The sequence below is a fragment of the Dermacentor andersoni genome, chromosome 10 (genome assembly GCF_023375885.2).
Source record: "Dermacentor andersoni chromosome 10, qqDerAnde1_hic_scaffold, whole genome shotgun sequence".
Taxonomy (NCBI): Eukaryota; Metazoa; Arthropoda; class Arachnida; order Ixodida; family Ixodidae; genus Dermacentor; species Dermacentor andersoni.
The window spans coordinates 132,470,499-132,580,051 of NC_092823.1; the positions used below are offsets into that span (position 1 = coordinate 132,470,499).

Here is a 109,553-nt window from a genome sequence, read left to right on the forward strand (position 1 = left end):
GCAGCGGATTAGGTGGAAGGGCTGTTTGCACTGAACGCCTAGTTACTGATATTACTTTAACTACGAAGACCAAGTGTGCATGGGCCTTCGTGCCTGTGTGTTGTTAGCCACACCTGTAGTGCAGTAGCCTGCAGAGAAACCAAGAAGACACATACGTGATAATTTTAGGGCTTTTAAGGGGCCTTTGTTAAAGGAGTAATGAAACATAAGGTGTAAGATAATAAATATTTATTTCTTATTAAAATAGAAGTAAGCTGCTTGTATTTTCATTGCTATTGGCTTGTTCAAGGTCAGTTTGGTCCAAATTTGGGCTGCTTTCTTGGGAACGAAAGATACAAACTTAAAGACTTCCTGAACTACAGCCACTGGTGGATCGCACACACTCCTCTTCTACATGTCTGCAAGAAGAGAAGAATGACACGCTATTTTCTCGTTTTCAGCACGTAGTAATAGAAATGGCTTTGAGCGCGAGGACGAGTTTTATTCTCAATACTATGTGGATGACTGCAGCCACCACAATCTGCTAGGGTTAAACATTTTTATCAAGAAGAGAAGCATCGGTTGTTTAAAAAGCTGCATTCAGTCAGATGATTTGTGAGGCGATCACCTACAGAAGACATATGCACGAAGACGCACCGTCTTCGTGCAAAAAAGAAACAGTGCTCCGTGGCTGTGATTGCTTTAATAAGTTAGAACAACATTATCAAGCAGAGACAGAAACCAAAGGGAGGACTGAGGAAATTACTTGCTTATTTTATTGAAAGGCACAACTAATACGCGAAAGGGGAAGGAATGTGTACCAAATAGACAATTCTTTGCAAGAAGGCACCGAGCACACACCTTGCATGTTGCGCATGCGATGGTTTACCGATAGAGCTCCCGCGATTATCCTTCTGACCTCCACTTTTCTGGGTATTTGCGCATGCGCACTAAATCTATTATCGAGAGTGTGAGTTAGCGCCACCGCTCACCACTCACTGACCCGAAAGATTGGGGACCTCAACTTCCTTTATTCTTCGCGATCAATGCATAACGAGGGGCTCATTTTTGGCATCCTTGACGCGATGACAGAGCATACCATGGGCAGTTGGCCAGTTGCATTCTGATAATTAGTTTTTTTAAGGAAGAATGCAGTTTCTAAGGAAAAGTCTTTGGTATCACAGAGGAAGGGTCCCACGTACACTGCCCCAATATTACATAAATCTTTGAAGTAAATAGGTTTTAGGTTTAGCGATATTTAGGAAAGCGAAGTAGTGTTCTACATAATCTAAATGCAATTTTGTAAAACATTTCTTCCAATTGCAAAACGTGCGTTCTGCTTTGTACTATACGCGCATGCGCAGAGTACTGTCTAAAAAGAGAAATCCTTCTAAAAAAGAAGGAAACTCTGCAGTATATCGCCTATTGTGTAGGCTTCACAACTCTGAGATGCAGTTTCTTACACTAGAAAACTAACTTATGAGAATGAAAATACGAACCTTTCTAGAAGAACACACCATACCTTCCAGAATATCTACGACCGTGCAGTTTACCTTTTTGTAAATTTTGGTGCAGCATTCCATTTTGCATTTCATACTTAATTCAAGAGGCTGAAAGTAAAATAATAATCACGTATCAACGCGGACGAATGTCTACAATTCACTATCCAGTCTCAATAGGATGCGGTTGGTGTTAATTCCCTGCTTGATCTATACTGAATTGTCTTCATCACAGGCGATTCACAAGACATATTGCAGAATGAAAATCATATTTAGGCAGCCAACACACGCTAGAATCGAAAATGTCGTTTTAAACATTGCTCAGAGGAGATCGTAGTAGAAGGGCATGTGTTAACATACATGAGTCGTGCGGCCTATTGGAAGGACGAAAAAAACAAAAAACAAAGTGTTCATTTGGTACATTGCAACACTCGGTAGAGCGCTAGGCATGTAAACCAAATACTGGCGTTATTTTTGCCTCCATCTCTCTGTGTAAGGTACTTTCTTTCCCAATACTTTTCTAACGGTGCAACTACTTAGTGACCGGCAAATAAAGGTATTTGGCGAGGGTTTGTGAGATGGGTGAATTCAGTGACGCCAGTGATATTGCATTGGGATTGTTGAGGCTATGTAACAATTTCGTTCAAGCAGTTTTCATATCGCTGATAAGCATCGCTCATATTAAAGAGGCCCTGAAACACCATTTACGTAAACATAGAACGGCCTAATTATTAAACGACGTCGTCTCACGAATTCTGGACAGCGAAAATTTTTTGAATCCTTCAAACAAAAGTGGAGTTATCGCACCGATACCTCGATGCTTCTTTTTCCTTTTTTTGTCTCCCTAACGCGCTTGAAGCTGTACAGCGGAAAAGCCAAGAGAGAAAGCGCCGACCAAAAGTTGAGTGTCGCGGCAATCCGTGGCGGCCGCGGTAGACTACACCGCGCAGCACGCCGCCACCATCTCAGGGGTCACACGCAGCTGACGCAGCTACGCGTGGTGCAACGATCAAAGGATTTTTCTGTCTCCTTGAGATCACAGACACATATGTTTTTCATCTATTTAACTCAAAATTAACAATTATGTATCACTGAGAATGCTTTCACGATCGCTAAATCAGCCAGTAGCGTTGAAGGGTGCAGCTGCTTTCGACGACGCTGCACGAGTGCTTTGCGGAAGCGAGAGGAAGCGACGTTTGCTGTTTTGGACACGATATGTTAAATTACCAGTCGCACGCAGTACAGTAATATTTGGCTCACATGTTCACAGCAGCCTCTACTACAGATCGACAGGGTTTTCCTACTAAATTAAGGAAGTAATTCAGGGCCCCTTTAGAGCATGTTTTGGAGAGATAGCGAGAGTGAAAAAAAAGCAAAAAAAGGAAAGAATGGTTAGTAAGTGCCCCAGCATTTTTTTTTGTCAAGGAATAACTATCTCGGCTTTACCGTTGTCAGAAGTTTTCTACACCGCTATGGAATATGCCCAGCGTATCCACAAATGTCACAAGCAGGTCTCTTAGCTCTTAGAATAACGAATCGACGAGCATTACTGATTATACCTTCTTAGCTATAATTCCTATGTCCTTGTTAGGTTGTCTCATTATCGTCGAGCAGTAATTGAGGTCACTGATTTCTTGCCCAGGGTAAAGCTTGTAGTGAGTCATGTAGTTCTTGCTTGAGAGTACGCTTACGCATCTACGAGAAACTTTCCTGTTGTGAAGAGAAACAAAGGACACATATAAACTGCTGACTCTCGAAATAAAGAAATCTGCAACAAATTTATGCGGTATAGAACTTGCCAAGCAATAGCTATGATATGTCTGACAACCCGAGACCGACATTTAAAGATGACTTTACGAAATCACTCAGGCATATTTTTTTTTAGAAGTTTACGCTCCGCTGACAAGTGTGCACACATTTATTGAGCACACTAGGTATGTTCGTTGCTTTAACGTGACGCCTCGTGTACCTAAATTCCACATGAGCATATTCCATGTGAGACTAGGAGAATGTTCGTGCATCAAAAATGTTACAGGTATATATGTACGATGGCGGACCCGAGCTATGGAAGTAGACTTGTCAGGACCATTACAATAGTACATTCTCACACTTGAGCAGTTATTGGAAGGTATCCTTAAATGCACGACGACATTCCTGAAAAAATAGGACATCACGACAGCGGCATGGTTTGTTTCGACGAGCGGCGACCACGCTTGTTTGCATCACCACTTTATTGTCTTTCCTCGGTCTATAGGGCAAACGTTAATCCAGAAAACTGCCTTCTACCATGGTTGTTTGACTGCCTGCGCACCAGTGCCCCCCCTTGAGAAAATTCAGCAAACGTTATCGCTGTCATAACATTGTTTTTTTTTGTACATGTTCACACTTAGGTTTTTGTTCCGAAAGGAATCAACAGAACGAAATTAGTGCCCTCCTCATTTCTTCCGTCTTCGCGCTGTTAACTATCGCTAATTTATTTCTCACTTATACGACGTCGCTAACTTCAATCTAGCAAGTTATAATTAAGAAGGCATTTCATGTGCAGCAACTTACTGCACCGTTCTTCTTATACTGTCTCGACTGCATGGAGACAGAGTGTATTTTTTCGTTCCTCCATCCACATAACTCATTAGATATCCTTCTTCCCACGGGCACCGCGGCGTCTTGTCATGTGATGCTCCCATCCTGCATTATCGAAGGGGGGCTCAGTCCTTTACGTCCACTTGGTGTCTTCTCTTGTGTTCAAATCTTAAGCACTTACGCGTGAGCCAGCTCGTGAGCCATTGTGCGGGTTCCAGAGTAAGACGTAGCGATATCTTCGCCCTCGGCAACACCCTCTTTTGTGCAGAGTTCACCAGTATTTGCGAGTCCTGAATGGAAGAAATTTGTACCAAGCAAGAAAATCGCTTCGTTGTTTCTTAAAGAGAGTGTGGAAAACGGAGGAAAGAAAAGTTCACTAGCTACTGCATGCGAGACACTCCAATGCAGAGTAATGTACACTTTTTGTAGGTTGTATGCTGCATTTCGTAAATTACACTGCGACAACACTTGAACCTAACAAGAAGACTAATGGAAAGGCAAGCCGAGGGACGTGATCAATTATTACAATTTAGTAGTACGGAATATTTGTCGGATTGAGTCTCAGATATCGTCGCCACGCATCCGGCGGACGAGGGGGCTGACGCTTAGATGAAAGGGACGTGGTAGCATAGAGTTTCATATAAAAATTTCCAGAGCAAACTCTGCTGCCGTGATCGTTCAGGCACTATGGTAATTAGCAGTAGTACCTCGATTAGGTTAATTTTCGGGCTTTTGGCATCAGAAGTTCTTGTGTCGTTATTTAATATGCTTTAATTTTCTAAATTTTGAAACATAGTTTTGCTGAACGGAGAAAAGCAATAAAGTTCTGTGTGCGCATGTATAATCACTGGTAATTGTTGCATTTACAACGCACTATATTACGGCAAGTGATCGATTTCTAAAGCTGCAAGATTGTTTGTAGAAAGAAAGAATAATAATATAGGTAAATCTATAAGTAATCATCAAATAAAAGCATCGTTGAAACTAGGGGCAGACTTTTCTCTAAGGATATTTAAGAAGAAACTTTGCATAGTAAGAGCGCTGAAGGTCAGGTTGCACCAGGAGCAGCAGCTGCCGCGGGTTGGAACTAATGCGCCAGTGACTTGTTGCATTATTTTGACTGCAGTCGTTGTGTTTGTTCACTAGTTACCAAATTACATACAAGACCACATGCAACAATTTTGGTAAGTATGGAATTTCACGTGCGAAAAACACAGACAGAGAAATAAAGGTACATAAAAGATACAGGAAGCATAAGATAGGACTTGTATGTTGCGTTTAATAATCCGTAACGTAGAAATGCATTATTAGAAGAGAAGCGTGCAAACTGATGTCTCATACTCAAAACTATTAGGGACGTCCTAACAAAAATGTTATCGGGGCCAAGTACAGTAGCTGGTAGGCAGTGACGGGTTGTGAAATAATAAATGCGCAACAGTATACAATTTATACTCACTTATAACACCACAATAAATACAAATTGATTAAATAAGGGTGGCATTTCTATCTCTATCGCTAAGGTCTATAATGAGGAGCTGTTAGTTTTCATTCAAGTAGAACGCCAAAAGACGTTCGAGCCAACAAAGCGAAGTAAAGTATTGCGCACTGTGAATTGGTGTACATCTAGGAAACTAGTTTTAACGAACGAATTCTTTGTCCGGAAGTGTCACGTTTAATACGGTGCCTTATTCAAGCAGACCTCAGTAAGTACACGCATCTAGCCTGACCTGCCAGTGTCGGCCAGCGCAAGTAATTTCTGAAATATTTCAAGAGGTGCCCCTCACGCAATGTCGCATAATTGTCCACTGACCTGTGAACGTTGTGTCCAGTTGCCCGTCTTCAACGCCGGAGAGGTCTTGGCTGCGAGTGATTTGTGTTATGGGATAACAGTGAAGGAGGTGCGCTCATGTACAGTCAATTGTTAAGCAGGGCTCATTGCAAGCAATGAGTTGCGTTGCTCAGCTTGTGGCGATCAGCGTACACATGACGTCGGCATGTATACCTGTGTTCCGCCTCTCACAAAAAACAAAAACAAAAGAGAACAAGGCAAAAACAAAACAGAGAGGACTACGTCGGCCTTGGTAAATACAGGACCAGCATATAACTGTCACATGAGCTACGGGGTGAAATGGAAGAATTATGCAAGGAACGAGTGTAAAGGGAAAATTAAAAAATAAATCTGGTAGCCACAGAGTAATGTAGTCAGCGTAAGATAGAGAAAGAAAATATCACAGCGTTCCTTTAGTGCGGGCGGCCTTCCGGTTGGATCGAATCTTATAACAACGTTGGGATCTTAGGAAGCGTTTACCTTTTACAGGTGGATAATTAACTGAGAGATATTGTAGTTTGCCTTGACGATGCGGCTCTTACGTCATGGGGCACAGTCAAAAGAAGATGTAGTGAAAGTCTTCTACTTCAATAGATATGGTAACGCCTGTGTAAAATAAGGTATCGTTTGAGCATAGGCTGTTGTTCGCAGATTTAATTGTTAATGAGCCGCCTCGGCTCTGGATTTGTCCTTGAATGTGCAATCACCGAGTAGTGCTTGTGTTTGCTGATATTTTAAATGCAGATGCATCTCCGATATATATTTCTTCTTTTTCGAACAAACCTTTCTTGATAGTTAGCACTTGTGTCTCAGTGTTTCACCGTTTTCATTTGTTGGTTTCGTGGTCTGCCTTTCCAAAAATGACGGCAGACTAACTTTCTGAACTGTTCATCTTAGTTCAGCGGCCGGTAGGACAATCCCAAAGTAAAGATCGCGGTCGCAAAGAATGCCAAAACTCACCTCCAGCTCAACGTGTAACGGTATTTTTATAACGCCAATGAAAAATATTCCTTGCAAATTGCTTACCCTGTTATAAAGTACACGACGTCGGGATTCCCAGGTACGTTCCCATTGCGGTAGTATTCCACGACTGAATCCAATGTCTTGTCAGCGTCCAGAGTTCCTTCATTATGTACACCGAAAGATTCTTGCTGTGTAAAATGCGAGGATTGGATGTTTACAAGGGAAACATATAAGCTTCCTCACAGAGAAAATACCTGTCATTATTTGTATTGCTTTTGGAGGGGTGTGTCGATGAACTAGGACATAGAAAAACCGCATACAACAGCTGCTGTACATCAATTTCTACGCGACGGTAATCGTGAAAGAAGCGACTTCGAAATCAGCTGACCAAGACTTTCTAAATTTTGTTGCTTGAAGTCGCAAACAAGCGGACACAAGGGGTTCAATTTTGTGTAAGTTACAACCACACAACAAATCAGACCGTGAGGCCAGATAAAGCATAGGGAAATGCAAACTGTTATGTTCAAGTTCAATATAAAAATAGCAAACCAAAGGAAAATGAAAGCCGACCAAGTGATAAACTGCCGCGAGCGGGAACAGAGTCCACACAGTTCGCATAACGCGTGCAGTGTTCTACAGACTAATCAACCGTGACACCTTTCTTTCGCCGGCTTTATTTGCTATTTGAAGAGTGTGCTGACACTTGGGCGTGATGACAAGCGCCGCCGGTGGCGTTGCGGGCGTCGCACGTCGTCGGTGCGGGAGGTGATGAGACAGCAGAAAAAAAAAACCGCCGGCGTTGGTAGCTTGAAGTTCACTGTCCAATCTGCTCAGACCGCTGCATGCACATAGGCACATGGCAGGAACGCTAGTGTATGTGCGCGCGATAAGCGTTTCACGCAATAGTTGTTAGAGGGAACTCGGGCACTGCGACGGTTCAGCCACCATGGGAAGAATGGTTGGTACACGGATTTGTCTGGTCTTCGTGCTTGTGGACACATCAGTTTTGTGGCTTTGAGTATGACGCTTCATGTGCCTTCATTGTCGTAAATTTCAAAGTTATGTATACTTTTCTCAATGCAGAAGATTCTGCCGACTCGCATAATCGCTACTAATTCCATCGGTTCAGCGTGTCGAGGGGATCAAATTGAAAACGCGCCAAGCGTCTCGACACGTGGCCTGACAGTGAAAAATTCATTGTCGGCGCATGCGCTCGTGGTGTAATGGTTTTTCAGTATCGAGATTCTGAGCCTGAGGTCTTCGGACAATTTTGGTAATGTTCACTTAACTATATATATCACACTACCTTGTTGAAAATGTTCAGCCTACATTGTCCCGAAGCCGTTCCAAGCGAGAAGGACGACGTTAAGGCAATTTCATGTACTAACCATCGTTCCCATACTGGCTAAACCACCCGCTTGCAGCTCCCGTAGGCACTAATGCCAGAGTTGCCTCCAATGCTAATGCATGAAACTCTATGGTGTAGACAACGCTCTAGCAAGCAACGGAAAGTGGAACGCTGTCCTAGATCTGCTGCAGACGTGATTGAGCCGAGTGTGATGGGGAGTCCACCTGGCTTCATGGTTTCGCATGTCAAAAGGACTGAGCGCTTCCCTTTTGCCGCGTATTTTCTCCTCTACTTCTTCCCATACTTTTCCTGCGTCTCTACGTGTTCCTCATTTCCCCCTCTTACTCTTTCCCGCAGGCTTTGGAATGACGTCAAAGCATCTTCCTAATCTTTGGCCTCAAGCTTTACACTTCACTTTCGTCTGCGTGCAATGGTGTTACACGACGAAATTCTGACTGAAAGCTAGGCAAAAAAATGATATACATATTATTTTAGGGAACACCACACAGCAAGTCATTTCAACCTACTTATGAAGCAAACTCGCATATGAAGATATACATAAACTTTTTGTCAGCTGCGGAGTTCTTTAAAAGGTAAGTTAGCCCCTTTTGTTCTTTTTCTCACTCGTTTGCTTTCACAATATTTCCTCCATCTCGCGATATTGTGCAGAAGTAGGAGCTGTTGAGGTAGTGGGAATTATATGTTGATTACTGCGAGCGGAAAAGACGTTCGTCGATTTTTTGTCAAGACATATGCGATCATGGCCTTACGACGACTTGGCGAGACCGACACTCTTACAGCAGCAGTAGAATTCTGCGAGCACTTAGAATTGGAAAAGGGAGAGGTAGTAGGCCCTAACCTACTGCTCTGCACAATGAAAGCAAGAAAGCGGACTAAAAAATATGACAAAATATGTTGATGAGCACAGGAAAAAGGGATACGTATATACAGTATCCGTAACACAAGGGGTATCTTTATTGTGTCGAGTCCAGTCCGGTGCTCTGCAAATAGTCTATAATAGGCCTTGCAGCTGCTTTCGCTTCCGTTTCGTCAAAATTTGCAGATTTCGATTATCCTTGCCTTTTTTATGGCTGCCTAATAGTATTATAATAACTTTGACTAGTAATGATATTGACTATTCCTATGATAATGACTTTCGTAATGTATAGCTCAGACTGTAAATCCTGCTAGCGTGTCCAGTCTCCTAATGCAATACCGCAGCCATGGAGGCAGCCGGACTCGAACACCTGCAACTCGCAGTAAAATTTTGCCTCCCACCACTCGCGTTTTGAACCAGTAACAGCGTCCAAATATACTTACCCTAATTCTGGTTATTCCGACAAGCCTCATTTTTACTGCTGGATTCTTCATATCCAGGTACCTTAGGTTCACCTAGAATTAAATCGCAGCTGATTAGTACTGCGACCAATAGTACGGAAATGCAATAACAGATGTGCCTTCTAAAAGATGTCCCTTTTGCACGTGGCCTAAATGTTACAAGGCTCGCTTCAGAGCCACATCGGCTGTGACATTATGCTGTTGAGCGCGCAATCGAGGGCGTTAATATAAGAGCTAAAAAATAGCTCGCGCAAAAAGACTGAAAAATGAAGTTCGGCGATCGAGCGCGCGTGGCAGGGGAGCTCTTCGTCTTCTCGTTGAATCAAACGGCGGCGTAAGAAGCACCGCTCTCGACTGTTTGGGCGTATTGTCCTGCACCGTACTTGAAGCCTGATCAACCGGACAACGAGGTCTTCGGATTTTACAGAGGGCTCGATTCCCGGCCGCAAATGAAGCATTCCTTCGGGCAAAATGCAGGTTTGGCACACTTTGGGTAAGGATCGAAACTTGTAGTGGAGAACTACGCATTAACTTATAGCACAGTTGCATGACTTAGGTGGTACTAATTATTTCGAAGTTCTCTACTACAGCGCTTCTCATAGCCCCGGTGGTGCTTTTCGACATCGAGCTCGATCAATCAAATGGTCAGACAGTTATCGATTAAAATATGTTGCGGTTCCGTCCAAAGAGCGAAACAGTGAAGGTGCACAATGTGCTAAAGACACAAACTCTCGCGGCAACAATCATGGAAACATTTGCATCGAGAGGCTAACAATCTTTCTTGCTCGCTGTTTAAATAATGGCACGTCTCGACTGCTGGTGATTGGCCTTGAAGCCGGCGCTAACAAGGCCGGCGCTAAGACCCCTACAAAAAAGCCGGAGGAGGCAGCTGCCTTTTTTGTTCTTTTTTAATTACGCAAATTATGGCGTTTTAAGTCTGGCGATATCATTACGAGACGCCCTGTTCTCACCACCTGGAGTTCTTTAGCATGCGCCTAAACAGAAGTACACGAGTGCCTTTCCTATGCGTTCCCATCGAATTCCGAGACCTGGTTTGAACCAGTGAGGTCGAGTTTAGCAGCGCAGCACCTTATCCACTATGTAGCCACCAACTAGCATACCGCACCCCTTTTTAATTATTTTTTTTTTGCTATTATGCATGGACTGGACAAGAAATTTCGCACGGCGTACGGGCCAAGTATTAGCATATATAATGGTTAACTAAAACTGTTTCGACGCCTGATGTCCGGCCGCAAAAAAGAACCCGTTCCAATTACTCCGCATTGTGTTACGCGAGGAACACGGAAACATGAATGGAATGTTGCGATGCAGTGTTTTCTTCTACAAGAATAGTTCCCGTAAATCTGGATACATGGCGCCGGATAGGGCAGATATGTTTTATTTGTTTGAAGCGGCAAGCTGGAAGTTTACAACCTGGTTTTCCGTCTGCGTTTCACAAGGCCTACTAATGGAAAGCTATATGCGCATGAATACACGCGAGAGATACATGCTGCTTCAAGAAAAAGAAAAGTATTTGTTCTCCAAATGGAACCGTACAAAACTATGTTTCATAACTTTCATCCTTTTAAATGTAAAAGGAGGAATGATACAAATAAGCTCACCAAACAAAGATACTTGAAGATGACACCATATATCAAGCGTGTGATATCTTGTTACCAATTGTTTGGAGAAAAATGATAAATTTTTTTAGACGTACAGCTGTATCGTAACAAACGACAAAAAAAGAACGAACGTGTGGTATTCAAGTTCCCCCAGATGAACAGTGATGCCGAGGAAACGCGATGTGATAATCAACCTGTAAATATATGTTCATAAAAACAAGAGGTGTATTATTTCGGATAACCGATAGAAATGGACTGTGTATTCATATGTATGAAGGTGCTTATGCAAGAATGTGTCCCTGTCAGTATGACCAAGTAAATACTTTTGCAGAATTTTAACAGGCTGGTTGACCATAACAAATTACATTAAGAGTTGTTGTGTCAGTATGATTTTGTTGGGTCTTTTAAGGTCCACATTTTATGCCTTATGAGAGTAGCTTGTTGGGAGAGTTGGTACGTGGTTCTGAGTAGGGAGATGCCAGCAAGCAATGTATTTTCTTAGTTTTTGCCTTCCTGTCGGTTTCCTTTGCTGTTTTACAATTCTGTTGTATGACATCCCCTTGCTCAGCGTTTTATGGCCTGCAGAAATGAGCTGAACTAGGCTGGTTTGTGCGTGTTTAGAAGTAGATCGAACAGCGCTACACGGAAAAGACAAAGTGAAGACGGCCTGGCCAGCGCTGTGTCTTCACTTCGTACTGCATATAGCGCTGTTAGTTTCCCTTCTAAACATGTTGTGGCATATCTGACGGGTGGCTTGAGAGTGATCTGGCATTTCTAGTAAAGCCATGCTTTGCCGTTTTCAAAATTGTACCTCTAGAATAAGCTGTTCTCATAGCGATAATATTGCTTCGTTATCACCAAGCGCCATTATTATCGCCCTAGAGTCTAATGAGCTTCGAAGTGCTGTTGGCACGCATTAAAGCGACCAGTTGAGTATACCGTCGGCTTGTTGTTGACGTGGTGACATAAGCGGTCTCTGTGGCCCTCCCTCGCTAACGTTTGAGAGCAGCAAAACACCTATCACTGCGATTGCAGCAAAACATGTTGATTAGAGTTATACCTGGCATTTCGCATGCACCAAATATGGATGCAGTGCTAACCAGCGAGTGATGAAAATGATTAGGCACAAAGACACGCAGTTTGAAGAAGCATACTCACAGCATTGCCCATGATTGCCAAGTAAGAGATTAAACGTTCATTTGCTCTGAAGTGCTTATTATGAGCCTGGTCGGAAATTACATGAGCCTCTAGGACAAACGTGTCAAAGTTGGTTCCTTTCTTTTGGTTCCTGTAAGCTAAAGAAACCAGCCGATGTAAGCAATGTAATCATTTTTTTCATAGTTGTCATTATTTGAGTTGTTTATTCAGCGCACAAAGCTTTTCGCGTGTAAGGCCGATGGCTGAACGATCTCCAGTTAACTTGAGCGCTCCTCTAATTTTGTCTCTTTATCTCATCAAGCACATATTAACTAGTTATTGTGTGACTAATTACCGCATCAGCGAAACGCATAAAAACAGTCGGTCGTCAATATGGTTGAATAAGGTGAATAAAATGAGTGGGATATCGTTGAATAGCATTATTAATGCGCAAAAGAACGTTGTCTGCGAGATATAGCATTTAAAACGTGTAATTTTATTCAGTATGTTTTCTGACAGCCTTGTGGGCATAAGAGTGACTATGATTTTTTAGGTGCTCACACTTGGCAGTTACATGAGACTGATCGGATGCATGATTGTTCTTTATTTGAAAAAGCAATTTTGATTGCGCTTTCTACTTCTTTATGCTTTATTTGAGGAAGTGCTCTAATTGCCGCCATATGTTAAGCAGGCATACTGACCTTCATGTCCTTTACCACGGCGCCTGCCTCTTTGCTTAACTGAAAACCAAATTGAGGCAACCGAGATGAAGCAAGCAGCCCCATATATACTAACAATTATAAGGTACACAAGAAAAAGAACATGAAAATTATGTATTAGAGGGTAACACAAAGAATAGATCTAGGTTAGAACACAATGTTACAGTGATCAAATAAGTATATTAGATTGTAGTGAAGAGTAAGAACCTATTGCGTGAACTGCCAGGAAACACACGCACACGTCCACACACACTAGTGGCGTAGCCAGAAATTTCGATCGGGAAGGGGGACGCTCACGTTGTATCTCGGTCTCCTCCTTATAGAATTTGTCGAGGGACCAAATACATCTTTAATAACTGCATTCCCATTGCCAAAGACGCTGCAAACGAATTCTTGAACACTACTCACTGTCACGACAATTAAAATATGTATTTTTATAAAAGAACATATTCGTATGTCCCAAAAATTTGGCAAGAAATAACTGACATCGATGCTTCCTTGTTTTTTGTATATTTAATAAGTAAATGTCACACGTACTTTAAAACTATATGATTTCGAAACCATTAAAGCAGTGCATGCCACTGATATGAAAAACGTAAAGGCCATGAAATGAACGAGTTGAGCACTAATATTTTAATGAAACTTTGTCTCTCGAGAACCTTGCTTACATTTTTGCACATATGAAATAGCCAGTGAAAAATCTGAATGACGCTGTGTCCTTCGTTCGAATATGTTGCGCAGGAGCAGCTGTCACTGGTCGTGTATTGTGAGTCATTGCACCAAAATTATAGCCACAATAGAGAGCACATATAGAAAGCAGCAGCTCTGCAAAATAAACATTAGAAATGCTGTGAAGGTACACCTTGATAAAGGGTAAAAAAGTTGCACTGGCAACAAAGTCCACTGCATATATGGAAAAGCCTCGCAACAAAATATATACATATACGTATAAGTCTGCAATAAAGGTACGTATGTAAGCAAAGGTCACTGTATATAATGTGTCAAACGAGGCAGATAAACATGTTGCGTAATCAGATTCACAGACCACAGAATACTATGGCCCGTCCTCCTCCCTGCACTCTCCCAGATGCACTGTGCTATACGGAAGGAGGCGCGCTTCCTCCCCGCTTTTCTTTCTTGCGCACACAAGCGTTACCCGCCATCGTTGGCTATATCCACCCCTTCACCCTCAACGCTTACACTCGCACAAACAGCATGCGGCACGCGGGGACGAAGTTATCCCCGTGGGACTTTATACGGTACATGACGGCTACGGCGACCGCAGGAATTCGCCTGGAGTGTCCATATAATTGCTATCGCAATCTATACCTATCGCAATAATAAAAGTATGCGGCCACTGAAGAGTCCCATGCCCCATTACTTTCCGTAAAAGTAGTACCAAAATCGAACTTTCACCATGCGGCAATTCGCTGCCAGGCAACAATGTCTCTTTTTATTTCTTTTGTGGGACGGGGCCAACGAAATAAAAAAAAAAACGCAAAGGAAAGCATGTTGGCCACAACCGAATGCCTACTTTGGTCACCTAATGTGGTTAGTGAAGGAATGTCCAAGAAAACGTGAAACGTTATGTCTACAGACAACCATATGCATACTGCTCGGTATCCTACACTGGCGAGACAGCAGCCTTTCCAGAGAGGTTGCGATAACATCAAAGTGAAGGTGATGCCCTCAAGCGAACGCGTTGAAATCCGTCCAGTCCCCACGGTGGTGGCGGCGAGTGACCATAGTTTTTTCTTCTCGTCGGCCAGCCAGAAAGCGTCCAAAACTCGGCCAGGCCAAAATCCACTCGGCCAGAGAAAAACAAACGCGCACCGAAGTGCGCCGCGCAGTGGTCGGGGCAACACGCGAAAAACGCATGCGCTCTCGCGGGTTCTGGCAGCCCGCAGGTAGCGAGAACAAGAAAATTGAAGCGGCTCAATGTGTCCACGCGAATAAAAGTCAATGTAGAAAAATAAATAAGAATGTAGTTATTTTTGCTGGCTTTAGTGTCTTGACATGGATGATTTGGCGCAGGTGAAAAAAATGTTGATATTCTTTTCTGTGACATATGACGCTACAGCTGAACCACCACAACACTCCGTCTCATCGAACCTCGCTGCGTATTGTGTCAACTTGTCTGATGGTGCGTTGATTTGGCCTGTCTCGTTGTATGGTCCGATGCACGACTTAAGAAAAGTCAATGCACTTTGCGGGTCAAATACTTACGAGAATATTAAACCCACAAAGTTATGTGATTGTAAATATAAAGCACGACTTTCGAAATGCCAGTGCATCTTTCGCATCCAAAATTCATGAGAACTTTATACCCATAATGTTTCAGAATTGAAATCCATGCGCTCCATGGAGTCCACGGCCTCCGCGAGATACCGCGACGAGCCCCGTTGCCATCAAACGGCCCTTGAAACTTTGTGCTCGGATGGGGCTCCGGGCGTTATGTGACTCCAGGTGCATCGGCGTCGCTCGAAATGTTCGCGCCGCAATGTCTTTTCGAGCGTGAAAAAGACATTCTAGACAAGATTCAGAATTATTTCCGGCGCCAGGGGTTCTTCTGGTCGGCGGTGCATGACAGCACGAAAGAATTTCGGGGTGGGGGTTGAAGCCCCATAAGCGCCTCCCCCCCGGCTACGCCCCCTGACACACACACACACACACACACACACACACACACACACACACACACACACACACACACACACACACACACACACACACACACACACGCACACGCACACGCACACGCACACGCACACGCACACGCACACGCACACACAACCCGCCGTGGTTGCTCAGTGGCTATGGTGTTGGGCTGCTGAGCACGAGGTCGCGGGATCGAATCCCGGCCGCGTCGGCGACATTTCTAATGGGGGCGAAATGCTAAAACACCCATGTACTTAGATTTAGGTGCACGTTAAAGAACCCCAGGTGGTCGAAATTTCCGGAGTCCTCCACTACGGCATGCCTCATAATCAGAAAGTGGTTTCGGCACGTTAAACCTCATAATTTAATTTTTTAACGCACGCACGCACACACACACACGCACACACACACACACACACACACACACACACACACACACACACACACACACGCACACACACACACACACACACCCCACACACACGCACGCACGCACACACACACATAGACAGGCTGATCACTTGTAAGTTTTATGGAATTCTTAAACATCGCCTGTGGTAGACAGCATAATTGTTGTCTTTGAAATGGATTACTCGAAGAGGCGGACATTACTCGCACAATAAATAAAAAAAAAGCATATTCATCTAACCAGCTAGGAATCACTAAATAACTTTCAAGTAATTACTGTAGGTCACATCCTTACAATTCACAATTTACTGATATATATATATATATATATATATATGTATGAACCACTCCGACGTAGGTGACAAGTATTCCAATTTCCTTCGTACACGTCCAGTTTATGCAATATAAGGATCACCACACATACGATGGCCTAGTTGTATTATTAAGAGCATGAACTTGATCCTTATATCTCTTGAACCTGATTTTGCGGCTGAGAGCCTTTGGAATCAAGACAGAAATTACAGTGTTCTATTATCTGCCACTGCGCTCTGCTGCTATACACGGCCGCCACCCCATTGGTTTGCGTGGTGGTGGTTGTATGCTATTATTTAATGCTGCTGGGACAACGTTTCATTTATAGCTTAAGTTGTATTGCGATCGCCAAGCAAAACATTTACATGCTACTGTGTTTGGCAGACACACATATGAAAGACATGACCGAGCCATTGAAATTGGGGGCGATGAAATGGAAGGAAAGGATGTGGAAGTTTTAATTTTTGGACCTACTTTATGTTACTCACTTTTAAAGTAAAAGAAATTGCTTACCTGAGTCTTTGAAATTATCTTTTGTCTCTTGTACTTCATATAATTTATGCAACATTTGACCTCGCCGCGAACGTTCACCTTCTGGAAGAGGCTTAATTCTCAGGTTGCTGTTGAGGATCCCTTCCTATGGAAAAAAAGTGGGTGATGCTCGTCGGAAAAACACGGAAAATGTGTGAGCTTGGTTGCTCTTTTTTGAAGGCCATTGCTTTGGCCACCACTGGATAGGCAAGCAATATACCAAAAGACAAACAGTTTAGCCAAACGCCAAGTCTCGTATAGGAAAAAAAAACAGTTTTGTTGGAGTGATGCCTGCAAGTTAAGGCATTTATACTTGAAAACTAATATACTACGCACACACTTTGCACAAAACGAAGCAAATATGCACAGAACAGAATACATCTCTCTGCGGCCCTCGTACAGAGTGTGTTCGTTGAAATTTGCAAGTATGAATGAACTAGGCCAGCAACATTCGTTCAAAGTCCTTTTGATATATAAATGAGAAAGGGAACTGCGCTCAAGAAATGAAGAACTATGGCAAATTTTCGACCTTTCGCACAAGAAACTAAGCTTTGAAAGCAGAAATGAAACTGGCTTTTGTTAAGGGGGATTGATTCCACTGTTTGAGTGAGAGATCTCTCTGGAGCACTTCTGGGGACTGAAAAGTAACGTTGAAATACGACGCACGCTGTCAACAATCGCCGAAGTTAAACCTAGTGCTCAACATACTTCGAAAATTCGTCATTGTGAGTCAAGAAGTCGACATTGAAGTCGACAGTGCTCGAGTTGGTTCAAGCATCATGTTACTCAAAGGCAGCTTTGAACTTGTGGCACGCCGGCCTTTCAATAACATGAATTCCTATCAGCTTGATCAACATTCAGCCGTCCTGATTTTCGAGAATGTTGTGCCTATTATAGCTTTAGCGACAAGCCTATAACCTGATCTTTATATAATCTTATCACGCTAAATAACACAAGTTCTACAAGCGCATCTTTTACGACACCTATAACAAAATGGCAGCAATAACCTTGTGAAAGCTTTCAACAGCCGAACAGGCCTGCAATGAAGGGAAATATGAAGCGGAATTTCTGATTTCATTTTCTCCCCTAAATACCCTTGCATGAAAGTAACAGTGCAGAGTACAAACAGAGATCGCCTGCAGCATAAGAATGTTCAGTCTTTATCTTGCATTTACTGCGCCTTCGTTTACTACTTTACTCTCTGCGGTCGAATAGACTGAGTGAGAACTCACAACTTGCACTGTGCCATCTCTCTGGTGTACCATCACAGAGGATTGGTGGTGAGTGTCGTGGTATAAATGTTCCTCAATACTTGTTGTGTTTACCTAGAAAAAAATTGTTTTTTCACCGTGAATTCACTATTGTTAAAAAGTACTAAAAATTGCTGTTTTTCAATTTCGTGTTTTTCTTTAGTATTTATAGGGCATTTATTCATGCTATTTCAACACCAAGAACGCGTACTTTTTTTGGCACGATAGCGATGACTACAACTACAAAGAGCCGTTAATTCATAACTGCTCTTTATTCTGGAAAGAGTGATATATATATATATATATATATATATAGAAAGAAACGCGCACACACAAAAAAAGGAAGAAAAATTTCTGTACATTAGCACATTGATAGCATTTTAGCGAGAGCAGAGAAGGACGAAATGGAGAAGCATACACCAAGGTGCACACCATGATGTGCATCACGGTACCTTCATCTCTTTTCTGTCTGCGGGCACTAAAATGCTATCAAAGCTTCTCATGCCAACGTGGCCAAAACACACAGTAGTGCTGGAGATTAGCAGGGTAAAATTGGGCATGCATAATAATAGCTTAATATCTAATGCTCAATCATATAACCATGCTCTCTATGCAATCCATCAATCACAACTCACAGCCGCTTAATATCACAAATTTAGTTTAAATCCCAGTACCTTTTGGAATTAGGTAAGTAAAAACTGTCCGTCTACTGACGTACTCATTGGTATTACCCTATTGTGTTTCTCAGCATCGAAAAGTTTCTGCCGATTTCGTATGCAGTTAAGCTTCACAAGAGCGTGTGCCCATCAAAAAAGCTGTACGCATTTTCTATATCTATAATTGAACGTAGGCGTAGAACAATTTATCTAGACGATAACGCTGTTTCTAATTTATGTTAAGTAATTCTTAAACAATCTTTGACGCTATCAAAAGAAAGTAACACCTCCCTTGTTGCGAAGTGCTCAGCTGTTAAAGAAAACAACCCACTTCTTTGAAACAATTTGAAGTACGTTGCTACTAAAAACTAGTGCTGTCTCCAGCTCACTGTTTTTCCACGCAACGATATCAATAGGGGACCCCTGATTTCTCGATATAGGAGCGACACAGATGAAATATTGTAGGTGCCCATCAATGCTCGTATGCTTAATTGTGCGTTCAATATTTGTAGAACAGAATTACATCACCATTAGGTCATGTGTGTTAGTCATCTCATAATTATCGCTCTATTGTTCTGCAATACGCGTACATCATTTCTTATCTCATTGCGTCATATAAGTCATAAAGGTGTAATCCAAATAATAAACTAATCCAGTAAAAACACCTCGCACTTACTGCCTCCAGCTGGGTGCTGCCTTCGTTGCTGGTAACAAACAAGAGTGTCTCCGCGAGAATGGAGCTTTTCTTGAGGTTAAGTGTCATCTCTTCAGTCAGCCGCATTACTAAATTTTTCGCAGTTGTCCGCTCTTCCAGTATAGTGGGGTAGACAAATAATTCCTTGTCTGTTCGAATAAAGTGATGAAAACACCAGTGAGTTACCTAAGATGTTGTAGTTTGATGATTAGAACCAAAATTATTCAAATATGTTTAATAATTCGGAAGTTTCACGTGCCGAAACAACAATGTGATTAGGAGTCACGCCGTATCGGGGGACTCCGGATTAATTGTGACCACTTGGGATTCTTTAACGTGCGCGTAAATCTAAGTGCAGAGAGCGTTCTTGCATTTTGCTTCCTTCGAAATGCGATCGTCGCAGTCGGAACGAAAGCGTCTACGTAACGTTTAGCAACGCAACACCACAGCAATTAAGCTACCACGACAAGTACTCGAGTATGTTGCCTGTCAAAGTAATCTACTTGTTAATAGGTTGGATGTAATGACACGCTGGCAACTATTGTTGTCGGCTTTTAGACAGCATTAAATTTTTATATGAGGGATCGGCAACAAGAATAGACAAAGATTTACATTTATAATGTGGGGGACACCATGTGGAAGTATGAAAAACACGTTTTCCACATTGTTGGCACCTCAGAAAACACTAATAATATTATCTCCAGTGTCACTGTTTCCCTCAGTGGTCATAGTGTTCTAAGCAGGGGAATGACAGCGTACACAATGGGAAACAGGAAAGTAAACAAGTAGGAGACACGGAATAATTGGAAGGTAGGCCATTGCGTCCAGGACGTGCACTGCTCAACAATTCGAATCAAATCCAATTGAATCAAATCAAATCAAATTCCAATTTTCTTGAGATACAGATAGAAGGACAACGAAAAGAAGTTGCTATAGAACAGGTGGGCTATTTTGCAGCTCTGTGATAAATTTCAGAGTGGTAGCGGCACATCGTTGAAAAAGAGAAGGAATACTTCACAGGGGTGCATTACTGTAACATATTGTTACGATATGGTGCGTTTATTTAGAGATGAATTGAATGAAAAGGGGCCGCGCCGACACCGTGCCGCTACAAAGACAAGCACACTTCGTTCTCCTCTTTTTTTGTCCCTCCTGTAGCTTTAGCGTAAGACTCCTCCTTTCACAGACGAAGCCCGCTGGGCGAGTAACTGTTACGTCCACTTGGAGCCACGGGGATGACAGCGTTACAGGCGGGCGACGTGAGCAAGCTGCATCTTCTTAGACCGGTTGTCATTAGAAACGAGACGAGCAATCGAATAGGTCACATCACTTCGGCGACTGGTGATGACGAAAGGACCGTTGTAACGAGCCAGAAACTTCTGGCACAGGCCGCGCTTGCGAAGTGGTGTCCAAAGCCATACTATGTCCCATTTGTCGTACGACACATTCGTATGTCGCGAATCGTAGCTCATCTTGGAGTGGTCCTGGAATGCGAACGTACGGAGCTGAGCTATGCGACGTGCTTCCTCAGTGCGGCAAAGAGTCTGGGCAATTGATGAGTGCGCATGAGGAGTAAAAGAAAGGACTGTATCCGGTAGTTTCATGCTTTGCAGTGTCATAGGCGTATGTGATAAACGGAAAGATGTCATCCATATTTTTTTTGCCTGGAATCGACGTATATTGAAAGCATGTTGGTCAAAGTTATGTTACTGTGCTCGACGAGACCATTTGCCTGCGGGTGGTACGGGGTCGCGTGGCGAAACTGGCAAGCACAGAGACGCAACAGCTCTTAGACTACATCAGCCACGAACTGGCGAGCACGATCGCTCACAATAACATGGGGGGTCCATGACGCAGTATAACGGGGGACAGGAGGAACCTTGAAACATCAAGAGCCGTGGCCGTTGGCATCGCTGCGGTTTCAGCATAACGCGTCAGATGATCGACGAAGACTAATCCAACGGTTGTCAGTTGTTGAGTGCGGGAATGGGCCGAGAAGATCCACCCCAACCAGTTCTAAATGAGATGATGGTGGCGCCACAGGTGAAGGAGTCCGACCGGAGCAGTATTAGGGCGCTTGAATTGCAGGCACTTGTTAAAACTAGCCACATACCTTTCGATATCCCGTCGTATACTAGTCCAGTAGAATCAGCCCTCAATGCGGTGGTAAGTTCTGGTGAAGCCCAGCTGCCCAGTGGTCGAGTCGTCGTGCACAGCGTGCAATACATGGGTCCTCAAATACTTAGGGACAACTAAGAGGAGGCGGGCACCTTGAGCCGCATAATTTTCTTGTAGAGCAGGCCATCCCGGATGACAAAGCCAATGTGACCTGTTGGTTGAGCAGCTGAGGCGAAGAGAGCTTCCAGGCTACGGTCATCATGCTGCTCTTCCCGGAAAGTGGCCAGGCCGGAAAAAAGAATGTCGTCGGTGGTGGCCAGAAACTCATCGAAATCGTAGTCGTCACATGCACTTGTTGGTAGACGGAGCCTCGAAATACAGTCAGCGTCCACATGATGTCGGTCACTCTTGTAACGGACTGCAAAGTCATATTCCTGCAAACGTAGCGCTTATCGAGCAAGGCAGTCAGATGGGTCACGGAGACCAACCAACCAACATAGTGTATGGTGATCAGGAGCGATCGTGAAGCGGCGCCCGTAGAGATATGGGCAGAACTCCTGGACTGCAAAGACGACAGCGACACACTCTTGCTCAGTCACCTAACTTGCTCCTCTATTGGTTGATTACGAACCCGATTCCTTCAGCGCAACAGCCAGAAGCTGTAGTCCTTAGACTACGCACTAGTCATTGACATCAAGTTGGTGTAAAAATGTTCCTTAATAGCGGCACCTCTCAATGGCAAATAGGAACTGACCCAAGTTGGCTTGAAAGAGGTCCGTTGAAGAGCAGTACACACCAACTGGCGTGCACCCAGTTACATAAGTTGGTCCTCTAGTGTATGATTTTGAACCCTATTCATTCAGTACAACAGCCCGATGCTCTATCCCCTAGACCAAGGACCCAATTTGGCGCAAGAAAGGTTGGCTAAGAGCGGCACGAACGAATGGCACTTAGCCATTGACCCATGTTTGCGTGAAAGAGGTCCGGTGAAGAGCAGTAGACACCAAGTGGCATAAACCCAGTTACCTAAGATTGCACTGTAATGGTTGATTTCGAACCTGATTTATTCAGCGCAACAACCACATGCTGTACCTCTCAAACCATGTACTAGCCATTGACGCAAGTTGGCGCAAAATTGTTCGTTAAGAGTGGCACATACCGATGCACCTAACCATTGACCCATGTTGGCGTGAAATCAATCTGTTGAAGCGCGCTACACACCAAAGGTCATACATCCAGTTACCTAAGTTGGTCCTCTAGTGGTGTATTTTTTACGCGATTTATTCATCACAACATAACGATACTCTACCCCTTAGACCATGAACTAGCCAGTGACGCAAGTAGGCGTAAAAACGTTCTTTAAGAGCGGCACATGCCAATGTCTCCTGGCCATTGACCTAAGTTGGCATGAAAGGGGTATGTAGAAGAGCAGTACACACCAAGTGGGACACACCCATTTACCTATGTTGGTCCTCTAATAGTTGATTTCGAACCCTATTCATTCAGCACAAGAGCCCGATGCTCTAAAGCTTAGACCATGGATTAGCCTGTTACCCAAGCTGCCGTAAAATGTTCGTTAAGAGCGGCACATGTCTATGGCACCTAGCCATTCACCCATTTTGGCGTAAAAGAGCTCCACTGAAGAGCAGCACGCCAAGTGCAATCCGTGGAGTTACGTAAGTTCTACCTATAATTGATATTTCGAGCCCCATTAATTCAGAAGAACAGCGCGATGCTGTACCCTTTAGACCATGGACTAGCCAGTGACCCGGACTGGCGTAAATGTTTGCTAAGAGCGGCACATATCAATGGCACCTATCCCTTAACCCAAGTTAGCGTGAAAGAGGTCTGTTGAAGAGCAGTACACAAGCGTCATACACAAGTGACCTTAGTTGGTCCTCTAGTGGTGCATCTTTGCGCGATTCATTCATCACATCATAACGATACTCTACGCCTTAGACCATGAACTAGCCAGTGACCCAAGTAGGCGTAAAAACAGTCAAGAGCGGCACATACCAATGGCACCTAGCGATTGACCCATGTATGCGTGAAAGAGGTCCGTTGAAGAGCACTACACAAGTGGCTTACATCCAGTTACCTAGTTTGTTCCTCTAATGGTTGAGTTCAAACCCAATTCATACAGCTCAACTGTCCGATGCTCGGTCATTTAGACAATACACTAGCCAGTGACCCAAACAGGCGTAAAAATGTTCGTTAAGAGCGGCCCATACCAGTGGCACCTAACCATTGACCCAAGTTGGCGCGAAAGAGGTCCGTTGAAGAGCAGTACACACCAAGTCGCAAACATCCTGTGAACTATGTTGGTCTTCTAATGGTTGATTTCGAACACTATTATTTCAGCACAAGAGCTCGATGCTCTACCCGTTAGACCATGGACAAGCCAGTGACCCAAGTTGGCGTAGTAATATTCCTTAAGAGCGGCACATGCCAATGGCACCTAGCCAATGACCAATGTTGGTGGGAAACAAGTCCGTCGAAGAGGGGTACTCTAAGTGGCATAAGCCCTGTTACCTAAGTGGGTCCAAGTGCCTCCTGCCGGAATTAATGAGGAGTGCGATGAGAAGATGCTGGGCCCAGCCAGACACTCGTCACGTCCGCCTTAAAAGGCTGAACCCCTACATGCAATTTCCTGTTCTGCGTGGAATTCCACGCCCTCATACACGCCTGATACAGAGACTGCGATTAGGCGTCGCCTTCACGCGCAAATACTTGCACATCATTGGACGGACAGACTCCCCAGACTGTTCAGTGTGTGGCGTTGCAGAGACTATAGACCATGCGCTCGTAGTAGGCCCTGAGTATGCGCGCGAAAGACTGACAATGGCAGCTACCTTGAGACATCTATACAATAGACCACTGTCGGGGGACCTCTTGCTAGGCGCATGGCCACAGAGTTGGCAGACGATAGAGACAATGCGTGCTCTTTCACGTTTCTTAGGTGACACGGGCCTGGACTCACGCTTGCGATAACATTTATACACCTCGTTCCTCCCATTATCATCCCCCATCGAGACCGTTTTTCTTCCCCTCTTCCCAGTCCGTTACATAGAGCAGCAGGCCAGATGCTCCATTTTCCGGCCGACCTCTCTACATTTTCCAATAATCAAACTACTTCTTCCTTTATAGGTTGATTTCAAACCGGATTAATTCAGCACAACAGCCCGATGGACTAGCCAGTGAGCCAAACTGGCGTAATTGTGTTCGCGTAGAGCGGCAGGTACCAATGGCACCTATCCATTGACCCAAGTTAGCGTGAAAGAGGTCCGTTGAAGACCAGTACACATCAAGTGCCATACACGTAGTTACCGAAGTTGAACCTCTAATGGTTGATTTCGAACCAGATGCATTCAGCACAACAGCCCGATGGACTAACCAGTGACCAAACTTGAGTGAAACTTTTCGCTAAGAACGGCACATACCCCTGGCACCTAGCCATTGACCCAAGTTAGCAGGAAAGAAGTCCGCTTAATAGCAGCACAGCACACACCAAGTGGCATCCACCGAGTTACCGAAGTTGGTCCTCTAATTAATAATTTCGAACCTGATTAATTCAGCAGAACAGCCCGATGCTATACCCTTTAGACCATGGACTAAGGATTGGCCCAAATTTGCGAGAAATGTTCTTGAAGAGCGCCACATACTAATGGCACCTAGCCATTAAACCAAGTTGGCGTGAAAAAGTTCCGTGGAAGATCAGTACACACCAAGTGTCATACACCCGGTTACCTAAGTTGGTCCTGTAATGGTTGATTTCGAACCCGATTCATTCAGTACAGCAGCCAGAGGGTGTACCCTTTAGACCATGGACTAACCATTGACCCAAATCGGCGTAGAATGCTCGTTAAAAGCGGTACGTACACACAGCACCTAGCCATTGACCCATGTTGGCATGAAAGACGTCCGTTGAAGAGCACTACAAAAGTGGCGTAGACCAAGTCACCTATGTTGGTCCCCTAATGCTTGATTTCGAACTCGATTAATTCAGCACAAGAGCCCGGTGCTCTACCCTTTAGACCATGGTTTAGCCAGTGACGTAAATTGGTGTAACAATGTTCGTTAAGAGCGGCACATGCCAATGGCAACCAGCCGATGACCCATGTCGGTGGGAAAGAGGTCTGCTGAAGAGCAGTACACGCCAAATGGCACACATGCGGTTACCTAAGTTGGTCTTCAAGGGTTGATTTGCAAACCGTTTCATACAGCACAAGAGCCCGATGCTCTACACCTTAGACTGTGGATTATCCAGTTACCCAAGTTGGCATAAAATGTTCGCTTAGAGGGGAACATGCCAATGGCACCTAGCCATTGACCCAAGTTCGTGTGAAAGAGGTCCGTTGAAAAGCAGTACACGCCAAGTGGCATATATCCAGTTACCTACGTTGGTGCTCAATGGTGGATTTCGAGCCCTATTCATTCAGCACAACAACCGTATCCTCGAACTCTTAGACTATGGACTAGCCAGTGACCCAAGTTGGCGTGCGTCGGCGATAATGGCTAGAGATGACAATAAATCGGTCAATAGATAGATTGATAGATACATACGGGAAAGGGCTTGCGGTATCCTATGAAGTATAATTGAATTAAACTGAGAAAGCAACAGTAACAAGAACAACATCACCTAATATTCAATGAGACAGGTAAAATAAGGGACACCCTCATGAACAAATGCCTTGTACATGTGTTATTAGTGCCCAACAGTGCCACAGTTCTCGAGAAATTTCCTCAATGCTATCAAAGTGCACTCTTGCGTCACCATTGTTGGCTCCGTAAATTCCTTGAGATCAAACAGAACAAAGCGTACGCCGGTTTATTTGTTAAATTTTAGCGAACACAGCAATACAAGTAGGGCAGCAACAATAAAATGGGCGATAGACCAGGGCAGCAACAATAAAATGATACGTTTTAACAATAGTAACCCCCTCGTTTTGAAGCCTGAAATGCAAAATTCACCCGCCCCGCAGGCTTAGCGGCTATCGCGTTGATCTGCTCTTCAGGAGGTCGCGTATGAGGTTACTGATAGAGATAGCCGCATTTCTATGAAAACGAAATGTTAGGTGCACATTACAGAATTTCTGGTAGTCCAAATTTTTCGGAGCTTCCACTACAGCGTGTCGCATAATCATATCGTGATTTTGGTATCTAAAACTCCAGAATATTAAGTGCGATGAATAAACTACGCTGTTTTACACCTACCGGCGCAAGAACATGCTGCCAATAGCAGCAACACGAAGAGGGATAGCATTTTGAAGGGGTCCTCCCTCGCAATGCACACTTGTGCAGCTGAACCACTGTGCGTTTACGATTCCGCGAAACTCCGTCATATACACCGCGCACTTCAAGATAGGTGATAAGTTTGAGTCTCCTTATATATCACGGGAAGCTGTGATACCGGTAAGCACACCAGGAACGCTAGATCAATCAATAGGCTTGTATGTGCTGACGTAAGACCTTTTACATAGCCCGGGCTTGATGTTAACATCAACGCTGACAGGAGGGAGATGGGTTTCACCTGTTCGTGGAAAATATCTAAAAGGCACGTTGCATCACCCGTCCATCAGCTCTTTCAGTCAGAATTAAGCCCTACCTAGGCGGTGTTGATGTAACAGAACATTAAAATTGTATAGCACCTGTATATAGCGTGCTTGATGTCGTTGGCGCCTTCGACGCATTTGTCTCACAATATAAGGCATCTAGAATCTTCGACTGCATTTTCGGTCCCCAGTTGGGTGTGCGCCACCGCAAATAGCGCACTTGGGATCACAGTGATGATCTTGAGGTGGGGAAGTGATTCTACAGCCCCTACATTTTCTAACACTTGCCGGGTTGAGACACACGTCGGATCTATGTCCAATTTCACCACAGCCGTAGCACACATCTATCTGTCGTCGGTAGAGATTACAGGGCATGAGTACGTTACCATAAATAACGTGGTTTGGCACTCTTTGTCCTTCAAAAAGTACCACCGCCGTTGTAATTTGCTTGATCCGACGTACCTCGACGAGGCCCGGATTTCGGTGATTGACGAAAAGGGTTTTCAGTTCCGCGTCGCTAATGTCCAGGTCGATACCGCGAACAACACCCTTGCATGTATCTTCTCCTGCTGCGGTGTAGGCCGCCACTTCGAAGGGTCCATCCCTCGTGTGGATCTTGCGTACCTTGGCGTAAGCTCTCGCGTTTTCTTCCCGCGGAGTCGATACCACCAAAATCTTTTGACAGCCGTTCGGACAGTACGTGTCCTCGGTCGTGTCTTCCGGTGCTAAGGCTGCCGCCTTGGCCAGCGCTCTGGAGATGTACCAGGCTGAACTTTTTAACGTCGAGGCCGCCGCGTGGGCGGACAATGATCTTGATGTGATCCCTCGGTAGCATCGGGATCCTTGAGGCGGTAGCGACGCGCTTAAGCACGTTCTGCGAGGTGGCCGTGTGCGACGGACAACCTTTCCCGCCATGGTTGGTATCCTTTATAGCCACGGATTTCCCGCCAGCGGCTAATGCACGTTTCCATCAGCGAGTGATGGCTGTCACCCATCCAATATCTTCCTTCGACGTGATATACATGCCTTCAACAGCTAAGCCGGAGGCCATGCCTACACTCCGTCGTGCGCGTGAGGCCTAGGCCTACAGTGCGAGTTAAGGGCTGGCACCTTTTCTACGTGGCACGCAGAAAGAGGCGAAAAATGAACCCACCGGAAAAATATGGACATTCACGTAATCCTTGTGATACGACGCGTCGATCGACACCAGGTTCTCAGGGGTGGCACAAAAATTCGGCGCAAAAACATTGATCGAAGCGGGAGCCGATGTTTGCACGACCGCACTAGTCGGCTTCCTCTTCTTCTCGTAGAAATGTCGTCTAAATCTCGTAGACAGCTTTAACAAAAGTGATAACTTCTAATGAAAAGTGGTATTTCTAGGCAGGGTATTGGACAGCTGTACCACAGCACAAAGCAGGAATCCGTCGAGGAAATTTTTAAGTTGACAAAGCCATACTACCCACAGGCCCGGTGTGGTTTTGTGGCCCTTTCTAGAAACTTTAAGACCTTTTAGAGTCTATGCAGTCAATATATGATAGCTGACACGATGGATGCACCATTATGCAACTAGAGCAGTGCTTTTTCAGGAACCGAGAAACCAACCCGACAGCCTGAGGCACCGCGCGCTGGAACGTTGCAGTCACCGAGCACAGTCCGAATATGGCATGACCTTGAAGCCGTCTGGCGTGATGAAGGCGGTGTTTTTGCGATCCCTCTCGCCGACTTCTATTTGCCAGTAGCCAGTCGATATCCATCGACGAAGAGTATTTAGTGTTGCAGAGCCGAGCGAATGCATCGTCTATCCGTGAAAGGGGGTACATGTCCTTCTTCGTGATTTTGTTCAGTAGACAATAATCGACGCAGAAACGTAGGATTCTTTCCTTTTTCCTCACTAAGCCTACAAGAGATGCCCACGGGCTTTTCGACTGTTGGATGATGTCATCTCGCCGCATTTCGTCGACTTGTTTTATACCTTGACGTTCTCGCGTCGAAAGTCAGTAAGGGCTCTGACGGAGGGGTCGAACGCACTCTTAAGTTATTATGCGATGTTTTGCAACTGGTGTTTGTCGAATCTTCAATGACGACACCGTTCGAATTTGAAGGCCATCACATGCAATTCTGACTTCAACTTGTCGGCGAATAATCCGCCAATGACGGAGGAGTCGGCTCCAGCCTCTGTAAACGCGGTGACTTCGTGGCCGCCGAGAAGCACGTCGAGGTCGGTAGTTCTTTGTATTCCGTTCCAGTTATGTCTAAGAGTCGGACTACGCCGGCGTCGCGCCGACCTGTAGCTAGTACGTGGTATCATCAGCTAGTCCTTTGTCGGCGTATAGTTGACCTCTAGGCTTCGTCGGGATGGCGGCGTGTCGTTGCTGCTTGGTTTAAATGTTCAGGACGCGTCTCATTTCGACGTACACAAACCGCACCTCCATCAGTTGCTGCTTTTAGTTTTCGGAATAGGGGCTTACGGACCGGTCCCGGACTGTGGACTGTGCCAGTGGCTTGCTGGGCCGGCGCTGCGGCAACAGGTAGCGTTCTGGCGATGGCGAACGCGAAGGACGCCGGGGTCTACGCTGTGTTGCGGTGGTGCAGTCAGCAATATCACGAGGCCGTTCGAGAAACTGTGGATGCGGCTCGTTGACGGCGAAGCCTCGTAGTTCCATCTTCCGGTATGTACATCGATGGTAGACGTGGCCTCCTTCTCCGCAGTGGTAGTAGAGCGGGCTGTGGTCAGGAGCGCGCTAGACGTCTGTCCTTTTTGGTAGTTTGCACTGGTCGAAGGGTGGGCGAGCTGGCGGCAGCGGCGGTGGCGTACGACGGAAGTACAGTGTTACGGGGCCCTAGCGTGGCCGCGGATCCGTATTTCGACGGCAGTAGATGGTGGCGTACGTTATTGCTTCAGGCTGAAGCTGTTGCCATTCCGGCTGCTCTTTGTGAACTCCCAATGATCGCTGGTTTTCATGATGAACTACGTCAGTAATCGAATTGACTTGATACTGTAAGGTTGGGAACTTCTTCCTGAGTTCTTCGCGCCCAACTTGTGTGAGTGTCTCTCGCCAATGTTCGGACCAGAGGCCTTGAACTTCCGTAGAGTTTGGCATTGAGCCGCGATTCAATTGCCTGGTGCGCATTTCTAACGTTTTCTCCATCGTTGTTGCTTCTGAGAGAAATTGTGCTGGGGTGATGGGCCGGTTCGGCATCAGTCCGGCGAAGAGTTCTTTTTCTGCCCCGCGCATGAGAAGGCGTACTTTCATCTCCTCAAACATTTCCGGGCATGCGTGAAGGAAAACGAATTCTCTCTTCCGTGTATACCGTGACGTTCTCTTTAAGGAGCTGCGCTCGGGCTTGTAGTAGAAGTTCGGCCCTTTTTCTTCTGACGACGCTTGTCAAAGTCTTCAGGAACTCGCTGTAGAACAGATGCCATGTTGTCAACGAGAACTCTCAACTTACGAACGAAGTCCTGGCAGAGTCTTGCAGAAATAGACGTCACGCAACTTATGTTCAGGGTTCCACTTGTTGTAGGCTGACACCTTCTCAAATGTATTGATACAGGGACGCTATAACGTAAAGCTATTCCAAACTTTTCGATTCCAATTCTGCAATAAGCCCTCCGCAATTGGTCGAAAACTTTTTTCGACCACCCCCACTTCTACTGTCTGTCACGCGATGTCACGAAAACCACGTAAGCTCGCCATCTGATATGACGTCTACACACTGATTATGCATGATTAGACCAAACAAAAGAAATAAAGCTATTTATCATCCGACACCTTTTCGCCATTAGCCTTCAGCTATTGGTCAAAAGTTTTAGGGCTGCACCCACCTCCCCTGCCTGTCACGCGACGTAACAAAACCGCGAAAACTCACCGCGTCAAAGTGACGTGTACGTGTTAAAATATGCATTAATGTGCCGAACAACATAATTTTTTCTTCTGAATAGCCACAGGCTGCCCCGTTCCGAAAGAAATAAAAGATGGCTGCCGCCGATCGCTCAAACCCTGGCTACTCGCACCTGCCGGAGAACATGGGTTTGTTTGCGTATAATAAACCTTTCTGCGTGGACGTGTAATGTTTTCGAGCACTTTCGGCACATTTACGACCTCGCGCTGCCAACTGTTCCTTGCTGAGAATACGTTTTAGCGGCATTCTAAAGCTCTCGTTGACCGCCGCTGCAATTTTCAGCCAGCCACCACAAGCTAAATAAGGAAAAGCGCACCAATCGCTGGTGCCGGTACCACCCTTTTCATCCGGTTATCTATTTTCAGTGCGCTAGTTCAGCCTCATTGAAACCCTCTCCACTAAAGCGTGCTCCTCGCGTCTTGGCAGCCAGAAATGTAGAAACAAGGCATCAAGAGAAACTTTGACAGCAGACTCAACAAGATGCGGTACATACAGGCGGATTACGAGGATCTAATGAGAAAAGGTGTTGGGACTAGAAATATGGAATTTCGTCGACCGTTCCGTGTGTTAAAGTCTGCATCTCAGCATGGCCTATTGAAGACAATGTGCTATGTGGGAGCTTGTGGTCAAGAAGAATGCGCCTCAATCGGAAATACTTTGAAGTACTACATAAGGAGGTATGAACAAAAAGAACAAACTAGGGTGAAGCATGCTGCATTTAGGCCATTAAAGAAGAGGAAGAACCGCGGGAACGGAGAAGAAAGAAGAGGACACCGCTTTCGAGTAGATTAAATGGTGGAATACTACCATACGTACTAAGCTGTCAGTTCCCTTTAGTTGTGTTTCTTAGGAATGGTAGCCTTGTTGAGTTCTCATTGTTCGCAAGCCCACCAAGGGCGTAATAACACTTGTAAAGTCCCCTGATGTTTTGCCAGATACCTGTGGTGTGTAAAAACCATCGTTAAGAAGCAACGAAAGCAATAACTATGCCGGCAAGAAAGAAAAGAAGAAAATGCACCTCCATTTCACACTGTGAAAGGGGATGCACGACGAGGCTGGTGCGGACGTTGGACAAGTATCACAACCCCAAATGATGTTAGACGATGTTACACTTGTACCACCCCCACAAGTGCCGTACGTCACGTGCGCACGCGCGTGTGCAGAAATGCAGTATACATACTCATTATTCTTGGCCGCCCGCTAAGCATCTTATTGAGTTAAATTAATGTTTAAAAGTAAATTGCGTCAGAGAAGGCATGAAATACAACTTACACACACGCTGCAGAAATGATAGCCTTGGATTGTTATTCGAATATACGAGAAAACATTAATATGTTATGTGGAAACTGAAAGACAAAGCCCTTTTCCAGCTGATGTTCGAGATCTGTCTGGGTGGTCGCGGTCGCTAGGCGGCGTTAGCGTTAGCACGGCATGCATCCTCATTAGTGTAGGCCGTCTGCCTAGTGCAACTACGGTATTGAAGTAATTTAACTTCTCAAAGTAAAATGCGTCGGAAAATTTGTAAAGTATGACTTACAAACAACCTGCAGACATGATATCATGGGATCGAAATTTGAGTATATGAGAAAACTTAACTCTATTACGCGAAAACTCAAACACAAATGCCTTTTCCAGCTCCCATGTTTTTGGTGAGCACGCCGCGAAAAATCCCGACCAACAAGAGACTAACACGTTCGCTGTAGTAGGAAAATGGCCATGCAACTGTATATGCCGTAAATGGTTTGGCCTTACACCTTTCATCTGAATTCTTCCCTATAAAATCATCATACATCACGTTCATCCATGGGACTTCTGTGCGTAAACGCCTCTCAGAGTGCATCCGCCTAAAGTACGTGGTATTTGCACTCCAGCATAGTTTTTGAATGCATGATATTATACGCTGCGTGAGATGAAAATAAAGAGCATTGTACACATCGCATTTAGGTTAGCATTGAGTTACTCCATTCAGTGAAACTTATTTTCACATTGACAACATGTGCATGAGATCTGCCTGATCTTAATTTATTGGAGAGGATAGTATAACAAATAGGGTCACATTTGTGCTGACTGTGATGAAGAAGAGCTCGGCAGCAAAAATGTAAAAACAAAGCTTGCGCTGAATCCTCCGAATATGAGCAGCTCGCTGTGGTTGCTCACACCTCGTCTGTATCACCTCCTTGACAAGACAAACTGTTTTCAGGCTACCTGTACATGTTGCCTTGACCTATATATTGCAAGTATCACTCAAATCTGTATGAAAAGACCAGCTTGCCAACGTTGCGCGCTTGCTCGCCCTTTGCGCTATCAGTCGGCTGGATCCTCGACCTGGTCATGTGACAAGACTTTTGCGAATTGGAAAATTAAACGCATGTAGTAAAACAACATATGGCTAGCATGATTCTGCATGCGATCCGATGCATGACTACTGATACCAACAGACATAGAGACGGAGCAAATACGTGCAAGGCCGTGGCAGAGTGTGTTCTCTCTGATCTTGTCAGTTTTCTTTACTTTTCCTTGTTTAGTATACCTCTGCGCAATGCAAAAAAGAAAACCAATAACAGCCTATAAGAGTAACAATATACCAATACAACGCACACGTTAAAATCTACAGGAGCGAAATCCTTAGTAAAGCGCTTAATGAAATATATGCAATTAATGGTGATGCGCAAAATTCATCCTGGAATTCTTGTAATCATGAACCATGTTTATTTGCAAGGAAGGCTGTGCGTCGTGCGTCGACGTCCCGCCGATTTCATGCGCTAAATTTGATGCTGGCATTTCGGTATAGCTTAAAATGTATAAATTATGGGGTTTTACTTGCCAAAACCACTTTCTGATTATGAGGCACGCCGTAGTGGAGGACTCCGGAAATTTCGACCACCTGGGGTTCTTTAACGTGCACCTAAATCTAAGTACACGGGTGTTTTCGCATTTCGCCCCCACCGAAATGCGACCGCCGTGGGCCGGGATTCGATCCCGCGACCTCGTGCTCAGCAGCCCAACACCATAGCCACTGAGCTACCACGGCGGGTGTTCGGCATAGCTTGTGAATGATGTAATGCACAGACAAACATTTCATAAGCTCATTCGTTGTATAGGAGGAAAATAAAGGAAATTTATGCCTTGCATTTATTTGAATAGAATTTATTTACTAGGTCCAGTAAAGCTTCGCTTCGGATTGATTCTAACATGCTCATCGGATCTCCCTGATTTTGTTTTATTTAATCAAAGAGGATAACACGGAGGCGAGGGTCAGAGTGAGGGCGCTCGTGTACTTTGACTTAGCTGCAAGTTAAAGAACCCCAAGTGGTCAAAATTTATGCGGAGTTCCCCACTACGGCGTGCATCCTAATCATATCGTTATTTTGGAAGGTAAAAACACCGAACGTAATTTTCTTACAAGCAATTGAGAAATGCCTTGGACAGTTGTGCCTGTGACTCAATGCACGAATACAGTCCTAATACCGTCAGACCCTCCTCATCCAATTATCTATTTTCACTATGGTGTTGGTCTGCTGAACACGAGGTCGCGGGATTGAATCCCGGCCATGGCGGCCGTATTTCGATGGAGGCGAAATGCGAAAGCACCTGTGTACTTAGGTGCACGTTAAACATCCCCAGGTGGTCGAAATTTCCGGATCCTTTACTACGGTGTGCCTCATAATCATAAAGTAGTTTGGCACAAACCCGATAATTTTTTATCTACTTTCACTGCGCTGCCTCGGCCCCATCGAATCCCTCACCACTTAAGCCTGCTCCTGGCCTCTTGTCAGCCGATTAGATAGGGTAAATCATTCAATGTAGGCAATTTTATTATTTTCAAAGCAAACAAAACTTCCTACAAAGGAGGAGAACATTTGATTGGACTGTTTAGACAATGCTGCAGGTCACTTTCGGATGCTTGTGTCACCGGTTACGTAAATTCGACATCAGGAAATTGGAATAAAATGAGATTAGAAACGTTTTGACGTTAGAGGGCTCATAATAATATAATATTACGATATTCTAGACTTCAGGAAGGGAGTTAACTACTACATTTCCTACAGGCGTCAGCTGATGGGCATCGTCCACCAATAGTACAAAGCATTACCTACATGTACAGGCAACCACGAAAGTTTATAGACCATGGGATTCTGGAAAAGGTTCAGTTTCCGAGCAGCGTGTAAGAGTAGTCAATAAAACCGAACATCGCATTGCCGTTCACATATATTCTGGAAGAGGCTGTAAATGCGAATACGAGGCTACGTTGTGAGGCTGCGCAGACAGTCAACTTTTACTCAGATCTCGTGTCCCGTAAAAATTTGTGGTTTACTGTACCCTAGAAACGGCAATCGGGCTGTTATTGTTTGAAATAGGTAGGTACAAAAAGCGAAAAAAATTGAGAAATACGGACAAAAGCTTGCCAACAAGGCTAAAGAAAGACAGGTTATATCTGGGTCTTGTGCATTTGCAATTTTCTCACTGTCTTTACTGTGGCAATATTAGAAAGGCATTTCTGTTTGTTTTGCGCGGCGAGTGACTACTGTGAATTACCCTAATACCTATTTGAAAAGCCTTGTCAAAAATATCTGGTCTAACAAATGTGCGAATGCCACACCCTGTGCTAGCAGGATTTAGGGAAGATTTCATTAATGTTTCTGGAGTAAGGTGTTCTTGTTTGTAAAAAAATTGAATGTGCGATCACACGACCTAAATTGACACCTTTTCACCCGGAGGCGCTTCAATCAGCGTAATCTTGTGATGCTTGAAAATTCAGATACCACGCTCGACAGCGAAGGAATGATTACATTCGAATGACGATGAAGGCGTAACGACGATGGCATGATGAGACAGGAGAAATTACATTTTGAGAAATTCCAGTCGCTATATCCCCGCACCGAACTATGAACACCAGCCGTGGTGCTGTCTCTGATGATGACCTAATGGAGATGACAGAAGCTGAACTGATGGAAGGCTGGACCGAGCATAATGTTATTAATGTCAAGCGAATTATGCTAAGGCGTGACGGTAAGGAAATCAAGACAAAGCCTTCTAATACTTACTTTTGGCTCAAGCATCCTGCCTGAGACAATCGAGGCAGGCCATGTAAAGCTACGTGTCACACCCTATGTCCCAAACCCTCTTCGATGATTTAGATGCCAACGTTTCGGCCACAGTTATCAGAACTGCTATAACTGCCATAATCTATCATTCTGCAACGCCGAGTGCGCTAAATATCCTAGACCTTGTGCACCACCTAGGTATCCGCCTAGCGACCGGTGCTTTCAGGACAAGCCCTGTAGCAAGTCTCTATGCAGAATCAAACGAGTGGTCACTCCGTCTACAGAGGTCATATTCCAGCTTTACATATTATCTGAAAGTAAACTCGAATCCTGAACGTCCTTATTACACAACTGTAAACGATGTATCCTGTGACATACTTTTTGATAACCGGCCTAAAGCCAGAAAGCCCTTCTCGCTCCGTGTAAGGAATCTTAGCGAAGAAATGTGTGTCCCACGTGTAGAACACCATCTAATTCTCCCAGCGAAGCTGTCACCGCCGTGGCAGTGGCAGCTCGTGGAATGTGACATGTCTTTTATTGAAGTCAGTAAGCGTGCTCCTGAGATGCACATTTAAATACACTTCCTTCAACTTCGATCGAAGTACTGTTGTCTAGAGTTTTACAGCGATGCATCTGAGTCACAAGCCGCCGTTTCTTATGCAGCAGTTTGTCCATACTTTTCGGACTCTGGCATTCTGCATGCGCAAACTATCCTTACGGCTGAAGACTAAGCAGTATTATCGGCTGTGAAACGCATAAAAAAATTAAAACTAGGAAAGTCGATTACATATACTGACTCTCTGAGCGTTGTTAAGGCGTTAGTATCGCTAAAAAGCACTAAGATCCTGTAATTAATAATGTTTATACACTCTTGTGCACTGTTTATGTATATAATCAACGTGTCATTATATCATGGGTGCGAGGGCATAGAGGCATCGAGGGTAATGTGCTCGCTGAAGAAATTGCCACATCCACAGCAAGAAAAAATTTCAGCTCTTCCATAGCTGTCCCCGCCATAGATTTGAAACCTCTCATTCGCAAAAAATTAAGAGATAATTGGCAACGCTTGTGGGACTCCTAAACGTTGAATAAACTTCGCATAAACAGGCCACATTTAAGCACTTCCCCATCTATAATAAAATTACGAGAAACCGATGTCGCGTTACGTCGACTAAGAATAGGGCACACATACAGTACACAAAACTTCTTGCTGACTGGACATGAACATCCTACATGTGGTAGATGTGGTAAAAGACTGACGGCCATCCACGTCCTTGTGGAATGTAGGGAAACAGAATATGAAAGGAAAAGCACTTTCCCTTGCCGTATCAGCACCGTATCCCATTAAATCTAGCACAATTTCTCGGCACGAACCCATTATTCGACACCAAATTAGTTTTAAATTATCTAAATGACATTCTTACATTGCACATTATCCGACCAAATGTTACGTAGTACGGCTTCTTACCAGAGGCTGCTGCTGCGTTCGTTACATTTAGCATAGCACGTGTGTCTAGGCCCTTGCATTCAAGGTCCCTGTTGAGGCACCAGTGTTGTCTTCATTACACGTTCTTTTACATAATCCGCGCGTAACAAGACAGTGCCATAGTTCATATCTCTGGTCATCGTCATTGTTTAATACCTATATAATTTACGCAATCTAGGTCGACTAATTTTAGGCCTATTTACAGCAATGCCACATCCACCATTCGAAGTACGCTTCTCCATTTCACGAACAAATAATTGGAAACCGATCACCATGTGTATGGCGCTCTTTGACCATATCTGGCCCTTGCGCCATAAAGCTCCATCAATCAATTGTGTTAAATTGGTTCTCTAAAGAGCAGTCATGAATAAATTACTATAATTACTATACGCTGACTGCTTGAATATTTTTCAGAAGGTTCGCATCTTTGTCGTTTCGCATGACTTACCCTGCATATAGTTAATCCAATAAGCCTGAAGATAATGCTAGACATCCTCATCTCAAGATATCTTAGATTCATCTGGAATAATGCGCACAAAAGCTTTAGGCGCAGCAGGACGACCTCGGCAGGAAGAAAAACTGTAACTGATATTTGCTCGTGCACACTAAGCAAACGCGTGTACCTTCTCCGCACCACGGGCACGCGTCACAATCGAGGCCTCTGCCTAACGCTAAATGTGCAAACAGATATGTGACGAAGTGAAGAAAAAAAGATGGTGACACCAGCTACTTTTATTTCGGTGCGCCTGTCTAGCCGACGGAAGGTCGGATAAAAGATCACCACAACTTTTCCAAAAACAAAAACATATGAAGACGCCACACACGTCCTCAGTTGAATAACTATGGTAGCTGAGTACTACTGCAATTTATTTGTATATGCAGGCACGCACCGACCCACAAGTAGTTGCGCGTAGGCATAGTTCAGAGTACGGGACCAATCCGATGGCTAAAAAAATTTTGAAATAATATGCGCGCCGCTAAGAACGTCCCGTGTATGAACAGAATTTACATGCTTATAAGCAACATGCATGCACGCAAAGACGAACAAAAAAAAAAAAACAGGGGGCTTAAGAAAAACAGTCGGAACGTATTTCAAATGCAGAGTAATTTTAATTGTTCATGCGTCTTTGCATCAAATTTAAGATGGATGAGATAACACAAAAACAAAAAAAGATGCATGCGTTCTCAGCGCATTGACCATGATTCCCAAATATTCGACCAAGTCCGTTTTGGATCGGAAATTCTGGTTGTGCTCTTGGTCAGAAATTATAAAAAGCTCAACCACAAATTTTTCTACCGGCCGTCGGACGGTCATTGTAGATACCGTTGTTGTCGCAGTCTGGGGGGCTAACAGAATTCATAATTAAGGGTTTGTGACTCAAAGTCCTTATGCAGATTAATCCAGTGCTTTGTTCTTACTGAATATTTAAAATCCCTATCAATGCAAGCTAACCGATGGCAGTTATGCACCTTAGGCAAATGTGCACACATGTTCGAGGCTCAGTCTACTCGCTTCTTGTATGCTTTTCTTGTTATTCCCATCATATATTTGGTTGTTTATATCATGCGTCTAAAAGCTAAAGATAACGCCTCACTATGCCTAATACGCGGTGTGGGCCGCAGGCCCATGCAGTGATTGGTCTCCTGGTTTGAAGTTTCATTTTTTTTTAAATTCCTAAGGGTTGAAGGAGGCCCAGCAGAAACCTACAAATGTAGCTAAAGCCCACTCTACCACCTTAGTTGTTACGTAATATGGCGGCGCGGAGGTGCCGCGTGCAACTTAAAAAAAGTTCAGAAAACACATACCGTAGCGAAGAAAAAAAAACAATACTAAAAGCACGCAACATATCATAGTTTGCAAAACAAGACTAATAAAAACAATGAAACAATTTTACAGTTTTATATTATGTTACACATGGCAGAGCTGAACACAACAAAAGATGACATGTTAGAACAATGCCACTTAATTCTACAAACCATCTAGAAGCTGATCAACTGATGCATATTCACCATCATCATCATCAGCCTGGTTACGCCCACTGCAGGGCAGAGGCCTCTCCCATACTTCTCCAACTACCCCGGTCATGTACTAATTGTGGCCATGTCGTCCCTGCAAACTTATTAATCTCATCCGCCCACCTAACTTTCTGCCGCCCCCTGCTACGCATCCCTTCCCTTGGAATCAAGTCCGTAACCCTTAATGACCATCGGTTATCTTCCCTCCTCATTACATGTCCTGCCCATGCCCATTTCTTTTTCTTGGTTTCGACTAAGATGTCATTAACTCGCGTTTGTTCCCTCACCCAATCTGCTCTTTTCTTATCCCTTAACGTTACGCCTATCATTCTTCTTTCCATAGCTCGTTACGTCGTCCTCAATTTAAGTAGAACCCTTTTCGTAAGCCTCCAGGTTTCTGCCCCGTAGGTGAGTACTGGTAATACACAGCTGTTATACACTTATCTCTTGAGGGATAGTGGCAACCTGCTGTTCATGATCTGAGAATGCCTGCCAAACGCACCCCAGCCCATTCTTATTCTTCTGACTATTTCCGTCTCATGATACGAATCCGCGGTCACTACCTGCCCTAAGTAGATGTATTCCCTTACCACTTCCAGTGCCTCGCTACCTATTGCAAATTGCTCTTCTCTTCCGGGACTGTTAAAACATTACTTTAGTTTTCTGCAGATTAATTTTTAGACCCACTCTTCTGCTTTGCCTCTCCAGGCCAGTGAGCATACATTGCAATTGGTCCTCTGAGTTACTAAGCAAGGCAATATCATCAGCGAAACGCAAGTTACTAAGGTATTCTCCATTAACTCTTATCCCCAATTCTTCCCAATTCAGATCTCTCAATACCTCCTGTAAGCACGCTGTGAATAGCATTGGAGAGATCGTATCTCGCTGCCTGACTCCTTTCTTTATTGGGATTTTGTTGCTTTCTTTATGGAGGACTACGGTGGCTGTGGAGCCGCTATACATATCTTTCAGTATTTTTACATACGGCTCGTCTACACCCTGATTCTGCAATGCCTCCATGGCTGCTAAGGTTTTAATAGAATCAAACGCTTTTTCGTAATAAATGAAAGCTATATATAAGGGTTGCTTATATTCCGCACATTTCTCTATCACCTGATTGATAGTGTGAATATGGTCTATTGTTGAGTAGCCTTTACGGAATCCTGCCTGGTCCTTTGCTTGACAGAAGTCTAACGTGTTCACCATTCTATTTGCGATTACCTTAGTAAATAGTTTGTAGGCGATGGACAGTAAGCTGATCGGTCTATAATTTTTCAAGTCTTTGGCGAACCCTTCCTTATGGATTAGAATTATGCTAGCGTTCTTTTAAGATTCGGGTACGCTCGAGGTCATGAGGCATTGCGTATACAGGGTGGCTAGTTTTTCTGGAATGATCTGCCCACCATCCTTGAACACATCTTCTGTTACCTGATCCTCCCCAGCTGCCTTGCCCCTTTGCATGGCTCCCAAGGCTTTCTTGAGTTCCGGCGTTATTGTGGGATTTGGAGTTCCTCTAGACTATTCTCTCTTCCATTATCGTCGTGGGTGCCACTAGTACAGTATAAATCTATATAGAACTCCTGAGCCACTTGAACTGTCTCATTCATATTAGTAATGATATTGCCGGCTTTGTCTCTTAACGCATACATCTGATTCTTGCCAATTCCTAGTTTCTTCTTCACTGCTTTTAGGCTTGCTCCGTTCCTGAGAGCATGTTGAATTCTATCCATATTATACTTCTTTATGTCAGCTGTCTTACGCTTGTTGATTAACTTCGAAGGTTCTGCCAGTTTTATTCTAGCTGTAGGGTTAGAGGCTGTCATACATTGACGTTTTCGCCTGCGATCGCTTACTGTTATCCTGTCTAACGGAGTTACCACCGACTTCTATTGCACACTCCTTAATGATGCCTACACGATTGTCGTTCATTGCTTCAACAGTAGGGTCCTCTTCCTGAGTTAAAGCCAAATACCTGTTCTGTAGTTTGATCTGGAATTCCTCTATTTTCCCTCTTACCGCTAACCTATTGATCGGCTTCTTATGTACCAGTTTTCTCCGTTCCCTTCTCAGGTCTAGGCTACTTCGAGTTCTTACCACCCTATAATCACTGCAGCGCACCTTGCCGAGCGCGTCCACATCTTCTATGATGCCAGGGTTAGCGCGGAGTATAAAGTCGATTTCATTTCTAGTCTCGCCATTCGGGCTCCTCCACGTCCACTTTCACCTATCCCGCTTGCAGAAAAAGGTATTCATTATCCGCATATTATTCTGTTCTGCAAACTCTACTAATAACTCTCCTCTGCTATTCCTAGAGCCTATGCCATATTCCCCCACTGACTTGTCTCCGGCCTGCTTGTTGCCTACCCTGGCATTGAAATCACCCATCAGTATACTGTATTTTGTTTTGACTTTACCCATCGCCGATGCCACGATAGAAGCTTTCGACGGCCTGGTCATCATGACTGGATGTAGGGGCGTAGACCTTTGTGACCTTCATTTTGTACCTCTTATTAAGTTTCGTAACAAAACCGGCCACGCTCTCGTTAATGCTATAGAATTCCTGTATGTTACCAGCTATATGCTCATGAATCAGGAATCCGACCCCTAGTTCTCGTCTCTCCGCTAAGCCTCGGTAGCACAGGAAGTGCCTGCTTTTTAGCACTGTATATGCTTCTTTTATGCTCCAAACTTCCCTGAGCCTTAATATACCCCACTTACTGCCCTCTACTTCCTCCAATAGCACTGCTAGACTCGCCTCACTAGATAACATTCTAGCGTTGAACGTTGCCAGGTTCAGATTCCAATGGCGGCCTGTCCGGATGCAGGGATTCTTAGCACCCTCTGCTGCGTCACAGGTCTGACCGCCGCCGTGGTCAGTTGCTTCGCAGCTGCTGGGGACTGAGGGACCGGTGTTTGATTGTTGTATTCATATAGGAGGTTGTGGCCAAGTACTGCACCAGGGTGGCCAATCCTGCTCTGGTGAGGGAGTGCGTTACCGGTTCCGGTCACTTGGATCAGAACGCACTCCAGACCTTGTCTACGCAATTTTATCAACACGCGGATTTTTTTTAATCCTATGGAAAATTGCGTGGCACCGGGATTCGAACCCCAGTCCTCTTGCACGCGTGGCGGATGGTCTACCTCTACGCCACCGCTGCTTTTTTTTTTTTTCTTTATTCACAAAATGACATACATACATAAAAACCCGTTGGGCTACTCACATCGGCGTGCGTTACGCCACCGCTGCACCTCATTCGTATTCTGCATAATCTTTAACTGTTAAATGCCACATTAAACTGTCAGTCTTACTGACATAAAAGAGAAAATTCTGAAGGCGAAAGGTTACATACATTAACTGCGCAGTAGGAATTTAGCTCCCTTGCTAAATAAATATTTCTCAACCTTTGTAAGGTATAGTTTGTTCTAAAACGGTATATTCCCCAAAGTTATGCGTATCTTTCGAGGCGTAAAAGTACACTTTATCTATACATGCTAGTTCCACAAGGAATTGACCAGGCGAGTGAATATATCGCTCTTAAACAATTCAGCCAAAATTCTCCCTAAAGAGAAACCGCAGTTAGTGATTATTCTTTTAAATTGATATTCTCACTGCTGCACAATGAGATAAAAAAATTCCTTGCTAAGGTACCGCCAATACAAATATTGTACGTTCCTTTCTTGGTGCTCACCTTATTTTTGGTAATCTCTCTATGAAGACGCCACTTAATATGAAGTACTTTTGGGTAATAGCAACAGTCTTTATTTTAAAGTTTCGTCATCACTGAGCGTCAAAACACTTCATGTGCGGCTTACCACATGAAGGCCATTAGTTTTCTTATTATCATTGACGTAGTCACACAAGCGTCCTAAGCTCGCAATGTTCAAGTAGTCCTACCGATTTGAGCGCTGTGTAATTTACATTAATCCGTGAAAGAGCCTAACAAGAACTGATTTTAACCAGCTCTTCTCGCATTTCTGGTACTTTAGTTATTCTTTCCATACTGTCGGTGTGCGAGATAAAAGTAACAGAATATTTTAGACACACACGCACACTAAAACACCATCTCAAAAAAACAGGAAAGACTATCACCTCCATGAACTCGTACCCGCTGTAATTTCAAAAATACATTCAAAATTCTTGGCAAGGCCTCCATGCTGCCGACGTGTGCGCGTGCACACTAGCAGCATGCTTCACGCCGAGCGCAATTTAATTCAGAAGACGCCCCCTTGTGTCGGAGCTCTGTACCTTTGGCCCACATGTATTCGTCGGCTCCACTGGCCGCCTCAACTTGCGTAGTGCCAAATATGGCAAAGTTATCGTGCATGTATGCCTTCATAACTGGTGTCCTTGGTATGATGTTGCACCATGCTCTCAGAACGAATTCACCGAAATCTGTAGTGACCTCATTTATCTGCCTGCCAGGGAAGATTTATGCACATTTTTTTCTAATCCAGACTTGTTATTGATGGTTTGTGATAACAAATAACTCAGCTTTATGCATAATATTTCTATAATAATTATCTCTGTTTTTTTATCTTCATACAATGAATTGATTCTTTTTTATTTGGCTTATTGTGCGGAGAAAGTACTCCCTATGCAAGTCTTGCATATGAGGGTGTTGAGGTCTCCCTTTCGCTGACATTCCTGTTGTGGAAAGTAGCCTTGACGGCGGCGCCAGATCCCACTCATCACATCGAACAAACCAAGCGCAAACAAAAGAACGCACCTTGATGGCATCATGAGCAACGACGGCACGCACATAGTGGCCCAAGGTGGTAAACAACGTGGGTGTCTCAGCCTGGGCCTAAGACATCAAGTAGATAGATAGATAGATAGATAGATAGATAGATAGATAGATAGATAGATAGATAGATAGATAGATAGATAGATAGATAGATAGATAGATAGATAGATAGATAGATAGATAGATAGATAGATAGATAGATAGATAGATAGATAGATAGATAGATAGATAGATAGATAGATAGATAGATAGATAGATAGATAGATAGATAGATAGATAGATAGATAGATAGATAGATAGATAGATAGATAGATAGATAGATAGATAGATAGATAGATAGATAGATAGATAGATAGATAGATAGATAGATAGATAGATAGATAGATAGATAGATAGATAGATAGATAGATAGATAGATAGATAGATAGATAGATAGATAGATAGATAGATAGATAGATAGATAGATAGATAGATAGATAGATTATTTGCATTAGGTAAATAATGCTAATGAAAAATGTGGCTGCTTCGCGTGAAGGGCTGCTTCGCCTGACAGTGATCGCGAGGTTCAGTGTAGCACTTTGACTTCTCCGATAATGTTTATACGTGGGTGCGACATGGTGACGCAGCGTGGCACGCGAAGAAACTCGTGTTGGTAGAAGCTCTGGTAGGTTTTGAACGCGTACGTCTTTGACTGTTCACTTAAACCAATAGACGGCAAATAGTGCAATACTTACTGCGTATAATGTCCGTCTTACTGCGTATAATGAATGATCGTCTTTGATGACAGCTTGGGTGACTAGGCGTGCGCCACAGGAAATGTGCCGCCCGCAATGAAAAAACAGATCTTTTAAATTGATCGGATGCTGAGTCGAAACGTCGTCACAAGGGTTCCGCAAGGACAGCAACCTAACGCATTAGCAGGCTGCACCACAAATGCGCCGGGCATGTGCCGCTTTTTAAAGAACGTCTTTCACGCCAACGCTTTAGCGAGCTGCGCCATGAATGCACTGGGTATGCACCGCTCCTCTCATCAACTTGTGTCATTGAGTATGTGCCACTGGGTGTGCAGCAGGCGAAGGAACAATTCTCAGCGCTTGCGAGCACCGGCACCACGATTCTCGTCTCGGAGGCCACGCACGAACTTTCGGCCGCGCTTTTAGAGGGCGCACCTTGGTCAGAGAGAACAGCGAGAGAAGAGTTGGGCTCCCACGTGACGCGTTTCTCAGCGTTCGCACGCACCTGAGTAGTATGAAGAGCTAAAGGAAAATGTGTTGTCATATTGCAGTCTGCAACGTGTGAATCATTACTTTGGAAATTTGTCATCTTATGTGATGAGTCCAATAAAAATAACCTGTTGCTACTCTTAATAACTTGTTCCCTTTCCACTGTCTTGGAATTCTGCCCCCCCCCCCCCCATGGCTCCAAGAACCAGCACTCATCCCCTGCTGCCACTAACCATTGCTCGTCCAGTCCCTTTTACGAAATAAACTTGATCTAGAAGCTCCCGCATCTTGAATCTTCTTCCACTTGCAGATTTGTTGCTGCGTAGCATCTGTTAAGTTTGCGGTATGAATCGTAAAAGTAAGCATTGCATATGAGGCAGCGATCGCGCGAAACCGAGGAGGAGGGGGGCAGCACCCCCAGGAAGGGGGCGGCGGCCCTCTCGGACCCGCGGAAGTAGCGAGGAACCAAGACCTCGAGGAGCACAACGCACGAGACTGACGTAGTGGCCGCGTCGCGGTAAAAGCTTGTCTTCCCTGCGTGGAGCGAGCCTAAGCGACTATTCAGGCATTTTCAATAAAGTTGTTCTCTCTCTCTCTCTCTCTCCTGTCTGCACCGCATGCTGCTGCTGTGAACGAGGTTTAGTGATGCATTATTACGGTCACGGTCAACGGTCTCTGACATAACTGCAAGCTCGATAGTTCTCTTGGCGACATTCATTATTCGTCTTGTTTCGCCAGCCAAAATGTGCTCACGTAATTGTCTACCACACGTGTGGGAAGTTTTCTTTAAACGCCCTTTAAAACATTTCTTGCCTTCCGCCTCCACGAGAAAATTTCATATGCATGCTGAGAAACATTGCACCGCTTTTTGTTGGAAGGTAATGCGCGTTTGCACGCGCACTTTTTAGCTGTTCGAGCGACGGATGTAGTCAGAATCTTATGTCGAGCGGTCGTGGGGGTCCTATTCCTTATACGTAAATTCGCGCGTGTGTTTGTATATGTGCGTGTATATATCTGTACACACAATCTAAAAATTTCGGGGGGTTGGCACCTCTCTGGCTACGCCAATCGTTCGAGCTTAGCCTGCATTAAAAAGTGTAATCTGTCTCAGCGCTTGCGAACAGTTGCCGCATGTAGCCCGCGACCCGCAGACAAAAAACAAATGCAAGCTGTTAATAGGCAGACAATTAGTGCACGGGTACATGCTACTGGTAGTATGCCGCATGTGTGTTTGCTGAGCTACAATAAGCGGCGGATTAGGTGGAGAGGCTGTTTGCACTGAACGCCCAGTTACTGATATTACTTTAACTTCGAAGACCAAGTGTGTATGGGCTTTCGTGCCTGTGTGTTGTTAACCACACCTGTAGCGCGATAGCCTGCAGAGAAACCAAGAATACACTTAAGTAATAGTTTGAGTACTTTTAAAGGGCCTTTGTGAAAGGAGTAATCAAACATAAGGTGTGAGATAATAAATGCTTTATTGCTCATTAAAATAAAAGTGAGCTTCTTGTATTTTCATTGCTATTGGCATGCTCAAGGTCAGTTTGGTCCAAATTTGGGCTGCTTTCTTGGGAAGGAAAGATACAAACTTAAAGACTTTTCCTGAACTACAGCCACTCATGGATCGCACACACACCTCTTCTACATGTCTGCAAGAAGAGAAGAATAACACTGCTATTTTCTTGTTTTGAGCACGTAATAATAGAAATGGCGTTGAGCTCGAGGATGAATATTATTCTCAATACTATGTGGGTGACTGCAGCCACCACAGTCTGCTAGGGTTAAAAATTTTTATCAAGAAGAGAAGTATCGGTTGTTTAAAAAGCTGCATTCACTCAGATGATTTGTGAGCCGATCACCTACAGAAGGCATATGCACGAAGACGGTGCCATCGAGAGTGAGAAAAAAAAAAAACAGTGCTCCGTGGCTGTGATTGCTTTAATAAGTTAGAACAACATTACCAAGCAGAGACAGAAACCAAAGCGAGGACTGAGGAAATTACTTGCTTATTTTATTGAAAGGCACAAGTAATACGCGAAAGGGAAATGAATGTGTACCAAAGAGACAATTCTTTGCAAGAGGGCACCGAGCACACACCTAGCACGTTACGCGTGCGATGGTTTACCGATAGAGCTACCGCGATTATCCTTCTGACCTCCACTTTTTTGGGTATTTGCATAGGCGCACTAGATCTATTATCGAGAGTGTGAGTTAGCGCCACCACTCACCACTCACCGACCTGAAAGATTGGGGACCTCAACTTCCTTTATTCTTCGCGATCAATGCATAACGCCGGGCTCTATTTTGGCAGCCTTGACGTGATGACAACGCATACCATGGGTAATTGGCCAGTTGCATTCTGATAATTTGTTTTGCTACTGAAGGATGCAGTTTCTAAGGAAATGTTCTTGGTGTCGCAGGGCAAGGGTCCTGCGTATACTGCCCCAATATTACGTAAATCTTTGAAGTAAATAGGTTTTAGGTTTAGCGATATTTAATAAAGAGAAGTAGTGTTCTAGATAATATTAATGCAATTTTGTAAAACATTTCTTCCCAATGCAAAATTTACGTTCTACTTTGTACTATATGCGCATGCGCAGATCGAGTACTGTCTAAAAAATCCTTCTAAAAAAAGGAAACGCTGTATTATATCGCCTATTGCATAGGCTTAACAACTCTGTGATGCAGTTTCTTACACTAGAAAAATAACTTATGAGAATGAAAGTACGAACCTTTCTAGAGGAACACCGCATGCCTTCCAGAATATCTACAACCGTGCAATTTACCTTTTTGTAAATTTTGGTGCAGCATTCCATTTTACATTTCATACTTAATTCAAGGGGCTGAAAGTAAAAGAATAATCACGTATCAACGGACGAATTTCTTCCATTGACTATCTCGTATCCGTAGGATACATTTGGCATTAATTCCTTGCTTGATCTATACTGAATAGTCTTCATCACAGGCGAATCACGAGACATATTACAGATTGAAACCCAAATTTACGCAGTCAACAAACATTAGAATCGAAAATGTCGTTTTCAATATTGCTCAGACGAGATCGTAGCCGAAGGGTATGCGTTAACATACATGAGCCTGCGGCCTAGGAAGAAAAAAAAAAGCGTTCGTTTGGTGTGTTGCAGCAGTCGGTAGAGTCCTACGCATGCAAACCAAATTCTGGCATTATTTTTGCTTTCGTTTCTCGCTGTAACGTGCTTTCTTTCCCAATACTTTTCTAACGGTGCCACTACTTAGTGACCGGCGAATAAAGGTTTTTGGCGAGGATTTGTGAGATGGGTGAATTCATTGACGCCAGTGATATTGCATTGGGACTGTTGAGGCTATGTAGCAATTTTGTTCAAGCAGTTTTCATATCACTGATAAGCATCGCTCACAATCAAGGGGCCCTGAAACACCTTTCACGTAATCATAGAACGGCCTCACTATTAAATGACGCCGTCTCACAAATTGCGGGCGACGAAAACTTTTCGAATCCCTCAAATAAAAGTGGAGTTATCTCACCGACACCTTGATGCTTTTTTTTCTCTTTTTGTCTCTGCTAACGCGATTGAAGCTATACAGCGGAAAAGCCAAAAGAGAAAGCGCAGGCCAAAAGTTGAGTGTCGCGGCAATCTGTGGTGGCCGCGGTAGACTACACCGCGCAGCATGCCGACACGATCTCAGAGGCTACGCGCAGCTGAAGCAGCTGCGCGTGGTGCAAAGATCAAATAATTTTTCTGTCTCGTTGAGATCGCAGACACATATGTTTTTCATCTATTTAACTCAAACTTAGCAATTATGTATCACTGAGAATGCCCTCGCGATCGCGAAATCAGCCATTTGCGTTGAAGGGTGCAGCTGCTTTCGATGACACTGCACGAACGCATTGCGGAAGCGAACGGAAGCAACGTTTACTGTTTTGGACACGAGATTGTAAATTACCACCCGTGCCCAGTAAAGTAATATTTGGCTCACATGTTCACAGCAGCCTGTACGACAGATCGGCAAGCTTTTCCTACTAAATTAAGAAGGAATTCAGGGCCCCTTAAAGCATGTTTTGGACAGATAGCGGGAGAGAAAATTAAGAAAAAAAAAAGAAGAAAGGATGGTTAGTAAGTGCCCCAGCATTCTTTTTTTGTGAAGGGATAAATATCTCAGGTTGTTTACCGTTGTCAGAAGGTTTTGTCAGACGCTGTGGAATATGCCCAGCGTATCCACAAATGGCTCTTAAAATAACGAATGAACGAGCATTACTGATTATACCTTCTTAGCTATGATTCCTATGTCCTTGTTAGGTTGTCTCATTATCGTCCGGCAGTAATAGAGGTCACTCATTTTTTGCCCAGGATAAAACTTGTAGCGAGCCATGTAGTTCTTGCTGGAGAGTACGCTTACGCATCTACGAGAAACTTTCCTGTTGTGAAGAGAAACAAAGGACACATATAAACTGCTGACTCTCGAAATAAAGAAATCTGCAACAAATTGATACGGTATAGAACTTGCCAAGCAATCGCTATGATATGTCTGACAACCCGAGACCGACATTTAAAGATGACTTTACGAAATCGCTCAGGCATACTTTTTTAGAAGCATACGCTCCGCTGACAAGTGTGCAAACATTTATTGAGCACACTAGGTATGTTCGTTGCTTTAACGTGACGCCTCGTGTACCTAAATTCCACATGAGCATATTCCATGTGAGGCTACGAGAATGTTAGTGCATCAAAAATGTTACAGGTATATATGTACAAAGGAGGACCCGAGCTATGAAAGTGCACTTCTCAGGACCACTACAATAGTACATTCTCACACTTCAACGGTTATCGGAAGATATCCTTGAATGCACGAAGACATCCCTGCAAAAATAGGACAGCACGACAGCCGCATAATTTGCTAAGACGAACCGCGGCCACGCTTGCTTGCATCACCGTCTTATTGTCCTTCCTAGGCCTTGAGGGCAAACGTTAATCCAGAAAACTGCCTTCTACCATGGTGGTTTGACTGCCAGCGCACCAGTGCCTTTAATCTGCCCTTGAGAAAATTCAGCACGCGTTATTAGTTTTATAATTTAGTTTTTTGTAAATATTCACACTTAGGCTTTTCTTCCGAAAGGAATAAACAGAACGAAATCTGTCCCGTCCTCATCTCTTCCGTGTTCACGCTGTTAGCTATCACTAATTTATTTGTCACTCTAACAACGTCGCTAGCTTCAATCTAGCAAGCTGTAATTAAAAAGGCAGTTCATGTACAGAAACTTACTGCATCGTACTTCTTATACTGTCTCGACTGCATGGAGACAGAGTGTATTTTCTCGTCCCTCCATCCGCATAACTCATTAGATATCCTTCTTCCCACGGGCACCGCGGCGTCTTGTCATGTGATGCTCCCATCCTGCATTATCGAAGGGGGGCTCAGTCCTTTACGTCCACCTGGTGTCTTCTCTTGTGTTCGAATCGTAAGCACTTACGTGTGAGCCAGCTCGTGAGCCATTGTGCGGGTTCCAGAGTAAGACGTAGCGATATCCTCGCCTTCGGCAACACCCTGCGTTGTGCAGAGTCTACCAGTATATGCGAGTCCTGAAGGGAATAAATTTGTACCAAGCTAGAAAATCGCTTCGTTGTTTTTGAAAGCGAGTGTGAAAAACGGAGGAAAGAAGGTTCACTAGCCACTGCATGCGAGACCCTCCAATGCAAAGAGTAGTGTACACTTTTTCTAGGTTGCATGTTGCATTTTGCAAATTACACTGCGAGAACACTTGAACCTAACAAGAAGACTAATGGAAAGGCAAGCCGAGGGACGTGATCAATTGTTGCAATTTAGTCGTATGGAATATTTGTCGGATTGCGTGTCAAATATCGTCCCAACACATCCCGCAGGCGAGGGAGCTGACGCTTAGATAAAAGGGACGTTGTAGCGTAGAGTTTATCATAAAAATTTCCAGGGCGAACTATGCTGCCGCGATCATTCAGGCACTATGGTAATTACCAGTAGTACATCAGTTAGGTTAACTTTCGAGCTTTGGCATCAGAGGTTCTTGTGACGTTATTTACTATGCTTTAATTTTCTAAATTTTGAAACATAGTTTTGCTAAACAGAGAAAGGCAATAAATTTCTGTGTGCACATGTATAATCCGTGGTAATTGTTGCATTTACAATGCACTATATTACGGCAAATGATCGATTTCGATAGGTGCAAAATTGTTTGTAGCAAGAAAGAATAATAATATAGGTAACTTTATAAGTAATCATCAAATAAAAGCTCGTTGAAACTAGGGGCAGACTTTTCTGTAAGGATATTTCAAAAGAAACTTTGCATAGTAAGAGCGCCAAAGGTCACACTGCACCAGGAGCAGCAGCAGCAGCGGGTTGGAAGTAATGCGCTAGTGACCTGTTGGTTTTTGTTGACTGCAGTCGTTCTGTTTTTTCACTAGTGAACAAATGACATAAAAGAACACACACAGGAACTTTGGTAAGTATGGAATTTCACGAGCAGAAAGACATAGACGGAGAAATAGGGGGACAGAAAGCATAGAAGATTACTTTATGCTGCGTTTATTAATTGGTAATGGACAAATTCATTATTAGAAGAGAAGAGGTGCCAACTTAAAAAACTATTATGGACCTTCTAACAAACATGTAATTGGGGGCAAAGAACAGTAGCCGGCAGGCAGTGACGGTTTGTGAAATAATAAATACGCGACAGTATACAATTTATACTCAATTGTGGCACCAGAGTAAATACAGATTGCCTAAACTGGGGAGGCATCTGTATCTCTATCGCTCAGGGGTATAATGAGGAGCTGTTAGTTTTCACTCAAGTAGAACGCCGAAAGACGTTCGAGCCAACAAAGCAAAGTAACGTATTGCGCACTGTAAATTGGTGTAAATCTAGCAAACTGACTTTGAATGAACGAGTTCTTTGTCCGGAAGAGTCACGTTTATTACGGTGCCTTATTCAAGCAGACCTCAGTAAGTACACACATCTAGCCTGACCTGCCAGTGTCGGCCAGCGCAAGTAATTACTGATATAATTCAAGAGGTGCCCGCACGCAATCTCGCATAATTGTGCACTCACCTGTGAATGTTGTGTCCAGTTTCCCGTCTTCAACGCCGGAGAGGTCCTGGCTGCGATTGATTTGTATTACGGGAGAACAATGAAAGAGGTGCGCTCATGAACAGTCAATTGTTAAGCAGTGCTCATTGCAAGCAATGAGTTGCGTTGCTCAGCTTGTGGCGATGGGCGCACGCATGACGTCGTCATGTATACCTGTGTGTTCTCTCTCTCACACAAAAAAACAAAAAACAAAAAAGGAACAATGCAAAAAGACAACAGAAAGGACTGCTTCAGCCTTGGTAAATGCAGGACCTACATATAACTGTCACGTGAGCTACGGAGTCAAACAGAAGAATTATGCAAGGAACGAGTGTAAAGGGAAAATTAAAAAATAGATCTAGTAGCCACAGAGTAATCAGACAGCGTAAGATGGAGCAAGAAAATATCCCAAAGTTCCTTTAGTGAAGACGCCCTTCCGGTTCGATCAAATATTGTAACAGCATTGGGATCTTAGGATGGATGGATGAATGAAAAACTTTATTTGGTCCTGCAAGTAGTGATAATTAACCACTAAGCGGGCCGTTACCACGTCGGGACCGGAAGGCGAAGCCTCACGGCCACGTCGTGAGCCTGATGGGCAACCTAGTATTGTTAATCCAGGTCTTGGCTGCGAAGTGCAGCCTCCCACTTGGACGCGTCCTTGATCGCCGAGTCTTCAATTCTTTCGCAAGACCAGAGCATGTGTTCGAGCGTGGCTAAAGCACCACAATCCTGGCAATAAGGTTCTGTATACATCTCAAGATAAGTACCAGTCTGTAGTAAGCGTAATGTAAGTGCCTGAGCCCTGTTTAGTTTAGGATGCCGCAAACGGTAAACCCTGCGATTAAGAAGGTAATACTTCGTGATCTCATTGTATGTGGATGGGGAGTCTGTGTTCTCGAGGAGTACCGCCACGCCGTGGCGCCGGGCAGAGCGGAGGGTAAGATCTCGCGCTGCCTCATGAGCGGACTCATTGAGATTCGGAGGGGCTCCCTCAATCATCGCAAGGTGAGCAGGGAACCAACATAAGTAGTGTTGAGAGATCTCACAGGTCTGCATAATATTAAAAGCAACCTTAGCCACCGAGCCCTTCTCAAAGACCCTAAGGGTAGACTTTGAATCACTGTATACAAACGGCCTGCGCCTGTCAACCAGGGCGAGCGCAATAGCCGCTCGCTCCGCGACCTCTGGCCTATCAGTCCGAACGGCAGCAGCGTTAACGACCCTGCCCTCATTGTCGACGACAACTACGGTAAATACCTCCCTCTCCTCGCTAAAAGAAGCATCGACGAAGCCAACCTTCTGATTCTCATCACGAATGAGTCTCAGCAGGCAAGCCCCCTTGGCCTTTCTTCTACCCACATTTCGCTCCGGATGCATATTCCTGGGAACAGGCTTGACGTGATACCGCTTACGGACCTTCCAGGGAATACCGACGTGAAGCTGTGAGATCTTCTCCTGAGGAACACCTAACTCTCTGAAAATTTGCCAACCCGCGTTAGTCGTAGAGAGACGCACCATCTGCGTCCTCTCCTGAGCCTCAGTTATCTCACTGTTATCCCACTGTTGCCTAGACAAAAGCTTACTGTGCTCCTCAATCAGCTTATTCAGCTCCGAAATCTTTTTACGCAGCTTGCGATTAAGCCGCTGCGGCTTCCACCTAGCTAGCATAGACCACTTGGTTCAGTCGGATGGGCCAGCCTGCTATCAACACTATGCACCTCCAAATCCGTAGTGATCTCCCCCGTAGGCTCTTTTACATCCTCCCTCACCTGGGTGAACCAATCCTCCAGGGACAGACGGTACAGGCCTTCGCATTCCTTCCCCTTTTTCCTCTCTCCTCCGGGATCATCCGAAACTTATCCCAGTCTATATACGTCAACGCCCTAGGGCGCCTACCCTCAACCTCAAAAACGACTATATTAATATAATTATCACTGCCTCTAGGTCTTCGGCAAGATTGCACCAACTAGGCTTGACTGAGTTCTTTACAAAGCCGAGGTCACAAGTTGTATCCCTACACGTCGACGTCCCTATGCGTGTCGGAAAGGCAGGGTCAGTGGTCAGCGTAAGGTCAAACTCCGCAGCGTTCTGCCAGAGGTCTCTCCGTCATTGTCTCCTGGAGTAGAATAGCCTGCGGCCTACCCTCACACGCGTGAGTATACTGATGTAGAGGCGCCCGTTTACGAGCATACCCCCTACAGTTCCATTGCCACACACAAAAAGCATCATTTTGTCGCGCCATGTTGAAGCAGTTGCTGCGAGCCATCTTGCTAAACCTGACACTTCCCCCTCGAGGAACCAGCCGACTGAGATCCCGACCTAAGAAGGGGAGAGGCACTCAGACTGGACTTGTTTTCGAACGCCTCTATTCTACATTGCAGCTCCTTGAACCTCCCATCGATCGAGCCGAGCGACTCTGTGAGACGCGTATTCAGCTGCGCCAGACCATCGTTGACCTGGTTAACACTATCCACAACACTCGACAACATCTCCTTCACCTCAGATCTCAGCTTCCTCGACGCGGGCTCCGCATCATGGGTCATCGCTTTCCTCTTTGAGGGGTGCAACCCACTAGCCTCACCTACATCACCAAAATCCATGCTCTCTATGGGCTCAGGCATTGCCCTCTCAGCCGGTGCAGGGCCTGCCACACCCTTAAGGGCCGAGATTTATGCCCTAAGCAAAATCACCATTTCTCTCAACTCAACGCTTTCCTGCTTTAGCCTCTTGAATGTCGCCTCATTCTTGCTATGCTCTGGCCTTACCAAACTAGGCATCTCCGTTCGAGCACTTGCGCGCTCCGCCCAGGTAGTACCACTGGCCGCTCCACCAGGCCCTTGCCTTGTAGACCCTGCAACACACCACTCTTGCGCACACCCTGTCCCTCAGTCCCAGTGGGGCCACGCGCAGTCTCAGTTCCCAACTGTCCGTCCAGTCCGAAGCGCACTTTACACGCCGATCTACTCCCAGACCGGCCACCGGAGCGGCTGCGAGATGCTCTTCCTGGTTTCCTTGATATTGATCTTGAACGTCAACGCCCACGATCCTGTCCTTGCGCAGCCTCCAGCGTCTTCCCCAACATCGGCAACTGGTTTTCGGCGTACCTGAAGCCTCCCTTCTCTTCATCCTGAGCATTGATATCCGCCATAGCCCAGTAAAAACGACGGCACCGAATCGCGTGTTTCTATTTACGCCCAAGCCCAGCGCTCGATCGCTGCGCCGCCATGCGCCGCTCGCGTGTACCACGTTTCTAGGTACTTTTCCCCAAAGCTCCACGGCGAGCGCCCTAGATTCTTGTAGGTACTTGGTGGGACTAGGGAGATGTTATGCCTGGGCGCACAATCTGGTCACCCAGCTGTCGCTAAGAGAAAATAGGTTTTTCAAAACAAGACGCCTAGGCTGCTTCGAAATAAGAGTTGCGTGCGGAAGCTGACGCAACACTGGACGAAATTGTTCAGTTTGGATAAGGGGATAAAGGGATGTGATAAGAAGTTGGTTGTGGTGTGCGAGGCGCTTCGATCTACAAAAGCTGGGATAATCGTGGGGCATGGAGGGTTTCTCGCACCACGAGCCACATCATCGCTGCGCTCAAGCTTCCTTTCCTTATTGACATCACTATCTCTCTTCCAGCAGAAACAATAGCAATGCACTGGCGCCATACACGACGCATATTAAACGTCCGGGAACAAAAAAAAATCTCGCAGAAACTCCTCTGGGAATTAGACTATGCGTAAGCAGCGTAAGCATTGTGCCACTAGCTCATCTCCGCGCAGCCCGGTGTCAATGTTATGTAACTTGATTAGGCCATTACTAACGACAGCTCAGTGGCGACACGAACTGGTGCCGACGGCGGCGCAAGGAGCATTGATGACGCAAGTAAAGTACTGCAGGTGGAGGTCCGAGGTCCGCTGATGACCGTTCCGATCATTTTATAAGACGTTATCGCTCTTCAGCGCCTTATTCATCCGCGTGAAACCATTGGAGACTTTTAATGTGTCCGGTATTCCGGCAAACGGGGGTGGTTTGGGCGGATTGCCAGATGGGCGGGAGCAACGTGAGTGGTCGGAGCGATGCAGCCGCCTTGGTGGCGTAGAGCTCAACCAGACAAACACAGAGCTAAAATTGCAGTAAGCTACTATATTCTGCTTCGCTGCCGGTGCAAATATAGCAATTGGCTCCGTGTTTGTGCGGTTGAGCTTTGCGCCAACAGCTGGCGCCACCAATCTGGCCGCTGAAGTTTACGCCCCCCGTTCCCCTGGCAAACCGCCCGCGCTTGCCGGAATACTGGACGCCCTAACATTCTCTATTATTGAGTCATGAACGTACTCAGGCGGCGGCTTATGTCAATGCCGCGTGGGACGCAGCTTGAAAGCGATCTGCGATGCCCACAAAACAGTGCCAACAGCTCATAGCTTCGCGCGCTGTGTTCTTGCCGCTTACATAGTCTTGAAGAGACGCGGGTCCGCTTAACTTCAAAGCGATCTGCGAAAGTTGCAGAATGAGGCGTTAACTGAAAGCAACGCCAGCCCTGTGTTTTCGCCGCTTCGTTGCCGTTGAAGCGGAAAGCAGCGCAAATGCAAATTCGTTCGCTACTGCGGGCGCTATCTCGAAAGCGGTCGTCTTATTACGGGACGGACGAAGGGACGGTTTTCTCTTTGGGTAAGCATACAATTGCTTAAGCATACAGAATTAAAATTTACCTACACCGCCTAAACTCTGCATATGCGGGCTGGCCCTAGTGTTCCTGTATATGCTCCCGCAGGGAGCAGAGTTGCGCATACCTTTTCCGGCGCCGCTCGCACCGCTATTGGCCGAGCGCGAAAAATGACGTCAAATGATCCGCGCCGCTGCGAAGCCAACTTTACGGGCGCATCGCCGACTCATGCGAACTCGTCGTTTCCGTCAGTACCATCGCCATTGCAATCAGTGGACCGTCGATCGTGCGTTAAGAGGAGCAGCTAGAAGCTCTTGCATCTTGAATCTTTTTCTATTTGCAGATTTGCTGCTACTAAATAGTAAGCACTACTAAATAGTAAGTACTACTAAATAGTAATAGTAAATAAAAGTAAGCTTTGCTTAAAATGTGCACATGTCAACATTTGAAATGCGCTTAAATCTGTGTCTGCACCGCATGTATCGAAAACGTGCAGCTGTTGTGAACGATGGTTAGTGATAAATGGCGCTCTGTTAACGGTCACTGACATAACTGCAGGCACGATAGCTCTCTTGGCGACGGTCATGAATCGGTTGGTTTCGGCAGCCAAAATCCGCTAAGTGTCCACCTTACGTGTGTGAAGTTTTAAACACTCTTTAAAACATTTCTTGCTTTCTGACCATGATCAGACAACTTCATATGCATGATGAAAATCATTGCACCGCTTTTTGTGGCAACGTACTGCGCGTTTGCGAGCGAACTTTGGAGCTGTTCGAGCCACGGGAGTATTTTATTTTGGGGAATCGAAGGCGGTCCCACCCCATATTTGTACGTTCGTGTGTTTGTATATGCGTGTTTACATAGGTACATAGAAAGTTTCGGTTGGTTGGAAGCCCACCCCCTCCGGCTGCACGAATGACTCGTTCGAGCGTAGCCTGTATTAACAAGTGCCCTTTGCTAAGCGCCTGCGAACAATTGGCGCTTGTAGCTCGCGACCACCAGAGAAAAAGGCGGAACACCGCGCGGCATTTGGCTCCTGCGCGCGCGAGGAGTGGCTTTGCTGCAGGGCTGGATCACGGCGGCGGACCTATGCGCAACTCTGCTCCCTGCGGGAGCATATACAGCACTGAGGAAGGAAACTAAGGAGAGGCCCTACCCCCTCCGCGCGCTAGGAGAAAAGTGTGGCGGAAATGACGTAGTAGGTTCTCATTTTTTTGCTGCTTTTTTATTTTTTTTGTTGTATGGCCACGCCTTTTGGGCCACAATGGCGGCGTTGTTATGGTTTTGAGCGCTCACACGTGTTGCTCTGGTAGGTTTCGGGTCGTGGCAAAGCTGCTGAGTGGGCGGGTTTGCGTTAGTCACCGTGTTTTGTTGCGCTGTGTTACCTGCACCGTGCTCTGCCAGATGTTCCGCGAGCGCGCGCGCTCCGCGCGCGACACCACGCGCAGCGCGGCGTGGTTTCGCGAAAGATGTAAACAAGAGAGGAGGGTGGCCCAAAAGGCGGAGCATCGCCATGAGCAACGCCAAATTCCGGCTTCACTTTTGCTTCACAAAGAGTGACGTCAGGGCCTCTCCTTAGTTTCCTTCCTCCGTGATATACAGGAACACTAGCTGGCCCGAACACACCGCGCGCCCTGGCACACGCAAAACCAAATACATCTAGGGCGCGTGCCATGGCGCTTCGGCGAAAAAGTACCTAGAAATGTAGTACGTGCGGGCGGCGCATGGCGGCGCAGCAATCGAGCGCTGTGCTTGGGAGGAAATAGAAACACGCCACCGGACCACCTATGGGGTACGGAACCGCTGCTGGAACTCCTTGGCAGCCGTGATATGCTTTCCCCCATACAGTTCACACTTGGGCGTACACCGGTTGGCCTCACCGGGATTAGTTGAAGCGCAGCCCCTGCAAGCCACTTCTTCCTGCGAGGAGCAGACATCAACGCGATGCCCCAGCTTTCCACAAGCATAACAAACATCAGTCTGCTTGCGGTAAAGCATGCACCTAACCAGCGCGTTACCATAACGAACGTAGTTGGGCACCTTGTACTTATCGAAGGCGATGATGACCGTACCCGACTCCTTGATGCGTTTTGCCGCCAGAGCCAGGGGATTACGTGGGTTAACAATCTTGCGACTGAGTGCTTCGGCTCCCTTGCTGAGAGGAACATCTCTCATGATTCCCTTGCACGTTTCATGCGGCGCCGCATGATAATGCCGCAGCTTCATGCATGTGCACAGCAATGCATAAATCCTTGATCCTCACGCACTTCGTAGCATTTTCTTCTTCTTGCGTGCTAACAACCAGAACATTCTGCTGATAACTGGGGCAGACCGTGTCCGCTTCTCGCTTCACCTCGTCTATGCAAGCAGCAGCCGTGATTGCATCAGCCACCGCGGCCGCACCAATTTTAGCAATATTAAGACCTCCCCTGATCCTGACGATAATCTTGATATCATTTTTCGGCAGCGGAGGCATTTTACCGCGCCGGATGATACCCGTCTTACGCTAGCAGGCGAGTTTGTACTCACTTTGCCGTTCTTGGGTCCTAACTCACCGTCAGGGCTAACAGCGTTGCCGCCGTATGATAGCCTTGCCTTGGTCGTAGAATTCCTGTGGGTGTCAATTTTCCAGCGAGCATCCTCCGAAACGTCTTCCGGATAAATATCTTCACCTTCCACAGCCTATTACATCATGACAAAAGCGTCAAGCGGCCGGAAAGCCGGCGCGGCCCACAAGCACGGCGGGTTCGGCGATAAGGGTTAACATCCGGCAGCGCCGTCTAGACGAGAACGGCCGTAAAATCACGTACAGTCCACTTACTGAAAAAAATCCTATATCCCGCTGTAGCGTGTAACTTCGCGGATCCGTTTAGCACAGAATTAGGCACCAAAGAGAGCAAAATCCTATCAACGCTGCCCATAAAGCGGGAGCCGACGGGCTTAGGTTCGCGGGATTTTAGGAAGCGTTTACGTTTTAAAGGTGGATAATTAACTGAGAGATATTACAGTTTAATTTGACGATGGGGCTCTTCCGTTATGGGGCACAGTTAAAATAAGATGCAGTGAAAGTCTTCTACTTCAATAGACGTGGTGACACCTGTATAAGTGAGGTATCGTGTGAACTGGCTTTTATTCGCAGATTTCTTTGTTAATGAGCCATGCCAGCTCTCGATGTGTCCTTCTTTTTGCAATCGCCGAGTAGTGCTTGTCTTTGCTGATATTTTAAATGTACTTTATCTCGCATATATATGTATTTTTTTTTGAACAATTGCCTTTGTTGAGAGGTAGCACTTGTGTCTCAGTCTTCAGAGCTTTCATTTGTTAATTTCGTGCTGTGCCTTTCCAAAAACGACGGCAGACTAACTTTCCCAACTTTTCAACTTAGTTAAGTGGCTGGTAGGACAATCTCGCGATCGCGAAGAGTGCCAAATCTCACCTCCAGCTCAACGTGTAACGACTTTTTCATTATGAGAATAAAAAATATTCCTCGCAAATCGCTTACCCTGTTATAAAGTACACGACGTCAGGATTCCCAGGTATGTTCCCTTTGGAGTAGTATTCCACGAGTGAATCCAATGTCTTGTCAGCGTCGAGAGTTCCTTCATTATGTACAGCGAAAGATTCATGCTGTGTAAAATGCAAGCATTGGAGGTTTACAAGGGAAACCTATAAGCTTCCTTGCAATGAGAATATTCGTCATTAATTTTGTTGCTTTTGTGTGGAGGGGGGGGGGAGCTTTCGGTCAACTAGGACTTAGAACAACCGCATACAACAGTTGTTGTATATCAACTTCCACGCGACGGTAATCGTGAAAGAAGCGACTTCGTAGCCATCAGACCAAGACTTCCTATTATTGTTGCTTGAAGTCACGAATAAGCAGATACAAGGGGTTCAATATTTTGTCCGTTACAACCACACAGCAAACCAGACCGCGAATACAGATAAAGCATAGGGGAATACAAATTGTTCTGTTCAAATTAAATGTGAAAATAGCAAACCAAAGGAAAATGAAAGCCGACCAAGCGATAAACTGCCGCGAGCGGGAAGAGAGCCCACACAGTTCGCATAACGCGTGCAGTGTTCTACAAACTAATCAACCGCGACACCTTTCTTTCGCCGGCTTTATTTGCTATTTGAAGAGTGTGTTGACACTTGGGCGTGATGACAAGCGCCGCCGGTGGCGTTGCGGGCGTCGCACGTCGACGGCGCGGGAGATGATGAGACAGCAGAAAAAAACCGCCGGCGTTGGTAGCTTGAAGTTCCCTGTTCAATCTCCTCAGACCGCTGCATGCACATAGGTACATGGCAGGAACGCTAGTGTATGTGCGCACGATAAGCGTTTCACGCAATAGTTGCTAGAAGGGACTCTGGCGCTGTGACCATTCAGCCACCATGGGAAGAATGGTTAGTACACGGATTTGTCTGGTCTTCGTGCTTGTGGACACATCAGTTTTGTGGCTTTGAGTATGACGCTTTATGTGCCTTCATTGTCGTAAATTTCAAAGTTATCTATACTTTTCTCAATGCAGAAGGTTCTGCCGACTCGCATAATCGCTACTAATTCCATCGGTTCAGCGTATCGTGGGGATCAAACTGAAAACGCGCCAAGCGTCTCGACACGCTCGCGTGACCCGTGAGAAATTCATTTTCGGCTCAAGCGCTCGTGGTCTCATGGTTTTTTTCAATATCGAGACTCTAAGTTGGAGGTCTTGGGTTAGAATTCTGCCGTCGGACAATTTTGATAATGTTCACCTAAATATGTATAAATCACACTACTTTGTTGAAAATGTTGAGCTTACGTAGTCAAGAAGCCTTTCCAAGCCAGAAGGACAAGTTAAGGCAATTTCATCTACTAACCATCGTTTCCATGCTGGCTAAACCGCCCGCTTGCACCTCCCGTAGTCAATAACGCCAGAGTTGCCTCCAATGTTAATGCATGATACTCTATGGTCTAGACAACGCCTTAGCAAGCAACGGAAAGCGGAACGCTGTCCTTGATCTGCTGCAGAGATGATTGAGCAGAGTGTGATGGGGCGTCTACTTGGCTTCATCGTTTCTGCGTGTCTAAAGGACTGAGCGCTTGCCTTTTGCCCCGAATTTACTCCTCCATTTCTTCTCATACTTTTCCTGCTTCCTTACGGGCTCCTCATTTTCCCCTCTTACTCTCTCCCGCAGGCTTTGGAATGACGTCAAAGCATCTTCCTAACTTTGGCCTCAAGCTTTGCACTTCACTTTCGTCTGCGCGCAATGGCGTTACACGACGAAATTCTGACTGAAAGCTAGGCGAAAAAATGATATACATCTGATTTTAGGAAACACCACACAGCAAGTCATTTTAACCTACTTATGAAGCAAACTCGCATACGAAGATACAGATAAATTTTTTCTCAGCTGCGGAGTTCTTTAAAAGGCAAGTTAGCCCCTTTTGTTCTTTTTTCTCAGACTCGTTTGCTTTCACAATATTTCCTCCATCTTGCGATACTGTGCAGAAGTAAGAGCTGTTGAGGTAGTGCGAATTATATGTTGATTACGGCGAGCGGAGGAGACGTTCTTCGGTATTTTGTCAAGTCATATGCAATCATGGCCTTACGACGACTTGGCGAGACCGACACTTTTATAGCAGCAGTAGAATTCTGCAAGCACATAAAATAGGAAAAGCGAGAGGTAGTATGGTCTAACCTACTGCTCTGCACTATGTAAGCATGAAAGCGGACTAAAAAAACATGAATAAATATGATGTTGAGCACAGGAAAAAGGGATACGTATATACAGTAACCGTAAAACAAGTGGTCTCTTTGTGGTGTCGAGTCCAGTCCGGTGCTCTGCACATAGTCTATAATAGGCTTTGTAGCTGCTCTTGCTTTCGTTAGAGCACTCGATGCGGAAAAAATGGCAGATTTCTGTTATCCTTGCCTTTTTTATGGCGGCCTAATCGTGTGATAATGAGTGACTAATAATGATAATGACTAATCGTATGATAATGACTTTGGTAAGCTATAGCTCAGGCTGCAAATCCTACTAACTTGTCCAGTCTCCTAGTGGAATATCGCAGCCACAGAGGCAGCTGGACTCAAACGGCTGCAACTCGCACTAAAATTTTTCCTCTCCACCACTCGCTTTCTAAACCAGTAAAATTGTCCAAATATACTTACCTTACTTCTGGTTATTCCGACAAGCCTAATTTTTATTGCTGGATTTTTCATATCCAGGTACCTTAGGTTTGCCTAGAATTAAATAGCAGCTGATTAGTATTGCGATCAACAGTACGGAAATGTATAGCAGAAATGGCTTTTGAAAGATGTCCCTTTTGCACATGGCCTAAATGTTAGAAGGGTTGCTGCAGCGCCACATCTGCTATGACATTATGCGTTTGAGCGTGTTAATATAAGAGCGAAGAAATAGCTCGCGCAAAAAGAAAGACAAATGAAGTGCGGCGATCGAGCACGCGTGTCAAGGTAGCTGTTCGTCTTCTCGTTGAAATAAACAGCGGCGTAAGGCGCGCTGCTCTAGACACTTTCGGCGTATTGTCCTGCACCGAATTTGAAGCTTGGTCGAACAAACAACGAGGTCCTCGGTCTTTACAGAGGGTTCAATTTCCCGCCGCAAGTGAAGCATTCCTTGGGACAAAATGCAGGTTTTTCACACTTTGTGGTAAGGATAGAACTTTGTAGTCGAGAAGTACGCATTATCTTTTAGCACAGTTGAATGACTTTGGTGGTACTAATCATTTCGAATTCTCCACTACAGCGCTTCTCATAGCCCCGGTGCTGCTTTTCGACATCGAGCTCGATCAATCAAATGGTCAGAGAGTCATCGATTAAAAGATGTTGCGGTTCCGTCCAAAGTGCGAAACAGTGAAGGTGCACAATGGTTTAAAGGCACAAACTCTCGCGGCATTAATCATGGAAACATTTGCATCGAGATGGCAACAATCTTTCTTGCTCGCTATTTAAATAATGGCACGTATCGACTGCTGGTGGTTGGCCTTGAAGCCGGCGCTAACTAGGCGGGAGTGAAAAGCAGAAATTAAAACTTAGTATGTGAATTTGAAGAAGCTATAGTAATAGCTCTTTCAGAAATACTCCAGAAGCCATCCTCGATGAAAATCCATCCAGAAGCCATCCTCGAAAAGCCATCCAGAAGCCATCCCCGTGGGAACTGACGCCCTCCCGGAGAAACGCTCGCTCGGGGACCGCCGCAAGCGGAGCCGTCGATACCCTGGCTGCGTACAATCGAAAACAAAGGTGGTCATAGGCGCTGCACGCCGCACCAAATTTGTCTTTGACAGAGTCGTTTTCAAAGTACGCGTCTGCGTCCTGTGAGTGCTAGTCCCCCAATTGGCTTCGCTTGGTCTCGGCGGCCTGTTTAGCGGCTGTTCACTTGGTGTGCCGGTGTTCTTCGGCCGTGCGGGCCTATTCTTCTTAGTCGCTTTTCCACGACCGCGTGTACCTCGTCGACCATGACTTCACCTCCTGCATCGCCGCTATATGGTTGCGCGTCGCATACCTTTGTAGTCTCCGGACAGCCTTTGCACTCCTCCCCTTGACACTTTAGAGCACCCATTGTTGTATCTCCAAGTAGAGGCCTACTCGAAACATAGCGCATCTAGGGCAACCCAGCCACGTCTATTTGTGTCGTGCACACCCGAGCAGAGCAAGGAGACGCTATTAAGCCAGTAGCGGAGCGCGAGCGGGCACGGGAAGGTGGGCGTGCATGCGCGTGGACCAATAAAGATCCGCGCTAATAGCAGCAAGCGAGACAAGACGTTCATTTGAGGGATCACCAGTCGTTTGTGTGCAGGCGCGAGTAAGAGCTGGCGTGAGAGAGAAAACGTGGGGGCTTTAGTTCCTGGAATATATGACTTTACCTATAGGCACTACGGAGGAGGTCTCTTAGCGCGTGTTGTATGCGTTGTACGCGTTTGTCCCCTAGACGTTCCGGCATTGCGGAGTGCGGTCGAGTTTGTTTACGCTCTGCCGCTGGCTGCCCGCGTGGTGAGGCAGTTCGTACGGACGCTGCATTTGGTGATCGCTGTGTCTGAAGAGAGAAAGGTTCTGACTGGTACGTGTTGTATAAGTGGCGGGTCGCTTTTTTCGTCGCGGCGATAAGGCTGGATTTTTCACAAGCACTGCTCTAGGAGGGCACATGTAACCGGCAAACGGAGGCCTCAGGCGAGCACCTGAGGTTATGTGGCGCAGGATCTCCAGGGCACCCAGGGGTAGCGCGTGATCACAGCTGGAAGCAGGGTGGCCCGTAGGTTGGGGCCGCGGAGGCCGAAGCATGCCAGGGGGTGTTCGCATAAACAAATTGTCTGACAGCCGATCTTATACACCTCTGGCACGCGCAGGCCACGGCGAGTCCCGACCCACGGACCAGTGCGGGTGCTAGCTTTGGTGTTTCCGTAGCTGCTTTGGTGTCCTGGAGGCGCCGCCAATAATGCGAAATAATGACACGTCGTAACAATTAGCAAAAAAACACGTTTGAATAATTATAATTACGTACAGCCGCCAACTTGTGATGCTAAGTCCATCACTACCGCGCCCCGCGACTTCTGCAACACCAGTCAGAAATTTGCGTCTGGAGGTACGTCGGACAGACTTTCTCGCGCCTGCGGCGTTGGTGCTGGGTCAGTCATCGTCAGCGGCGGCCTTTCAGCCACTCGCTTTCAATCGCGGTTGCTAAAGCGTTCTGCCTTCCAGATTTTCAAAATATGCGGCCCGGGCTCTACTGTATACGCTCGCTACTGCTCCTATACAGAAACATCTGTGATGTTATTAGACAATTTTAGTTGGGCGTCCGCAGCAGCTCTGCGTGCGCAGCAAACTCGTGGAGGCGCCAGTGCGCATGCGCAGTACGCAGGAGCACGCACGGTATCTTGCGTACGCCCGCAGCTTTTCAAATGCTGCGTAGCGTCCGCTGTGGGCTCAGCGGCCTTTGCGGGATGTTCTCGCATGTCCACGAGAGCGCATTTTTCGATATCGCTGTTGCCGAAGATATGACTCTGGCATCGTGGCGATATGACTTCGTGGCGGCTGATATTGCCTACACAGTTTCAGAAGGTGGCATGTGGCGGCGCTGAGTAGCATACTACTGGCTCCTACGCGTGCAAGTGAGCAATCCCCTAGTCAGCTTTTGCGTGCGGCCAACTATTGCCGTAATGAGCGCGCGCGCTACGCTATGCACGCACAACCTCGCGCCCTGCGCACGTGGGTGGTTACGGACGCCCGACTAAAACTGCCTTTATACAAGGCACATCGCCGTAAGGCGCGAGAAAGCTACGATCCGCCACGACTATTAGCCCGCTGCTTCACCTACTTTACCACGCCGGCAGCCAGCGTCCGAGCGATGCCCATAAATCTGGGATGCCCATGTCCCATAAATCTGGGCACATGGCGCCGGATGGGGCAGATATGTTTTATTTGTTTGAAGCGGCAAGCGGGTAGCTTACACCTGTTTTTCCGTCTTCGTTTTGCAAGACCTACTGGCGGAAAGCTATATGCGCATGAATAAACGCAAGAGATACATGCTGCTGGAAAAAGAAGAAAATTGTTTCTTATCCAAAGGGAACCGTAGAAAACTATGTTATAATAAAAGCAGCCACTGCGGCCGCAATGCACGGGCAGTCACCGAGCGTCATTAAAAAAAATAAAATGAAGTAAAGAAGAGAAAGAAAGGCATTTCTATTATGACATAAATGAAAGACTTTTTATTATGACATAAATACATATTCCATCGCGCGAACTCCCTTCTGAGTAGTATCGCCAGCAGTTTCCAACGGCGGGACCTTGAAGTGGCACACTCCACTTCGATCGCAGCGCCGCCACAGCATTTTTTGTCGTCGCGCTCCTCACTGCAAAGCATGCGCCGCCCCAGCAGCCCGTACCCCTCCACCGTATAGTAGTAAACTAAAATGACCGCTCGACAGCGATAAACCGCCACATACTCAGTTGCTGCCGGTGTAGAACGCCGCCCTCGCCTCCCTCCTCTTCCCTCGGTGCCTCGCAACGCTGGGTGCCTCTCGCACGACGGAAGACGGCGCGCTTCCTCCCTGCTGTCCTCCCTATCTCGTGGGCGAGATTGATCGGCGATCGTCGGTTCACGTCGCACGCTTTCACTTGAATATAAAGCGTAGGGCGCGCGGCGACGGTGTTATAGCCCTTGTATTTTCTATATTGGCAAGAATCAGATGTATGCGTTAAGAGACAAAGCCGGCAATATCATTACTAATATGGATGAGATAGTTCAAGTGGCTGAGGAGTTCTATAGAGATTTATACAGTACCAGTGGCACCCACGACGACATTGGAAGAGAGAATAGTCTAGAGAAATTCGAAATCCCACAGGTAACACCGGAAGAAGTAAAGAAAGCCTTGGGAGCTATGCAAAGGGGGAAGGCAGCTGGGGAGGATCAGGTAACAGCAGATTTGTTGAAGGATGGTGGGCAGATTGTTCTAGAAAAACTGGCCACCCTGTATACACAATGCCTCATGACTTCGAGCGTACCGGAATCTTGGAAAAACGCTAACATAATCCTAATCCACAAGAAAGGGGAAGCGAAAGACTTGAAAAATTATAGACTGATCAGTTTACTGTCCGTTGCCTACAGAGTATTTACTAAGGTAATTGCAAATAGAATCAGGAACACCTTAGACTTCCGTCAACCAAAGGACCAGGCAGGATTCCGTAAAGGCTACTCAACAATAGACCATATTCACACTATCAATCAGGTGATAGAAAAATGTGCGGAATATAACCAAATTTTATATATAGCTTTCATTGATTACGAGAAAGCGTTCGATTCAGTCGAAACCTCAGCAGTCATTGAGGCATTGCGTAATCAGGGTGTAGACGAGCCGTATGTAAAAATACTGAAAGATATCTATAGCGGCTCCACAGCCACTGTAGTCCTCCATAAAGAAAGCAACAAAATCCCGATAAAGAAAGGCGTCAGGCAGGGAGATACGATCTCTCCGATGCTATTCACAGCGTGTTTACAGGAGGTATTCAGAGACCTGGATTGGGAAGAATTGGGGATAAGAGTTAATGGAGAATACCTTAGTAATTTGCGATTCGCTGATGATATTGCCTTGCTTAGTAACTCAGGGGACCAACTGCAATGCATGCTCACTGACCTGGAGAGGTAAAGCTGAAGGGTGGGTCTAAAAATTAATCTGCAGAAAACTAAAGTAATGTTTAACAGTCTCGGAAGGGAACAGCAGTTTACAATAGGTAGTGAGGCACTGGAAGTGGTAAGGGAATACATATACTTAGGACAGGTAGTCACTGCGGATCCGGATCATGAGACTGAAATAATCAGAAGAATAAGAATGGGCTGGGGTGCGTTTGGCAGGCATTCTCAGATCATGAACAGCAGGTTGCCCTTATCCCTCAAGAGAAAAGTTTATAACAGCTGTGTCTTACCAGTACTCACGTACGAAGCAGAAACCTGGCGGCTTACGAAAAGGGTTCTACTTAAATTGAGGACGACGTAACGAGCTATCGAAAGAAGAATGATAGGCGTAACGTTAAGGGATAAGAAAAGAGCAGATTGGGTGAGGGAAAAAACGCGAGTTAATGATATCTTAGTTGAAATCAAGAAAAAGAAATGGGCATGGGCAGGACACGTAATGAGGAGGGAAGATAACCGATGGTCATTAAGAGTTACGGAGTGGATTCCAAGGGAAGGAAAGCGTAGCAGAGGGCGGCAGAAAGTTAGGTGGGTGGATGAGATTAAGAAGTTTTCAGGGACAACATGGCCACAATTAGTACATGACCGGGGTAGTTGGAGAAGTATGGGAGAGGCCTTTGCCCTGCAGGGGGCATAACCAGGCTGATGATGATGATGATGATGATTTTCCATAGAGCATCACGGCGACGCCGAAGGGGACGGCGACGGCCGAAATGGGCCTGGAGTGTCCATATAAGTGCTAGGCCAATAAAAATGCTTCGCATTCAAAACTTTTTGGACTGGAGATGATATCGTGAAAATGAGGCCGGACACTCGCCATCTTCCTATAGGATTTCGTAGGCGCCACCAACTAGCGGAGAATTGGAAACGTCTTCCTCTCACATTTTTGTAAATTCAAAATGGGTGAGTATTCCGTGACGAGACTTTTCGACGTGGCTCTTTGTGTCACTGTGTTAATGTGAAACTTGAATACAAGGGAAAATTGTATATCACTGCATGGTCATCGGTAAGATTTTAGCGCGAAACAACCAGCTTTGATTTTCTGATTTCTGTAGCTTTCACATTACAAGCGCAAACAGAATTAAGCTGTGAGAGAGCTGGCGCAGCTATGTGTCTGCAGTGGAGTAAGGGGTAAGCGCTGGCTTCACCTATGCGCTTAATAGTCTGATGGGGTTGCCACTCCAGAAATGTTTATTTTAAATCGGCTGAGTGTTCAGGGATGCTAAATGGGAAAATAGACTGATATTAGTAAATAACTTATTCGAAAAGATTAAACTGATCTTATATGCAATAATACATTTTGGAAATGGTCCAAACACTATTTGAGAAACATTACATAGTAACATTTTATTTGTAGCGGAGGCATTCGCAAGCAACAGTCTGCTGTAGAGGAGCACGCTTTTAGTTTTCTTCTCTCTTTAATTGCATCCGCCATATAAATTTTTTGGCCTTGATTCTGGTTTATCCCTCCCTTTCCACTTTTACCACCTCTACTGGACTCTGCTCTGAGTTTACCAAAGCTTTGATTTTGTGCAAGTTCGTAAATATATATCTCGGTTTTTGTATCATGCGATGTGAAGACAGTTGCTGCCACACTTTCGTTTCATTTCGTGCATTTAAAATATAGAAGCTTCGGCGAATACTTTCTCTGGCATATTTTATACCCTTTTCAGACGTTGTGTGGAAACCTCCTGTGAATAATGGCTTTCATCATTATGAAAGCAGTAATGATACAAATAAGCTGATCAAACAAAGATACTTAAAGACGACACCATATATCAAGTCGGTGATATTTTGTTACGACTTGTTTTCGAGAAAAATAACTTTTTTTAGACGTACAGCCGTATCGTAACAAGCTACAAAAAAAAAAAAAGAAAAACGAAAGTGTGATTTTCAAGTTCCCCCAGAAAAATAGTGATGCCGAGGAAACGCCATGTGATGATCAACCTGTAAATATGTGTTCATAAAAACAAGAGGTGTATTAATTTGGATTATCTAGAGAAATGGACTGTGTATCCATATTTATGAATGTACTTATGGAAGAATGTGCCCCTGTTAGTATGACCAAGGAAATACTTTTGCAGAATTGTAACAGGCTGGTTGACCATAACAAATTACATTAAGAGGTGTCAATAGGATTTTGTTGGGTCTGTCGCAGGTAAACATTTTATGCCTTATCAGGGTAGTTTGTTGAGCGAGTTGGTACGGGGTTCTGTATAGGGGTTGCCAGCAAGCAATGTCTTTCCTTAGTTTTTCCTTCCTCTCGGTTTCCTTTGCTGTTCTACAATTATGTTGTATTACGTCCCCTTGCTCAGATCGTTTTTATGGCCAGCAAAGTGGGCTGGACTGGACTGGTTGGTGCCTGTTTAGAAGTGGATCGAACAGCGCTACACGGGAAGGACGAAGTGAATTAACACGGCCTGCTCAGCGCTGTATCTTCACTTCGTTCTGCATACAGCGCTGTTAGTTTCCCTTCTAAACATGTTGTGGCATATCTGACGGGTGGCATGAGAGTGATCTGGCATTTCTAGTAAAGCCATACTTTGCCGTTTTCAACATTGTACCACTAGAATAAGCTGTTCTCATAGCGATAATATTGCTTTGTTATCACCAAGCGCCATATTATCGCCCAAGGTTATTATCGCCCAAATGAGCTTCGAAGTGCTATTGGTACGGAGTAAAGCGAGCATTTGAGTATGCCATCGGTTTGTTGCTGTCATGGTGACATAAGCGGTCGCTGCGGCCCTCCCTCGCTAACGTTTGACAGCAGAAAAACACGTATCACTGTGATTGCAGCAAAACGTCTTGATTAGAGTTATAGCTGGCATTTCAAATGCACCAAATATCATGGCTACAGTGCTAATCAGCGAATGGTGAAAATTGTTAGGCACAAAGACGCACAGTTTGAAACAGCATACTCACAGCGTTGGCCATGATGGCCAAGTAAGAGATTAGATCTTCGTTTTCTCCGAAGTGCTTATTATGGGCCTGGTCGGAAATTACATGGACCTCTAAGACAAACGTGTCAAAGGTGGTTCGTTCCTTTCGGTTCCTGTAAGCTAAGGAAACGAGGCGATGTAAGCAATGTAATAATATTTTCTTTTTCAGAGTTGTCATTGTTTGAGTTGTTTATTCAACGCATATAGCTTTTCGCGTGTAAGGTCGATGGCTGAATAGTCTCCAGTTACCTTGAGTGCGCCTCTAATTTCGCCTCTTTATCTCATCAAGCACATATTCATCAGTTATTGTGGTACTGATTACCACATCAGCGAAACACATAAGAAGAGTCGGTCGTCAATATGCTTGAATAAGGTGAGTGAAAATGAGTGCGATATCGTTGAATAGCATTATCAATGCGCGAAAGAACGTTGTCTGCAACATCTAGCAGTTAAAACGTGTAATCTTATTCAGTGTGCTTTGTGAGAGCCTTCTGTGCATAAGAGTGACTCCGTTTTTTTAGGTTTGCTTATACTTGCCAATTACGTGAGACTGATCGGATGCATGATTGTTTATTATTTGAAAAAGCAATTTTCACTGCGCTTTCTACTTCTTTATGCTTTATTTGAGGAAGGGTTGTAATTTCTGCCATATGTTAAGTAGGCATACTGACCTTCATATTCTTTACCTTGGTACGTGCCTGTGTGCTTCACTGAAAAGCAAATCGAGGCAACTGAGATGGAGCAAGCAATCACATCTATACTGACAATTATAAAGCACACAAGAAAATGAATATGGAAGTTATGTATTAGAGGGTAACACAAAGGATATGTCTACTTTAGAACAGAATGTTACAGTGCTCAAATAAGCATATTACATCTAGTGCAAGAAGAAAATAATCTGTGAACTGCCAGAAACCACACGCCCGCAGGCACTATGGCGTAGCCAGAAATTTCGTTCAGGGGTGGGGGTGGGGTGCGTGCTCACGTTGCATCTCAGTCACCTCCTTATAGAATTTGTCAAGGGTTCAAACACATGTTTAATAACTGTATTGCCATTGCCAAAGACGTTTCAAACGAATTCTTGAACGCTACTCACTGTAACGGCAATTAAAATATAGACATTTTAACGACAGAATATATTCATATGTCCCAAAAATTGTGCAGGAAGTAACTGATATCGATGCTTCCATGTTTCTTGTCTATTTAATAAGTAAATGTCACACATACTTTAGAACTATATCAATTCGAAACCAGCAAAGCAGTGCATGGCACTGATATGAAAAACGTAAAGGCCGTGAAATGAACAAGTTGAGGACAAATATTTTAATGAAATATTGTCACTCAAGAACCTTGTTTACATTTTTCTACATATGCAATGGCCAGTGAAAAATCTGAATGACGCTGTGTCGCTCGTTCGAATATGTTGCGCAGGAGCAGCTGTCGCCGGTTGTGTATTGTGAGTAATCGCACCGTCATTATAGTCACAAAAGAGAGCACATATAAAAAGCGGGATTCTGCAAAATCTACATTAGAAATGCGAAGAACAGAACTACACAAATGCGAAGATACACCTTCATAACGGGTAAGAAAGTGGCACTGGAAAGAAAGTTCACTGCACGTATACAAAAAACCTCGCAACAAGGTATGTAAACATACGTATAAGTCCGCAATAAATGTACGTATCAGAGCAAAAGTCACTGTATAGAATGTGTCAAACAAGGCCGATAAACATGTTGCGTAATCATATTCACAGATCACAGAATAGTAAGGCCCGTCCCCCCTCCCTGCACTTCCCCGATGCACCGCGCGCGACGGAATCTGGCGCGCTTTCTCCTCGCCTTTCTTTCTTGTGCACACAAGAGCTACCCGCCATCGTTAGCTCCCCCCTCCTCCCCCCCAACGCTTACACTCGTACATACAGCATGCGGCATGCGGGTACGATGTTATCGCCCTTGCACTTCATACGCAACATGATGGCTACGGCCACTACAGGAAAGAGCCTGGAGTGTGCATATGATGGCTATCGCAATATTAAATTATTCGGAAACTAAAGAGTCCCGTGCCCCATTACATTCTGTAAAAGAAGTAACCAGATTGAACTTTCGCCATGCGACAATTCGCTGCGCCGGAACAATGTCTTTCCTGTCTTATGTGGTGCGAGGCCAATGAAATGAAAAAAACAGAAAGGAAAACATGTTGGCCACAATGGAATGCCTGCTTTGGTCACCTAATGCGCTACTGAAGGAATATCCACGAAAACGTCAGACGCTTAGCCTACAGAGAACCATACGCATATTGCTCGGTATACTACACAGGCGAGACAAAATACTTTCCGGAGAGGTTGCGATACCATCGAAGTGAAGCTGATGCCCTCAAGCGAATTTGTTGCAATCCGTGCAGTCCCTACAGTGATGGAGGTGAGCGACCATTGTTTTTTTTTCCTGTCTCTGCCAGAAAGCGTCCAAAACTCAGCCAGGCCAAAATCCACCCTGCCAGAGAAAAAGGAACGCGCACCGAAGTGCGCCGCGCAGGGTCGGGGCAACACGAAAAAAAAAACAAAAAAAAACGCATGCGCTCTCGCTGGTTCTGGCAGCTCGTAGGTAGCGATAACGAGAAAATTGAAGAGTCTCAGTGTGTCCTCGCGAATAAAAGTCAAAGTATAAAAGATATATAAGAACTTAATTACTTTTACTGGCTTTAGTGTCTTGACATGGGTGTTTTGGCGCCGGTGAAAAAGATGTTGATATTTCTTTCTGTGACATATGACGGCACAAATGAACCACCTGAACGTTTCATCTCATCGGACCTCGCCACGTATTGTGTCAGCTTGTCTGATAGTGTGTTGATTTGGCCTGCTTCGTTGTATGGTCCGATGTACGACGTTGGAAAAGTCAATGTACTATCGGCGTCAAATCTTTACAAGAATATTAAACCCACAAAGTTACGGAATTGTAAATATAAAGCATGACTTTGGCAATGTGAATGCACCTTTCGCATAAAAAAATTTATGGGAACTTTCTACCTATGAAATTTCGGAATTGAAATCCATGCGATCCGTAGATACCGCGGCCTCCGCGAGATGCCGCGACGAGCCCCGTTGCCATCAAACCGCCCTTGAAACTTTCTGCTCGGATGGGGCTCCTTGCCTTATGTGACTCCAGATGCATGGGCGTTGCTCGAAATGTTGGCGCCCATATATCTTCTCGAGCGTGAAAAAGACATTCAAGACAAAATCCAGAATGATTTCCGGCGCAGGTGGTTCTTTTGGTCGGCGGTGCATGACAGCACGAACAAAGTTCGGGGTGGGGGTCGAAGCCCCATAAGCCGCCTCCCTGGTTATGGCCCTGACACACACACACACACACACACACACACACACACACACACACACACACACACACACACACACACACACACACACACACACACACACACACACACACACACACACACACACACACACACACACACACACACACACACACACACGCACGCGTACGCGCGCCCGGAGACATGCTGATCACATTTATGTTTTATTGAATCCTTAAATATCGCCTGTGGTAGGCAGCATGATTCTGTTCCTTGTACTGGATTATTCCAAGAGGCGGACATTACTAGCACGAGAAATCAAAAACATATTCAACTATTAGGAAGCACACACACACACACACACACAGCATATATATATATATATATATATATATATATATATATATATATATATATATATATATATATATATATATATATATATATATTGTCATATGGTAGTGACGGTGAAGAAAGCAGCCAAACTGGGAAAGACGAAACTTTATTGGGCGAACTTGTGCCCTCAAGAACAGGGTACACTCAAATAACAGCGACAGCGGTGAAGAGACAGTCTGCGATCGTCGAAAATGTGATCAACGGGTCAAGCGCGTGGGCTTTTATACATCAATCGTCGAATGTTCCAGACTAATCGCTGGGGCCCGCGCGACTTCCACAAAGTTCTACACTATTCGTGTGACGCATACATGCAATCAGATTACACAAGGTTCGGTGACAGACAGCGGATGGAACCATCGATAACATTCCAGAAACTTCCTATACATGCATGCGCGTACTGCGTTGCGTGATAACATTTGTTAAGCGGTGAAACGTGGTCACCCGAGTAAGATAAACGTGTACACGTGTCAATATATATATATATACCGCCAGAACGCAGGCAACAAGTATCCCAATTTTCTTTGCACACGTCCAGTGGACGCAATATAAGGATCACCACAAATACGATGGCCTAGTTGTTTTCTTCTTTTAAGAGCATGACCTAGATCCTTATCTCTATTCAGCCTGATTTTGCGACTCGGAGCCTTTGTAATTAAGATAGAAATCACGATGTTCCATTACCTGGAACTGCGTTCTGCTGCAATACACGGTCAGCACCCCATAGGTTTGTCGTGGTGGTGGTTGTATGGTATTATTTAATGCTGCTCGGACAAGTTGTATTGCGATCGCCAAGGAAAACATTTACATGCTACTGTGTTTGGCAGACACACATATGAAAAACATGAACGAGCCATTAAAATTGAGTGTGGTGAAACGGAAGGAAAGGACGTATAAGTTTTAATTTTTTGACCTACTTCTTGATACTCCCTCTTAAAAGTAAAAAAAAAATGCTTGCCTGAATCTTTGAAATTCGCTTTTGTCTCTTGCACTTCATATAATTTATGCAGCACTTGACCTTGCAAGGAACGTTCACCTTCTGGTAGAGGCTTAATTCTCAGGTTGCTGTTGAGGATCCCTTCCTATGACAAAAAGTGGGTGATACTCATCAGCAATACACGGAAAATGTGTGCGCTTGGTTTATCATTTTCGAAGGCTGATGCTGTGAATGGCAACCACTGGATACGCGAGCAATATACCAAAAGAAAGGACTAAAACAATTTAGCCCAAAGATAAGTCTCGTAGGGAAAAAAACTGCCGTGTTGTAGTGACGCTTGCATGTCAAAGGAGAAGGGGGTTAACCGAGGGGCCCGATTTGTATTAGTCATATCATAAGAAGCCAACAAACACTGACACCAAGGACAACATAGGGTATATTACTGGTGCTTATTAATTGAAATAAGGAAAGGATAAAAAAGGTTGTGGGATTGTTCCCCACCTGTGGCAAGTTGTTTTTTCATCCACTTTCATTTCCAATAATTTATCGTTTCTTTATTTCATTTAATAAGCACAAGTAATTTCCCCTCTGCTTGCCTTGGTGTCCGTGTTTGTTAGTCTGCACGTTAAGGCATTACTGACAGACACCATCTATTTACCATTTAGAACAGACACCATCTCTCTGTGGTCCTCGTGCAGAGTGTGTTCGTTGAGATGTGCAAGTACAAAAAAACTAGACCAGCAACATTCTTTCAAAGCTCTTTTATTATATAAATCAGAAAGAGAACTGCGCTATAAACAACAACAACTATAGCAAATTCTCGACCTTTCGCGCAACAAACTAATCTTTGAAAGCAGAAATGAAACTGGCTTTTGTTAAGGGGGTTTGATTCCACTGTTTGAGTGAGATATTTCTACTGTGTTGTAATGAAAGGCAGCAGCAATGGCTAAAAAGAACCTAGCGGTTCATCGGGAGCACTTGTGGGGCCTGGAAAGTAACGCTGAAATAAATTGTACGCGGTCAATAATCGTCGAAGTTAAACGTAGTGCTCTACATACTTTGAAGATTCGTCATTGTGAGTCAAGAGAAGTCGGCTGTGCTCGAGTTGGTTTGAGCATCATGTTACTCAAATGCAGTCAACGATTTGTAACCCTTTTGCACGCCGGCCTTTCAATAACATGAATCCCTATCAACTTGATCAACTTTCACTAGAGTAGCAGCTTCGACTTGTTGGTTTTCCATGTTGGTGTTAACAGCGCAAAACGTAGAGGGGGCACGAGACGAGAAGACGACACCACAAGCGCTGTGGTGTCGTCTTCTCGTCTCGCGTCCCGTCTACGTTTTGCGCTGTAAACACCAGGATGAACTTTCAGTGGTCCTCAGTTTCGAGAATGCAGTACCTATTATAGGTTTAGCGACAAGCTTATGACTTGATTTTCATATCATCTTATCAGGCTAAATAGCACAAGTCCAAGGTACAAGTGCATCTTTTGCGAGACCTATAACAACATAGCAGCAATAACCTTATGACTGATATCAACGGCTGAACAAGGCTGCAATAAAGAGAAATATGAAGTGGAATTTCTCATTTCATGTTGTCCCCAAAATATCCTTGCATGAAAGCAGCAGTGCTGGGTACGGGCAGAGATCGCCTGCAGCATAAGAATGTTCAGTGCTTGTCTTGCTTTTATTGCGCTGCCGTTCACTACTTTGCTCTCTGCGGACCAATAGACTTTGAGAGAAAACTCACGACTTGCACTGTGCCATCTCTCTGGTGTACCATCACAGAGGATTGGTGGTGAGTGTCGTGGTATAAATCTTCCTGAATACTTGTTGTGTTTACCTAGAAAAAATTTGTTTTTTCACCATGAATTCACTGTTGCGAAATAGTACAGAAAAATTGCTGTACGGGCTTTTATGTTTTTTTTTTATATTTATACGGAATTTATTCATTTTATCTTACCACCAAGAAAGCGCACATTTTTTTAGCACGAAAGCAATGACTACAAGGACAAAGAAGGGTTAATTCACAACTGCTCTTTATTCTGGAAAGGCTGACATATATTTCAAAAGAAACGCACACGCACAATAAATAAGGAAGAAGAATTTCGGCAGATTAGCACATGGATAACATTTTAGAGTCAGCAGAGAAGGACCATATGGAGACGCATATGCCATGGTGCACACCATGATGTGCATCACGGTACCTTCGTCTCTTTTCTGTCGGCGGGCACTAAAATGCCATCGAAACTTATCATGCCACCATGGCCAAAACACACAGTAGTGCTGCAGATTAGCAGGGTAAAATTGGACATGCATAGTGATAGCCTAATATTCGATGCTCAATTGATGCTCTCTATGCAATCCATCAATCAGAACTCGCAGCCGTTCAATATCACAAATTTAGTTTCAATCGCAGTACCTTTCGGAATCAGGTAAGGGAAAAGTGTCTCTCTACTGACATATTGATTGGTATTGACTTATTGTGTTTCTCAGTACGGAAACGTTCTGCTGATTTTATGTGCAATTAAGCTTCACAAGAGCGTGTGCTCATGAGAAAACCATTGCGCACTTCCTATTTCTTTAATTGAAAGCAGGCTTCGAACAACTTATATAGACAAAAACGCTTTTTCTAAGTTTATGTGAAGTAATTCTTAAACAATCTTTGACGCTATCGAAAGAAAGTAACACCGCTCTTTTCGCGAGGTGCTGAAGTGTTAAAGAAAACAACCCACTTCTTTGAAACAATTTGAAGTGCGTTACTACTAAAAAAAAAATGCTGTCTCCAGCTCACTGCTTTTCGACGCAACAAAATCAATAGGGGACCACTGATTTCTCGATATAGGAGCGACACAGATGAAACATTGTAGGTGCCCGTCAATGCTCGTATGCTGAATTGTGCGCTCAATATTTGCAGAACAGAATTACATCACCATTGGGTCATGTCAGGTAATCATATTATAATTATCGCTCGATTATTTTGCATTATACGTACATCACTTTTTATCTCATTGCGTCATCTAAGTCAGAAAAGTGTCATCCAAATAATAAACTCATCCAGTAAAAACACCTCGCACTTACTGCTTCCAGCTGGGTGCTCTCTTTGCTGCTGGTAACAAACAAGAGTGTCTCTGCGAGAACGGAGCTTTTTTTGAGATTAAGTGTGATGTCTTCAGTGAGCCGCATTACTAAATTTTTCACTGTTGTCCGCCCTTCCAATATAGTAGGGTAGACAAATAATTCCTTGTCTGTTCGAATAAAGGGATGAAAACACCAGTGAGTCACCTAAGATGTTGTAGTTTGAGGATTAGAACAAAAATTATTCAAACATGTTTAATAATTCGTAGGTTTTACGTGCCGAAACAACAACCTGATTATGAGGCATGCCGTAGCGGGAGACTCTGGATTAATTTTCATCACTTGGGGTTCTTTAACGTGCACGTAAATCTAAGTGCAGAGAGCGTTTTTGCACTTCGATTCCTTCGAAATGCGATCGTCGCAGTCGCAATCAAACCGTCTACGTAGAGTTTAGCAGCGCAACACCACAGCAATTAAGCTACCCCGACAAATACTCTAGTATGTTGCCTGTCAAAGCAATCTACTTGTTAATAGGTTGGATGTAATGACACGCTGGCAACTGTTCTTGTCGGCTTTCAAGACAGCAATAAGTTTTGTATGAAGGATTGGTATCAAGAATAGATAAAAATTTACGTTCATAATGTGAGGGACACCATGTGTAAGTATAGAAAGCACGTTTTGCGCTTTGTTGGCACCTCAGAAAGCACTAGCACTATTATCCCCAGCGTGACTGTTTCCCTCAGTGGTCATAGTGTTCTGAGCAGGGGAATGACAGCGTACACAATGGGAAAAAGGAAAGTAAACATGTAGGACGCACAGAATAATTTGAATGTAAGCTATTGCCACCGGATGTACACTGCTCAACGACTCCAACTACATGCAATCGAATTGAATCAAATCAAATTATTATTCTGTTTAGATACAGATCGAAGGACAGCGAAAAAAAGCTGTTTTAGAACAGGTGGACTATTTTGCAGCTGTGTGATAAATTTCGGAGCGGTGACGGCACTTTGTTAAAAAAGAGAAGGAACACTGCACATGGGGTGCATTACAGTAACATATACACACTAGAAAATGAAAGCGTCCAGATAAAGCAGAGTTACGAGCATTTTGAATCAATATATGTTCTAGAAAACGCAACGCAAACATTTTTGAAACTTCAAGAAGCTTGAATACAATAAAGATAAAATAAATACAGGATATCTGAATAACAGCCCTGCGCAATAGAAACACACAAAACAAATAGGTATAAGACAGCGAAATACAACTAATAAGAACAACTACATACAAGGCTAATGATTTGTCACTGAAGCACACTGCGTAATGCAAGAAGAAAGCTGGGAAACATTTTTCAGCACTTCAAGTTTCAAGTATTCAAGTCGCTCTATATAATTTGTGGATATCACTGCATGTACAATAAAAATTATAAGGATAAAAAACTGTCAACCAAGTGTCGGCGCTAAAGAAGACACAGTCGACAACATAGTTGTTCAAATAATACCAGGAATTCTACGTGCCAAAACCACGATTTCAATATGAGGGACGCCATAGTGGACATCTCTAGGTTAATTTTGACCACCATGGGATCTTCAATATCCCCCCAAAGCTCGAGATATGGGCAGGAACAAATATTGAGTATATGCCTCACTTGTGACTATTTTCCTGTTTTTTTATGAGTCACTTCGTTATTTTATGGTGTCATATGTCACGCAGAATTACGTTAATGCGCACCGGGTCTCTTTGGCCATTCTGCAACCTAGGAGACGCTCTTCAAAAGCCTCCGCAGCCATGCATCTTTTGTGGCCGCCAAACGCTACTCGATATCCTGCGGTAGAACGTTCATCGACGAGCGGGAACATACCTAGTGACACCTACGTATAGACTCAAGCTGGTGTAAAAGACTTTCGTTGAAGAGTCGCACATACCCAGGGGCGCCTACTTATTGACCCAAGTTGGAATGAAATACGTTCGTTGAAGAGCAACACATGACCAACGGCACCTAGACATTGACCCAAGTTCGCGAGAAAAATAGTCGCTAAGACCGGCACCTACATATTTCACCTAGCCACTGACCTAAGTTAGAGTAAAGAGGTTCGCTGAAGAGCGACACATAGCCAGTGGCATCTGCCCGTTGACCTTATTAGCATGAAATTGGTTCATTGAAGAACGGCATATTTCCAGTGGCACCTACCCATTGACCAAAGTTAGCATGGAAGAGCTTCATTGAAGAGGGGCACATTCTCAGTGATGTTCGCCCATTGAGCAAAGTTGCCAGAAAGAGGTCCATTCAAGAGCGGCACATGTCCAGTGGTGCCTACCCATTGACCCAGGCTGGCATGAAAGACGTACGTTGAAGAGCGGCAGATTTATGTTATGCGCCGCTCTTCAACAAACCTCTTTCACGCATTCCTATTGGCTTAAGTTGGCATAAAAAAGGTTCGTTGGAGAGCAGCCCATCCCCAGTGACACCTAGCCATTGACCAAAGTTGGCGTGAAAGAGGCCCGTTGAAGAGCAGTGCACACCAAGTCGCACACACCCAGTTAAGTTGGTCCACTAACGGTTGATTTAAAACCTGATTCATCCAGCACAACAGCCGTATACTCTACCCCTTAGACCATGTATTAGCTAGTAACCAAAGTTGTAAAAACGTTCCTTAACCCCTTCATGTGCTGTGCACATAATTGTGCACACTAAGCTATAGTCCATCAGAAGCAAAAGCACAGACGAATATAATTGGAATTTAATATGCGTTGCATTCATTTTGAAACACTTCTGATTGGACTTGTGCTGCAAGTTTGAATAATATTTGTAAAGTTCTTTGGTAAAATGAGTTAGATGGCAGATAGTTGAGCGTTTGCTGTCAGTGTCAGTATGTAGTTATGCTGCGAGTTCACTTCTTTCATTCTTTTAATGTTTTGCATCAGGCATATTCTTCAGGTGGCTTCACAGGTGCTCCTCATGTATGATAGACACGAAATAGTTCATATTATCACATTTCCTGTGAAGTTTTCGTATAGAGTTCACATTCTGTAAACTTGAGAACACTCACTAAAATCCTAATCCGTTCTGCTTCTGTAGGCTTTTCATGATCCTTGGAATGCAGGACATGTGGAGCAACTGCATTTCCAATGAACAGAAATAATTGATGCCAGAAGGGGTTAAGAGCGGCACACACCAATGCCACCTAGCGATTGTCCCAAGTTAGTGTGAAAGAGGTCCGCTGAAGAGCTTTACACGCCAAGTGGCGCACACCCAGTTACCTAAGTTGGTCATCTAATGGCTGATTTGGAACCCGATTCATTCAGCACTATAGCCAGATGATGTACCCCTTAGACCATGGATTAACCAGTGACCGAATTTAGCGTGAAAAAGGCTCGTTGAACACCAGTACAAACCAAGTGGCATACATCCAGTTACCCACGTCCCTCATCTAATAATTGATTTCGAAGCCGATTTATTCAGCACAACAGCCTAGGGCTCTATGCTTTAAACCACGCACTAGCCAGTGATCCAAGTTGGTGTAAAAATGTTCGTTAACAGCGGCACATACCACTGGCAACTAGCCATTGACCCTTGTTGGCATGAAAGAGGCCCGTTGAAGAGCACCACACAGCAAGTGGCATACACCCAGTTACCTGAGTTGGTCCTCTAATGGTTCATTTCGAACAGGATTTTTTCAGTGGAACAGCGCGAAGCTGTATCCCTCAAATCATGGACTAGCCATTGACTCAAGTTTGCATAAAAATGTTTGTTAAAAGCGGCTCATACCAATAGTACCTAGGCATTGCCCAAGTTGGCGTGAAAGAGGTCCGTTGAAGAGCAGTACACATCAAGTGGCACACACCCAGTTACTGAAGTTGGTCCTGTAATGTTTGATTTCGAACACGATTTATTCAGCACAACTGCCAGATGCTGTACCTCTTAGACCATGGACTAGCCATTCACCCAAATTGGCATAAAAATGTTCAAGAGTGGCACATACCAATGGCACCTAGCCATTGACCCATGTTGGCGTGAAAAATGTCTGTTGAAGAGCACTACACAAGAAATGTCATACACTGTTTCCTTAGTTGGCTCTCTAATGGTTGATTTTGAACGAAATTCATTCAGCACAACAACCACATGCTGTATTACTTAGACCATGCACTAGCTATTGACTCAAGTGCGCGTAAAAGAGATCCGTTGAACAGCAGTACACACCAAGTGGCATCTGCCTAGTTACCTACGCTGATCCTCTAGTGGTGGATATTGAACCCGATTCATTCACCACAATAGCCCGAAGCACTACCCTTTAGACCACGCAACAGCCAGTGACCCAAGTTGGTGTAAAATGTTCGTCAAGGGCGGCCCATAGCAATGGTACCAAGCCATTGACCCATGTTAGTGTGAGAGAGGTCTGTCGATGAGCAGTAAACACCAAGTAGCACACACCCGGTTTCCTCAGTTGGTCTCTAATGGTTGATTTCTAACCCAATTCATTCAGCCCAAGAGCACGATGCTCTACACCTTGGACCGTGGATTAGCAACTTACCCATGTTGGCGTAAAATGTTCGTTAAGAGCGGCACATGCCAATAACACCTAGCCACTGAACCAACTTGGCCTAAAAGAGCTCCGTTGAAGAGCAGTACACACCAAGTGGCACACACCTGGTTACCTAAGTTGGTCCTCTAATAGTAGATCTCGAACCCGACTCATTGAGCACACTAGCCTGATGCTGTACCCCTTATACCATGGACCAGCCATTGACCGAAGCTGGCGGGAAAGATCTCCGTTGAACACTAGTGCAGGCCAAGTGGCATACAGCCAGTTAACTAAGTTGGTCCTCTAATGGTTGATTTCGAACCCAATCTACTCAATACAACAGCCTGATTTTCTGCCCTTCAGACAATGGACTAGCCAGTGACCAAAACTGACGTAAAAATGTTTGTTAAGGGCGGCCTATACCAATAATGGCACCTAGTCATTGATCCCAAGTTGGCGTGAAAGAGATCGGTTGAAGAGCAGTACACAACAAGTGGCATACACTCAGTTACCTAAGTTGGTCTTATGGTTGATTTTAAACCCAATTCATGCAGCACAACAGGCAGATGGTGTACACCTTAGATCATAGACTAATCACTGACCCAAGTTGGTGTAAAAATGTTCGTTAAGAGCGGCACATACCCATGCACCTAACCATGGGCCCAAGTCGACGTCAAAGAGGTCCATTGAAGAGTAGTACACACCAAATGACACACGCCCAGTTACCTAAATCGGTCCTCTAATGGTTGATTTCGAACCAAATTCATTCCGCACAACAGCCCGATGCTCTACCCCTTAGACGATGGCTTAGCCATTACCCCAAATTGCCATAAAATGTTCAAGAACGGCACATGCCAATGGCAACTAGCGATTGATTCATGTTGGCGTGAAAGAGGTCCATTGAAGAGCGCTACACAAGTGTCATACACCCACTTATCTAGTTTTGGTCCTTCAATGGTTGATTTCAAACCCGATTCATGGAGCATAACAGCAAGATGGACTAGCCAGTAACCCAAACTGGCGGAAAAAGTTTCCTTACAAGTGGCACATACCAATTTCACCTAGCCATTGGCACAAGTGAGCGTGAAAGAGGTCCGTTGAAGAGCAGTACACAAGTGTCGTATGCTCAGTTACTTAAGTTCGTCATCTAATGGTTGATTTCAAACTCGATCGATTCAGCACTACAGCCTGATGCTGTACCCCTTGGAACATGGACCAGCCATTGACCCAAGTTGGCGTGAGGGAGGTCCGCTGAACACCAGTATACACCACGTAGCATACACCCAGTTACCTAAGTAGGTCCTCTGATGGTTAATTTCGAGCTCGACTTGTTCAGCACAACAGTCCGTTGCATTACCCTTTAGACCATAGACTAGCGAGTGAACCAAATGGAGTAAAAATTTTGGCTAAGAGCGGAACATACCAATGTCACTTAGGCATTGACCCAAGTTAGTGTGAAAGAGGTCTGTTGAAGAGCAGTACGCATTAAGTGTCATACACCATGTTAGCTTAGAGCGTACTCTAATGATTGCTTTTCAACCCGATTCATTCAGCAGAACAGCCAGACGGTGTACTCCTTAGAAAGCGGACCAACCATTCCCCCAAGATGGCATAAAAATGTTCGTTAAGAGCGTCACATACCAATGGCACATAGCCATTGACCCAAGTTGGCACGAAAGAGGTTCATTGAAGAGCAGTACCCACCAAGTGGCATTCACCCAGTTACCTAAGCAGGTCCTCTAATGGTTGATTTGGAACCCGATTGATTCAGCACAACAGCCGGATCCTTTAACCCTTAGATCATGGGCTAGCCAGTGACCCAAGTTGGCGTGCGTCGGTCATAATGGCTAGAGATGGACATAGATAGATAGATAGATAGGATAGGATAGGAATAACTTTAGTAAAGTGCCGGCAAACGACGATTTAACGAGTCGTGACGCTGGCCAAGCGTCGACCCGGGGTTATACTCTACTCTGCACTAGCCCCGTTGGGCCCGTTTGTAGTGGGTCACGAGGCTTGTGCTTTTCGAGCGCACCCCGGGCCTGCTGGACGGCCCATAGTTGTGAGTCCTTGTCTGTAGACTGCAGTGCACTTTGAAGTTCTGGCGGGTAAGTCCTGGAGTTAGCTGCCGTCGGGAACCTGGCACAGTCCCACATGATGTGCCATTGGTCCGCCGGACCCGCTGCACAAACACCACACAGCCCACTCGGATAGAGCTCTGGGTGAAGCACGTGCAGCATAGATAGATAGATAGATAGATAGATAGATAGATAGATAGATAGATAGATAGATAGATAGATAGATAGATAGATAGATAGATAGATAGATAGATAGATAGATAGATAGATAGATAGATAGATAGATAGATAGATAGATAGATAGATAGATAGATAGATAGATAGATAGATAGATAGATAGATAGATAGATAGATAGATAGATAGATAGATACCGGAAAGTGCCTCAGGTATCCTATGAAGTCTAATTGAATCGAACTGATTAAGCAACAGTAACAAGAACGACATCACCTAATATACAGAAAATTATTAACACTCTCATGAATAAATGCCTTGTGCATGTGTTATTAGTACCCAACAATGCCACTGTTCTCGAGAAATTTTCTCAATGCTATAAAGGTGCCCTCTTGAGTCACCATTGTTGGCTCCGTAAGTTCCTTGAGATCAAATAGAACAAAGCGTACGCTTGCTTATTTTTAAAATTTTAGCGAACAGAGCAGTACACGTTGTTTTACTGAATAGGCCAGGTGCAGCAACAATAAAATGATACGTTTTAGCAATATATAGTAATCCCCTAATTTGGACGCCTGAAAAGCAGAACTTACCCACCTCTGTGGCTTAGCGGCTATGGCGTTGATCTGCTACTCACGAATTCGCGAGTGAGGTTACCGATAGCAACAGCCACATTTCTATGAAGACGAAATGTTAGGGGCGCATTATATAATTTCTGGCGGTTGAAATTATTCGGAGTCTTCCACTACAGCGTGGCGCGTAATCATATAGTGATTCTGGCAAGTAAAACCCCAGAATACTATGTGCGGTCATTAAACAGCGCAATATTACACGTACCGGCGTAAGAACATGCTGCCAATCGCAGCAACACGATGAGGGCTAGCATTTTGCAGGGGTCCTCGCTCGCTATGCGCACTTGTGCAGCTTAAATACTGTGCGTTTGAGAATCTGGGAAACTCCGTTATATAGACCGTGCACTTCAAGAAAGATGGTAAGCTTGAGTCTCCTTGTATATCACGGGAAGTTGTAGTACCGGTAAGCACACCAGGAGCACTAGATCAATCAATAGGCTTGTATGTCTTGAAGGTAAACCTTTTAACTGACCAGGGCTTGATGTTAACATCAACGGCTGACAGGAGGGAGATGGGTTTCACCTGTTAGTGGGAAATGTCTTGAAGACACGTTGCATCAGCCGTCCATCAACTCTTTCAGTGAGAAATGAAGCCCTACCCAGGCGGTGTTGATGCAACAGAACATTAAAATTTAGCTGTGGACGTCTAGTTAACTCATATACTCTCCAGGACGGAAGAAGATGTGTCCGCTCCGTTGTATCATGGATGCTTTCAGCTCGTCGAAGTGAGGTTGCCCCATCTCAGACATACGTAAAAGCATATTTGACAGAATAAGCTCAGTGAAAGTTAACAGGAAAGAATAGCAAATAAAAAAAAATATATGCGCCGTCTCCTAGGTGTGGCATTTGCGTTCTGACAATGTAATATCTATTCGGCTTTAGACACAGCAGAATGCGTCTCAATTTCCTTTCCAGCTTTACGCTTTGCAAGCTGCATTTGCAGTGTTATTCTGGTGGTCGGCGTTTGTATATATTATACCTATCTAAACGAACAACAAAACGCTTAATTCTGCATTGTATTTTTCTTGTTTGCATGTAAAGCAGCTGCAAGTTTTGGAGAGGCCTGGTAAACAAAAAAAACATTGAAAATCCCTAGATGTGAGCTTAGTGGTTGCCGCTTAACATATTTAGAGCATTGCTAGTACAACAGGTCTCTGTGAAATAGTGGACTGGGCGTTGTTCCTAAGCACAGCTCGATTAAATAGGACTTTTTCAAATTTATATCCACATACCTTGTATTGCAAATGGCGGAAACGGGAGGAGAGGACAAAAAAGGAGACAGAGCAAGGGTTACTTAAATTTTTTGTTTCAAAGACATAGGATCCGTAGGTTGTCCCAACAAAAGCAAGGGCAATTTGACAGAAAGAAATCTAATTATTTTCTGCAGATGAAATCAAGTGTTTGACCAAATCTCGTTTGGTCAGGAATTAACGGCATAATGGGCCATCAAAATTTTCTGCAGGAAAAACGACATTGCGATTTTGCCAGCTGAGAAGGGTAATGCCACAGCTATGAACACCAATTACTACATCAGTAAAATGTTGGAGCTTCTTCAAGACAGATGCACCTACACCGTCCTCTATCGTGACCCCGCAGTTAAGGTGGAACGGGATCTGCAAAACCTTCCAACAGACGTTTTCCGCTTCGTGCCGCCGGAACACAAGTCACTTTACTATTCACTTCTTGGCCACAACGACTACGCTCTGGCACTATATGGTCTCCCGAAAATCCACTAGTCAAGCACTCCGCTGCGGCCCATTGCGGATTTCACGCGTTCCCCTCTTTGCAAACTGCCCAATTAACTACCTTCACCGTGTGTGTGCTCCACTTGTTGGGTGTGGCCCCAAGTTTATTCGCAACTCGCAGGACTTCATTGACAAGGTACGCCACCTCACGGTGGATGATGATGTCATGGTGCCATTTGACGTGGTTTCCCTTTTCACTTGTGTCCCTGCGGCCCGTGCAGTGAACGCATACAAAGCTGCCCTATTGGCTGACGAGAATATTTGTGAACGTACAACAGTATAAGTGCAGTACCACGCCAGATTACTGAAATTTTGCTTGAAAAATACTTACTCCAATTTCTGCGGTGTCACAAGCAAGTACATGGTACACCTATGGGCGCGTCTATTCCTGTAACCACTGCAAATCTGGCTATGGCTTCCGTGTAAAGCCGGGCCTTTGCTTCTGTTTATCCTTCTCCGAAACTCTTCTTGCGCTACGTTGACGATTGCTTTTGCATCATAAAAAAAGATGCGTTGGCTGCCTTCACAAATCGCCTCAATAGCATTGAGGAAGCCATAACTTGCACCGTCGAAGAGGATTATTCCGGACGGCTACCTTTACTACACACGGTGGTAGAACAGGACAGACAACGGTTATCTTTCAAAGTTCACAGGAAGGACCCATACACAGGGCGGTAACTTCACTTCACTCCTGTAAACAATGTTTGCCACTAGCGGTCCGTGGCATCATCATTATTACAGAGAGCCCAAAGGGTTTGTGGTAAACCATAAAACTTGGTTTCTGATTTGGCCTGCATACGACACGTGCTTGGCGCATGCAGCTTCCCAAAAAAGCTTTATTGCTTCTTCAGAAAAAAGAAACTCACGGCCTAGGGTGCCACGTGATTCCTCTGGCCAACGTCCCGCCACCATACCACATGTTCCCGGCATAGGCAGGTTGCGAACGTAGTTCCCGCGCCTACTAGGGCGCCCCTCGCGGCGGCGAGCGCGGAACCGGTAGGATACGACCGGCCCGCTTGCGTTCAGAAAGCCTGTATGTTCACTCTTTCGCGCGTAGCTGTTGCCTTTTCTGAGCAATGCCGAAGTGCAACCCGAGCTGTTGAGTAGTGGGCTGCAACAGCACGTACACCAACTCACGAGGAACAAAGTTTTACAGGTTTCCATTCCGCCCGTATGAAGCAGAACGGCGTCAACACTGGATAGCGCTCGTCCAATGGCATAAGCTGTTTTATGTTCCGGCGTTATGCCAAGTGCGTTATAACTCTGAATTCTTTGCTTTTACAGCAGTGATGGCAGCAACGGGACACTTGCAGTTAGTGGCGTAGCTAGGTCGTCTGGCACCCGGGGCCCATAGGTCTTCTGTCCCCCCCCTCCCCCGGGTTTATTCGAGGAAGGCGAGGATATCAACAATTTCCGTGTGTCTCCAGACGTATATGACACCCCCTCCCCCCCAATGGCCCCTTGCACCCCCCCCCCCCCCCGTTGCTACGCCACTGCCTGCAGTGCCTACAGGATATGCAGCAAACAAAGTAGTTTGTTCCCACACTGTACCGCAGTAAAGCTGTGGAACTCTTTCCCAATCCTCTCCCATTCAAACAGCGCTAGGGCTTGCTGAGAGATTTGAAGAGGGGTTGCAGCCGGCTGTGCTGGCATACACCCTTCTGCGCCCAGCATATAAACGAAGGGGCAGTTGAGATCACCAAAATTTTTGACAACGTGGTTTATTGGAACCTCCTTTGCACGCACTGAAAAATCGCAACATAAAAGTATCGCACTTCCAGTAACTTGGGCAAAAATATTTTCCCAGCGTAGTCTAACACAACTGGTAAGTTCATCCCCTTTTCTTGTGATTGGGGAGAGCAACGTTAGAATACCTCTGGTAGGTCTTACGAGTCGTTCGTACGCCCCACGTTCTTGGATGAGATGTTTTGGATTCGTATTTGCCGTCCTGTATGTACAGGGAAACTACCGCGGCGTCCTTGCACTTCCCTGCGATGCCAGCACGGCAATCGCAGCTCCCCGCTAGGATTTGTCTGCTGTCGCCGATCTTCAAGAATCAATGTCGCCTATAATTTCACGCGTCCACACCGTAGATAACGAAGCAACTTACGCTGAGCTTCACGCATCTCGCTGGTGCATTATTTTTCATTTGCGGAATAAACCTAGCAGTCACTCCGATCAGCGCGAGTTCAACACTTCCCTCACGTCGTAGACGTGCCCCACTTCAAATAGACGACTTGCTTTCTCTAAATTCTTTTCATGAAAATAGCTATGAAGATCTTGTAATCCCCGAAACCCAGATAAAATTAATATCGGCGCGCTGTTTCGCGCCATCGCTACCGTTTGACAGGACGCCAAACACGCAGCGCGGGCTGCTGACGCCGTGAGTAATCCTACCACATTCGCGCAACTATTCGTCAGATGGCGCTAGGGGTCGGAAAGACGGGGCGCCGCCTAGCACTTGCAACGTGCCCATAAGCGAAGCTTTGGCACATGTCCTACCTAAATATAACGTGCAAGTCGCTCATGTTCCCAGCCGCAAGTTATGCCACGAGCTTGTCAGCGTCAAGGACAAACTAAGGAAAGAAATGTTCCCTGGTGTTCTATATAAGACACCGTGCGCGGACTCCAATTAAGTCTATTTGGTTTTAGTGGCAATTTGGAACCGCGACTAAAGGAGCACATTAACGATGTCAAAAACAAAAACGTCACTTCCAGTGCAATCGCTGAACAGGAGGAATCCAAGCAACATGATTGGGGCGAAGCTTCAGTCATCGCTCAAGAAAATAAATAAATATAACGTGCAAGTCGCTCATGTTCCCAGCCGCAAGTTATGCCACGAGCTTGTCAGCGTCAAGGACAAACTAAGGAAAGAAATGTTCCCTGTTGTTCTATATAAGACACCGTGCGCGGACTGCAATTAGGTCTATTTGGTTTAAGTGGCAATTTGGAACCGCGACTAAAAGAGCACATTAACGATGTCAAAAAAAAAAAAAAAAAAAAAAAAACGTCACTTCCAGTGCAATCGCTGAACAGGAGGAATCCAAGCAACATGATTGGGGCGAAGCTTCAGTCATCGCTCAAGAAAAGAAGTCGAAAAAGTGACAGTATTTGGAATCCCTGACTATCCAACCAGAGCACACACGCTTAATAGAAATGGTGGCAAACTCCCGCCAACATACGCAAATGTCTGAAGCGATTATTGACGCGCATTTAAGCCGAAGGTTTTATGCCTATCAGCTCAGTGAACACGGCTTCTGTGTGGAAGCCAAAACGTATGACTTTTTAGACAACCCCATTTTGGAAGGCGTTCCGTTTTTCTCCCTATTATGCCATTCTCTGCAGATGAAGTCACCCGAACACAGTTAGCAGGCTCCTAAAGAAGCCTCCAGTATTGTGCGATCACTAATATAGCGATTATCATTGAATAGTAAACCACGCTTTGTATTCTTTAGTTTACGTCGAAATTTTCAAGTACTGTTTTTAAAAAAAAATTATTGGGTTTTACGTTCCAAAACCACTTTGTGATTATGAGGCACGCCGTTGTGGAGGACTCCAAAAATTTCTACCACCTGGGGTTCTTTAACGTGCACCAGTTTAAGAACAAGGGTGTTTTCGCATTTCGTCCCAATCAAAATGCGGCTGCCGTGGGAAAATATCTTTGTAGTGCCCAGTTAAAAACTAACCGATGATTACGATATTCCGCAATGCAAAATTTAGGCGCAGCTCTACACGTGTTTTAATTTCCCTATATATTGGCTGGCGTGGACAATCTATCTAGTACGGTAAGTTGCAAAGTGAGGGAAGTGTGCCACGACTGCCTCGCTAATCGCGGTATCACGACAGGCAGCGCCTGGGTTACGCATGGGCGCTATTCCAAGCAGTCACAGCAGACAGACTTGCGCTCATACAATGTTTTGTTTCCGTACCGACAACGCACGCTACTCTGGCGCCATCGAGTAGTTATCCAGTCAAGCTTCGACTGGGGCTAGCTGGTATGGCATCATTCGACTTGCTTCACTATACTGTCTACACGAAGGACAAAAATGATAGGCACACATGTGCGCAGTCATCATCGCCGCAAAGCCCGTCTTGCGTGGCACTACGCTTCCCGCCTCATGATCCCGTTGCATCCTCCTCCCCCGCTTTCCTCATCGTGCTGTCTTCGTATCCCGTCTCATCTCCCGCTACGCTCCACGTTCGCGTTCATCTTTCGCTGTGCCTGTTCACTCGGTTACGAGGAACAACGCCGACGCCGATGGTCGTCGCAGCAATGGGCACTTAAGACCGGCGCTCTAAAATAACGGTGTGAGTTCTCTGCCACGCATTTTCACTTGCGCAGGTCTTCTATTGCGATATCAATTATATGGACACTCCAGACGCTTTTTTACCGTCGCTGTCGGCTTCGCCGTGATGTTCCGTGTCAACTCCAAAGACGATAACCCTGTCGCTGCGCACCGTGTGCTGTATGTGCGAGTGAAATTAGGCACACGAGGGCCGTCGATGATCGCGGCTCAGCCTGGCGCGTGTGATGCGGGAAATTGGAGGTCAAGCCTCACGTCTTCCGTCGTGCGAAAGGCCGTTTTGGGATGACAGGGAGGGATGGGTTGCGGCATTGTGCTCCAGCAACGGCCTATCTAGCGACCGGGTGAAACGGTAACAGTCGATCGCGACTTAGTCTCTCGTGTGGAAGGGAGGATAGCTGGGAGGCTACGCGGGATTGAAAGGGGCGGCTTCTACTCAACTGTGCCAGCAACTGCGTACTTGAACGCCCGTATCTTGAACGCCACTGCAGAAGGCTCACGCTTTCGTGCGCGCTGCGTTGTCGCCGCTCAGTATGCGCTGAAGCAGTAGACAGCGCAGTCCCTTCGCTCGCTGCGGCATCCGTGCTTGCGCACGCCAGCGATTTGACAGTGAGTGTCCGCGGTCAACGAGTGTGATGTCATGCTTGCGTGTGCACGCTGCCACCACGCTTGTTAATTCAGTTACTAAGCGAATGTTTCCAAGTTCATACGGTCGATAAAAATACGGTCCTTACTTTGTATAGCTGTCTGCTAATTAGCTAGCGCAATCGATGCTTCGCCTTTCGGAAGAAACTGTGAGTTTGCTGATTGCCTAAAGGAAAGCCGCTGTGACAAGCAAGCACCAGCCCGCGGTGGATTTATAAAGGCATCGCCCCCTTTCTTTTAGGCTCGGAAAAAGGAGCAACTGGTAATGTGTCCCAAAGGAGTGAAACTGACGTGTTGAAGTGTCCTTTACAAACCAAGCATTGATTTTATGACCGTGGAGTTAACAGATCAGAATTCTTTGTAAGTTGATCGGTACTAATTAGGCTATCAATAAGAACGCGGATACTGGAGCTAACTGCAGCAGGTCGCTGAAGACATACACTTGGTTTCGTATACGCAGAAGGCTTTGGTTTCTATTGCGATATCAATTATACGGACGCTAGAGATGCCTTCCCTCCACCGCTACCACCGTACTGTCTGATTGTCGACGGCTCATGCGCAGCCCAAGTGCGGAGGATGACGTTTTCGTCGACTTGTTTGAATATAATCGACTACATTTTGGCTGAAAGAACTCCCCAAGTGTGGTTCTAAATGATGAATAACAGCTTATGCAACGTTTATGCAGGCGACATAATAATTTTCGCCATTACGAAAGAAGCGCGCAAAAGTCACTTCTGTGCGCTTCTTCAAAGCAGGAATCCATCAAGGAAATTTTCAAGTTGACAAAGCCTTACTACCCACACGCCCTGCGTGCTTTACTGGGCCTTTCTGGGCATTTTAAGGCCTATATCAGAGTCTATGCAGCCAGTACCTGATACCTCATACGATCGATGCACCATTATGCAACTAGAGCAGTGCGTTATTAGGAACCCTGAAACCAATCCGACAACCTGAAGCAACGCGCGATGTAACGTTGCAGGCACCGAGCACTGCCCGAATTGCATTACTTTGAACTTATAGATGCCGTCTGGCGTGATGAAGGCGGTGTTTTTGCGATCCCTCTCGTCGACTTCTATTTGGCAGTAGCCAGTCTTGAGATCCATCGACGAAAAGTATTGAGTGTTGAAGAGCTGAACGAATGCGTCGACTATCCGTGAAAGGCGGTACACGTCCTTTTTCGTGATCTTGTTCAGTAGACGATAATCGACGCAGAAACATAGGGTTCTGTCCTTTCTCTTCACTAACATTATAGGAGATGCCACGGGCTTTTCGACAGCTGGATGATGTCATCTCGTAGCATTTCCTCGACTTGTTGTTTTAGAGCTTGAAGTTCTCCCTTCGAAAGTCGGTAAGGGCTCTGACAGAGTGGTCGAGCGCACCCTTACGTTATTATGTGATGCTTTGCAACTGGTGTTTGTCGAATCTTCAATGACCAAACCGTCTGAATTTGAGGGCCATTATATGCAGTTCTGACTTTCTTCAACTTGGCGGTGAATAGTCCGCTGATGACGGAGTAGTCGACTCCAGTGTGTAAACGCGGTGACTTCGTGGCCGTCGAGAAGCACGTCGAGGTCGGTAGTGCTTTGTATTCCGTTACAGTTATGTCTTCGAGTGAAACCACGGCTGCGTCGCGTTGAATTCTGGCTAGTACGTAACATCGTCAGGTCGTCTTTCGTCGGCGCATTGTTGACTTCCAGTCTTCGTCGGCATGGCGGGGTATCATTGCTGCTTCGTAGAAATCATCAGGAAACGTCATCGTCGGCGGCGGAGGATCTTCGTCATTTCGACGTACACAAACCGCACCCCCATCGGTTGCTGCTTTTAGTTTTCCGAATAGGGGCTTACGGACCGGCCCCGGCCTGTGCCAGTGGCCTGCTGGGTCGGCGCTGCGGCGACAGGTAGCGTCCTGGCAACGGCGAACGCGAGGGACGTCGGGGTCTAAACTGTGCTGCGGTGGTGTAGATAGTGTTATGCGGTTTGTTGAGCAGTCAGGAACGCGACCGTCTCAGTCGAGCGTCAGACACCGAGAGCGCGAGCCCCTCTTCGTCGGCGGGCCGATGATGATAGTGCGTCCATAGGGCGTGCAAGTCTTCTTCGCTACAACTGCCCCCTGGAGAAGAAGGAGCCATCCTGGCGACTCAAGGAGAAGCGAGGACAAGGGGGTCGTAATGGGGCTTAAGCCTCTGGACGTGCACTGTCTCACGTCCGCGACGCCTCAAGTCAGTAGATAGCGCTAACGGCTCGACGACGTAGTTGACCGGCGTCGTCTGTTGTACGACGCGGTAGGGACCGTGCTATTGAGCGAGGAGCTTAGAGGATAGACCAGGGGTGCTTGAAGGTATCCAAAGCCAGACTAGTGAATCCGGCTGGTAGGTGCAGGGAGGTCGGTCATCATCACCACGGAATTTTTGGAGACTCTGGTCTTCCGCCATGAACGAACGGGCCAGCCGACGGCACTTTTCGGCATACTTGGAGGCTTCAGACTGAGGCGTGCCCTCTGATGGGTCAGGCCGGTAGGGAAGAGTGGTGTCGAGCGTACAGGTAGGTTCACGGCCATATACGAGAAAGAATAGTGAAAATACCGTTGTGGCCTGTGAAGCGGTGTTATAGGCGTACGTAACATATGGCAAAACAAGGTCCCAGTTGGTATGATCCGATGTAATGTACATGGATAGCATGTCGCCCAAAGTATAATTGAACCGTTCTGTTATGCCGTTCGTTTGCGGATGATAAGCTGTAGTGGTGCGATGGACGGTATGGCACGCGGTCAGAAGGGTGTTAAGAACTACGGAAAGAAACGCACGCCCTCTTTCACTCAGAAGTTCGCGTGGTGCCCCATGACGCAGTATGAAGTGATGCAGGAGGAAGAACGCAATGTCGTGGGCTGTCGCTGTTTGCAGTGCCGCAGTTTCTGCATAAAGGACCGCAGAAAAGTAGGCGGCTCCCTGGCTTACTGAAGCACTATTGTTTATGGTGTTGCAGTTGTTTTCATTGTAGCTGCTGGCTTAATGTTGTTCGTTAGGATCTGCTAGGTTAGAACACCTTGCTCAGGGGGCAAGTTGGGCGGCTTGGACGATGATCTGACCCAAAGTTGGTGCTGCCTTCTGGGTTCAGGCTCGGATAACGTTCTTTCGGGGGCGTTGGGTGCATGAACGTACCCAGCACCTGCACCAGGTGCCACGTAATAGTGACAGTGAAGAAAGCAGCAAAACTGTGAATGACGACACTAGCCTTTTGTTGGGCGAACTTGTGCCCTCAAAAACAGGCTACACGGAAAGAATAACGATGGCGACGAACACAATCGGCGATCGTCGAAAATTTGATCAGCGGGTCAAGCGCGTCGGCTTTTATACATGAGTTATCGAAGGTTGCAGAGTAATCGTTGGTGCCCGCGTGTCTTCCAGAAAGCACTACACAGTTCGCGTCACGCACACATGCAATCAGAGTAACAGGGTTTTGTGACAACAGACAGTGGATATAAACACCGATAACATTCGAGGAACTTCTGATTTATGCAGGTGCGTCCTCCGCTGAGCGATAACATTTGTTAGGCAGTGAAAATGAAGTCACCCTATAAAGATGAACAAGTACGCGTGTCAATATTATTTGGCTTAGTGAGGTTACCAGACTATGAAGCTTATACATTGCTGACAAACGGCCATGTGCTTTGTTACAGAGGTCTATCCAGATAAGAGGATGTAGTAGGAGTTCTAATCCATAAGGACATAGCGGGCAACATGGATGAATTCTACAACGTTAATAAGAAGTTTGTAGTCATTGTAATAAAGCAAAAGAGGAGGTATAGAATAAAGGCAGTGCAATCCTTTGCTCCAACCTCCATACATGATGACATTGAAAGAGATCGGTTTAAGTTGTTCAATTTGGAATGAACGATGTGCAAACTGAGTTTAAGGTAGTCATGAATGCCTTCAACACAAAAGTAGAGAAAAAGAACGTGAGGGGCAAGCATTTGGAAACTTCAGCATCGATTCGAAAAATAGTAGTTCATACATGTCGATAGAATTGGCAGAAAAGAAGAGATTCCGAATAATAAATACCTTTTTCAGGAAGGGCAGTAACAGAAAGTGGACCCGGAAAAGCCTGAATGGCAAAACAGGAAATGAAATGGGTTTCATACTTTCCGCCGATCCCAGCACAATGCAAGATGTAGAGCTGTTAGGTCGGGTAAAGAGCCGTGACCATAGAGTGCGGTCTAAGGTTGCTGTCAAATTGAAGAAAGAGTGAGCAAAATTTGTCAAGAAGAAATAGGCCAGTCTAGATGCAGTAAGAATTAAAGCACACGGATTCAGGTTGGTGCTCGCAAACGAGCCTATTTAAATAGATAACACAGGCGTAATAGGTAGAGATAACATAGGTATAATGAATTAAACGCAGCTAGGCTGATATCAGAAGCAGGAATTGAAGTAGGCAGCCAGACTCCAACATGGGAACCAGTAGCTTACGTCTCCCAAGTAGCAACGCACCTAATAAACAAAGGACAAAGCATGAGCGTGTCTCCTTTGAGAGATCGGACGGAGAGAGCGGTCAAACCTGATAAACAAGAAGAAAATAAGTAATAATCAAAATTATAACTTTGGAAAGATTGATGAAGCAGTAATAAATGGAAGCAGCTTGAAATCAGTGAGTAGAAAACTTCGCGTAAGGCAAGGCAAGATGTATGCTCTGAAAGATAAGCAGGGTAATATCATCAGTAATTTCGAAGATATAGCAAGAGTAACGGAAGAATGTTATACTAACCTGTACAGCACCCAGAGCAACCACGATACCTCCATTCGAAGTAGTATTTAACAGGTTACAGAGCCTCCTTCTTTTATTGGCCGTGAAGATAGAAGGGCCTTGTAAGACATGAGATGGGGAAAATTGGCAGGAGAAGATGGAATAACAGTCGATTTAAACAAACATGGAGGAGATATCATTTTTGAAAAGCTTGCGACTCTTTATACGAAATGTCTCGCGACTTCAAGGGTTCTAGAGAACTGGAAGTATGCGAACATTAAAGTAATCCACAAAAAGAGAAACGTTAAATAAATGAGAAAAATATAGGCCCATTAGCTTACTTCCAGTATTATATAAGATATTCACCAAGATAATTTCCAATAGAATAAGGGCAACACTGGACTTGTGTCAACCAAGAGAACAGGCTGGCTTCAGGAAGGAATACTCCAGAATGGATCACATCTATCTGATCAATCAGGTAATCGAAACATCTGCTGAATACAATCAGCTTCTCTATACAGATTTCATAGATTGTGACCAGGTATTTGATTCAGTATAGATACCAGCAGTCATAGAGACATTGCTTGATCAAGGAGTACAGAGGCTTACGTAAACGTTCTAGAAAAAATCAACAGAAATTACACAGCTACCATAATTCTCCACAAGAAAAGTAAAAAGATTCCTTTAAAGAAAGTGGTCAGACAAGCAGACACAATCTCGGCGATGCTATTCTTTGCATGCTTGGAAGAGGTATACAAGCTATTCAATTGGAAAGGCTTAGGAGTGAGGATCAACGGCGAATATCTCAACAACCTCCGGTTTTCAGATAACATTGTCCTGTTCAGTAACACTGGGGATGAGTTACAAGAAATGATTGAAGACCTTAACAGAGATCGTAAGAGTAGTGCTGAATATTAATATGCAGAAGAGAAAGGTAATCTTCGGTAGCCTGACAGGAGCACAAGAATTCATGATCGTCAGTCAGCCTCTGGAATCTTTGCAGGAATATCTTTATCTAAGTCAAATACTCACAGAGAAGCCTGATCATGAGGAGAAAACTTGCAGGAGAATAAAAATTGGTTGGAGTGAAGACGGCAGGCATTACCAAATCCTGAGAGGGAGCTTACCACTTTAGTTGAAAAGAAAAGCATACGATTATTGCATTCTACTTGTACGAACACATGGGGCAGAAATACAGCGGTCAAGAAAGAAGCCAAAGAACAACGACAGCGCAAAGAGTGATGAAACGAAACATGTTAGTCGTGACGCTGAGTCAGGAAGAGAGCGGTGCGGATCAGCGAGCAAGCGGGGATAGCCGATATCCTATAGACACTAAGAGGAAAGAATGAAGCGGTGTAGGCCATGAAATGGGTAGGGCCGATAAGCGGTCGAAAATGATAGTTACCGAATGGCTGCCGAGGGAAGGGAAGCGCAGTCGAGGGTGGCAGTAATTTAGGTGACGTTACGAAATAAGGAAATGTCCATCTGTAGGAGCAAGTTGGAGTCAGCTAGCGCGACACAGGGGTAATTAGTGATCGCTGAAAGAGGCCTTCGCCCTGCAGTGAGCATAAAAATAAGCTGATGGTGATGACAACTATAATGAGGTTCTCAAGTACTTTACATCGCCGAGAAGGGAGCAAAAAGATAAGCAACTACGTACGTACGTGCCACATATGTCAAGCAAACAAATTAAAGTTCAGAGAGGTGGCAAACACCATGCTAATCCCGCAAAGTTCGATAGTTATCTTTGAAGTCGTTCACTTGCTTATTCAGGAGCGAAAGGTAGCGGGCGAAAGCGTCAGGAAAACGGTAGCTTCTCTGATTTGCTTAGAGGGACGAACCGAGATGGTCATGACAAAGGCAGGGTAAGAAGACGCCATCAGTGTCATTACCCTTCTTCAAGCTAAATGTGTTGCAGAGTGTGCACAACAGACCTGCCTTCAGTAGTGAAAAGCTAGCAAAGTGGAGATTACGGATTGACTATAAAATTTTGCTCGCTCCATGCTCCTCCGGGGAATGGCCTTACAGAGCGTGCTGTCTGGTATGTCGAAAATTCCAATACTGTATCCAAAGTTTGGATATGGACGGAACTACGACCTAGAGGCTGCTGTCAGGCACCATGGCCATTCATATACAAGTGGTTGTAGATTCAACTTTCTCTTTACTGCCTAAAGGCTGTTTCACATGGCTCGATTTTCAGTCAGCGATACAGCGGATTCCGTCGCTTTGCGACCGCCGTGGCGTTGTGGGCTCTCCGCGACTGGATTCCAACAAGTTGGTCGCGCCGTCGCTGAGTCGCAGCGATCGGCGCGATGTGGGAGGGGCAATGTGTGTGACCTAACCTAACCTAACCTAAGAGGCATGGCAAACGTGTTGTACGAGAACCACGAAGAGGAGCTAACCAGCTGGGACCCACGCAAATAGAAATTGACAGAGTTGTTTAGCAAAAGTTCTCATCGTACGGAGTTTCCATATGCCACGTTCTGCTTCTGACTTGGGCTGCTTCGTCGGCCTGTATTCTTACTTTCGCTGTTTCGTCAAAAACTTCGCCGACGCTGCTCGGCCCTTGACAGATCTTCTAAAGAAGAACACTCCATTCTCATAGGGCCCGGAGCAGGCTCACGTGTTGGCCGCTCTCATCGGATTTCTGACCACGCCTCCAATACTTGCTCACTTTGATCCATCTGTACCGACCGAAGTCCACACTGGCGAAAGCGGCCATGGCATCCGCGGTGTTCTCGCCCAACAACAGAATGATACCGAGTGCGTCATAGCTTACGCCAGCCGCCTGCTGTCACCTGCCTAGAGAAATTGCTCCATCACCGAGCAGGAGTGCTTGGCTTTAGTTTGGGCTGTCGCCACGTTCCAGCCATATTTGTATGGCCGCACGTTTTCGGTTGTTACAGACCACCACGCACTCTGCTGGCTGCCTTCCCTCCGGGACCCGAAAGGACGGCTTGGTCGCTGCGCTTTGCAGCTCCAGGAATTTTCGTTTGTTGTCAACTATAAATCTGTACGTCTGCATAAGGAGGCTGACTGCCTCTCTCGTCACCCCGTGGATCCCCCTGAGCCAGCTGCGCATGATCCGACTCCATCCGATTGAAGCTCCCTCTGAACCGTTCTTTCGCGTAGGCCTTGACCTGCTTGGCCCTTTTCCGACGACGACTGGAGGGAATAAGTGGATCACCGTCGCTATTGATTGCGCGACACGCTATGTGATAACAAAAGCGTTGCCGACTAGTTGCGCGACAGACGTCGCCGATTTTCTCCTCCACGACGTCATTTTCCACCATGGCGCACCTCGACAGTTACTTACAGACCACCGCCGCTCGTTCTTGTCTCGACCTGTCGACGACCTCCTCCGCTCTTGTACCACTAAGCACAAGCTATCCACCGCCTACCACCCATAAGCGAACGGTCTTACGGAAGGTCTCAACCGAACTATCGCAGAGGTGCTGTCGATTTACGTCTCTAACGATCACCGCGACTGGGACGCCACGCTGGCCTACGTCACGTTCGCGTATAACTGGTCCTGACAGAACACCACAGGATGTTCACCCTTTTATCTTTTGTATGGTCGCGAGCCCACATTGCCGTTTGACACCATCCTCCCTTCTGTGCCACGTGTTGCAACTGAGTACGCTCGTGAAGTCATCGATCGCGCTCACATGACACGTCAAGTCGCCCGATCTCGTTTATTAGCCTCGCAGTATATACAAGAAGAGCGTTATGACCGGTGCCATCGCGATGTTAAGTTCGCGCCAGGTGCTTCGGTGCTCCTTTGGTCACCATGTCGTCGGGTAGGCCTCTCCCAGAAGCTTCTCTCTCGCTACACGGGGCCTTATAAAGTCCTACGTCAAGTTAACGATGTAAATTACGAGATTGCACGGCTACAGTTTGATGCATCAAGTCCTACGCCTGTTGACACCGTCCACGTTTCGCAGCTGAAGACATAATGCGCTCGGAATTCTTCGCCTGCTATGCGCCGAGACGGCGCTTCAACCCCCCGGGGGTCCTGTTACGGAAGGACGAATGAAGAGAGGAAAAAGGAGATCGCGGGACGCTGGCTGCTGCGTGTTGTTGGTGGTCAGCCATCTTAACTACTGTGACTCATTTTGTGTGTGTGTATATATATATATATATATATATCATCATCATCATCAGCCTAGTTACGCCCACTGCAGGGCAAAGGCCTCTCCCATACTTCTCCAACTGCCCCGGTCATGTACTAATTGTGACCATGCTGTCCCTGCAAACGTCTTAATGTCATCTGCCCACCTAACTTTCTGCCGCCCCCTGCTACGCTTCCCTTCTCTTGGAATCCAGTCCGTAGCTCTTAGTGACCATCGGTTATCTTCCCTCCTCATTACATGTCCGGCCCATGCCCATTTCTTTTTCTTGATTTCAACTAAGATGTCGTTTACCCGCGTTTGTTGCCTCACCCAATCTGCTCTTTTCTTATCCCTTAACGTTACACCCATCATTCTTCTTTCCATAGCTCGTTGCGTCGTTCTCAATTTCAGCAGAACCCTTTTCGTAAGCCTCCAGGTTTCTGCCCCATATGTGAGTACTGGTAACACACAGCTGTTGTACACTTTCCTTTTGAGGGATAGTGGCAACCTACTGTTCATGATTTGAGAATGCCTGCCAAACGCACCCCAACCCATTCTTATTCTTCTGGTTATTTCAGTCTCATGATCCGGATCCGTGGTCACTACCTGCCCTAAGTAGATGTATTCCCTTACCACTTCCAGTGTTTCGCTACCTATCGTAAACTGCTGTTCTCTTCCGAGACTGTTAAACAGTACTTTAGTTTTCTGCAGATTAATTTTCAGACCCACTCTTCTGCTTTGCCTCTCCAGGTCAGTGAGCATGCATTGCAATTGGTCTCCTGAGTTACTAAGCAAGGCAATATCATCAGCGAATCGCAAGTTGCTAAGGTATTCTCCATCAACTTTTATCCCCAATTCTTCCCACTCCAGGCCTCTGAATACCTCCTGTAAACATGCTGTGAATAGCATTGGAGATATCGTATCTCCCTGTCTGACGCCTTTCTTTATAGGGATTTTGTTGCTTTCTTTGTGGAGGACTACGGTGGCTGTGGAGCCGCTATAGATATCTTCCAGTATTTTTACATATGGCTCATCTACACCCTGATTCCGTAATGCCTCCATGACTGTTGAGGTTTCGACTGAATCAAACGCTTTCTCGTAATCAATGAAAGCTATATATAAGGGTTGGTTATATTCTGCACATTTCTCTATCACTTGATTGATAGTGTGAATATGGTCTATTGTTGAGTAGCCTTTACGGAATCCTGCCTGGTCCTTTGGTTGACAGAAGTCTAAGGTGTTCCTGATTCTATTTGCGATTACCTTAGTAAATACTTTGTAGGCAACGGACAGTAAGCTGATCGGTCTATAATTTTTCAAGTCTTTGGCGTCCCCTTTCTTATGGATTAGGATTATGTTAGCGTTCTTCCAAGATTCCGGTACGCTCGAGGTTATGAGGCATTGCGTATACAGGGTGGCCAGTTTCTCTAGAACAATCTGACCACCATCCTTCAACAAATCTGCTGTTACCTGATCCTCCCCAGCTGCCTTCCCCCTTTGCATAGCTCCTAAGGCTTTCTTTACTTCTTCTGGCGTTACCTGTGGGATTTCGCATTCCTCTAGGCTATTCTCTCTTCCACTATCGTCGTGGGTGCCACTGCTCCTGTATAAATCTCTATAGAACTCCTCAGCCACTTGAACTATCTCGTCCATATTAGTAACGATATTGCCGGCTTTGTCTCTTAACGCACACATCTGATTCTTGCCTATTCCTAGTTTCTTCTTCACTGTTTTTAGGCTTCCTCCTTTCCTGAGAGCCTGTTCAATTCTATCCATATTGTAGTTCCTGATGTCCGCTGTCTTACGCTTGTTGATTAACTTAGAAAGTTCTGCCAGTTCTATTCTAGCTGTAGGATTAGAGGCTTTCATACATTGGCGTTTCTTGATCAGATCTTTCGTCTCCTGCGATAGCTTACTGGTTTCCTGTCTAACGGCGTTACCACCGACTTCTATTGCGCACTCCTTGATGATGCCCATGAGATTGTCGTTCATTGCTTCAACACTAAGGTCCTCTTCCTGAGTTAAAGCCGAATACCTGTTCTGTAGTTTGATCCGGAATTCCTCTAGTTTCCCTCTTACCGCTAACTCATTGATTGGCTTCTTGTGTACCAGTTTCTTTCGTTCCCTCCTCAAGTCTAGGCTAATTCGAGTTCTTACCATCCTGTGGTCACTGCAGCGTACCTTGCCGAGCACGTCTACATCTTGAATGATGCCAGGGCTCGCGCAGAGTATGAAGTCGATTTCATTTCTAGTCTCACCATTCGGGCTCCTCCACGTCCACTTTCGGCTAACCCGCTTGCGGAAAAAGGTATTCATTATACGCATATTATTCTGTTCTGCAAACTCTACTAATAATTCTCCTCTGCTATTCCTAGAGCCTATGCCATATTCCCCCACTGACTTGTCTCCAGCCTGCTTCTTGCCTACCCTGGCATTGAAGTCGCCCATCAGTATAGTGTATTTTGTTTTGACTTTACCCATCGCCGATTCTACGTCTTCATAAAAGCTTTCGACTTCCTGGTCATCATGACTAGATGTAGGAGCGTAGACCTGTACAACCTTCATTTTGTACCTCTTATTAAGTTTCACAACAAGACATGCCACCCTCTCGTTAATGCTATAGAATTCCTGTATGTTACCAGCTATTTCCTTATTAATCAGGAATCCGACTCCTAGTTCTCGTCTCTCCGCTAAGCCCCGGTAACACAGTACATGCCCGCTTTTTAGCACTGTATATGCTTCTTTTGTCCTCCTAACCTCACTGAGCCCTATTATATCCCATTTACTACCCTCTAATTCCTCCAATAACACTGCTAGACTCGCCTCACTAGATAGCGTTCTAACGTTAAACGTTGCCAGGTTCAGATTCCAATGGCGGCCTGTCCGGAGCCAGGTATTCTTAGCACCCTCTGCAGCGTCACAGATCTGACCGCCGCCGTGGTCAGTTGCTTCGCGGCTGCTGGGGACTGAGGGCCGGGGTTCGATTGTTGTATTCATATAGGAGGTTGTGGCCAAGTACTGCACCAGGGTGGCCAATCCTGCTCTGGTGAGAGAGTGCGTTACCGGTTCTGGTCACCGGGATCAGGCCGCACTCCAGGCCTGTTTGTGCAATTTTCTCAACACACGGTTTTTTTTTTTGTATATTCCGGTGGAGAATAGCTCGGCACCGGGGTTTGAATCACGGTCCTCTTGCACTGGAGACGGATACTCTACCGTCCCCGTAGAAGTTAAATTAAAAATTAATTTATGGGGTTTTACGTGACAGAACCACTTTCTGATTATGCACGCCGTAGTGGAGGACTCCGAAAATTTCGACCACCTGGGGTTCTTTAACGTGCACTTAATTCTAAGTACACGGGTGTTTTCGCATTTCGCCCCCATCGAAATGCGGCCGCCGTGGTCGGGGTCCGATCCCGCGACCTCGTGCTCAGCAGTCTAACACCATAACCACTGAGCAACCACGGCGGGTCCCGCAGGAGTTGTACGCCTCATTTAACCTACAGTGGTGCCCTACTTGGTCAGTCAAGGTGGACCAATCTGAGCTCGGTTATACCGCATGGATGGCACTCGGCTAGAGAACCTGGTACTTATGACCTGCACATGTGAGTGTGAGGCCATACATATTTGAAGATATATATCTTTCTTTTCTTTTCTTTCTTTTTTTTTTTTTTAGGAGGGTTCCCGTACAGTGATAAAATAAAGGAAAAGACATTAAAAGAAAGAAAAAAAAAGAAAGAAAAAGGGGCGGAAAGAAAAAAAAAAGGAACATAACAGGTGGTTTGAACCCGTGACCCTTCGATGTTGCCCGGAACGATAGCTCAGTCGGTTGGTTCGTCAGGCCACAGGCTACTTTCAAGCGCCCCAGGTCCTCCTCCGAGCCTCACACTTACGTGGAAAGAAAAGCAAAAAACTGCAGCGCCGTGGTTTTAAAGCGCAGCCGTGGTAGAGAAACGGAATGCGATATAAGCGTGCGTAGCCATGATACGCACACGACAAACTGCCTTAAAATATTTAGACTTGAGGGAAAGCTTCGTTAGCAAACGATAGCACGGCAATCAGCACTCGAATATAATTATAACCCTGATACTAATTGTAGATATTCATCTCATCTATGGGATCTAATGCGCGCGCTGTTTCTTTGTCTCTGCGTGTAGTAGTTGAGAGAGCCAGTTTAAGGGCCGAGTAGTTGGAAGGCATACTTTCTAGGAAAAATGGCCGCTCAAGGAGAAGAGCGAACTCGAGCGGCTTTAGAGGCTAGGAAAACTGCCTTAAAATATTTAGACTTGAGGGAAAGCTTCGTTAACAAACTATAACACGGCAATCAGCACTCGAATACGACGAGTGAAATTACTGAGACGTGGAAAATTCCCTTGAAAAAAAATCTGGTTTGCTAGACAAATGCTTGTATGTATTGAACCTCTTAAAAGATGAGGGGTGAAATATGCGCTCACCGAGAGGGCATCTTCAGCACGAGACATCCACAAGGCACCTTACAGAGATGTGGAGAGCTTCGCGGCCGGAACGAAGCATCCCTTCTCCGCCGGCCAAGAGGGGGAAACGCGCTTTCCGATCGCTCAAGGTTGCGCGGACAAAGCATAGTTCTAGCGTCTAGGAAAAGCTTAACCAGGTGCGATGGCGGCACGCATAGCGTGGGAAGCTAGCCGCCAGAATAACTATACCAAGGACTGCTGCTGATGAGGGCGAAGTACCTTCGTGTAATTATAATAACCCTAATAGGACTACTTTCGAAAAAAAAGGAAACGGCCCAGAGGGCTATACTACGAGAGCTATGACTGATAGTTTTCTATATATATATATATATATATATATATATTCATCTCATCTATGGGATCGCATTCGCGCGTTGTTTCTTTGTCTCTGCGTGTAGTAGTTGAGAGAGCCAGTTTAAGGGCGGAAAAGAAGAGAGAAGAGAAAAGCAGAAACTGCAGCGCCGTGGTTTTAAAGCGCAGCCGTGGTAGAGAAACGGAATGCGATATAAGCGTGCGTAGCCATGATACGCACACGACAAACTGCCTTAAAATATTTAGACTTGAGGGAAAGCTTCGTTAGCAAACGATAGCACGGCAATCAGCACTCGAATATAATTATAACCCTAATACTAATTGTAAATATTCATCTCATCTATGGGATCTAATGCGCGTGCTGTTTCTTTGTCTCTGCGTGTAGTAGTTGAGAGAGCCAGTTTAAGGGCGGAGAAGAAGAAAGAAAAGAAAAGCAAAAAACTGCAGCGCCGTGGTTTTAAAGCGCAGCCGTGGTAGAGAAACGGAATGCGATATAAGCGTGCGTAGCCATGATACGCTATATATATATATATATATATATATATATATATATATATATATATATATTGTAAGTACAATCTTCTATACTCCCAACATCCCCGTACCAATACTTTGAAGTACCACACAAGGAGGTATTAACAAAAAGAACAAGCTAGGGTGAAGCATGCTGCATTTAGGCCATGAAAGAAGAGGAAGAACCGAAGGCACGGTGAAGGAAGAGGAGGACGCCGCTTTCGAATAGAATAAATGGCAGAATACTACCATCTGTATTAATCTGTCTGTTCCCTTTGGTTGTATTTCTTGGGAATGGTACCCCGGTTAAGTTCTCATTGATGGCATGCCTGCCATGAGCGTAATAACACTTGTAAAATCTCCTGATGTATCGCCAGATACCTGTAGCGTGTAAAAACCATTGTTAAGTAGCAACAAAAGCAAGAACTATGCCGGCAAGAACCAAGAGAAGAACATCCACCCTGTGGAAAGGGATGTACAACGAGGCTGGTGCGGACGTTAGACAAGTATCACAACCCCAAATGATGTTAGACGGCGTTCCACTTGTACCGCCCCCACAGGCGACGTACGTCACGTGCGCACGCACGTGCGCAGAAGTGCAGTATGCATCCGCATTATTTTTGGCCGACCGCCAAGCGCCTTATTGAATTAAACTAATCTTTAGAAGCAAATTGCGCCAGAAAATGCGTAAAGTACAACTTACAGACACGCTGCAGAAATGGTAGGCTTGGATTGTTATTCGAATATACGAGAAAACATTAATATGTTACGTGGAAACTGAAAGACAAAGCCCTTTTCCAGCTGACGTTCGAGGTCTGTCTCATTGGCCGCGGTCACTAGGCGGCGTTACCGTAGCACGGCATGTATCCCCATTAGTGTACGCCGTCCGCCAAGCGCAACTGTGTTATTGAAGTAATTTAATTTCTCAAAGTAAAATGCGTCGGAAAATTCGTAAATTACGATTTACGCACAACCTGCAGACATGATATCATCGGATTGTAATTTGAATACATGAGAAAACTTAATTCTTTTACGCGGAGACTCAAACACAAATCCCTTTTCCAGCTGCCGTGTTTTTGGTGAGCTCCCCATGAAAAATCCCGACCAAGAGACTAACACCTTCGCTGTAATAGGAAAATGGCCATGCAACTCTATATTCCGTACATAGTTCGGCCTTAAACCTTTCATCTCAATTCTTCCCTAGAAAAGCATCATACATCACGTCCGCCCTCGGGGCTTCTGTATGTAAACGCCTCTCAGAGTGCGTCCATCTGACGTACGTGGTACCTGAATTTCAGCATAGCTTGTAAATGCATGAGGTTATACGCTGCGTGAGAGTAAGATCAACAGCATTGTACACATCGCATTTATGTTGGCATTGAGCTACTCCCTTCAGTAAAACATATTTTCGCATTGACAACAACATGTGCATGAGATCTGCCTGATCTTAATTTACCGAAGAGGATGGTGTAGAAATTCGGGTCGTATTTGCGCTGACTATGATCAAGAAGAGCTCGGCAGCAAAAATGTAAAAACAAAGCTTCCGTCGAACCCTGCGAATATGAACAGCTCGCTGTCATTGCTCACACCTCGCCTGTATCAGCTCCTTGACAAGACAAACTGTTTTCAGGCTACCGGTACATGTTACGTTGACCTATATATTGCAAGTATCACTCAAATCTTTATGAAAAGACCAGCTTGTAACGCTGCACGCGTGCTCGCCCTTTGTGCTCTCAGTCGGCCGGATCATCGACCTAGTCATGTGGCAAGGCTTTTGCGCATTGGAAAATTAAACGCATATAGTAAAACAACATATGGCTGGCATGATTCTGCATGCGATGCGATGCATGATGACTGATACCAACAGACATAGAGAAACAGAGGAAATGCGTGCAAGACCGTGGCAGAGCGTGTTCTTTCTGGTCTTATCAGTCTTTTCACTTTTCCTTGTTTAATATACTTCTGCGCTATGCAAAAAGCAAAACCATCCAATAAGAGAAACAATATACCGATACAACGCACACGTTCAAATCTAAAGGAGCGAAATCCTTAGTGAAGCGGTTAATGAAATATTATGCAATTAACGGTGATGCA

At 45.4% G+C, this 109,553-nt stretch overlaps 2 protein-coding genes and 1 long non-coding RNA gene across 4 annotated transcripts; all 3 read right to left on the minus strand.

The window, feature by feature from the left end:
- Window positions 1-213: 213 nt before the first annotated feature.
- Window positions 214-13,032, minus strand: LOC126545091 (A disintegrin and metalloproteinase with thrombospondin motifs like). Its single transcript, XM_050192795.3, has 10 exons — window positions 12,996-13,032; window positions 12,316-12,452; window positions 9,518-9,589; window positions 6,913-7,037; window positions 5,869-5,918; window positions 4,240-4,348; window positions 4,032-4,163; window positions 3,038-3,188; window positions 1,479-1,589; window positions 214-398 (listed from the first exon to the last, which is right to left on the minus strand). Exons 2-10 carry the CDS (start codon window positions 12,325-12,327, stop codon window positions 357-359), a joined length of 804 nt encoding a protein of 267 aa, XP_050048752.1. The 5' UTR covers window positions 12,328-12,452; window positions 12,996-13,032; the 3' UTR covers window positions 214-356.
- Window positions 13,033-13,678: 646 nt separating this feature from the next.
- LOC129388118 (uncharacterized) lies at window positions 13,679-26,974 on the minus strand. The gene is made up of 5 exons (XR_011890683.1): window positions 26,855-26,974; window positions 19,505-19,671; window positions 18,155-18,247; window positions 16,905-17,028; window positions 13,679-13,838 (listed from the first exon to the last, which is right to left on the minus strand). It is a non-coding gene; the product is annotated as an uncharacterized lncRNA (long non-coding RNA).
- A 20,096-nt stretch (window positions 26,975-47,070) lies between these two features.
- On the minus strand, window positions 47,071-87,005 carry LOC126543709 (venom metalloproteinase antarease TserMP_A-like). Of its 2 annotated transcripts, none has more exons than XM_055078215.2 (14): window positions 86,808-87,005; window positions 79,204-79,370; window positions 77,873-77,965; window positions 76,144-76,267; window positions 72,155-72,193; window positions 71,467-71,603; window positions 63,510-63,581; window positions 60,860-60,984; window positions 52,683-52,732; window positions 51,075-51,183; window positions 50,867-50,998; window positions 49,871-50,021; window positions 48,340-48,450; window positions 47,071-47,256 (listed from the first exon to the last, which is right to left on the minus strand). In XM_055078215.2, the coding sequence occupies exons 1-14, from the start codon at window positions 86,854-86,856 to the stop codon at window positions 47,215-47,217; spliced, it is 1,401 nt and encodes a 466-aa protein (XP_054934190.1). In that variant the 5' UTR covers window positions 86,857-87,005; the 3' UTR covers window positions 47,071-47,214. The 2 variants fall into 2 exon arrangements, with proteins under 2 accessions (XP_054934190.1, XP_054934191.1); XM_055078216.2 differs by lacking the exon at window positions 86,808-87,005 and adding an exon at window positions 82,979-83,125.
- Between the last annotated feature and the right edge of the window lie 22,548 nt (window positions 87,006-109,553).

Excerpts from the sequence above, each read along its gene's own strand:
- LOC126545091 (XM_050192795.3), bottom strand. Across the intron at positions 4,164-4,239 it reads GCTCACGAGCTGGCTCACGC|GATGGGAGCATCACATGACA; the intron begins GTAAGTGCTTAA and ends TCGATAATGCAG. Across the intron at positions 399-1,478 it reads TGGTGTGTTCTTCTAGAAAG|ACATGTAGAAGAGGAGTGTG; the intron begins GTTCGTATTTTC and ends CTCTTCTTGCAG.
- LOC126543709 (XM_055078215.2), bottom strand. The coding sequence starts at position 86,856 with ATGCTAGCCCTCATCGTGTTGCTGCGATTGGCAGCATGTTCTTACGCC. Across the intron at positions 79,371-86,807 it reads GGCAGCATGTTCTTACGCCG|ACAAGGAATTATTTGTCTAC; the intron begins GTACGTGTAATA and ends TTATTCGAACAG. Across the intron at positions 47,257-48,339 it reads TGCGGTGTTCCTCTAGAAAG|ACATGTAGAAGAGGTGTGTG; the intron begins GTTCGTACTTTC and ends CTCTTCTTGCAG.